We start from the raw sequence: 130,161 nt of genomic DNA, 5'->3' as shown, positions 1-130,161 counted from the left end.
ACATACATCACATGATAATACATACTTAGGTAACATTTAGTTCATTACTACACTCATTTTCATTTTAGTTATATAAAATAAACTTTTCAGTTACAACTCATGTGTGGTCTCCCCACTTTGTCCAGTCTTGAGCTGGGTTGTGAAATGATGCACCTGGACACATCAACAGTGATGTTACCTGGGGCCATTGGGTATTTCAGGTCTTAAGACAATCAGACATCCTTGTAGAGGTGATCCAGCTGAGACTGATCAGCTTGGCTTGTATGCAGGTTTAGTTTATTATTATTTGAGAGGGACAGTGCAAGTTAATGAACATCACCATACGAGCAATACAATCACGTAAACATGCCAGATTGTAGCCATTGGCTAATTTCCATCTATTGGCCCTAGCAGATGTTCCCTAGGTAAAACACAAATAAAAACATATAATCACATTCTTAAAACAAAACAACAATACATCCAGTTGACACATATAGTAAAGTGCCGACATGCCTCAAGTACAAACAATAACAAAGTGCAATCAGTCTTAATAAAGTGCATATGGCAGTACTAAGTGCAACGGTCTGGATAACAGTAAAGTGCAGCAGTCAATAGGTAAACATGTTTCAATATCAGTCAAATATACATTCAGTAATGTAATTCTAAATTACAGTTTTTATATGCATTGTACCTGTAATATTTAAATGTATTGCACAATAATAGCCATAACTACGTAATATTTACATGTATTGCACAATATCATACCTACACTGCACAGTGTTGTGCACGTAACGCACACACACCCTAAAATACCTATTGCCTGTACACATCCTAGTAAGCTATAATAATACAACAGCTATGGTGATAGTAATACAAGTTAGTAAGTTATATCTCCCTGATGATTGTTATATCTGATAAGAGCTATGTTTTAATTAATAATTACGACTAGTGATATTAATTACTTTGCCCTGATTATTATGACTAATAAGCTATACTAATAATAATGACTACATCCCCCAACTTATTATTATATCTAATTGGCTATGTTAATAATAATTTCAGCTAATAATTACTAATAGTGTGTACAGGTCTGTTTTGATAATAACCAGTTCTTTAGATGCTTTTTAAAGGAGCTATAAGTGGGGCACTCTCTTACTGTGAGTGACAGGCTGTTCCATAACCTACCACCTATGACAGATAGGGCAGCCTGGCCAAAAGTGGTCCACCTATAAAGGATTGCACAGTCTCCTCTAACTACTGCTCTAGTGACCTTGGTTGAGGGTTGAGTGTTTGGGTTGAGTGTTTGGGTTGTGTTGACTGAAACTCAACAAATCATATTAACAGAGAATGTTACAAATGTGGTGTGTTGACGGCTTTTTGTCAAATATTTTCAGGGCTCTGTTGTAAAGTGACTCAGCTGATTTAAGTGTAGTTGGACCGGTAAAGGACCAGTTTGTGAGACAGTACTCTAAGCGTGAGAGGATTACTGAAAATAAAAATATTTGAGCCGCTGTGTCCGTCAAGTTATTTCTAATTTGCTCAAAATTCTGCAGATGAAACTTGGTAGATTTAGAGAGGATGTTCACATGCTTCTTGAATGTTAAACAGGGATCAAGAATGACTCCAAGGTATTTGAATTCAGTTACTATACCAAGCTCCTTGCCGTTTAATAACACATTCGAATTTGTTATCTCTAGATGGCGTTTACTGAACATCATACAGACTGTTTTTTTGGTGTTCAGCAGAAGGCAAGATTTAGTTAGCCATTCTTGAATACAAGACAAGGCGCATGTGAGGGAAGTTGAGACTTCAGAAATTGTTTTTGCCTCCCTAAAGATCACTACATCATCTGCATACATTAGGGTGTGTACATTCTGATATTGATTAGGCAAGTTATTAATAAATAAGGAAAATAAAACTGGCCCGAGGACTGACCCCTGTGGAACCCCAACACAGCATTCAAGGCTGGCTGATTTAACACAGGAAGCACTACCCCATGCATGGTTCTTCCTTACTAATCCACAGGAGTCTTAAAGCAACTTCTGCTTTCTCTGAGGCCAACCTGATGGCCCTTTGCCTTCTGGCCCCTGTGAAGCCCAGCATGATGGACACCCTGCAGAGGGACTGGCCTGCAAACCCTCTGCATCCCATCTCAGTGGGCTCACACCTTGCTTGCCACTCATTGCTATGGCATTCTTCCACTAGCTCAACGTACTTTGCCCTCTTCCTCTCATTGGGCTCCTCAGTGTGGTGCTCCCATGAAACAGTGACTTTCAGGAGAACGACCAACAGTCACCAACACAAAATGGCAACCGTTTCCGGGAACTTCTACAGGTCACCTGTAGTCGCTCCCAGCAGGCCAGAAGAGGTGGTACTGGCAGCCAATGTTAGCTTCTCTCTAGCCCTGATGAATGCGATGGTTTTCTTCACTGGGCGGAGGCACTTGCAGGTGCTAATCCCACTGCAGGTGGTGTCCTCTATGGCCTTCAGGGCTTGGTCATGGTGCTTGTGACAGCATCCCTCTCCCAGGGCTGTTGATCAGCAGCTGAGGATGTGCTCCGGGGTCCCTCTCTTCTGACATAGAGGGCAGTGGCGACTCCACCTTCTCCCAGCAAAGCATGTTAGATGTCATACACAATCTGAATTAAGAATCTTATAATATTTTAACATTCTTTGACTGATGCTCACACCTCATCTTAGATCAGCGACCTCTTGTCCTTCCCCTACACTTTGTCATAGCGAGGTGTTGTGCTGCTTCTCAGGCAGGTGCAGTGGTGTAGTGGAGGGTATACGCAGGTATATGGGGTATACCCACCTCCTTTTCTGGCTGTACTGTATACCCACCTATTGGCCAAAAAGCCATTGAAATACAGTACAGGCCAAAAGTTTGGACACACCTTCTCATTCAATGCGTTTTCTTTATTTTCATGACTATTTACATTGTAGATTCTCACTGAAGGCATCAAAACTATGAATGAACACATGTGGAGTTATGTACTTAACAAAAAAAGGTGAAATAACTGAAAACATGTTTTATATTCTAGTTTCTTCAAAATAGCCACCCTTTGCTCTGATTACTGCTTTGCACACTCTTGGCATTCTCTCCATGAGCTTCAAGAGGTAGTCACCTGAAATGGTTTCCACTTCACAGGTGTGCCTTATCAGGGTTAATTAGTGGAATTTCTTGCTTTATCAATGGGGTTGGGACCATCAGTTGTGTTGTGCAGAAGTCAGGTTAATACACAGCCGACAGCCCTATTGGACAACTGTTAAAATTCATATTATGGCAAGAACCAATCAGCTAACTAAAGAAAAACGAGTGGCCATCATTACTTTAAGAAATGAAGGTCAGTCAGTCCGGAAAATTGCAAAAACTTTAAATGTGTCCCCAAGTGGAGTCGCAAAAACCATCAAGCGCTACAACGAAACTGGCACACATGAGGACCGACCCAGGAAAGGAAGACCAAGAGTCACCTCTGCTTCTGAGGATAAGTTCATCCGAGTCACCAGCCTCAGAAATGGCAAGTTAACAGCAGCTCAGATCAGAGACCAGATGAATGCCACACAGAGTTCTAGCAGCAGACCCATCTCTAGAACAACTGTTAAGAGGAGACTGCGCGAATCAGGCCTTCATGGTCAAATAGCTGCTAGGAAACCACTGCTAAGGAGAGGCAACAAGCAGAAGAGATTTGTTTGGGCCAAGAAACACAAGGAATGGACATTAGACCAGTGGAAATCTGTGCTTTGGTCTGATGAGTCCAAATTTGAGATCTTTGGTTCCAACCGCCGTGTCTTTGTGAGACGCAGAAAAGGTGAACGGATGGATTCCACATGCCTGGTTCCCACTGTGAAGCATGGAGGAGGAGGTGTGATGGTGTGGGGGTGTTTTGCTGGTGACACTGTTGGGGATTTATTCAAAATTGAAGGCACACTGAACCAGCATGGCTACCACAGCATCCTGCAGCGACATGCCATCCCATCCGGTTTGCGTTTAGTTGGACGATCATTTATTTTTCAACAGGAAAATGACCCCAAACACACCTCCAGGCTGTGTAAGGGCTATCTGACCAAGAAGGAGAGTGATGGAGTGCTGCGGCAGATGACCTGGCCTCCACAGTCACCGGACCTGAACCCAATCGAGATGGTTTGGGGTGAGCTGGACCGCAGAGTGAAGGCAAAGGGGCCAACAAGTGCTAAACACCTCTGGGAACTCCTTCAAGACTGTTGGAAAACCATTTCAGGTGACTACCTCTTGAAGCTCATGGAGAGAATGCCAAGAGTGTGCAAAGCAGTAATCAGAGCAAAGGGTGGCTATTTTGAAGAAACTAGAATATAAAACATGTTTTCAGTTATTTTACCTTTTTTTGTTAAGGACATAACTCCACATGTGTTCATTCATAGTTTTGATGCCTTCAGTGAGAATCTACAATGTAAATAGTCATGAAAATAAAGAAAACGCATTGAATGAGAAGGTGTGTCCAAACTTTTGGCCTGTACTGTATATGTGAGAGTATACCCATTTCTTCCTCCGTAACTTACCCATTTGCGTAGCAGTGCACCCACCCCATCAACTACCACTACACCACTGAGCAAGTCCTTCCACCAGATACAACACCTAAGGCCCTGTGCTGCAGCTGTTAACTCAGCGAAATGCAAAAAGGAAGTCTTTTTCAATGCCTCTTTTCAAAAAAACCTGCAGTCAGTGTTTTGCTTAAGTAAAATTATTATTAGTAAAATAAAAAGTAGTTAAAGTAAAATTATTAATTGTATAGTAAAAATGTTCCTGATCAGTGTTTTATTGTTATATGATGTTTTTGGATTAATATTACTGCTCCATCAATGTGTATGTTGTATTTTACTGCTGAAGATGTATTCAGATGTGCCAGTTTTAACAGATTTTTTTTAAGAGTTTATAAAGCTTAAGAAGTAGAAGAATTTTCTCAGCATATAAAAGAACACTTCATCCAACGTTCAATATCAGCACATCTTAAAGGGATAGTGCACCCAAAAATCAAAATTCAGTCATTATCTACTCACCCATATGCCGACGGAGGCCCTGGTGAAGTTTTAGAGTCCTCACATCCCTTGCGGAGATCAGCGGGTGGAGCGGCTAGCACACCTAATGGTAGACGGCGCCCCAGACTAATGTTCAAGAACACCAAATTGAATCCACAGAGTACCTCCATACTGCTCATCCATAGTGATCCAAGTGTGCTGCAGTCCCGACATAAAAAGTTGTTTCGAAAAACGTCATATGAACTCTGTTTTTAGCCTCACTGTAGCCTGTAGCTCTGACTGCTTCTCTGTGCTCTGCGTTCACGTGTGCGCGCCTGCGCGAGGCCAGCAAAAGCATGAGCTTTGCTTACCCGTGTTTACATCACGTGACACGTGCACCGCAGGGAGAGACAACATAACCACAGAGCTAAAAGATAATTAACTACGGTCTTTTAGCAAAGGACAGCCCAACATGTCTGAAGACTTTGAAACTGAGGAGGAACAGCATTTCTTTGTTGAGCCGTATTTGTTTGAGCCTGAGTATACGGACGGAACTCAGGCTACTGGACGAAGCAGCCGCCGCAGCTCATGAGCCTCAGCCAGCCGCAGAATACCGGAGTCGAGCACTGGAAACCTGGTGGTGTAGTTGTTTCAAATGCAAAGCAAAGCCAACGGATGAGGAAAGTCTTTGCTGCTCAGACTGGGAATTGGCGATGCCTGCACTTGAGAATCTGGACATCAGTACTGACGAGACTGCTGCTCTTCAGAGATCACCGATCACCCTAAGCGCGCACACGTGAACGCGGAGCACAGAGAAGCAGTCAGAGCTACAGGCTACAGTGAGGCTAAAAACAGAGTTCATATGACGTTTTTCAAAACAACTTTTTATGTCGCGACTGCAGCACACTTGGATCACTATGGATGAGCATGTTGGAGATACTTTGTGGATTCAATTTTGTGTTCTTGGACGTTAGTCTGGGGCGCTGTCCACCATTAGGTATGCTAGCCGCTCCCCCCGCTGATCTCCGCAAGGGATGTGAGGACTCTAAAATTTCACCAGGGCCTCCGTCGGCATATGGGTGAGTAGATAATGGCTGAATTTTCATTTTTTGGGTGCACTATCCCTTTAAGACACATGGTTTTCACTGGACAGGAAGGGGATGAAAAACTGTGATCTGAGAGGTAACTTAAGCTGTCAGACAAATGTAGTGGAGTTAAAAGTACAAATTATTATCTCTGAGATGTAGTGAAGTAAGTATAAAGTAGTATAAAATGGAAGTTAATAAGTACCTCATATTTGTACTCTAGAACAGTACTTGTACTCTTTATTTATTTGATTTGATTTTATCTTATTTTATTACTTTTATCCTATTGTGTACTTCATCGTTTTATTGTGCTTTTATTATTGTGTTTTTATCTTGCTGTGCAGCACTTTGGAAACCTTGTGTTTGTTAAAATCGTGCTATATAAATAAAGTGGATTGGATTGGATTGATGAAATGCCCTTGATCACATTCCACCACTGAACTTGTTATTTGTCGCTGTACATGGGTGACCAAACTGGTTTGTAACTGGTATATAATGTTATCAGATCTAACTCTTTGCCCCATCACAAAGCCTAAAGTTGCACAGTTTGAGCAGAGTCATGGTGCCTGTATAAACCCAGTCTGTGGTATAAATACGTGTTTTGATTGAATTGTTCCTCCACTAGAGGGAGCTCTAATGATGTTATACCTGTAAGGTCCAGGAGGTCATTTTTGTTCTCTGCTGCAGTTTATGTGAAGAGCACTGTTTGTTTCTGTCATCTATTCTTTCTGTCTTCTGTTGTCACATTATGGTGCTAACAGCCACTGATGGTTTTTATATGTATACAATGTGAACAATCACCAGTTGCTCTGTTCATAATATTGATGCTGGACCTACAGTACAGTACAGTACAAACTGATGTATTGAATGATATTGCTTTATTACCAATTGACCTATGGCTAAGTCCCGCCCTCAAACGCGATGAGCCAATCACAGTGAGTATAGCAATTCCCATACACTCGGACCAGTGCCGTAGAATATAACAGAGTCGCGACAACGGAAGTCCAAAATGCTCGTGCGTCACGTGACTCATGTAGACCTCGGATAGTTCCCGGAAGTTACTGGTGGGCCGTTTAAATACATAATACTGAAAGACAGAACTCCGATTTTTGGTAAGTAGCTGTCAATAACTACATTTATTTATAATATACGTGTAGCACGCCTTAAACAGTTACATCTTTATGTTGTTTTTTAAAGTAAAATGTGCTAATATTTGAGGATTAGTGTTAGTTTACTACGGTTAGGTAAGACTCTATTAATCCCAACCTTGGAAATTCACGTTACAGCAGCTCAGAGCTCAGAGCAGAGGCAATAGAAAAAGGATAAAATATTTTTTAAATACAAATGAGACATAATGAAAATAATAGAAAATCCATATACACCTTTCACTGAAACAGATACTGTATGCTCATGATTCATAGCTGCACAGTATGAGTGTAATACACATGATGCGTAGTATTTTTACCGTAAAAATATAGGAATGTATAGATATCCCACAGGAAGTGGCAAAATATTGCACACAGGAATATTACACAGTATGTACACAGTGCACAGCTTAAATATAAGGGATGTGGATAAGGATATGTATTTATACATGTATACAGGCCAGTATAAGTATATTAATGAAATAGCATAATTATATGATAGAAATGTATTATTACACAGTATAGCTATGTGTAATGTGTATATAACATATATTATTGTCTGCCTTGTTTAAATATGTTAGTTTTTCCTTACCTTGGTGAAACAGCATGTTGCTTTTATTGCTTTAAATGATGTTTTCAATTCTGTCCTTAGTCTTGTATGGTTGTCCAGAGTAATCACATCCTAACATTTATTGATAATGTAATGGTTGTAATGATTTATAACTAATGTTATCTTAATTACTTTCAGTGGGACAGAAGGAGACCGACGGGTGACTACCAATGACTGTCAAGTGACAGCACAATGGATCACTGGGCTAACAGCAGCAGCAGCAGCAGCAATTTATAGACATATATATTTTATGTATCTTTGTCTTTTTACTATGTACTTATTTACTCTAACAAATTCATTTTTAATAAACTCAGAAACATGACTTGGATGTCAAGCAGTTTGTCTGTGCCCTTCCTTCTGTGTTGTCCTCTCGTACAGTCTCCACCATGGTGCTGTGTGGGGATGTTCCACTCGTTTAGAGAGAGAGGTACATCCACAATTTCTTCATTGACACAAAGATGAGAAATTTTTTTTTTTTGGCCTAAGTCAGCAGGAGTAACCTGAGACTCACTACAGACTACAACGACAAAAATATGTAAGGTTATCATTCTCAAATACTGCATTAGCACATTTCCACAAACAAATACCACACTATTGGGAAGCTCAGTGTTTGGTTTATTAAAAATAAGGAACAGAGAAAGGCTTGCAAAACCCAGGGAGTTGAGACTCAGGGTAAGGGGGTTGTTTCATTGCGGGGTGAGTTCAGGCTCCGCTGCATCCCTCTGTTGTTCTTGTGTTGAAAGAGGAAAAAAAAGAAAGAGGAGAAATGGTTCAGCACACGTATATATGCCTGGGTCTGACGCTGCCTTGTGAGATAAGGAACAAGTATGACAAGTGGCATCAGTTTTAATTGCATTTGTTTGAAGTTGTCTCATGTATAAAGTGTTCCCGAATACTGTATGCATTCAACCACTATGGGATACGTCTGTGGGTAGACAAAAGTGAGTTGTGTGTGGGAAGTCACTGCAGGCACAATTTGGTGCAGACCAGTTTGCCAAGACCAAAAAGGGCAAGACAAGGCTTAGAGCAGATTTAATTCCCACCATCTTTGTGCATCATGCTGGGAGGGCCCCTGCACCACAATGCACCCCTGGACCTGTAACATCGTTATTGCCACTCCTGAACTGTAACATGAATGGTCCTCATCCTGCAGCACTCCTGACACGAGGCACGCAGCATCACTGCAGTATAATTCCTTAAAATGTTTACTTATATTTCAGTGTTGGGTGCTGTTGTAACTGATCAGCACACTGGATACCAGCAGGTGGGTCTACCAGCTCTGGTGTATTAATTTGCACTTGTCATAGTGACTGACTGGCAAGCCAATTTGCTTTTGTTGTGCTAACCTCAGCATTTGCCTAATGTGTTTCATATGACTGGCTCTCAAATATTCATCCCTATCTCATAAGTTATCAGACTTTGATCCTGTGTCTGGTCGTCCCTGTGTCCACATTATTATTTATGTTATTTATATAAGCAGGGGATTTTAATACAAAGTTGTAACTCCTGCACGTGAATGCCTGAATCGGTCAGATCCAATAGTATGTCTCTGCAGACCTGGAGACTGCAGATTCAGACCCGCAGTTCTGGACCCTTGTTTTTCGCGACAGTGTCCCCTACTGGACGGCTGTATAACTGCAACTAAATCAGCATCTCACCCAAACACCACTGTTTGAAACAAGTTACACTTTTAATGCTTTATTACAATTTACAATTTTAAAATTTTATTACACCCGAATAAAAATACCAAGATATAATTGCTGATTTATGCTTGGGTGCTGTTTTGCATTATTATTGTTTGCTGGTTGTTTTGTATGGTTTGATCCAACTATTTTAGTTCTTTATTTCTTAATATTTATCAGACTGCTCTGACTGGCACGCCAAAAACTTGCACTGCATTGATCAAACACGCTACAACATATAATAGGAAATGTCTGGTCTTGGGTGTTTGTTGTGGGAATTTGAAACAAAGGCTGTGAAATACTGAAATGGTTTGAAATGTTTTATTGTGTGCAGTGGTTACATCACACATCAGGGAGATCTGCAGAGAAAAAAAAGAAATCAAACATATCACAATACTGAAAACAGAAACACTTAAAAAAAATTAAATACCTATCACAGTCTACACTGAAATACTGAAGATTCTGGAGCATAGCAAATACATTATTATATCGACATATTAACAACATTACCTACGATTTGAATAGTGCCCCTTCCTTGTTGTGCATTTCTCCAGTTGGGGCAAGGTTTTCCCTTTATGGATTGTTATGTGCACCTTAAATAGATAGTGCCTAATTAGTCAAAGTTAATATTTTTCAACCGTTTTACGCACATAAACAAGGCCAAAACCCAATAATAGACAAAAATACAATTCTGATCTTCTGCGCCGGATGAGCTTAATTTCTGTCCACAAAATCTCTAAATATATGCTATAGAGTAATATCAATGTAGTGATATAAACACACGTGATATATAATATTATGAATAATAAAGGAAAAACGTGTGTGTAGGTGTATTACATGACATACATGAATACAAAATTAACTTTTAGCATAAAGTACACTAATTGCCAATATGTAAACAGTTTCAAGCTTGTATGAAAACGTAAGCCTATACATGTTTTTCTCATATCATCCATTTCATTGCTTTAATTATTTATTCATGTTTAATTTAAAGCACATGCTAAACTTATTCGTCATTGCGCTTCGGTTTCATGAAACAAAATGTGCAGGTGAAACAGTTCATTGCTAACAAGCTAAATTATTACCTACTACTTTAACCCATATTTGATGTGCCTTTCAGACTATCGTGGTAAAGACAGTCATATCATTTTAAACGTATCACAGTAAAACAACAATTTCGCTGTCTAATTCAAGTCAACAAAATAGTTTGATGACATTAAACAAATAATGTTCACATTCAATACACTCGGATCGTTGTCGTCCATATTCAATAGTTGTAATAGTATGTTGGCTTCCAATGAAATGGAGGGCGCTGTCGCGAAATACAAACTGCGGGTCCAGATCTGCAGGTCTGAATCTGCAGTCTCCGGGTCTGCAGACACACCCTCCTCGTCAGATCTGCACTCCAGAGAAGAGCCTTCATTAGACTATACAATATCGCCCACTACTGGATTTGTAAGTTAATGAACTGTAATTAAAATTCTGCTTTAATTAGCCGCTATAAAACAACATGACCCTCTTCTATTTAATAATGCCTACTAATATTATAATATTATAATGACGGTAACTGGGAATATGCAATGTATTACATTTTCAAAGTAACTTGCCCAACACTGTATATCATATATTATATTCAATATAATTACTTATATAATTAATATAAAATGCAGTATAATACATATTAAGTATGATTCCTTATCTCTGGAACTACTTGAAACACACCTTGTTAAGTTTTAAGTCTCACCAAGATCGACTCAGCACTTACCTGCAGCGTCTTCTCTCACACAGTGGTCCTGCAGCATCACTGCTCCGCCACCACCCAGTGCTCCTACAGCAGGTTACAAATATACAAGATTACATATCTAATACTGTGATAGAATATATGTTTAGCATGATCATATGTATAACACAGTAATATATACATACATTTGGCATTTAGAATAATTCCCCATTTAGCTTGGTATGTTTCATTTATCAAAATTACTTAATCTTGTGTTTTAAATTTCATTCAGGTCAAACTTCCCTCTCACTTCGCTATCAATGTAATATCAGCTGAGCTGTAACATTATAGACAGGTACACTCAACAGAATCACAAAGCCTAAAAAACAGACCATAAGTTACGTTTTTGTTTAATTTCACCTCCTCCACTCAACAATCACGCAGCAATGTCATATTTAACTGAGCTAATAGTCAATAATCGCAAAAAATCAGGACTGGAAGCACTCTAACTTGCCAATGTTAGATAAAATGGTTTAGGAGAAGACAATTTAAAACTAACAGGCTGTTTATGGTTAGCATTACCTGTATGGTGTGTACAGTATGTACAGTGTCCTAGCCTAATCTGTTATCTTATCTTGTAACATTACATAAATCTACTAATTTAATGGGAGATAATCCACTAACAAGCTTTAATGCATATGTTAATTTAGATAAATTGTGCTGATAATGTAAAATTTGAGTCTTTGGACATCTTACCAGTTAAAAGTACAACACAGCCAGTCTTTTCTGCTGTAACTCCATTGTGCTGCTAGCGTGTGCCGCTTACTTCCGGGAACTATTGAGAGGCTCCGCGAACCGCCATTGCTGTGAAAAAAGTGGCCCATTAGAGTGAATGGAGATGACGCGACCCTCTATTCAAGGGCTCTGACTCAAACATTCTCTGCCTGGACGTTCATTGAAATGCATTACAGAAAGTCAGTGTTCTGTTTTATGAGCTTTTTCTGAGATTTGAAGTTTAAAAATGGTCAAATGGTATGCATGGGGTACATGCAACTCCGACACAAGGTATCCTGAGAGGCTGGGCGATGGGGCATATTTTTTATCCTTTAAACCACATCTCAACCAAGAAAAGTGTCTCCTTTGGATAAAGTTGTGCGGTAACGATATACCACAAAATCAACTCAACGTGAATAAGATTAACAATGATATCTACATCTGTTCTAAGGTAAGACAACATTGTGTTTGAGGCAACATATTGTCCCTTTGCTGGAAAGAAATGTAAAGTTATCTTTAACATCTCTAGCTAACGTTAGCTAGAGATGTTAGTTGGCCTAACGTTAGCTCCTAGCTGCGTTGTTCATCATGTCACCTTGTTTGCTGGGCGTTCGTTAGCCTATTTTGTTCTAGATTTGTACTTTGGTGATCGTACATCATTGTTAGCTGTTGTCCAAAGGGCTCTAGTTAAGTTAACGTTAACTTCTGGAGCTTAGCTTCATTAACTTATCTGTAATTACAGAGATAACAAAGGTTGGCAAACGTTATGTTGAATGATTCAGTGTAAATACTGTAGCACCAAACTAACGGAGAGACACCGTTGGTAAAGATGGTAAAAAGGCTGTTATCCTTTTCTCACATTCTGAGACAAAAACCTTAACTTCAGTGGCACTTTAACTTGTTGTCTTTGATGGCAGCGGCAACGAGATGCATTTCACAAATGTACACTGTGACCTGTAAATTTTGGCTTGTAATTTAAGCTTTTTATCGACCTTCTCAGTGATAAAATGATGAATATATCCCTCCAATGCGTAGTTTAGGCCCTTTTGGTTACTTCTGAATGAAATCTGATCATTATGTCCCCAAAAATCATCAATTGCCTCCTGCGAAATGCCATGTACCGTGACACCTGCCATAGAGCTCAGTCACTGAATGTTGATAGTTTGTCTGAGTAAGTGGGGCGTGGCTTAGCCATAGGTCAATTATGTGAGTAGCTATGATAGATGTTACCCTCTGATGATGTAACGTAATCTGACACAGCTCGGTCACCTTTATCTCCTTCAACTGTTGCTATACAACAGGGCTAATCAACTACATTGTTCACAGGGGCACATTTTCAGAAAGGGGCCTGACATTTTCCCTGAGCTATTATTCTCACAATGTTTGTGCACTTGACACAAAGCACCACCACATTTTCACAACTTTAACTTTGCTAAATTGGGTCTTTGATCAGAAAATCCTGCACACTGCTCTTCAGTCCTCGTGGACGTTCATCAAGAGGATCGAAACGTTAGTGTTGCTAATAAATTGTGAAGCTGAACAAGAGCAGTGTGCAGGATTTTCTGTTCAAAGCCTCAAGTGATATTGTCCAACACACCTGCATCTAAGACAGATGGATGTGCGAATACTTTTCTCCAAACTTTGCTAAATTGCTAAAGAAGTCTAATCGTAAACCAACCAAGAATACGTCTTCTTAACGTAGACAAAGTTTGAAAGATTAATTGTGACCAAAGTTGTTTTGTTGTTTTTGCATGGGTTTTAAATTTTATTTATGTGTAAACAGAACCCCATTCCACAACTTAACATCAGTAGCACTAAAAACATTAATGAATGATCCTTGATTGAGATATCATAATTAAACTGACATGATCAAATCTCCCTAATATATTCACAACCCCATAACCCTTTAAAGAAGGTTTTACACTACCACCAAGTGCCCTGTAATGCCTACAGAACATGTTTATATCACATAGCTTAAAGATTTCAACATTGTTTTACAGTGGTATGATTCACCAAGTTGTACACACACTCACGAGCCAGATTATTAGGTTCCCCTGACTAAATCAGTTTAGCTGGACCAAATATAAGAAGCACCTATATGTGTAACGCATTACAGTTCAACAACACTATAGCCTCCAACATAACCATAAAGTTGAATTAAACCTCTCTCAGATGCTTTAAGTGAAAACTGAATGTTCCTTTACAAAAAACTACTGTGGTACAGTGATAGTAATGGATGGTATTATCAATTTTACCGTGGTATTGTCCTTTGTAACGGTTGTGTTTCATGGTTCCAGCTCTGATACAAAATGTTATACATGTATGTAATATTCCTTATTTCAAGCTTTTTGTTTGCATATTTTTTCAGTTTTTGGGTGTTAGTGAACAAAACATGTACTTTATTATTATAGGATCAAACTGCATAAGTTTTAGTTATGTGTACCTAAAAAACTGGCAACTGAGTGTATAGAGTATGTAGTTTATTTTCCAAAGCCAAAAGCACATTTTTAAATGTATCTCACCCCCACACTAACATGTAAGCACTCAGTTGACCCCAAGTTAAAATGTTAAACTGAGCCCCAGGACCGTGATGCTAAGGCAAACAAGAAAAGACTGAGCAGCTCTGTTAGACAAAGACTCAACAGCTGCTACTGTTGGAGGCTGTGGACTGTTGGTGGCTGTAGCAACGGTCACAGCTTGTGAGCTGGTGGCGGCAGTTTTCCGGACGCTGTAGAAACATGTGGCTACATTACCCACCCGATCCACAACCACCAGCTCCACATCAGGAGAACAGCAAGATGCATTGTAGGAAACCAGGGTTATGTTCTCATTGTCAGTGGCCAAGCTGGTGTTCAAGGTCCCGTTGCCTTGTCTGAGGGTAATACGGTCGACACCCGTCCCATTAGCACCATCAGTCACCTGAACTGAGAGCTCCCACATTGATAACACACAGTTATCAGAGCAGTTGGACTGTAGGCTGAGCAGCTCACACACCGGCTTAGTGATATCAGTCACCTATGAGGAGCAAAAGAAGGTAAAAGTCAGCTGGTTTTAGAAGAAGAAGATACACTTCATTCATCCCCAAGGGGAAATTCAGTTTTTTCACTCTGTTGTCACATACACACAGGCCTGAAATACACACACATGCACACACAGGACCTATCCACCTTATTCCTAGCCCCATGATCCCTTGGGCGAAATATGTGTGCGACTTCCGGCATTGAGCCGAAAACTGGCGATTTCCAATGGTAACAGTTTGTTTACAGTATTTAGTCTAGTAGGAAGGGGGGGTCCCCATGGTCACGGTGGATTTCTAAATGAAACCTATATTTTTGGAATCGTGAAGGTCTGTAGATAATGAATTTTGATGTTCCCATCGCGAAAAAGAGTGGTCCTCGGAATTCCAGCGGAATGTCGAATTCTGTCAATCGGAATATATGGAAAACATTAAAAATCAAATGTATCCACAACTTTTGAACCATATATTGTACACAGACAAATAGACCATCTTTTTTGCATAGATTAAGCGTGAGAAAATAATTAAAATGGTTATTTTAATGATTTAAAATGTACGTCTATGCGTAATTGGCTTTTCTTTGCAAAATTTAGCAGAACAAATATGAAAAAAGCTATGACCTATAGGAAATCTTCCCAATTTGTTGGTATTTGGTGAGAAACATCAGCTTTTTAATAGCTATAGAAAACTGCCCAGCACTCTAAGCTTTCATTTGACTGGTTACATGTTGCTGTAACTAAAAAAATAAAGTCTGGGAGACTGTTAGAGCTATGTCTACTCCCAAATTTGTGATAGACAGGTCAAAATGAGGGATAATCATCACTCTTGAATCATACATCATACATATATAAATGAACCAATTTTTTAATGTAATTTTTTATTTTACAAATTGATTATGGTGTTCTCTTGATGACTTAAGTAGTTTTTATGTATTTAGTCCAAATAGTATTTCTAAGGGCTGAAATATGTGCCACCAGAAATTGAATTTGAATCATTTATATTTGAATTTGAATTGTTAATTTGAATCATTGCATTGAAAAACTGAATCTGAATAGTATAATTTGAAATTGAATTTATTTCTATATATCTTCACATTCAGTTCTCACAATTCAAATTCAGTTCTCAAAATTCAATTTCAATTTACTGTGACACTGTGTTGAATTTTAGAGATTAAGATTGTATTTGTCTGATCTGAAGGTTTATTCTGTGAACAGAAAACATGTTGTGTGACTGATAATGAAGTTTAATTGTCAGAGACTGAATACATTCATCATAAACTATACAGAGTCAAATGTACTATATTAATATTGGACGGTTTAATGATTAAAGTATTTAGCAACACAGGGACTTGTCGTCAGTGGGATGTGAGGATTCTTAAAATAACATCAGATGTGAAACCCTGACTGTATCTGACTGAGCCTTAAAGGGAAATTTAGATTTATTTCAACCTGTTTCCTATTGTCCTAAATTTTTTTCCAGTGACTAGTGACATAAAAATAATAGTTAGCATGTTAGCCATTAGCCTAGATACAGCCGGGTCCATGTCATTGGTTCGACAACCCATTGGTTCGACATCCCATTAGTCCGACTGTCCGCGGCGGCGGGCGTATGGTGCACCGCGACCGGCTTGAGGCGGAGCAGTCTCACGGCTTATGTGTTTGTCACTTTCTTTTTCATTTTAACCCACACCATGATCTTTTCCTGACCCTAGCCAAGTGGTTTTTGTGCCTAAACCTAACCAGACCTTAACCACAGGGCGTCATGATGATTTCGGAACGGACTTCGGAACAATGATGGTCGGAACAATGGGATGTCGAACCAATGGGCTGTCGAACCAATGGGCAGTTCCCATACAGCCGGGGGCCGGGCGCATAGTAGCGTCAGACCTGTTCAAACGTAAGTGAACGGGCAACCTTCAAGTGCAAAGTTAGTCCACTAAAGAAGCTTTTTTTCCACAAAGACCACCTTATATCGTTAGGATAAATGTCAGAGAACATATAGAAAACGACATGTAAACGTGTTGTCTTACCTTACTGGTGTGGTGCCATGTTTGTTTACCATTTAGCTCTGCTTTCCAAAGCACGGCCGAAATATATCTCGCGAGCTCTAGATAAAACCCAGCTGGATACTACTCCAGGTGGAGGTGTCTCGTCCTCGGTCACATCCAGACCTTGAAAATAAGGCTGCAACCGGTCCCATTCCTTGCAATAGAGGCATTCCTCTTCTGTGGGCACTGGGGCACAGCATTCACAGGTACACCACCAATCTCCAGAGCTACGCAGCCTTGCAGCAGCCATTCCTCCTCTCTCGTCCTCTACCTGTTGCGCTTCTCTCTCTCTCCTCCTCCGTTCTTCAATTTCACGAAGCTCTTCGTCAGTGTATTCTGGCTCAAATAAATAAGGGCGGCCATCAAACTCTGCAAAATCAAATTCCTCCTCCACAAAGTCTAAGTCTGGCAAAAAGTCAGCCATTATTCTATAAATCTTTCATAAAATAAATGAATGAACTTTTCAGGCTACTGTCCGGTTCTGCCTTCCAGCTGTTGCTGCTTGTTCAGGCACGCTATGAGATCGCTGTTTGTTCGCGATATTTCGGCCACCCTTTGGAAAGCAGAGCTAAATGGTAAACAAACATTGCACCACACCGGTAAGGTAAGACAACACGTTTACATGGCGTTTTCAATATGTTCTCTGACATTTATCCTAACGATATGAGGCGGTCTTTGTGGAAAAAAAGCTTCTTTAGTGGACTAACTTTGCACTTGAAGGTTGCCCGTTCACTTACGTTTTAACAGGTCTGATGCTACTATGCGCCCCGGCTGTATCTAGGCTAATGGCTAACATGCTAACTATTATTTTTATGTCACTAGTCACTTGAAACAAATTTAGGACGATAGGAGACAGGTTGAAATGAACTGAAATTTCCCTTTAATGAAAGGTGTTGTCTTGTATTTTTTTTCCTCTGAAAATATTAACCTTATAGTCAAACACAGTTTATTCAGCCTGTGTAGTTGAGGGGACAGGTCAAACTGATATGATGCTGATTTACAGGAGAATTCATATCAAATGGAGAATAAACCATGAACATAAACTACAGATCACCTGTAAAGTATTTTAATAAATGAATCTATCATAATTAAAACAACTGGAGACTGAAAACAAACTAAACACATAAACTGATAGCCTATATGGGTCTGATCACTTTTTTAATGAATTGACATCATTCCAGACAGGATGTAAGTGTGTCTGTGACTTCCTATACGGACTGAAGGCTGCTGGAAACCGTTGGGAAACTGTCCGACTTCACTGCAGCTTTTTGTCACCGCCCCCCGCTGCGGCTGCCTGCTCTCGTCTACTTTTCAGGCGAGGCGCAGTTCATCTCGAACAAGCCTATTGTCTATGATCTATGGATCAAGGGGAGCGCTTCTTCCTACGTGCTCAAAAACATAGGTGCTGATTGGCCGAAGAGGAATCCTGTGTGTCTGCGCTCGATTGCTCTTCCTTCATCCTTAACACAGTGTCACAGTAAATTGAAATTGAATTTTGAGAACTGAATTTGAATTGTGAGAGCTGAATGTGAAGATATATAGAAATAAATTCAATTTCAAATTATACTATTCAGATTCAGTTTTTCAATGCAGTGATTCAAATTAACAATACAATTTCAAATTATGTGGTTCAAATTCAGTTTTTCAATGCAATTATTCAAGTTTAGAAATTCAAATTCAAATATAAATGATTCAATTTCAAATTATGTGGTTCAAACTCAGTTTTTCAATGCAATTATTCAAGTTTAGAAATTCAAATTCAAATATAAATGATTCAAATTCAGTTTCTGATGGCACATATTTCAGCCCTTAGAAATACTATTTGGACTAAATACATAAAAACTACTTAAGTCATCAAGAGAACACCATAATCAATTTGTAAAATAAAAAATTACATTAAAAAATTGGTTCATTTATATATGTATGATGTATGATTCAAGAGTGATGGTTATCCCTCATTTTGACCTGTCTATCACAAATTTGGGAGTAGACATAGCTCTAACAGTCTCCCAGACTTTATTTTTTTAGTTATAGCAACATGTAACCAATCAAATGAAAGCTTAGAGTGCTGGGCAGTTTTCTATAGCTATTAAAAAGCTGATGTTTCTCACCAAATACCAACAAATTGGAAAGATTTCCTATAGGTCATAGCTTTTTTCATATTTTTTCTGCTAAATTTTGCAAAGAAAAGCCAATTACGCATAGACGTACATTTTAAATCATTAAAATAACCATTTTAATAGATTTCTCATGCTTAATTTATGCAAAAAAGATGGCTTATTTGTCTCTGTACAATATATGGTTCAAAAGTTGTGGATACATTTGATTTTTAATTTTTTCCATATATTCCGCTTGACGGAATTCGAAATTCTGCCAGAATTCCGAGGACTACCCTTTTTTGCGATGGGAACATCAAAATTCATTATCTACAGACCTTCACGATTCCAAAAATATAGGTTTCATTTAGAAATCCACCGTGACCATGGGGACCCCCCCCCCTTCCTACTAGACTAATTCTATTCTTCTTTCCAAGAGCAATTGGGAAATAAAACGTGGAACACACCACCTGTTATAGCTCAAATGGGATTATGTGATCATACCTCTGCCATCTCTGACAGCCATGTCAAAGCATTGTTTTTTTTCCCCTTTTCCACCGAGCATGCTAGCAATTAGCTTGCCTTGCACGTTAAAATATTGTTAACTTTAACATGGCCCGAGCTAGCTTAAGGTAAACTTCTGCTCCTTCTAAAGATGAATTATGATTTATAATGACTTATTAAGAGATACTAACACATAAATCAATATTAACTGTAGCTCTATGTAAAGGGGATTTATGTGATGTTTCCAAGCTAATCTTCCGGTCGTCTGCGCTAACCACGCAGTCTACACATTGTTTTAACTTCTGATTTATTAAAAACTGTTCTGAGCAAACAGGATGCTGAATTTAGCAGCAGACTTCAGTAACAGTAATATAAAGTAGTAGTAAAAGAAATAACTTTTGGCAGTCATTTTGTAATATAATAAAAAAGGAAGTACAGTAAATCAGTGACACATTCTCAGCCCTAATGACTAAATACATATTTCAAGGTATGTTGCTGAGTTCATTTTATAATGAGGAATTTTTCACTGTAGGTTGAGAATGAAGTCAGACGGGGAAAGACAAGGATATCATGTACTGACGTTGAGTGACTGACCTGTCAGTCGAGGTGTCATTCTCTTCTGCAAATTCTGATTTGATACTTTTTCGCTACGTCTCGTGAAACTCTTGTGGTTTTGTTTTTCATATCAATGGTACCTTTGGCAACAGGAACAATCCCTTTTTGTTCTGGTTAGATGTTCAACACACAGTTGCTGAAGACAAAAATTTAGCTTCGACTGGTTGTAAGTCGGTACAGACACAGACAGTGTAATAGGTACCAGAGCTTCGCAAAGACATTTTAGAAAATGCTACGTTAACATTAGTCAGATATTTGTTAAAAAATAAATTAGTATTTGCTAAACTGAAGGCAAATTACTTTCGAAAAGAACTGGTGTTGGCGGTTAGCCACCAAGAGTAGCCACTGGGACGAACCACAGACTGTCTATGGGACTAACTAGCTTACTGCTACTTCCGCTATCTCACTGGAAGTTGCGCACATAATCATTGCTACAGTAGTGCCCTCCAGTTCCCAATCCAGGTCCCTATGGACTGAGCTACTGCTGCCTCCAGTCATTAATTCAACCAATAAACACAGTGATGAAGGGATTAAATAAGACAGAATGATCATTTACTGCCTCAACATCTATTGAAATGTGATTTGTGAAGAGTTACCGTTTCAAGGACAGTGAAACGCCGCACGACGTAGTTGGTGTCTGCGCCTCCTGAAGCCTCGGCCGAAATGGTTAGGGTGACGACAGTACCAGACGCAGTGTTGAGAGGTGCTGTAAGGTTCACTGTACCGTTGGCACTGCCGTCAGTTTCCAGCATTAAACTGGACGGGAAAGTTGAGGGAAAACTTTGGTCATTGGTAGCTTGGATGCTGAAGGTTCCTCCTGCACCGCTCGTCATCACAGTGAAGGGAACTGAAAGTGGTGTTCCTGGAACTAAGACGCTGTCTGAATCAGGCTAAAAACAGAAGGAAATCAGTCACTATCAGTCGTATATAGTAAAAACTGTGGCAGTACAGTTTATCTCAAAAGTCATTTCATAAGTTTTTAGGAAGATGCATTTTACATACAGAAGTAACAGTCACAGCAGACGCTCTGATGTTGGTGGGGGACTGCCTTTGAAAGTTTGTTGAGGACATTCTGGAGGAACCATTGTTGCTCTGCCCCTTCACAAGCACCACAAACTCCTCTGCTGGTATCCTGTCAAAGTGAGCCAAGAAGTCTCCTCCACCCTGAGCCTCCACGTTGCCATTAACCTCTCCCGACCCAGACGATTCAACCAGAATGACTTCTGTCACTGTGGCGGATTCACTCCCGGTCAGCGTCACCATCAGGCTGCCATTAACACCTTCAGAAAAAGAGAATATCTACTGAAATATGCTGAGGTCAATTACTTTGGCATATCACAAACTTCTGGCTCCTTTACCAGCTCTGGGACGATTGTCTACGACATCAAAACCTCCGAACGGGCCCTGCGATTCCTCCAAAAAGTTAAACAGGAAATCCACTGGACTTTCGCCTGCAAATAAAAAAGTTACAATAAACCAGAGAGGCCAGATGTATAATCACCAGTAAATATTCATTACTTTTACCATTCCTTTGAGGCGTATTTATCACTATAATTATTTTTGAAGACTAAAATTACAGCACAGTCCTCCATAAAACAGCCGCGTCAACACCGTTTCTTCTGCAGAAAGTAGTTTCAATGAAACCTGCTGAATGCTGTGCTGAGGTCTGTGGAGTAACCAGGTACTCGTGACACTGTCTCGAATGACATATTTAAATCTTGGAGAACTAGAAACTAAATGTCATTCACCTCCACTATACAGGTTGCTATTTTGCTGCTAGTGCAACAGCGTTGGTCCCTGTTCACCTCCTGAAGTCTTCTCGAGGGAACAATGATGGAAGGAAAGGTCATGACATCAGTGACAGCTAGGGGTGGGGGAAATTTCCGATTCTTATATGCACCGCGATTCGGACGTGGACGAATCTGAATCGATTCACAAACGTCCAAATTTCGATTATTTAAATCTGTTAATTAGAGTAATACAGAAGGTTCTAAATAATGCGGAACTAAGAAGCGCGGTAAGCGTCATCTTCGGGACACTTTGGGATGCGCACCTGGAGCGGACACGCTGACACGCGCACAGAGGAAAACAAACATGACTGACCGCCACCCACCTCACCGTGAGATCAGAACAGCTCCTTCTAATTTAAAAGCAGACGTGTGGAAATACTTCGGCTTCTACAACATTGACGGTGGAAGCGAACTGGACAAGAGCCACGTTATATGTAAACTGTGTCGTGCTAAAATAAAATACTTTGGCACCACAACAAACATGAGAAGCCATGTAACTCGATTCCACCTGATGGAGGAGTCAGGGAGACGGCAGGCTGTTATTGCTGCGGCTACTAGTGGCGCTACCAACCAGAGAACAATCGAGGAAGCAATTAGAAAGCTGCCACCCTAATCGGAAAAGGCGAAGCGAATTACGAAGGCCATCGCGGCATTTATTGCCAAGGATTTGCGTCCTTCTTCCGTCGTGGAAAATCAGGGATTTTGAGCACTGCTGCATACATTGGAGCCCAGATACACCATCCCATCCCGACGCTATTTCACCGACACGGCCATCCCGACACTCTACCATCAAACCAAAACAGAAGTCATGGCCTCACTGTTGAAGGCAGGTAGGAATGCAGTTACATGTGATGCGTAGACGTCTGTTGCCACCTAATCATTTGTTACTCTAACTGCGCATTTTATCTTGTGATTTAAGATACCTGTTTTTACCTTTGGTTCCGTACAACGAAGTTGTAACTTTCCAGTTTGCACACATTTCCATTTATATGTTTAATAAATATAATGGAAATGAATTCAACTGTTTCTTATTACAAATGCACTGTTTTTAAAAATTCCAAGTGTTGAATACTTATTCAGTGAGACAAAAAGAAATGTGTGTTGTGAAAAAGTGCATCAATATACATAAATTAAAGATGCATCAATAATCGTTTTATAATCGAATCGTAGCCCCTGAATCGTAATCGTTATCGAATCGTGAGGTGCCCAAAGATTCCCACCCCTAGTGACAGCATGCGAATTTTGCATTGGAGCCGGACTTTGGTGCCATTTCTACTGAGGTTAATGGGGTGGACACTGCAAATCACACAATAACCCATCATTGTAATGCTTTTTCTAAATGTGTGTGTTAATTTTCCTTTTAAAATGTCAGTCAGCATCATGTAATGTGTGTTTTTTTAATTTGGTGGTAGGATTTTTTCAATCAGAATTGCAACAAAAAGATACGATGGGTTTTAATGTAATTTGTCGTGCCCGCCTCATTGACTCCAAGAGAAGTGGCACCAAACTCCGGCTCCTATGCAAGATTCCAACGCTGTCACTGAAGTCATGTCCTTTAGATTCCATTAGATTGTTAATGTTTATGTAAGCCCAATATCACAAATCACAATTTGCCTCTGAGGGCTTTACAGCATATAACATCCCTCAGTCCTTTGGACCCTCACAGCGGATAATGAAAAACTCCCCCAAAAGACTCTTCAACGGGGGGAAAAAATGGTAGAAACCTCAGGAAGAGCAACTGTGGAGGGATCCCTCTTCCAGGACGGACAGACGTGCAATAGATGTCGTACGGAACAGATCAACATAATACATTTGGTAAGGGATAGTTATACCTAAAGTATCTTAAATACTGATTATGTGATTCAACCTCATAATCGTGGAGTTCTCACCTACAACCTTCAGAATGTAGGGATTTGTTGACACCATTTGAATTTCCCACAGTCCAACTTGTTGCTTTAGCTGCAGAGTCTTGAAGTTTCCCACTGACTGGGATGCAGTGATCAGTGAGCCTGTCGTGTTGGTGCTTTCCTGAGACACTCCTAAAAGGAGATCAATGGCATGCAATGAAGCACACTGGGTAAAAAGCCAAAAGTGAAGCATTTAACGTTTCAATTTTTTATAGCAGCTGCGTGCAGTCGACCACAGTGCAACACTTACTACCACCACCAGATGGGACCAAAGTTAGAAATTTCCACACAAAGTGGCTTTAAAGAACCTCCTCTACTCCTACAGTGATAACAACTTTAAAATATACCATCTGCACAGAGTGATCACCTGAGGGGCTGATAAGAGTAAAGGTCACAGAGTTCCCAGTGATGTAAACTGTGAGGTTTTTCACCGACTCGTCAATGGTGAAGGTGAAATTTTCAGCCTTTCCTGGATTCCTGGCTGCCTGCAGAAGGGTCACCTAGGAGGTTAAATGACACTGGTGTCACAACTGAATCGTAATTGAATTACGGATTTTGAAAACTCATAATGAACAGTGAGAGTGTTAATACCAGAGAGGAGCTGGATGTCTGTGTTATGATGCTGGTGGCTTCAAGGAGCTCACTCTTTGAGACTTCAATAGCCAGACCTCCTGAAGCCTGAGCCAGGTCTCTGTACAGCTGAGCATCTGATCTTGCCATTCGACTGATTGGTTGTTGTTGTTGTTGTTGGAGGCTATCATCACTCTGCCTTCGACGACGAAATCCCAGAACGGCAGTTATCATGAAGTTAACCTAAAAAGAAATTATAAAAGTTTGAATGAGAATTAAGCCCACTCATAGAGTCTTAAAGTCTAGGGTCTAGGGTCTTTTAGGTTAAACCAAATCAGAAAAGTCTTTAATAGCTAACATAAACAATGTTTTTTATATAGTTCTTCCAAAACTTCTGTTTATGATGAAATACAATTCCCTTCAGTCTCAGCAATGTGTAATGCTAAATAGCAAATGTTAGCATGCTAAACTATAATAGCAAACATGGTGAACATTACTTTCTACTTATTCAGACATTAGTATTAGTGCCTAAGTACAGCCTCACTCATAGCCTCCTCAAGTTTTTACATTGTGAGTTTTTATTTATTTTTTCATTACATTACACACTAATTACGCTATCATTTTTCACACCATTTGTTTGTTGTTACATGAATATGGGGTGCCGTTTGTAAAGTGACTCACACTAAAATTAACAGCAGCATTTTGCCACATCAACATCAAACAACGTTTAAAAAAGTGGTGTGAATTTTTAAAGTCACTTTTTACCACATTTACAGAAATATTTGAAATATGATAAATATAATGTCACAGTTAAATCTAAATATTAAATGTTAAACCTACATGTTAAAGGCGCTATATGTAAGAATGTGGCCAAAACAGTTACTGCACTCAAATTCAAAATACTGCCGCGAGTCGTGTCCTGGCTTCTCTGCTGCTAACGCTGCTGCCGGGATACAGCTGAGGAGAAGCCGGCTGCTAATGCTATGTACCAGGACACTGCTAATGCTGCTTGCTGTGCTGCTGTAGCTCAGTCGTAACTGTAACTGATGCTGCGACTCTACTGACTGCGTGACTGGTAGACGGCGGTGGGTGGCGCAACAGGCCAAAACACAAATTCAAAACATAAACATGATTTGCAGACTGCAAAAAAATTTTTTAGATGCAAATATTCTGGCTGTACTGTTGTTGTCGGTGAGATCAGTATGTTATATGAACATTATTCCTTAGTGTCTGTGACATATTAGGAGGATTTTACGACTATTTGCTTTAGATTTCTTACATATAGCTCCTTTAAATCTAAATCTAAATGTTAAATCTAAATCTAATTGTTACCTCACCGATCTCCTCCATCGCCATTCCCCCACTTGCCGCCTCCGCTCCACCAATGCCAAGCTTCTCACCCCCATCACCAAGACCAAGTACCGCACCCTGGGGGACAGAGCATTTGCCATCGCTGCTCCTACCCTCTGGAACTCCCTGCCCCCTGGCCATCCGGAACTCTGATACACTCCCCTCATTCAAGAGTCAGCTTAAATCCCATCTCTTCAGGATCACCTACTGCACCTAAAAATCCTCCCTCGTCATCCTCCACCCGCTCTTTCTCTTTTAAGTGTTTTGTTTGAGTGTCCTTTGTTTGAGTGTTTTGTTTTGAGTGCCTTTTTCTGTGCTTATTCTTTGTAAAGCCTCTTTGAGTATTTAGAAAAGTGCTATATAAAACCGATCTATTATTATTATTATTAAATCCAAACGTTAAATTGAAACCGAAATGTTAAATCTAAATGTTAAATCTAAATGTTAAATATAAATCTAAATGTCAAATCTAAATCTAAATGTTAAATATTAAATATTAAATGTTAAATCTAAATCTAAATATTAAATCTTAATCTAAATGTTAAATGTTAAATCTAAATGTGCTTGGTGAAACTAAATATTTAGCTAATATGCAATGCATACTGCCGGTCCCCGGAAGTACCAAAATAAAAGCCCAGGTGGTCAGACTGTGTTTATAGCATCAAATAACGAATTAAAATCAAACTAATCTGAGAAAATTAACACTTGAACATACATCAGCATGATAAGAACTACCTAAAATGACAGAAACCATGTTTGGGAAAATTTTATTTGACATGTACTTTGAGTTTTTAGTGTCCCATCCTTGCTTGCCAACATGCCAACATGTCCGGTGATTTAGCTGAAAACACTGGAAGGGCTGTTTTGGCCCAATTGAGAATTTCAGGAGTGCATCGTTGATGACAGCAACAGCGACGGTATCCACCATAGAGCCACCACAGCACTCCGTAAGTTTGTTTTTTAACTCGTGTAGCATATGTTCCTTATGTTTGCATGTAAGCTATATGAAACTAGCTAACGTTAGCTAGCTAGTTTTTGAAAAATAAAATAAATACGCTATGCTTGAAGTACATTGATGCTAGTAGCAAATCTCTACTAGCTAGCTAACATCAAGGAGGGATGGGACACTAAAAAATCAAAGTACACGTCAAATAAAATTTCCCTAAACATGGTTTCTGTCATTTTAGGTAGTTCTTATCATGCTGATGCTATAAACACAGTCTGACCACCTGGGCTTTTATTTTGGTACTTCCAGTGACTGGCAGTGTGCATTTGCATATTAGCTAAATATTTAGTTTCACCAAGCACATAGATTTAACATTTAACATTTAGCTTTAGATTTAACATTTAGATTTGGATTTAGATTTAACAATTACATTTAACATTTTGATTTAGATTTAACATTTAATATTTAGGTTTAACTGTGACATTATATTTGACATATTTCAAATATTGCTGTAAATGCTGTAAAAAGTGACTAAAAAATTCACAGCACTTTTTTAAGCTAAATGTGGCAAAATGTTACTGTTAATTTCAGTGTGAGCCACTTTACAAATGGCGTGCCATACACGAAGCGTATTACTCACCACCGTCTTGGTTTGCTCAATGAGTGCGAGCACTGTGCTTCTCAGGTGTACATCTTTAGCAGCTGCATCAGTGAAGAGGAAGATCTCAGAACTGGGAGGAGCACCAGTTAATGCCAGCTGTATGAGGAAGAGAGGACAGCAATCATACGGTAGTTTTACCTTTACTTTTTTTCCTATATTCACGTTTTGCAGACAGATTATGTCTCAAAGGCATCACAGTACCTGAAGCCCTGAAAGACTCATTTCTGGAAAATCTCCTCCACCAGTTGCTGTTAGTGAATTAATAGCATTCCTGAAGACTTCTGGGTCTGTTGTCCTTGTCAGTGGCCCAAAATCTGAGGTTCAGGTGGAGATGCATGCATTTGTGGAGTGCTTCATGATTTACAAATACTGTTATTTTTCTTATTGTATTGCTGGCATTTTATTTGAGCAGTGATAATATTCAACCAACTATACAGCACATGACAGCACAAAAAGTCCACTGCTTTATATCACTGAGTTACAGTTTAGCAGGCAAGAGGATGAAGAAAGAAATATAAATTTTACTTCACTTCAGAGGGATAAAACATTAAGCTCATACCTGGATCATTGAAAGGTACGAGAATGTAAACTGAGGGCTCATCTTGTGTTCCCACTCTCCTGTCGATTATATCAGAAGTGACAGTCCTCACTGCTGCAATGTCATCACTCATGCTTCCTGTTGTGTCGATCACAAAACAAAGAGCTTTACTGGATCCTCTCGAGATTCCCATCATCCTGAGGGATGGAGAGAAAAGGACAGAGACAAAGAGATAAGAGATTAAAACCCTTTGCAATCCTCCTCCTTACCATGCATATCTGAAACATAGAGAAAGAGTTTCATACTGTAGGAATGGTTTGTCACCAGCAGCCCCTCGAATGTCCTCCAGGAGCTCACTGGTTGCAGCAATTGCCACATTTGCAGCTTCCATGTGGAGGTGTCCATGGCTGGAGTCCAAAGTGTCTTTATTGATCCCACCTTTAGGTTCAATGTTACTTGTTCTATCAAGAAAACCTCCGTGGCTGCATTTTCCTGTAAAGCATTAGAAACAGAATGAGAACAAAATGTTTTATACATCTTTACATATCACTCCAGAGAATACCAGACTGACTTTTTGGGGAAGAATACATTTTCTCTGGCACTGTATTTTTTTAGCCACACTAGCAACACGGCTCTGGTCTGATGGTTGGTCCACCACTTTGGTGCAGATTGAAGTATTTTAACCACGCATAGATGGATTATAATAAAATTTTGTATGGATGGTCATAGTGCAAATTACCAATAGCTGCAAAACATTTTCAGAGTCTTCAAATGTCCCAAATTAATACTACATGCTTATTCTAGCAGGTTTGATTACTGTGTTCATGCTGGAAAATGACAAAGTGTACTCAAAACAGGCTGTATGTTGGGGTGCCCAGTAGATCACCTGGTGGAGCAGTTGCCCCATGTACTAGGGCTATGCCGGTGCCACAACAACTGCAGATACGATTCCAACTTGCGGCCCTATGCTGGCTCCTAAGCTGCTACACACTCCAGTATGTTCACTAAATAGTTGTTAACTATGTCTGCTGTTTGGTGATGTGCAGTTGGTGCACAGAGGGCTTTCACAGCTTCTTGACGGCAATGAGAATGGACCAAAACAGTAAAGATGTGGGCCAGACAGCTTGAGAATGAGCTGAAACTCACCATAAAGTTCTGTGAAACTGAGGGGAACTGCCTATTTCACACAGGATGACTATTTCTGAATATTTAAGCAACAAATCTGACAAACATGGCGATTATAATTTATATAATTATTTAGGTAAGCAGGTAGGAAGGTTACCTTTTGGTTTGGAGGAAGAAAAAGGCACAAAATCAAAGTATCCTGAAGTAATTATCATTTCCCGTAGGATATCCTCCAAAATGTTGTTCCTGCAGTCGTCTCCATTACAGTTGCGACAGGTTGCTCTGCTTTCAGCTGTGAGAAAGAAAATTTTGCCAGTCTTTTGTCTTGTAAAATGATCTCTGTAATCGCATCACATTTTCTCATCTTTGTTTCTTTTGTTTCAGTGACACGGCCACTCACACACTGACACAACATTTCTTTACCTGCTATGTTGCCAACGTTGGTGTCTGATCTGATCAGATTGGAGTTTGGGAGTTGGTTTCCCATCTCCACCCAGTTGCTATGACTGTAGAAATCCTATTATATAAAAACAACAACAAGCAGAGCATCTGTTATCTAGCATATAGTATATTAATACCAAGATCTCTTTTCAGTAAGTCATATTAATGCTCCCTTTAACAGGTTGTTGTTGTGGAATTAAATAAATGTCAGTGCACACAATTTGGGCCTACGGAAAGAAACTGTTGTGCTGCTTGCTGAACTTGAGGGTTAGTTTTGAAGTGTGACATTGATTAAACAAAACTGTGATGTAAACAGAAGGAATGATAGAAAGAAGGCTACCTGAAGAGGGTGTAAGATTTCAGAAAGTCATATTAATGCTCCCTTTAATAGGTTGTTGTTGTGAAATTAAATATATGTATGTGTGTATATATCTATATATATATCTATATCTATATATGTATATGTATATATATATATATATATATATATATATATAAATATATAAGAAACTGTCGCTTGCTGAACTTGAGGGTTAGTTTTGAAGTGTGACACTGAAGAAACAAAACTGTGATGTAAACAGAAGGAATGATAGAAAGAAGGCTACCTGTAGAGGGTGTAAGATTTGTCCCAGTTTTTCTCTGGCAGCCTCAAAGTTCTGTTCCCTGTTGCTGGCCTTCACAGCTGCCAATCCATCTGTGATGATTTTCCTTCCCTCCAAAATTTGTTCATTGTCCATGTGATACCGTGCTTGGCTGAAAAGAGTTAAGTCTACTTGTTTATTCTTTGATTGGATCAATTGGATGGTTTGGAGGAAGCTCTTGGATGATTTTGATGCTTCACAGGCAGCAGCAACAGCATCAACAGTCAGAGACTGTAGACACAAACACACACAAAATGAATAATACTAATTATAAAGCCACTGGTCATTTAACATAATAAAGTCAATATAAAGTGGTTGACATTAATCCTTACAGGAAAAGTGAAGTCTTTGCCCTCAGCCAGGGCCAGAGCACGACATGTCTGCACAGTGGTATTTAAGATTGCTCTCTTAGTGATCTCCTGATGACTCAGAGATTCTCCGCTGGATAACCCAAACCCAGAAGCTCCAGTCTGCAGAAGCAGGAAACACAACGCAGCCAACCCAAACATCACTGCGCAACCTGTCAGACAGACTAACACAACACAATAGCTTATTAGCTCAGGGTGTCCAAACATTTTTGAATGGGAGCCATCTTAGATAATGGGAACATACCTGGGGGCCAGCCACTTCTCACATCAGATGGATTAATTAAAAAAGAAATCACAAACAAATGAGACAAGCTCAACTGGTCCATATTTCAGTTAAAATGTATTCAGCTTTAAATCGCTGCTGAAAGCAGCAGCCCCCACTGTCCTCACTTTAAGTTTCTTTGCTACCTAGAAGCAAATGTCTGCTGGTAGGTAACCATTTTGTTTGCTTGTTTACAGTCTGTTTATGAAAACACGTCAGTTCCACCTACTTGTTGCATGTCTACAAACTGTGTGCCATTGTGAAGTGATAGAAAGAAATGCAAAATGATGTTGCTTGATTAACTAATATTATGTAGTGAGCCATGTGTATACATACATACACTGATATTTTTTAAAAAATGTGTCAAGTCAAGGGCCGTATAAAATTGGCCCCCGGGCCAGACTATAGACATGCCTGATATTAGCCATTAGTCTGTAGTCCATAAAGTCGACTACTGCTGTAAAATATAGTAGGGATCACCTTTCATCCCAAAAGGATGATTCCTGAAGATTTTGCTGTCCTTTGATCTAGAACCACCGTCAGATTAAAATTCCCCCTTAATTGATAATCTGATCCAAAATACATTTTGTAAAATTTAAGATAAACTTTACTGACTGCACACAAATTTGCTACTAAAACAAGTTTAGATTTTTGGTTATAAAATCAACCTCCTAGAGTTGACAAACCTCTGTGTAGAGCAGCATGTCACGTAATAAATACAGAATTTCTGTCCAGCACTCGAAAAGTCACAGCAGATCACACATCTTAACAACAATTCATTACTTCACATTGACACAAAAGATGAATGACCATTTTGGGCGATTTGGCTTTTTGGTTAATTTAATTTAAAGTTATTATTTTATAAACATTGCAAATATTTATTAATATAATACAAATTCTTACATCCTCAAAATTCAAGACATGGAAACAAAACACTAAAAGAGTAACTTAACTGTTCTGGTACTGATTAATAAAAACATTTTTTTTTCTAAATGATTTTCCTGTGTAAAACAGTGTCAAGCTGGTTCATATGAAAATGTAAAAACATAAACATATGACATGTTAGATATGATCATACTGTACCTTAGGTCTTGATGTTGACTTGTAAATTTCACTTTTCTGTAGCTATGACTTGATTTATAAAGCTTCACATTCAGGGAGGAGTCCTTACTGTTCTGGACTGGTTTGACTTGTTGCCTTGGCCTGTTAACACCATGCGTATGATTTGGTTGTTGGTAAAGAGGAATTACTAAGTCATTTTTGTACTTCATGTTTCTCTTATGTTATTATACAGCAGATATCAGCTTTGATTTCTGATGATGCCATTAAATTAATTCATAAGCAGCAGAGGATGTTTTTCCTATGCTGCTTGGACAATATACCTTTTGAGGAGATACTGGTGCTGATAGGGGCTGAGGGTGAAACACACAAGCACAGACAATACTCATATTGAACACTTCAGTGAAATAGCATGAAGATGCAAACAGGATACTGCTACTGCTACTTATGGTTGAAATAAAAGAAGTAAACAACAGAGCTTTCTGCTGTGACTGTTTGAATTCTTTCATTTTCACTTCTGATGACAGGTGATGTGAGAAACCTGTTGTTTCACTCACAGTACCTGACAGCAGATGACTGTATGTGCTACAGTACAATATAAGGACCAGTAAGGATCATTACTCCCATTTTACTGAAAACACATGAATCCTTACAACTGAAAACACTTAAAACATGGTCTTATTTAAATGTAAAGAAAAATGGCTTCTGTTCCGCGTGCTCATCAGTGCATGAATCATAAGTACATTGTTGTAAAAACTTGTGGAACAGGAAGTTTTGTAAATCATGACACATGTAGCATTAACCATGAAATACAATTCCTGCTTGTCACATACATCACATGATGATTGTGACGACCCACTCTGATTTGCATCATCTTTCAGGAGCCTGGTGGGTGGAGTCGGTTCATCAGGGAAATTCAGCTCACCTGAGCAAGCTGGAGGACTATGTACCAAGTTTGGCTTTGGTAACATTTAGTTCATTACTCGCTTCCATTTTAGTTATATAAAATAAACTTCTGAGTTACAACTCATGAGCTGGGTAGTAAAATGATGCACCTGGACACATCAACAGTGATGTTACCTGGGGCCATTGGGTATTTCAGGTCTTAAGACAATCAGACATCCTTGTAGAGAAGACCCAGCTGAGACTGATCAAGGCTCGGCTTGTATCCAGGTAGCACTACCCCATGCATGGTTCTACTGTACAAATCCACAGCCACCTTAAAGCAACTTCTGCTTTCTCTGTGGCCAACCTGATGGCCCTTCGCCTTCTGGCCCCAGTGATGCTCAGCATGATGGAGGCCCTGCAAAGGGACTGGCCTGCAAACCCTCTGCATCCCACCTCAGTGGGCTCACACCTTGCTTGCCACTCATTGCTTTGGCATTCTTCCATGAGATCAACGTACTTTGCCCTCTTCATCTCGTTGGCCTCCTCAGTGTGGTGCTCCCATGAAACATGAGTTTCAAGAGAATGACCAACAGTCACCAACACAGAATGGCAACGGTTTCTGAACTTCCCCAGGTCACCTTTCCACTCCCAGTCGCTCCCAGCAGGCCAGAAGAGGTGGTACTGGCAGCCAATGTTAGCTTCTCTCTAGCCCTGATGAATGCGATGGTTTTCTTCACTGGGCGGAGGTGCTTGCTGGTGCTAATCCCACTGCAGATGGTGTCCTCTATGGCCTTCAGGGCTTGGTCATGGTGCTTGTGACAGCATCCCTCTCCCAGGGCTTTTGATCAGCAGCTGAGGATGTGCTCCGGGGTCCCTCTCTTCTGACATAGAGGGCAGACTGGTGACTCCAGCTTCTCCGAGCAAAGCATGTTAGATGTCATACACAGTCTGAATTAAGAATCTTATAACACTTTATCATTCCTTGACTGACACTCACACCTCATCTTAGATCAGCGACCTCTTGTCCTTCCCCTACACTTTGTCATAGCAAGGTGTTGTGCTGCTATTCAGGCAGGTGCAGTGGTGTAGTGGAGGGTATATGCAGGTATATGGGGTATACCCACCTCTTTTTCTGGCTGTACTGCATACACACCTATCGGCCAAAAAGCCATTGAAATATATGTGAGAGTATACCCATTTCCTCTTCCGTAACTTACCCATTTGCGTAGTAGTGCACCCACCCCATCAACTACCACTACACCACTGGGCAAGTCCTTCCACCAGATACAACACCAAGGCCCTGTGTTGTAGCTGTCAACTCAGCGAAATGCAAAGAGGAAAGGAAAGTGTCCTTTTCAATGCCTCTTTTAAAAAAAAACCTGCAGTCAAATTTTGCTTACGTAAAATTATTATCAGTAAAATAAAAAGTAGTAAAAGTAAAAGTATTAATTGTATAGTAAAAATGTTCCTGATCAGTGTTTTATTATTATATGATGTTTTTGGATTAATATTACTGCTCCATCAATGTGTATGTTGTATTTTACTGCTGAAGACGTATACAGATGTGCCAATTTTACCTAACAGATTTTTTTAAAAGAGTTTATAAAGCTTAAGGAGTTGAAGAATTTTTCTCAGCATATAAAAGAACACTTCCTCCAACATTCAATATTAGCACATCTTAAGACACATGGTTTTCACTGGACAGGAAGGGGATGAAAAACTGTGATCTCAGAGGTAACTTAAGCTGTCAGACAAATGTAGTGGAGTTAAAAGTACAAATTATTATCTCTGAGATGTAGTGGAGTAAGTATAAAGTAGCATAACATGGAAGTTAGGTAAAAATACCTCAAATTTGTACTCTAGTACAGTACTTGATGAAATGCACTTGGTTACATTCCACCACTAAACTTGTTATTTGTCGCTGTACATGGGTGACCAAACTGTTTTGTAACTGGTATAATGTTATCAGATCTAACTCAAATTGTTTGCCCCATCACAAAGCCTGAAGTTGCACAGTTTGAGCAGAGCCATGGTTTCTGTATAAACACGTGATTTGATTGAATTGTTCCTCCACTCTAATGATTTTATACCTATAAGGTTCAGGAAGGTCATTTTTGTTCTCTGCCAATGGCGATTTTAAGGGGTGGTCTGGGGTGGCCACCCCTGAAAACTCATTGGCCACCCCTGTGGCCACCCCAGATCTGATAGGTAGCTGGTCAAGTCCGTCAACAAAAGAAACAAGAGAAATGCTGCCAATCAATGATGACAGGTAATCAGCTGATTTAGGGCCAGTTTTACATTTTTAACTAACACGGTAATGGTCGTACTGAGGCTGTGAGAGCTGATTTCTGCTCAGCGGACATTTGGCCAATGGCCATGCAGGTCTGATAGGTGAGCCATCAGCCATGAGATGAGCACGCCGCATCTGCTGCTGCTGCTGCTGCTAATGAAACAGGAGGACGGTCACAGTGACAACGTCAACTGCAGAACTGCTGGATAAAGACGGCACGCTGAATCAAAGCCAACGTTTCAATTTATGCCTTCATCAGGGCCCTGCACATGAATACTGTCTGGGTTGCCTCAATTAGTAGAGCAAACACAGGTAACAATACAGGTGACACAGATGATAAGCTGATGACTGATTAATGTTATTCTATAGGATGAGTTAAGAGCAGTTGAATATTGCTACCCTAATCGAACTTGTGAAGAGATGAGGACTTTAATCCACTATAAGGAAATGGCTCTTAGAAAATTTGTACCCTATCCTGAACATAATTACTGATTAAAAATCGACATGTTAAAATAACCAGAGATTCCTGAGGACTGTGATAGGTGGAAACGGAATAAAAAAAAGAGTCTTTTTTTTTTTTTCAAATATTTTTTTACCTGCATAGACACCTTTATTTGACAGTTACGAGACAGGAAATCACGGGAGAAAGAGGGGATGTGACGTGCAGCAAAGGTCCTCCAGCCAGGATTCGAACCGGGGTTGGCTGCGTACGTGGCATTATACTTCGCTATGCCATGGCCACCCCACACTAGCTTTGTGTCCCATCTTGGGCACCCCAGTAAAAATGTCCTGGATATGCCACTGTTCTCTGCTGCAGTTTATGTGAAGAGCACTGTTTGTTTCCGTCATCTATTCTTTCTGTCTTCTGTTGTCACATTATGGTGCTAACAGCCACTGATGGTTTTTATATGTATACAATGTGAATAATCACCAGTTGCTGCGTTCATAATATTGATGCTGGACCTACAGTACAGTACAGTACAAACTGATGTATTGAATGATATTGCTTTGTTACCAATTGACCTATGACTAAGTCCCGCCCTCAAACGCGATGAGCCAATCACAGTGCGTATAGCCATTCCCATACACTCGGACATTCTCTGCCTGGACGTTCATTGAAATGCATTACAGAAAGTCAGTTTTGTTCGGTTTTATGAGCTTTTTCGGAGATTTGAAGTTTAAAAATGGTGTGCATGGGGTACATGCAACTCCGACACAAGGTATCCTGAGAGGCTGGGCGATGGGGCATATTTTTTATCCTTTCCTAAACCACATCTCAATCGAGAAAAGTGTCTCCTTTGGATAAAGTTGTGTGGTAACGATATACCACAACATCAACTCAACGTGAATAAGATTAATTAGGATGTCTACATCTGTTCTAAGGTAAGTCAAAATTGTGTTTGCGGCAACATATTGTCACTTTGCTGGAAAGAAATATAAAGTTATCTTTAACATCTCTAGCTAACGTTAGCTAAAGTTAGCCTAACGTTAGCCACTAGCTGCATTAGCCTATTTTGTTCTAGTTTTGTACTATGGTGATCGTACATCATTGTTAGCTGTTGTCCAAAGGGCTCTAGTTAAGCTAACGTTAACTTCTGGAGCTTAGCTTCATTAATTTATCTGTAATCGCAGAGATAACAAAGGTTGGCAAAAATTCAGTGGCACTTTAACTTGTTGTCTTAACGTACACTATGACCTGTAAATTTTGGCTTGTAATTTAAGCTTTTTATCGACCTTCTCAACAATAAAATGATGAATACATCCCTCCAATGCGTAGTTTAGGCCCTTTCGGTTACTTCTGAATGAAATCCGATCGTTATGTCCCCAAAAATCATCAATTGCCTCCTGCGAAATGCCGTGTACTGGGACACCTGCCATAGCCCCGGTCACTGAATGTTGATAGTTTGTTGATAGTGACTGGAGCGTGGCTTAGCCATAGGTCAATTATGAGTAGCTATGATAGATGTTACCCTCTGATGATGTAACGTAATCTGACGCAGCTAGGTCACCTTTATCTCCTTCAACTGTTGCTATACAACAGGGCTATTCAATTATATTGTTCATAGGGGCACATTTTCAGAAAGCTAAGGGCCCAGGGGCCTGACATTTCCCTGAGCTATTATTCTCACTATGTATGTACACTTGACACAAAGCACCACCACATTTTCACAACTTTAACTTTGCTAAATTGGGTCTTTGAATAGAAAATCCCGCATGCTGCTCTTCGGTCCTCGTGGATGTTCATCAGGAGGATCGAAACGTTAGTGTTGCTAATAAATTGTGAAGCTGAACAAGAGCAGTGTGCAGGATTTTCTGTTCAAAGACTCAAGTGATATTGTCCAACACACCTGCATCTGAGACAGATGGATGTGCGAATACCTTTCTTCAGTCTTTGCTAAATTCCTAAAGAAGTCTAATCGTAAACCAACCAAAAATACGTCTTCTTAAGTAGACAAATGTTGAAAGATTTATTGTGACCAAAGTTGGGGTTTTTTTTGCATGGGTTTTAAATTTTATTTATTAGTACACATAACCCCATTCCACAATTTAACATCAGTAGTACTGAAAACTTGACTCAATGATCCTTGATTGAGATATCATAATTAAATTGACATGCTCAAATCTCCCTAATATATTCACAACCCCATTAACCATTTAAAGGTTTTACACTACCACCAAGCGCCCTGTAATGCCCACAGAACATGTTGTTAATATTGCATAGCTTAAAGATTTCAATATTGTTTTACAGTGGTATGATTCACCAAGTTGTACACACACTCACGAACCAGATTATTAGGCTCCCCTGACTAAATCAACTTAGCTGGACCAAATATTATAAACACCTATGTGTGTAACGCATTACAGTTCCACAACACAATAAAACAACAGCCTCCAACATAACCAAAATGTTGAATTTAATCCCTCTCAGATGGTTTCAGTGAAAACTGAATGTTCCTTTACAAAGACCTACTATGGTAGAGTGATAGTAATGGATGGTATTATCAATTTTACCGTGGTACTGTCCATTGTAAAGGTTGTGTTTCAAGGTTCCAGCTCTGATACAAAATGTTATACATGTAATACGTAATATTTCTCATTTCAAGCTTTTTGTTTGCATATTTTTTCAGTTTTCGAGTGTTGGTTGAGCAAAACATGTACTTTATTTATTATTATAGGATCAATAGAGCATGTAGTTTATTTTCCAAAGCCAAAAGCACATTTTTAAATGTATCTCACCCCCACACTAACATGTAAGCACTCATTTGACCCCAAGTTAAAATGTTAAACTGAGCCCCAGGACCATGATGCTAAGGCAAACAAGAAAAGACTGAGCAGCTCTGTTAGACAAAGACTCAACAGCTGCTACTGTTGGACGCTGTGGGCTATTGGAGGCTGGAGCGACGGTCACAGCTTGTGAGCCGGTGGCGGCAGTTTTCCGGACGCTGTAGAAACATGTGGCTACATTACCCACCCGATCCACAACCACCAGCTCCACATCAGGTGAACAGCAAGACGCATTGTAGGAAACCAGGGTTATGTTCTCATTGTCAGTGGCCAAGCTGGTGTTCAAGGTCCCGTTGCCTTGTCTAAGGGTAATACGGTCGACACCCGTCCCATTAGCACCATCCGTCACCTGAACAGAGAGCTCCCACATTGATAACACGCAGTTATCAGAGCAGTTGGACTGTAGGCTGAGCAGCTCACACACTGGCTTAGTGATATCAGTCACCTATGAGGAGCAAAAGAAGGTAAAAGTCAGCGGGTTTTAGAAAAAGAAGATTACACATCATTCATCCCCAAGGGGAAATTCAGTTTTCTCACTCTGTTGTCATATACACAGGCCCGAAATACACACACATGCACAAACAGGACCTATCCACTTTATTCCTAGCCCCATGATCTCTTGCACGAAATATGTGCCCGACTTCCGGCATTGGGAATTGGGAAATTGGGAAATAAAACGTGGAACACACCACCTGTTATAGCTCAAACGGGATTTTGTGATCATACCTCTGCCATCACTGACAGCCGTCTCAAAGCATTGTTTTTTGCCCCCTTTTCAACCGAGCATGCTAGCAATTAGCTCGCCTTGCACCGTTAAAATATTGTTAACTTTGACATGGCCCAAGCTTCTGCTCCCTCTAAAGATGAATTATGATTTATAATGACTTATTAAGAGATACTAACACATAAATCAGTATTAACTGTAGTTCTATGTAAAGGGGATTTATGTGATGTTTCCAAGCTAATCCTCTTGTCTGCGCTAACCACGCAGTTTTAGGGATGCACCGAATATTCGGTAACCGAATATATTCGGCCGAATATTGCAAAAAACACACATTCGGTATTCGGTGGAATAAGTTAAAAGCAAGGCTGAATAATAGCGGCATGTTTTGATAACGCAATCAAACAGCGTTCCTTGACGGGCGGAGTAAAATGTCGGCAGTATGGCGATCCGCCCGTCACGGCACTCACATTTGTCGCAAATGAATGAATGAATGATTTAAGCCTATTTTGCTCGCTCAAAACTATTTTTAGTCGCTAAAAATAGTTTTGAGCGAGCAAAATAGGCTTAAATCATTCAGCACGCTGTGCGAGCAGCCTACAGATTTCAACCAGCAGCAGAAACGAAAGGCGAATCCCACCTATTGTGGGTTGAACGGGGGTCACAGACGTGGACAGTAATGCATTCCTGTCAATTACGGCGGCCATAAGCTTACCGGGCGACGGAGAAGTCGGCTCCAATAATATCCTCTTCTTGGTGTCATGACTGCCCAGAAGTACCTGAACAGCCGAGCCAGCCGAACACAGACCGTACGTGATATGTCAGAGGAGAAACGAGCCATTCACAGCCCACAAACCTCACCGCACTTTAGGGACTGTTCGTTACTTATGAAGGGACTTGTCAGGGGAGGAGGGTGGCTGGTTGATTTTTATTTTATTTATTTATTTTATTTTGATCCCCCCTATGTTAATCACTCATTGATGCTGTTTTTGAAGTATGAATAAGTCAATAAGTAATTTATTCCATTGAAATATCATTGATGTACTATAGAAAAGTGATTTATCTTTTTATAAATGACAAAAGGCACATCTGCCTCATTTTCGCTGTGGTATCGTGATACTACTCAGAACCATGGTATTTTCATTGGTTTCGCACAGTGGGTCCTAATTTTGGTACCGTGACAACACTAATCTGGAGGGGATTCATCTGCAGAAACTAAAAACTAAACAATGATATTCGGTATTCGGTACTCGGTATTTGGCCAAGCGTTTAATAATAATAGGCTTCGGCTTCGGCCACAAATTTTCATTTTGGTGCATCCCTACGCAGTTTACACGTTGTTTTAACTACTGATTTATTAAAAACTATTCTGAGCAAACATGATGCTGAATTTAGCAACAGACTTCAGTAACAGTAATATAAAGTAGTAGTAAAATAAATAACTTTTGGCATTCATTTTGTAATATGATAAAAAAGGAAGTACGGTAAATCAGTGACACATTCTCAGCCCTAATGACTAAATACATATTTCAAGGTATGTTGCTGAGTTTATTTTATAACGAGCAATTTTCTAATGTAGGTTGAGAATGAAGTCAGACGGAGAAAGACAAGGATACCATGTACTGACGTTGAGTGACGGACCTGTCAGTCGAGGTGTCATTCTCTTCTGCAAATTCTGATTTAATACTTTTTCACTATGTCTGGTGAAACACTTGTGGTTTTATTTCTCATATCAATGGTACCTTTGGCAACAGGAACAATCACTTTTTGTTCTGGTTACATGTTCAACACACAGTTGCTGAAGACAAAAATTTAGCTTAGACTGGTTGTTAGTCGTTACAGACACAGACAGTGCAATAGGTACCAGAGCTCCACAACAACGTTTTAGAAAATGCTACATGGGGCGTCACTGGCTTAGTGGTAGAGCAGGCGCCCCATGTACAAGGCTGTTGCCACAGCGGCCCGGGTTCGAGTCCAGCCTGTGGCCCTTTGCTGCATGTCATCCCCCCTCTCTCTCCCCCTTTCACACTTAACTGTCCTGTCCATTAAAGGCAAAAAATATCTTAAAAAGAAAATGCTACATTAACAATAGTCAGATATTTGTTAAAAAATAAATTAGTATTTGCTAAACTGAAGGCAAATTACTTTCGAAAAGAACCAGTGTTGGCGGTTAGCCACCAAGAGTAGCCACTGGGACGAACCACAGACAGTCTATGGGACTAACTAGCTTACTGCTACTTCCGCTATCTCACTGGAAGTTGCGCACATAATCATTACTACAGTAGTGCCCTCCAGTTCCCAATCCAGGTCCCTATGGACTGAGCTACTGCTGCCTCCAGTCATTAATTCAACCAATAAACACAGTGATGAAGGGATTAAATAAGACAGAATGATCATTCACTGCCTTAAAGGGATAGTTCAACATTTTGGCAAATTCGCCTATTGCTGTAATCCCTATAGTCATATGAGTAGGTACATTACCTTTAATTGCCAGTGCATGCTGTTCTGAGATCGGTGCGGCAGAGCTGCCCGCTGAAATGGAGGTGAACGGTACAGCTCCCTCTCTCCCTCAAAACTAATCAAATACACCATCAAATGACTCCAAAACACTCTAGTGGACAATGGCTTGCGCATTCCCCATGCTATGAAATAATAATATATTATTAAGTAACATTACAACACATGAAGCAAATACTCGGAACTACTTTCTTGAGTAAAACACTGGGCGGAGTGACACTGTGCGCAGCTGAGACAGTGCCGTTGTTATTGCTTGTAGCCATTTGCGGTATCGTTAGCTGGACACACCAGAAGGTATGAGGAAAGTTTACAAGTGTTTTTGTAAATAACGGTTTACACATGTATTGTAAAAGGTTGCAGTAGCAAGCCGAAGACATGGAGCAAAGTGAAGTTTCACGTAGTTTCAACCAGTAATACGGACAGGATGAAACAATGGCTATTTGTGCTGGACATCGACCCCAACACGCCTGTGGAAATGGTCCGGAAAATGTTTGTGTGCTCCTGTCATTTTTTACCGGAGGACTACACTGAAAGGATGGAGCGCAGAAGCTCAGGAATGGTTCAAACGCTTTTCTTGAAAGATACTGTCATACCATCTGTCGGCATCACAAAACGAGCAGACGTGGTAAGTGATCGTTGTGTAAATTGCTCAGCAATCTCTCTGCTGTAACGTTACCTCGATGTTGAGTAACATTAGCCTACAACCCAAGCATGGTAAATAAGGCTAAAATGCAAATGTTGTTGTGGTTATGTTATGGATAAGTGCTTGCCCAAAGCATATAATGAAGTGACTAGCATTACTTCTCATTGTTGGGAATAAACAGACTGCTAGGGAACATTTTATGTTGTTGTTCCTTCAGGAGTTGTGGTGATTTATGAGTGGGGAGTTAGCATGTTCTCCCCGTGTTCCGGTGATTATTTTGAGGCGTACTCTGTATTTATATTGCACAGGTGTACCTAATAAAGTGGCCAGTAAGCCCCACATTTACACCACCGGCTCTGGGTCTCCCCTCAGCCCCTGGTTGCTCGGCAGTCTCAGCCTCTCTTGCTCTCTCTTCTTCCAAAACCTGTAACTCTGCCTCTGTATATTCTGGCTTCTTCTCAACAAACGTGTTGTTTTGATGACGGGAGTAACTGCACTAAACATACACTGTTTGAAATCACTCCGCCCAGCAAGTACTGTATGTTTGGAATGTAGTTCCGGCTCTGCATTTGGCTTCAAAACAACTCTGTCTCGTAATATTACATTATTATTTCATAGGGTGGGGAATGCACAAGCCAGGTGTTGTCCACTAGAGTGTTTTGGAGTCATTTGATGGTGTATTTGATTAGTTTTGAGGGAGAGAGGGACCTGTACCATTCACCTCCATTTCAGCGGGCAGCTCTGCCCCACCGATCTCAGAACAGCACGCACTGACAATTAAAGGTAATGTACCTACTCATATGACTATAGGGATTACGGAAATAGGCGAATTTGCCAAAATGTCGAACTATCCCTTTAACATTGATTGAATTGTGATCTGTGAAAGTTACCGTTTCAAGGACAGTAAGACGCCGCACGACGTAGTTGGTGTCTGTGCCTCCTGAAGCCTCGGCCGAAATGGTCAGGGTGACGACAGTACCAGACACGGTGTTAAGAGGTGCTGTAAGGGTCACTGTACCATTGGCACTGCCGTCAGTTTCCAGCATTAAACTGGACGGGAAAGTTGAGGGAAAACTTTGGTCATTGGTAGCTTGGATGCTGAAGGTTCCTCCTGCACCGCTCGTCATCACAGTGAAGGGAACTGAAAGTGGTGTTCCTGGAACTAAGACGCTGTCTGAATCAGGCTAAAAACGGAAGGAAATCAGTCACTATCAATCTCAAAGACTGTGGCAGTACAGTTTATCTCAAAAGTCCTATCATAAGTTTTTAGGTAGATGCATTTTACGTACAGAAGTAACAGCCACAGCAGATGCGCTGATGTTGGTGGAGGACTGCCTTTGAAAGTTTGTTGAGGACATTCTGGAGGAACCATTGTTGCTCTGCCCTTTCACAAGCACCACAAACTCCTCTGCTGGTATTCTGTCAAAGTGAGCCAAGAAGTCTCCTCCACCCTGAGCCTCCACGTTGCCATTAACCTCTCCCGACCCAGACGATTCAACCAGAATGACTTCTGTCACTGTGGCGGATTCACTCCCGGTCACTGTCACCATCAGGCTACCATTAACACCTTCAGAAAAAGAGAATATCCACTGAAATATGCTAAAGTCAATTACTTTGGCATATCACAAACTTCTGGCTCCTTTACCACCTCTGGGACGATTGTCTACGACATCAAAACCTCCGAACGGGCCCTGCGATTCCTCCAAAAAGTTAAACAGGAAATCAACAGGACTTTCGCCTGCAAATAAAAAAGTTACAATAAACCAGAGAGACCAGATGTATGATCACCAGTAAATATTCATTACTTTTACCATTCCTTTGAAGCGTATTTATCACTATCATTATTTTTGAAGACTAAAATTACAAAATTAAGCACAATCCTCCACAAAACAGCTGATTCAACACCGTTTCTTCTGCAGAAGTAGTTTCAATGAAACCTGATGAATGCTGTCCTGAGGTCTGTGGAGTAACCAGGTACTCGTGACACTGTCTCGAATGACATATTTAATGTTTGGAGAACCAAAAACTAAATTTCATTCACCTCCACTATGTAGGTTGCTATTTTGCTGCTAGTGCAACAGCTTTGGTCCCTGTTTACCTCCTGAAGGCTTCTTGAAGGAACAATGATGGAAGGAAAGGTCATGACATCAGTGACAGCATGCGATTTTGTATTGGAGCCGGACTTTAGTGCCGCTTCTACTGAGGTTAATGGGGCGGACACTGCAAATCACACAATAACCCATGATTGTGTAATGCTTTTTCTAAATGTGTGGGTTCATTTTCCTTTTAAAATGTCAGTCAGCATTATGTAATGTGTGCTTTTTAATTTGGTGGTAGGATTTTTTCAATCAGAGTTGCAACAACAAAGATATGATGGGTTATAATGTAATTTGTCGTGCCCGCCTCATTGACTCCACAAGAGAAGTGGCACCAAACTCCGGCTCCTATGCAAGATTCCAGCGCTGTCACTTTAGTCATGTCCTTTAGATTCCATTAGATTGTTAATGTTTATGTAACCCCAATATCACAAATCACAATTTGCCTCTGAGGGCTTTACAGCATATAACATCCCTCAGTCCTTTGGACCCTCACAGGGGATAATGAAAAACTCCCCCAAAAGACCCTTTAACGGGGGAAAAAAATGGTAGAAACCTCAGGAAGAGCAACTCAGGAAGGATCCCTCTTCCAGGATGGACGTGCAATAGATGTCATACAGAACAGATCAACATAATACATTTGGTAAGGGATAGTTATACCTAAAGTATCTTAAGTATTGATTATGTCATTCAACCTCATAATTGTGGAGTTCTCACCTACAACCTTCAGAATGTAGGGATTTGTTGACACCATTTGAATTTCCCACAGTCCAACTTGTTGCTTTAGCTGCAGAGTCTTGAAATTTCCCACTGACTGGGATGCAGTGATCAGTGAGCCTGTCGTGTTGGTGCTTTCCTGAGACACACCTAAAAGGAGAGCAATGGCATGTAATGAAGCACACAGGGTAAAAAGCCAAAAGTTAAGCATTTAACCTTTCAATTTCTTAGAGCAGCTGCGTGAATTGTCGACCTCAGTGTAACGCTTAATATGACCATCAGTATGCTCCCATTTGAAACATGCGAGGACTCCGGTTCTTTATACAGATGGGTTTATCTTTTATTGATGCCTTCAAATAGCTAGCCTAGCTAGCTTCACGTTGCACCATCAATCACCACCGTAGAACTACAAACAGACACAAAATATAACAATGGATTTTGATATACACAGTCCATGAAATGACACAAAAGTTGAAATAAAAGTTACACAATAAAATTGTACTGACCACTTTGCCCGCTTGCAGCTCCGAAATGGGAGGGGGGTTTAGTTTTTATCTTAAATCTTTATCTTTTGCCGAACAATAACGTGACAAACATGCCTGCTATCCATCATCTTCTGATCTGACAAAACCACAGTGTGGGAAAGTGAGGGTGGGACAGGAAGTGGCAATGACCAAATCTAATGGAATATCAAAATAAAGGTGCGATCTCTGTTGGTCAAACCAGGAATAGCAGCTGTACACAAAATCTGTATCAACAGCATTTACAACCAGATGGGGCCAAAGTCAGAAATTTCCACACAAAGTGGCTTTAAAGAACCTCCTCTACTCTTACAGTGATAACAACTTTAAAATATTTCATCTGCACAGAGTGATCACTTGAGTAGTCTCGCCACCAGACAATCAGAGATCTCCGCCTTCTGATAGTCTGGAGACACTCCTTTCTAAAGTGTGTTTAACACACCGGCGAAAACGGCCGGCAACAAAGCAACGCCTCTTGCATTTTTGAAAAGGACACGCCTTCTCGGAAATGTGTGTTCCCCCTTTTCTCGTCCGCAAGGAAACAAACACACAGAGAGCTTGAAAATGGATGCCGAGGGATTTAACTCCATTTTATCAAACGTGTGCTCATCCGTGAAAAAAATATTTTTTCCAGCGGATGTCTTAGTTACAACATGATTGAGCTAACTGGAGTAGTTTCATGTCGTATCCGACAACGGGAGGCTTTTAACAGATGACATCCTGATGTTAGCTTTGCTGCTGCTGTTAGCTGTCCCTGTCAGCTGCAGCCACTGGTGCTTTCTAGACATCGTGATTTCCGAAAACTGAATAACTACCACACATAGCAACACAAAACTGCTTTGCTAGCTCAATCATGTTGTAACTATGATATCCGCTGGAAAAAATATTTTTTTCACGGATGAGCACACGTGTTTATTGAGTTACTGGTTATTACAGACACCACTAACGGCTAACAGGGCTAACAGGGCTAACAGCTAACGGTTAGCCCAGCTAATCTACAATAACCGTGTTATTAATTACAAAACGTGCACACAGAAATAGTAATGTTTGTTCAATCATTGTGTTTATAGACTTTACAAACATCAGAGTAGTCTAAACAGTGATACAGAGATGTGAAAAATGTGAGATATATAGATATATATAGATATATATATAGCTAAACTCTGCTGGTTTTCTACCTGGAAGTATTTCTAAACAACAAGGCGATTCCCTCTATAGTCTGGCCGGACAGATGAGTCATGGCCTTGTAAAAGATTATGTTTGATTCTTTTAGTTGGCGAGAATGTGTCCCCGCAAACGCGACAAACATTCACTAACTTTGACGGCGTTTTCTGCGAGCGCAGCTGAGCCATTTTGTACCGCTACACGTGTTTCTAGTCGGACTATGTTTACAAGTACAAGAGTTCAGCGAACCACCAAAGGACCGCCCTGCGGATTTACTATTGGTTCTGCAACGTAGGGAGTTTTTTAAACTCTGAAATCGTATCCGCCCATCTAAACACAAAATCAGGGAGAAAGTCATCAGTCTTTAGTTAAGCAAAGCGTCTAAAGGCTGACTTGTGAGTCTATCACCTGAGGGACTGATAAGAGTAAAGGTCACAGAGTTCCCAGTGATGTAAACTGTGAGGTTTTTCACCGACTCGTCAACGGTGAAGGTGAAATTTTCAGCCTTTCCTGGATTCCTGGCTGCCTGCAGAAGGGTCACCTAGGAGGTTAAATGACACTGGTGTCACAACTGAATCGTAAATGAATTATGAATTTTGAAAACTCATAATGCACAGTGAGAGTGTTAATACCAGAGAGGAGCTGGATGTCTGTGTTATGATGCTGGTGGCTTCAAGGAGCTCACTCTTTGAGACTTCAATAGCCAGACCTCCTGAAGCCTGAGCCAGGTCTCTGTACAGCTGAGCATCTGATCTTGCCATTCGACTGATTGGTTGTTGTTGTTGGAGGCTATCATCACTCTGTCTACGACGACGAAATCCCAGAACGGCAGTTATCATGAAGTTTACCTAAAAAGAAATGAAAAAGTTTGAATGAGAATTAAGCCCATGCATAAGGTCTTAAAGTCTAGGGTCTTTTAGGTTAAACCAAATCAGAAAAGTCTTTAATAGCTAAACAATGTTTTTATATAGTTCTTCCAAAACTTTTGTTTATGATGAAATACTGTAGTGTAAAAGTTTGTGCCGACAAATCAAACAGTAAGGTTAAGATGTATAAATTGATCAAGAAACTTATATAATCATGTTTTTATGTATAAGGCATTATAAAGTTCTTTGATCTACATTTAAATATGATAAAGCATTGATGTATGTGTCAAAGTACTCATAGCACCATAGCACCAGACTAAGTAATCATGTTGTATGCACCTACTGAAAGAACACACTGTGTCTTGTTAAACGATGAAACACATACTCAAATGCTGTAATACATACACACATTTTTAAAAATAAAGTGAAAGTGAGACCAGATCTAAGGGAAGAAAACTTGGGAAATTCCAGGCTGCATTACGCCATTAAAAATGGGCCCAATCAGAATTGGACACAAAGAAAGGTTTTCCACCAATAGAATTGGTCTTAAGAGGGAAAGATTAGCAAAAAGAGGTGGAGACTCATTTGAATCTCCACCAGCATATAAGCCAGGGTTCTGAGAGCAGGTTTTCAGTCACACTCCGGAGTCTGACTCGCTAAGTTGTATGTGTTAAAGCCTGTTGACACATTAAACTTGATTGCATCGGACTTTGCCTGTTTCCAGTGTTTCTTTAAGTATTTGCCAGCTGAGCCTAAGGTACCAAATCGACATCTGAGGACACCTGACAAGAGACAAGAGGTTCAAGGTCGGGAGCCTACAGGCCCACTTCCAGGCACCGATTTTTGACACTTCAATACCATTCCCTTCAGTCTCAGTAATGTGTAATGCTAAATAGCAAATGTTAGCATGCTAAACGATAATAGTGAACATGGTGAACATTACCTACTACTTACTTAGACATTAGTATTAGTGCCTAAGTACAGCCTCACTCATAGCCTCCTCAAGTTTTTACATCATGAGTTTTTATTTATTTTTTCATTACATTACACACTCTTCTTACACTATCATTTTTTACACCATTTGTTTGTTGTTACACGAATATGGGGTGCCGTTTGTAAAGTGGCTCACACTAAAATTAACAGCAGCATTTTGCCACATCAACATCAAACAATGTTTAAAAAAGTGGTGTGAATTTTTTAAAGTCACTTTTTACCACATTTACAGCAATATTTGAAATATGTTAAATATAATGTCACAGTTAAATCTAAATATTAAATGTTAAACCTACATGAAAAATTTAAATCTAAATGTTAAATCTAAATCTAAATGTTAAATATTAAATGTTAAATCTAAATCTAAATATTAAATCTTAATCTAAATGTTAAATCTAAATGTGCTTGGTGAAACTAAATATTTGGCTAATATGCAAATGCACACTGCCGGTCGCTGGAAGTACCAAAATAAAAGCCCAGGTGGTCAGACTGTGTTTATAGCATCAAATAACGAATTAAAACCAAACTAATCGGAGAAAATTAACACTTGAACATACATCAGCATGATAAGAACTACCTAAAATGACATAACCCATGTTTGGGGAAATTTTATTTGACGTGAACTTTGAGTTTTTAGTGTCCCATCCTTGCTTGCCAACATGCCAACATGTCCTGCGATTTAGCTGAAAACATTGGAAGGGCTGTTTTGGCCCAATTGAGAATTTCAGGAGTGTATCGTTGGTGACAGCAACAGCGACGGTATCCACCATAGAGCCACCACAGCACTCCGTAAGTTTGTTTTTTAACTCGCGTAGCATATGTTCCTTATGTCAGCATGTAAGCTATATGAAACTAGCTAACATTAGCTAGCTAGTTTTTGAAAAATAAAACAAATGTGCTATCCTTGAAGTACACTGCTGCTAGTAGCAAATCTCTACTGGCTAGCTAACGTCAAGGAGGGATGGGACACTAAAAACTCAAAGTACACGTCAAATAAAATTTCCCCAAACATGGTTTCTGTCATTTTAGGTAGTTCTTATCACGCTGATGCTATAAACAGAGTCTGACCACCTGGCCTTTTATTTTGGTACTTCCAGTGGCCGGCAGTGTGCATTTGCATATTAGCTAAATATTTAGTTTCACCAAGCACATTTAGATTTAACATTTCACATTTAGCTTTAGATTTAACATTTATATTAAAATTTAGATTTAACATTTAGATTTAGATTTAGATTTAACAATTACATTTAACATTTTGATTTAGATGTAACATTTAATATTTAGGTTTAACTGTGACATTATATTTGACATATTTCAAATATTGCTGTAAATGCTGTAAAAAGTGACTAAAAAATTCACAGCACTTTTTTTTAAGCTAAATGTGGCAAAACGTTGCTATTAATTTCAGTGTGAGCCACTTTACAAACGGCATCCCATACACGAAGCGTAGTACTCACCACCGTCTTGGTTTGCTCAATGAGTGCGATCACTGTGCTTCTCAGATGTGCATCTTTAGCAGCTGCATCAGTGAAGAGGAAGATCTCAGAACTGGGAGGAGCACCAGTTAATGCCAGCTGTATGAGGAAGAGAGGACAGCAATCATACGGTAGGTTTACCTTTACTTTTTTCCCTATTTTCAAGTTTTGCAGACAGATTATGTCTCAAAGGCATCACAGTACCTGAAGCCCTGAAAGACTCATTTCTGGAGGATCTCCTCCACCAGTTGCTGTTAGTGAATTAATAGCATTCCTGAAGACTTCTGGGTCTGTTGTCCTTGTCAGTGGCCCAAAATCTGAGGTTCAGGTGGAGATGCATGCATTTGTGGAGTGCTTCATGATTTACAAATACTGTTATTTTTCTTATTGTATTGCTGGCATTTTATTTGAGCAGTGATAATATTCAACCAACTATACAGCACATGACAGCACAAAAAGTCCACTGCTTTATATCACTGAGTTACAGTTTAGCAGGCAAGAGAATGAAGAAAGAAATATAAATTTTACTTCACTTCAGAGGGATAAAACATTAAGCTCATACCTGGATCATTGAAAGGTACGAGAATGTAAACTGAGGGCTCGTCTTGTGTTCCCACTCTCCTGTCGATTATATCAGAAGTGACAGTCCTCACTGCTGCAATGTCATCACTCATGCTTCCTGTCGTGTCGATCATAAAACAAAGAGGTTTACCAGATTCTTTCGAGATTCCCATCATCCTGAGGGATGGAGAGAAAAGGAAGGAGACGAAGAGATAAGAGATAAAAACTCTTTGCAATCCACCTCCTTACCATGCATATCTGAAACATACAGAAAGGGTTTCATACTGTAGGAATGGTTTGTCACCAGCAGCCCCTCGAATGTCCTCCAGGAGCTCACTGGTTGCAGCAATTGCCACATTTACAGCTTCCATGTGGAGGTGTCCATGGCTGGAGTCCAAAGTGTCTTTATTGATCCCACCTTTAGGTTCAATGTTACTTGTTCTATCAAGAAAACCTCCGTGGCTGCATTTTCCTGTTCAGCATTAGAAACAGAATGAGAACAAAATGTTTTATACATCTTTACATATCATTTCAGAGAATACCACACTGCTTTTTCAGGGACGAAACAATTTTTTCTGGCACTGTTTTTTTTTTTAGCCACACTAGAAACACGGCTCAAGTGATCGCAACACTGGTCTGATGGTTGGTCCACCACTTTGGTGCAGATTGAAATATTTTAACCACTAATAGATGGACTGTAATACAATTTTGTACAGATGGTCAGAGTGCCAATCACCAATGGCAGCAAAACATTTTCAGAGTTGTAAAGTGTCCCAAATTAATACTACATACTCATTCTCGCAGGTTTGATTGACAAAATGACAAATAAAGTGTACTCAAAACAGGCTGTGTGTTGGGGTGCCCAGTAGGTCACCTGGTGGAGCAGTTGCTCCATGTACTAGGGCTATGCCGGTGCCACAACAACTACAGATATGATTCCAACCTGCAGCCCTATGCTGCATGCATATTTGCATATTTGAATAATATTAACTCTCTTTTAGCTCTGTTTTAGGTCTTCATCGACTCCAGCTTTTTGACGGAAGTGAGAGTGAACCGAAACAGTCAAGATGTGGGTGCCAGACAGCTTGAGAATGAGCTTAAACTCACAATAAAGTTCTGTGAAACCAAGGGGAACTGCAGATTTGGGACATGATTCACACAGGGTGGTACTATTTTTGAATATTTAAGCAACAGACCTGACAAATATGAATTTAAAGTTTATATAGTTATTTAGGTAAGCAGGTAGGAAGGCTACCTTTTGGTTTGGAGGAAAAAAAAGGCACAAAATTAAAGTATCCTGAAGTAATTATCCTTTCCTGTAGGATATCCTCCAAAATGTTGTTCGTGCAGTCGTCTCCATTACAGTTGCGACAGGTTGCTCTGCTTTCAGCTGTGGGAAAGAAAATTTTGTCAGTCTTTTGTCTTGTGAAATAATCTCTGTAATCGCATTGCAACATAACATTTCCTCATCTCTGTTTCTTTTGTTTCAGTGACACGGCCACTCACACACTGACACAACATCATTTCTTTACCTGCTATGTTGCCAACGCTGGTGTCTGATCTGATCAGATTGGAGTTTGGGAGTTTGTTTCCCATCTCCACCCAGTTGCTATGACTGTAGAAATCCTATTATATAAAAACAACAACAAGCAGAGCATCTATTATCTAGCATATAGTATATTAATACCAAGATCTCTTTTCAGTAAGTCATATTAATGCTCCCTTTAACAGGTTGTTGTTGTGGAATTAAATAAATGTCAGTGCACACAATTTGGGCCTACGGAAAGAAACTGTTGTGCCGCTTGCTGAACTTGAGGGTTAGTTTTGAAGTGTGACATTGATTAAACAAAACTGTGATGTAAACAGAAGGAATGATAGAAAGAAGGCTACCTGAAGAGGGTGTAAGATTTGTCCCAGTTTTTCTCTGGCAGCCTCAAAGTTCTGTTCCCTGTTGCTGGCCTTCACAGCTGCCAATCCTTCTGTGATGATTTTCCTTCCCTCCAAAATTTGTTCATTGTCCATGTGATATTGTGCTAGGAAGAATAAAAAATAGTCTACTCGTTTATTCTTTGTTTGGATCAGTTGGATGGTTTGGAGGAAGCTCTTGGATGGCGCTTCACAGGCAGCAGCAACAGCATCAACAGTCAGAGACTGTGGACACAAACACACACAAAATGAATAATACTAATTATAAAGCCACTGGTCATTTAACATAAAAAGTCAATATAAAGTGGTTGACATTAATCCTTACAGGAAAAGTGAAGTCTTTGCCCTCAGCCAGGGCCAGAGCACGACATGTCTGCACAGTGGTATTTAAGATTGCTCTCTTAGTGATCTCCTGATGACTCAGAGATTCTCCGCTGGATAACCCAAACCCAGAAGCTCCAGTCTGCAGAAGCAGGAAACACAATGCAGCCAACCCAAACATCACTGCACAACCTGTCAGAGAGACTAACACAAACACAATAGCTTATTAGCTCAGGGTGTCCAAACATTTTTGAATGGGAGCCAGCTTAGATAATGGGAACATACTTGGGGGCCAGCCACTTCTCACATCAGATGGATTAATTAAAAAAGAAATCACAAACAAATGAGACAAGCTCAACTGGTTCATATTTCAGTTAAAATGTATTCAGCTTTAAACCGCTGCTGAAAGCAGCAGCCCCCACTGTCCTCACTTTAAGTTTCTTTGCTACCTAGAAGCAAATGTCTGCCGGTAGGTAACCATTTTGTTTGCTTGTTTACAGTCTGTTTATGAAAACACATCACTTCTGTCTGCATAGTTCCTACTTGTTGCATGTCTACAAACTGTACGATAGTCCTGCCATTGTGAAGTGAAGGAGAGAAATACAAAATGATCTTGCTTAATTAACCAATATTGTGTAGTGAGCCAAGATACACTGATATTTTTTTTAAAAATATGTCAAGTCAAGGGCTGTTTAAAATTGGCCCCCGGGCCGGACTATAGACATGCCTGATATTAGTCATTAGTCTGTGGTCCATAAAGTCGACTACTGCAGTAGAATATAGTAGGGATCACCTTTCATCCCAAAAGGATGATTCCTGAAGATTTTGCTGTCCTTTGATCTAGAACCACCGTCAAATTAAAATTTAAGATAAACTTTATTGACTGCACACAAAGTTGCTACGAAAACATGTTTAGATTTTTGGTTATAAAATCAACCACCTAGAGTTGACAAACCTCTGAATAGAGCAGGATGTAACGCAATAAACACAGAATTTTACTGCAAAAGGATTTCTTTCCAGCACTTGAAAAGTCACGGAGGGTAACACATTATACAACAGTTCATTCCTTTACATCAACACAAAAGAAGAATAACAATTGTGGGCGGTTTGGTGTTTGGCTTTTTGGTTAATGGAATTTAAAGTTATTATTTTATAAACATTACAAACATTTATTAATATAGTATAAATTCTTTCATCCTCAAAATTCAAGACATGGAAACAAAACACTAAAACATTAACTTAACTGTTCTGGTACTGATTAATAAAAACATTTTTTTCCTAAATGATTTTCCTGTGTAATGTAGCCACAACACAGTGTCAAGCTGGTTCATATAAAAATGTAAAAACATAAACATATGACATGTTAGATATGATCATACTGTACCTTAGGTCTTGATGTTGACTTGTAAATTTCACTTTTCTGTAGCTACGACTTGATTTATAAAGCTTCATGTCCAGGGAGGAGTCCTTACTGTTCTGGACTGGTTTGACTTGTTGCCTTGGTCTGTTAACATCATGGGTATGATTTGGTTGTTGAAATAGCATGATGATGCAAACAGGATACTGCTACTTATAGTTGGCATAAAAGAAGGAAACAACAGAGCTTTCTGCTGTGACTGTTGTGATTTTTTTCATTTTCATTTCTTATGACAGGTGATGTGAGAAACCTGTTGTTTCACTCAAAGTACCTGACAGCAGATGACTGTATGTGCTACAGTACAATATAAGGACCAGTAAGGATCATTACTCCCATTTTACTGAAAACACATGAATCCTTACAACTGAAAACACTTAAAACATGGTCTTATTTAAATGTAAAGAAAAATGGCTTCTGTTTCATGTTCTGTTCATAAAGGAAACATCATCAGTGCATGAATCATGAGTACATTGTTGTAAAACCTTGTGGTACAGGACAGGGCCTTGCTGCCCATAGGGCAGGTAAGACAAATGCTATCCACCTTATTTTCAAACACAGAAGTAAATAGTGATCAACTTACGTTTTTTTGTGTGTGACTTCCGGTCAGCCGCTTTCCCTCATGCTTTCCCTTACCAGAGCTAATGGTGCAAGCTAATTTTTTTCAATTTTCAGTTGTTTATGTTAGTCAGTCAGTTAGTTAGTTAGTTAGTCTGTGTATTTTATATAGATAACTGTGCCCACGTTTCCGTTATAACGGAAATTTATTCCCTCTAAGCGCGAATAAATCGTACGTCAATCATAAACTATGAACCAAAAAAGCATATTCTATCCCGAGTGAGACAAACTGCTCGATCCCCGTCTCCAGTGTTCCAGCAGAGAACCTGCAGAATTGAATCAGCGACAAAACACACCGGGCTACACAGCCTCTCTACCTGAGCAGCTGAAGCTGCGGCTCGCACCCTCGACACACAGACACACAGACGGTGCTTCTGCATGCCAGCCAAACGTGTGCGCAACTGTGAGAAATAAATATGTGAGGTGTACGCTGCTTTTCTAACTTTTTTTTCCCTTTTCTTTCTTTCTGTCAGCGACATATACTCCTAACACAGGACGGGTTGTTTTAATTGACTGAGTTGATTATTAAGCCATAGTGATGCGCGGATCGGCTCTGATAGCACCTGAAACAGCATGTACGCATCAACCATCCAGCCGTTACGTGATTGAGCTAGCAAAGCAGTTTTGTGTTGCTATGTGTGGTAGTTATTCAGTTTTCGAAAATCACGATGTCTAGAAAGCATCAGTGGCTGCAGCTGACAGGGACAGCTAACAGCAGCAGCAAAGCTAACATCAGGACGTCATCTGTTAAAAGCCTCCCGTTGTCGGATACGACATGAAACTACTCCAGTTAGCTCAATCATGTTGTAACTAAGACATCCGCTGGAAAAAATATTTTTTTCACGGACCACTTTGTGAGTTTAGTGAGTTATTACAGACACCGCTAACGGCTAACAGCTAACGGTTAGCCCAGCTAATCTACGATAACCATGTTATTAATTACACACACAGAAATAGTAATGTTTGTTCAGTCATTGTGTTTATAGACTTTACAAACATCAGATTAGTCTAAACGGTGATACAGTGACGTGAAAAATGTGATATATACATATATATAGCTAAACTCAGCAAGGTAAACAACAAGACGATTCCCATTTACACAGTGGTAAGAGTGCTGGACCGGAAGTGTTGCACAAAAAAACGGAAGCTGGCTGCGTTCTGTTTTGCCTCCGTGTTTCCGTGAAAAATAAGGTGGATAGAGCCAGCATGCCAGAGGGCACCAGGGAGTGAGGTATTTTTTTTGTGGGGTTTTTTCTTTCCCATTCTATTCAAAAAATTAGACAAGAATACACTACAAAACAACAACAGTACATATAGCCATACGTCTTTAAATAATAATGAAATAATATTTCTAATTTAAATTTCTGCCTGCTTGGCATCCTTCTGTCTCTCTGGCAGGCAGCATCAATTTTGCCATGTTGCTCCCATCTTAGAGAAAGTTGGAAAGAAAGACTCAAAGTGTTTGGGGGAATGAATAAGCAACATAATTTATTATATTGGCCTATCTTTTCTTTTAATGTTTAGTGTGCTGCTGCACAAACCACTCACTGTAACCAGGCATATATTCATATACTGTATATTTATGTTTTCCAATTTTCAGATTTGTGCAATTTGTGATGTCACAGTTGCATTTTTTATATTTGGCAGTTTGCTGTGTTTAAAATGTCATTAGATCAAGGCAGGCTGTAATGTTAGGTGCTATTATGGTTATGCCATGATGGTTTCACAATCAACAGCTATTTGATTAATATATTGTAAAAGCCCAGTTTGTCAAATATACGTATCTCCTCTTTTTAGATGCACTTCTGAAGTATTTGTCCCCCACCTCTGCAAATCCTGGACCTACTAATGTAACTGCAGCCACCTCATCCACCTCAGCACCAAGTGATGCAGCCTCAAGTGCATCTCCCTCCCACACAAACTGCCAGTGGAGAAATAAGATCACATTTTCCGATCCCCTATGTAGACTGTTAAGAGATTAACAAGCTTTCTCTGCTTTCTCTGCTTTCTCCAACCTGATGGCCCTTCGCCTTCTGGCCCCAGTGATGCCCAGCATGATGGAGGCCCTGCAAAGGGACTGGCCTGCAAACCCTCTGCATCCCACCTCAGTGGGCTCACACCTTGCTTGCCACTCATTGCTTTGGCATTCTTCCACAAGCTCAACGTACTTTGCTCTCTTCTTCTCATTGGGCTCCTCAGTGTGGTGCTCCCATAACCACTTTCGCAAATACCGCCATCTTGGACATCGCGCAATGCATTGTGGGTATGCACTGATGCACCATCGGCCGCGATGGACACAAAAGATCACTTTAGTAATATGACTGTTCGTCAATTAAAACATTATTTATCAGAACGCGATATTGTAGTGTCAAATGTATTAAAAAAAGATTTAGTTGCCCGTTGCCATGCAGCATGTTTGTTAAATCTTCAACCGAAGGCTACACCGGAAGAATATAAAAAAGAAATTGCAAACCAGAGGCTGTCCAAATTAATTTTAGATGGGGACATAATCTGCCTACCTGATCCCGATATCCTCCGAGATGGTTGGAAAGACAGCCCATCAAGTTATCCACATCTGTTACAGAGTGGTATAGAAACATACTTTGACAAAAGTAAGTAATCAATGAGAATGTGTTTCCTAATCTTTTTTTAATACTTGTTAGCTGTCTTGTTCATCTGCTCTGGCAATTTGCATGACATGTAGGCTACTATTAGGCTATACATTTTACTCCTTTGCCATGTATACATTTAGTAATGATGCCAACTAAATAGGCCTATGTGTTTTCTCTTATAGAAAACCGAGCAATTGACATTTTAACTGGTGGTGCCGAGGCTCCGAGGGATGGAAAGTCCCTTCACATGTCAGACCATGTCCATAATGTGCAATATCATGGCACTGGTGAAAACATGCCATATTGTTTCCTGAGAGCCACAGTGATCAGAGAAACCAGCACCTCTCTGGCACCCTATAAATGCTGGTTGATTGTAAGGCAAAAGCATTGTTGGTGGATGCCTTCTGCTCCTGTCCTGCAGGGTAAGCCTATATTGATTTGACAAACAATATCATGTTCATTGCAAGAAAATATCATTCTTATTAAAATCACATTTTCAATTTTTTATTTGCATTTTGAAAGAAAACAAGAAAAGCCTGCACACTGATCAGAAAAATGGAATGTCCACTCCAAAGGTAAATGGATGTAAAAGTTCCATAATGGTCCATCAAAAATATAAAAATACCAAAATGCTACTAATAGTGAAAAAAAAAACAAAAGAAACAGAAGAAAATTGAACAGAAACATTTTGGCTACACAGCCATCTGTTTCTTTTGTTTTTTCACTATTGGTAGCACCTGTTATATTTTTTTATTACACGGCTCTATTAAATGCTGTATTCTGATTGGTCAGTAGCGGCATTCTGCGGTCTGATATTACTGTGTAATGACCGCTGCTAGTAGCAACGGTCATTACACACAGTTGCTATGTAGCCCAGCGTTGCTAGGGATGCTGCCCTGCAACACTGCAGCTGTCAAACAACTTCCGAGGGAAAAACAAACAGAAGTGGCTGATTTTAACGGATGCCGCTGAAGAAAAAGAATACCTACGGACTTTCTCTGCCAAAAACAAAAGAAGACGGATTTGAATACACACTCGGCAGTCATGCTTAATGACATTTTACGCGAGTTTTATGCCTCGGTTCAGTCCACTAAGCCTGGGTGAGTACAAAACTTTCACCAAAAGTTGTCGAATCCGGTCGGTTTTAATGCACTTCGCAGAGGCAGACAACATTATTTATTTAACTGATAATTAGCCGTGTAATAAGCGGGATAATGTATAATGAGCCGGTGAATACTGGGAAAATAACTCCCTTCAGGGGAATGAAGGGAATGTCGGGAGTTATTTTCCCAGTATTCACCGGCTCATTATACATTATCCCTTACATATTTTTGATGGACCATTAAATATGGAACTTTTACATCTGTTTACCTTTGGAGTGGAGTGGACATTCCATTTTTTTGATCAGTGTGCAGGCTTTTCCTGTTTTCTTCTTGACATTTTGTTTGGCCTACGCACCTGATGCGAGTTTTTTCCTTGGACTTGTAGTAAGACAAACACCCTTTCTTCTATTTTATTTGCAGTTTGAAAATGTTTTGACCAACACACTCACCCATTGTTTTTCTCATGTCCTTTCATAATACAAAGGTTACGTGGTACATGCAAGCATGTGGCATCCCTTTGCCATACGGTGATCGAGAGAGTGGTGAGGGGGGAAAACACAATAGTGACTCAACAGAGGCAAAAGTGGCATGCGCCATCCAAAAAGCCACACAGTGCAGAGTTCCTTGAAGACATCCATATTCAGAAAGTTAAAGGTGATGTTTTGTGTACATTTAATAATTGAATTTATCAATTATTTGGTGTAGCTGGCTGTCCTTTTCTGTGATTTATTATATTCTGTTATTCCCTTCTATGGATGTGACATGCTGCTACAAATGTATGCTAATAACTGACTGTATTACAAACCCAAACATTATGTAGTAAGTCCATTTTATATTACTGTCCACTGAGCTACAAGTCTCCTGTCTTGTTTTTACTCTCTTGCGTCTGTGAAGCCACAAAGCCCTGTTCACCTCAGCCTGCCAAATCATGTCACCTAAGACCAGTTTTTAATTTGTACTCATTTGTACTTATACTTTCAGGAAACTGTGTCATTGAGGAGAAAGTGTATCATACCCAGAGGTTCCAGTTTGACCCTCGAGCTCTACGTCACAGAACCAAAAAATCCATCTATGACATGGACCTTCAGGGGCTCCGAGAAGCTACAAATGGAAGTGCTGGGATTCTCATGTTCCTGCCAGCTGCCCCTGATCCAGCACATGCATTACCTGACATGAGGGACTGTGGTGTAGTACAATGGGAGGAGGCCCTTGAAGATCCACTACAGCAAGTGAATGTTGCACTGCCCCCCACACTCCCATCCCTAGCAGCTACACACTGCTCTTCCAAAGATCAGTTCTTTGAGGCAGCTGTACAGCAGTTGGACCAAGATGATGTTTCAGCCGTGTGTCAGCACACAATAGACCAGAGTAATTCAGATGGATGGCGTGACTACAGAGTAGGGCGTGTTACAGCGTGCAAAACACATAAAGTGTTTAAAAAAGTGAACCATGTAGTAGTAAACAGTATTAATACTGCTTTGCTGAAAGAAATTATGAACTATGTGCCACCAGCTCACTCACCAGCTATCCATTGGGGCAATTATAATGAAAAATATGCTGTGCACAACTTTGAGAAGCTGAACCGACGTAAGCACAAGGGCATGAAAAGAACCCCCTGTGGACTTATTCTGTACGGCCAGCTGCCCATAATGGCTGCATCACCAGATGCACTTGTAACTTGCAAGTGTTGTGGCACTCGTCCCCTTGAGGTGAAGAACCCCTTCAAGCATCGAGCTCTCAGTATCCCTAAGTTTGCTGAACAACCAGATTCTTGCCTTCATATCACACCAACAGGTTTGGTCCAGTGGTTTCTTCTATAGCTACAATGAAATGATTGAATATAGAATTTCCTAAAAAATAAAATGTTTAACTCATTTTGTGGGAAGTAGCATCACTTAAGAGTTGATTAGAATTAACTTGCTTATATTGCCATATTGTCTATCAAATGGGTGTCATATAAAAAAAGAGACTATAAATTGAAATATTGCTGTTCCCTACAAACAGGTGAAGTAAAGCTGAAGGCAACACATCCCTACTACTTCCAAGTTCAACTACAGATGCTGGTCACCGATGCAGATGTGGGGTACTTCTTTCTTCAAACTGCTTCCCCATACAACAGATAGTACACAGAGGAAATCAGCTTTGACCCCTTGCTAGTGGAGGAGATAATTGCAAAATCAACAATTTTCTTCCAGTCTGTGATTCAACCAGAGTTACTGGAAGGGATGTTGAAGAGCTCAATGGAGAAAGGTGAGGAAAGGGGGACAGCCGGTTCATCTGGTCCAGAGGCTCTCCAAAGCGCCACAAGCGATGAGCCGCCACCATCCAGTGCAGGAAACGTGGTTACACCATCCAGTGCAGGAAACGTGGTTACACCATCCAGTGCAGGAAACGTGGTTACACCCACCTCATCAGCTGTGGAGTGTCCTTGTGTTGTGTGCACAAGGGAATGTGTGGGTGACCCACACACAATAGAAGAAATGAGTATTTATTGTTACTCTTGCAAGGAGTGGTCATATTGGACATGTGTAGGGTTAAGTGGTCAGGAGGCCTTCCTCCAAAAGAAGGTGACCAATTGGTTTTGTGCAAAAATGTGAACTGTTTGAACATTAATTCAAGTATGATATGTGGCACCCCTGGACTGGTGTCATGGCACCCACTTTGAGAAACCCTGGTTAAGTGCACTAAAATATAGAAGTGAACATTCCTCCAGCCTATGCGTACTGTGTACCGTTTAATGCACTAATATACAGCACTTGAAGAAAAAGTACACAAAATTCCTGTTTTGTTTTGTTACAGTATTGACAGTGGTGGAGTAAGTACTCAGTCCAGTAATTGCGTCAAAGTATAGATACTCTTAGGGAAATATGACCCAACTACAAGTTCAAGGTAAAAGGTTGCTTAGTCAAATTTGTACTCGAGTCCAATATCTCAGTGACACTTCAGTGGAATTATAGGTGGCTGTGAGTTGATAAGTGCTGGCTTTTTTTCTGCAACAATCTGGTACCTCTTTACTTTTTGAGACTGCGCACCTTTGAAATAATGTATTGAGGGCAGTTTTAACCGCACCTCATTAAACATCCACTGGAAGATGGCATAGTTTTCTACGCCTGTGTGCAGATGCATCAATTCATCTGAATGCTTGATGGCAGAAATATCATAAAGTACTGGGAATGACTGTTTCTCATGTGATAACATTCTCTCAAAGTCATCTCTCTCATGCAACAGTTCTTCCTGAATGTCTCTGTCAGATAAGATTCCATCTCTCTCCTGCACAACATGCTTTGATTTCATCTGGCACTTTTCACAAACACAGGAACATGTGCAAGCACTTGCTGGCTTAAAACAGTAATTGTGCTGCTGCATGCAAGACTGCACTGAAATAGCAAACAAATGGATGGATGGAGCTGGAGGTTTTTATTTGCAAATTCAGATTAACAGTACAGTTGCAGTTTTCAAAGAAACACTGCAAAAAGGATAACACAAAAGCCCTTGGTTTATTTCCATTGTGCTCCCGTGAACCCAATTCATACGCACAGACAGACAGAGCATACATCTCCGAGGGCTTTTGATCAGCAGCTGAGGATGTGCTCCAGGGTCCCTCTCTTCTGACATAGAGGGCAGAGTGGCACCTCCATCTTCGCCCAGCAAAGCATGTTAGATGTCATACACAGTCTGAATTAAGAATCTTATAATATTTTACCATTCCTTGACTGACGCTCACACCTCATCTTAGGTCCTTCCCCTACACTTTGTCATAGCTAGGTGTTGTGCTGCTACCCAGGCAAGTTCTTCCACCAGATACAATGCCTAAGGTCCTGTGCTGTAGCTGTCAACTCAAAGTACACGTCAAATAAAATTTCCCCAAACATGGTTTCTGTCATTTTAGGTAGTTCTTATCATGCTGATGTATGTTCAAGTGTTCATTTTCTCCGATTAGTTTGGTTTTAATTCGTTATTTGATGCTATAAACACAGTCTGACCACCCGGGCTTTTCTTTTGGTACTTCTGCTGACCGGCAGTGTGCATTTGCATATTAGCCAAATATATATTCAGTTTCACCAAGCACATTTAGATTTAACATTTAGATTTACTTTTATCATTTAGATTTAGATTTAACATTTAGGTTTAACATTTAATATTTAGATTTAACTGTGACATTATTTTTAACATATTTCAAATATTGCTGTAAATGTGGTAGAAAGTGACTTTAAAAAATTCACCACTTTTTTAAACGTTGTTTGAAGCTATATGTGGCAAAAATGTTGCTGTAAATTTCAGTGTGAGCCACTTTACAAACGGCACCCAATAACTGAGTGTATAGAGTATGTAGTTTATTTTCCAAAGCCAAAAGGACATTTTTAAACTTATCTCACCCCCACACTAACATGTAAGCACTCAGTTGACCCCAAGTTAAAATGTTAATTTGAGCCCCAGGACCGTGATGCTAAGGCAAAGAAGAAAAGACTGAACAGCTCTGGTAGACAAAGACTCAACAGCTGCTACTGTTGGACGCTGTGGGCTATTGGTGGTTGTAGTTGTCTTGGTTGTTGTTGTGGGAGTGGTTGTGGTTGTGGGAGTAGTGGTTGTGGGAGTGTTTCTGGTTGTGGGAGTAGTTGTAGTTGTGGGAGTGTTTGTGGTTGTGGGAGTGGTTGTGGTTAAGGGAGTGGTTGTAGTTGTGGGAGTAGTTGTGGTTAAGGGAGTGGTTGTAGTTGTGGGAGTGTCTGTGGTTGTGGGAGTGTTTGTGGTTGTAGCGACGGTCCGGACGCTGTAGAAACAGGTGGCTACGTTACCCACCCGATCCACAACCACCAGCTCCACATCAGGTGAACAGCAAGATGCATTGTAGGAAACCAGGGTTATGTTCTCATTGTCAGTGGCCAAGCTGGTGTTCAAGGTCCCGTTGCCTTGTCTGAGGGTAATACGGTCGACACCCGTCCCATTAGCACCATCAGTCACCTGAACAGAGAGCTCCCACATCGATAACACGCAGTTATCAGAGCAGTTGGACTGCAGGCTGAGCAGTTCACACACTGGCTTAGTGATATCAGTCACCTATGAGGAGCAAAAGTAGGTAAAAGTCAGCTGGCTTTAGAAGAAGATACATTTCATTTATCCCCGAGGGGAAATTCAGTTTTTCCACTCTGTTATCATATACACACAGGCCCAAAATACACACATGCACAAACAGGACCTATACGTGTATCAGATGGAGAGATGTCAGAGTGAGGGGGCTGCCCATGAATAGGCGCCCCGAACAGTTGGGTGTTTGGTGCATTGCTCAAGAGCACCTTGGCAGTGTCCATGAGACGATCTGACACCTCTCCAGCTACCAGTCCACACTCCATATTTGGTCCAGACAAGGACTTAAGCAAGTCACCCTCTGTTTCCCAACCCAGGTCCCTATGGACTGAGCTACTGCTGCCTCCAGTCATTAATTCAACCAATAAACACAGTGATGAAGGGATTAAATATGACAGAATGATCATTCACTGCCTCAACATCTATTGAAATGTGATTTGTGAAGAGTTACCGTTTCAAGGACAGTGAAACGCCGCACGACGTAGTTGGTGTCTGCGCCTCCTGAAGCCTCGGCCGAAATGGTCAGGGTGACGACAGTACCAGACGCAGTGTTAAGAGGTGCTGTGAGGGTCCCTGTACCGTTGGCACTGCCATCGGTTTCCAGCATTAAACTGGACGGGAAAGTCGAGGGAAAACTTTGGTCATTGGTAGCTTGGATGCTGAAGGTTCCTCCTGCACCGCTCGTCATCACAGTGAAGGGAATTGAAAGTGGTGTTCCTGGAACTAAGACGCTGTCTGAATCAGGCTAAAAACAGAAGGAAATCAGTCACTATCAGTCGTATATAGTAAAAACTGTGGCAGTACAGTTTATCTCAAAAGTCATATCATAAGTTTTTAGGCAGATGCATTTCACTTACAGAAGTAACAGCCACAGCAGACGCTCTGATGTTGGTGGGGGACTGCCTTTGAAAGTTTGTTGAGGACATTCTGGAGGAACCATTGTTGCTCTGCCCTTTCACAAGCACCACAAACTCCTCTGCTGGTATCCTGTCAAAGTGAGCCAAGAAGTCTCCTCCACCCTGAGCCTCCACGTTGCCATTAACCTCTCCGGACCCAGACGATTCAACCAGAATGACTTCTGTCACTGTGGCGGATTCACTCCCGGTCACCGTCACCATCAGGCTGCCATTAACACCTTCAGAAAAAGAGAATATCCACTGAAATATATAATAAATAGTCAATTACTTTGGCATATCACAAACTTCTGGCTCCTTTACCAGCTCTGGGACGATTTTCTACAACATCAAAACCTCCGAACAGGCCCTGCGATTCCTCCAAAAAGTTAAACAGGAAGTCAATGGGACTTTCACCTGCAAATAAAAAAGTTACAATAAAAGAAAGTCAACCAGAGAGGCCAGATGTATGATCACCAATAAATATTCATTACTTTTACCATTTCTTTGAAGCATTTTTATAACTATCATAATTTTTAAAGACTGAAATTACAAAATTAAGCACAATCCTTCACAAAACAGCCGATTCAACACTGAACCTTCAACTAACTTCAACCAGAAACTAAATTTCATTCATCTCCACTATATAGGTTGCTATTTTTCTGCTAGTGCAACAGCTTGGGTCCCTGTTTACCTCTTGTAGGCTTCCCAAGGGAACTACAATAGAAGGCAATGTCATGACATCAGTGGCAGCATGGGAATTTGAGTGAAGTCAATGGGGCAGACACTGCAATCACACAATAAGCCATCATTTTGTGATTTTTTTTTCTAAATGTGTAGGTTAATTTTCCTTTTAAAAATGTCCGTCAGCATCATGTAATGTGTGTTTCTGAAATTGGTGGTAGGATTTTTTCAATCAGAGTTGAAACAACAAAGATATGATGAGTTATAATGTGATTTGTCGTGCCAGCCTCATTGACTCCAAGAGAAGTGGCACCAGTGTTGGGCTCCAATGCAAGATTCCAACGCTGTCTGAACTGAAGTCATGTCCTTTCCTTCTTTTACAGTTTCTTTGTTAACTACTGCACTGACAAACTTGCCAAAAGGAAATACATTTGGACCCATTAGATTGTTTATGTTGTCCAGTTTGAAACGTTCTGTTAGATTGGTGCTGTCAGGTGAAGCATTGGATATTTCACAATCCCAGAAAATAACAAACCTATGTTCATGGCTATGTAACTCTTTTTTGATTTTGAAATACCAGCCTTTCAAGGTAAGGGATAGTTATAAATAAAATAATAACGTTAAGTACTGACTATGTGATTCAACCTCATAATCGTGGAGTTCTCACCTACAACCTTCAGAATGTAGGGATTTGTTGACACCATTTGAATTTCCCACAGTCCAACTTGTTGCTTTAGCTGCAGAGTCTTGAAGTTTCCCACTGACTGGGATGCAGTGATCAGTGAGCCTGTCGTGTTGGTGCTTTCCTGAGACACACCTAAAAGGAGAGCAATGGCATGTAATGAAGCACACTGGGTAAAAAGCCAAAAGTTAAGCATTTAAGAAGCAAAAAAGAAAAAAGTGCTGCACTGGGTCAAAACCTGCAAAAAAACGCTCAGGTGCTCTTCAAACACAGGGAATGAAATAGATCCAATAAAAACAGAAGGACTGTCCTGAATGTAAACTGAAAGTTTCAAAAAGTGTTCAAAAATGCAGTCCGAGGCACTCCGGGGTAATATTAAAAATCCTTTATTAAGCACAGGGATATCAACATGTTTCGACTCAACGAGTCTTCATCAGGATATCAACATTTAACATTTAACATTTCAATTTCTTAGAGCAGCTGCGTGAATTGTCGACCACAGTGCAACACTTACTACCACCACCAGATGGGGCCAAAGTTAGACATTTCCACACAAAGAGGCTTTAAAGAACCTCCTCTACTCCTACAGTGATAACACCTTTAAAATATTTCAGTGATCACCTGAGGGACTGAGAAGAGTAAAGGTCACAGAGTTCCCAGTGATGTAAACTCTGAGGTTTTTCACCGACTTGTCAATGGTGAAGGTGAAATTTTCAGCTTTTCCTGGATTCCTGGCTGCCTGCAAAAGGGTCACCTAGGAGATGAAATGAAACTGGTGTCACAACTGAATCGTGAATGAAGTATGAATTTTGAAAACTCATAATGAACAGTGAGAGTGTTAATACCAGAGAGGAGCTGGATGTCTGTTATGATGCTGGTGGCTTCAAGGAGCTCACTCTGTGAGACTTCAATAGCCAGACCTCCTGAAGCCTGAGCCAGGTCTATGTACAGCTGATTCACTGATCTCGCCATTCGACTATCATCACTCTGTCTTCGATGACGAGGTTTCACAAAGACAGTTAACATGCAGGTTATCTAAAAAGAAATGAAAAAGTTTGAATAAGAATTCAAGGTCTTGGGGGGCGGCAGTAGCTCAGTCCATAGGGACTTGGGTTGAGAACCGGAGAGTCGCGTGTCCAAGTCCCCATTTGGACCAAATATGGAGCGTGGACTGGTGGAGAGGTGCCAGTTCACCTCCTGGGCACTGCCGAGGTGCCCTTGAGCAAGGCACCGAATCCCCCAACCGCTCTGACCTCTCTCCACTTTGTGCATGTATACGTCCTGTTTGTGCATGTGTGTGTCTTTCGAACCTGTGGACATCATAATGACAAATGCGCCTATGCTATGCGTGAAGTACATTGATGCTAGTAGCAAATCTGGCTAGCAGTGTTGGGGGTCGTTACCAAGCGGCAACCTCCGGGGATGACGAGTGAAGCCAATGCAGAAGTGCCAAAAACTGCAATTTATTGAATGTTTGTTTACCATCTAGCTCTGCTTTCCAAAGCACGGCCGAAATATCGTGAGAACAAGCAGCGATCTCATACCGTGCCTGAAATCTCGCGAGCTCTAGATAAAGCCCAGCTGGATACTACTCCAGGTGGAGGTGTCTCGTCCTCGGTCACATCCAGACCTTGAAAATAAGGCTGCAACCGGTCCCATTCCTTGCAACAGAGGCATTCCTCTTCTGTGGGCATTGGGGCACAGTATTCACAGGTACACCACCAATCTCCAGAGCTACGACGCCCTGCAGCAGCCATCCCTCGTCTCTCATCCTCTACCTGTTGCGCCTCTCTCTCTCTCCTCCTCCGTTCTTCAATTTCACAAAGCTCTTCGTCAGTGTATTCTGGCTCAAATAAATAAGGGTGGCCATCAAACTCTGCAAAATCAAATTCCTCCTCCACAAAGTCTAAGTCTGGCAAAAAGTCAGCCATTATTCTATAAATCTTTCATAAAATAAATGAATGAACTTTTCAGGCTACTGTCCGGTTCTGCCTTTCGGTCGCGCTTTGGAAAGCAGAGCTAAATGGTAGACAAACATGGCAGCACACCGTTAAGGTAGGACAACACATTTACATGTCATTTTATAGGCTATATGTTCTCTGACATTTATCCTAATGATATGAGGCGGTCTTTGTGGAAAAAAAGCTTGTTTAGTGGACTAACTTTGCACACAAATTTAGGACGAGACAGGTTAAAATAAACCAAAATTTTCCTATAAAATTCTCAACTTTACAGCAGAAATAAACATGTTTACAGCCTGGTACAAAAAAAAGGTTTTGGTCTCTATAGCCAATTTCCCCTTTCTTGACAACTGTGTTATTAAGGTTTAAAATTGTGCATAATTAAGGGTGTGGCCACTTGGAGTGACAGGTGGCACAGGGCTGTTTCAAGACACTCTGAGGGCCCCAGGCAAGAGACTTCTCCGTCGCCGGTAAGCCCATCTTGCGCCGTATTTGTCAGGAATACGGCGTCTGTGACCCCCATTCAACTCACAACCGGCAGGATTCGCCTTTGGTTTCTGCTGCTGGTTGAAATCTGTACTCGCACAGTGTGCTCCTGAATGATTTGTTTTTCTTGCGCAAAACTATTTTTAGTCGCAAATGTGAGTAAAATGCTCGCACTGTAGAGCTCTATGGAAAACAAATCACTGTAGCATATATAAAAAATCTAACCTACAAGTAGAAATAAATAAATAATAACTTTCACTGCTTAAAGATACTCAATAGCTCAGCTAATACCTGAAATGTCACTGGATACCAGTACCGCACAATGTGGGACGTATGGTCACCCTAGCCACTCGCAAGCAGCAGCTAGTAGGGGGCCCCATTAGGGGGGATTCCAACGTGTTGTCGTTGTTGCAGCATCTATAGGGGTTCCATCATATTGTCATTGATATGGACCAATGTCAGCCATCTCTGGGGGCCCCCTTCCAGCTCGGGGCCCTAGGCGATTGCCTAGTTTGCCTGTCTGGTTGCGACGGCCCTGAGGTGGCACCATCACAGGTGGCTAACTAGCATGCTAACTACCCACTGGCTCCGCTGTGCGGAGCTGAGCTCAGACTCGGCCATCTGCTTGGCATTGTCTCAGCTAATTCGTGTCCATGTTCAAGTCATTGAACCTGCCCTCTCAGCCGTGTCTGTGCCTTTTGGATATTTTTTTCAGGCAAATATTGGAGTAATATGGCTTGCTGTTCGATTAATTGTACCAACAGACCATCCAAGAAGGCTGTGCTCCAGTTTTTTCGGTAAGTGAAATTCGGAAATTCTAGTATTATTTATGTTTATATGTTAGCACTAATTAGCGGGTATTGGTGTCTGCGGTCACCACCTAGCTGTCAGCTTATTATCATTATTATTATTACTAAGCCTTTATTGAGGACAAGTAAAATCACGTTGAGACTGGAGGGCTCATTTTCAACTGCGACCTGTATCACAGCAGCAACATCCACATCAAGTTACAGAGCAACAGACAATACAATACAAAACAAGCTTAGCTCGTTAACTAGCTAACTAGCCAGCTGCAAGACGCCAATCCGGGATGCATCGAAGTCAGGACCTTACAGAGAAGTGTTAGGATTTAGGCATTTAGGGAGAGAGTATTTTGAACAAAATGCGTCTGTGTGAGGTTTGAAAATAAAGGTCCACCACGTTACTTAGCTAACGTTATGCAATGTTAAAAGGATAGTGCACCCAAAAATGAAAGCCCCCCTCGGCATATGGGTGAATAGATAATGGCTGAATTTTCATTTTTGGGTGCACTATCCCTTTAAGGTTAAATTTGTCATATGAGCAATGTAACGTTAACGTAACATTAAGGCTATACTTGTGTATGTAAATTAAAAAGTGGCGAACTGTGTGAAATTACAATAAGGTGTGTAACGTAATTGAAAAGAAATTAATGTGACATTTGACTGTCACATATAAAATATTAAGAAGATTAGCGTATGATATAGGCCTGTAGTTACACAACAATAGATAATGCACAGGCAGAATATGAGGAATGTGATGGCCACCACCTTTTTGTTTTGCTAAAATAAATTGATTATGATCTGTTGAACACTGAAGTAATTTAAGTTGTATTGTTTGCATGTAAAGGAGTCTGTGAAGTAGGTAACCTAACACATATATTACTTTTAATATCTATTTGTCTGTGTAAAGTTTTCCTCTAGGTGACCCAGACAGACTGGACCAGTGGACACTCAATGAGAAGACAGAACTGGACTCCAAACAAGACTTCCCGACTGTGCAGTGAACACTTTGAGAGTCATCACTTCAGCACTGACTCCAGGATAAAGACACCTTTTTTTCATACAGTACCTCACAAAGAGCCAAGAAACTTTTTAGTTTAAAATGATGAATTATTGGCCATAATACATTTAAATACATTACATAAATTACTAATTGTCATACATTACTAAGTACTCGATTAGGACACAGCTTGCTCCGTACTATTACTGATAAGGTGAAATTACTGTCACCAGTAACATTAACGTTACACATACATTTCAGTCATTTAAGTCTGGACAAAACCAAGTGTTGCAAATGAACGTACCAAAATTAATGTTATATATTTAAAAACGTTGAAGCATTTTTTGAAATTGTGTAATCTCAATAACAGCTGAATCATTGTTTCAAGATTTGTTGTATAACGTTAGTTTCAGGTAAACTCAACTTACCTCAAGTTTCGTGAGGGAGCTGGCACCAAGCGGGAGCAGGCAACACCACAGGGCTTGCCAAAGTAGCGTAGCTTGTTAGCCTTAGCTAACTTAGCAGCGTCGAGTGAGGTGGGCGTGTTTAAGCAACCAGGCTTAATTTGGCCCGCCTCTTTGCCTATTTTTGATTGGCCGGGAGTTGGGCGGAGTCAGGCACTGCCAAGATGGTGATGGCCAGAGCCAGCTACTTTGAGCTTCAAACCCACTCCTCAGAAACCAATGAGTGACGTCACAGTGACTACGTCCATATTTTTATACAGTCTATGGTCGTTACTCAAAAGTAATGTATTACACATTACTTAGGAAAAAAGTAATCCCTTACTTTACATGATTACTCCCTGGAGAAATCAATAAGGTACAATACTCGTTACATTACTAGTTAATCTGTAAAATTGCCTGAAATGCATTGTCACGTAATTTGCCAGTTAACGATATAGCATTAGACCTTACATATATGTAACAATCCTAAGGTAGGTATAGTTAACTAGATGGATATACCCAGAGTCGGCTTCACGAGGGGGCACCAGGGGGCAGTGACCCCCCACTTCATTCGCTGTGCCCCCTCACTTGCATAAAACCATATATTTTCTCCCATCAATGTAATTGTAGCGATGACTGAAATCCATTATGCTATTAGGCTGTTGCATGAGGTGTCAGGCCAGAGCTTCTTGTTCATTGCACAGCTGGTTCACAAGGTAGGCCCCTAAGCAGACTTCCCTCTTTCTCTCCAGGCGGGGGGTGGTTACCGTGTGTAAAGGTGTGATGATTGTATTAATTGCCCACTGCCCCACAGTCATTTAGTTCATTTTTGCATATCAGCACCACGTTCATCAAATAAAAAAACTCGAATTTGTAAAATACTAAGCGTTATCAATACTTAGTAGGACAATGGACGTTACAATTATAAACTGGAAGTGTGTGCTCCGTTACAGCACAGAGTAGCGGAGTGAAATGTCTGTCTCCTCTCTCCTGCTATCTGCTGTAAACACATGAAGCTGCTCCCATGTCTCCTCGGGTCTCGGTGCTTGTTTGCAGCAGAAACTCTCCCATCCTCTGGCTCGTCCCCGCATCTGTGTTGGCTGCTGATCAGCTGGACACAGAGGACGACCCGTTGGCAACAGCCTGAAGCCCATCATCGCTAACTCTTAAGTAAGGGGAAGATCTAATGATGAATTTATGTAACACAAGCAATGACTTAAGTGTTTGATTAGTAACTGTAATGTGATTACTGCATTTAGGGACAATAGTGCCCAATGGCGGTTTTAGGGGGGGCCAGCAGGGGCTAATGCCCCCGTAACTATGAATCCGGCAACGCAGAACACGGAACTAACAGGTTGCCGGTTGGACCACTTAAAGCGGTGTACCCACTGGATCACCTGGAAAACATCAGTAGAGAATTGTGTGGCTGTATTTAAGACAACTCTGAGCCTGCATGGCAACACACAGCACCATTGAAGTAAGCTCTGAAAACTTACATATCACATCATGTTGATGTAGCCATGTGAAAATTGACCAGATACTCTCGTCTTTTCTGCGTGTGACTTCCTGTTTGACACATTTGGTCTGTGCATATTGACGTGCTGTTGCGCGGCGTCCATCAGAAATAGACCCAACCTCGACCTTGTAGGAGGTCGTGGGTTGCCATAGATGGGCCTGTCCCAGAGGCATTCAACTACCAGAGGGCTTTTGTAATCTTCTTCTCGAAGCCGCAAATTAAATGCTCTGATTCAGGGTCCGTACTTGCAAATTGTGAGGGAGGGAGGGAGGGAGGAAAGCAGTAATTTGTGTCTGTTTGTGTGTAATTCATTTGAGTCTTACCTTTTGTTTTCTTTTCGTATTGCGTATTTTGTATTGTTTTGCGTATCTGTAACTGTGTTTGTGAGTGAGAGAGTTTTAAAATAATATTTTGTTTGCACAAGATTTAAAATAATAAAATAGCCCTCCAGAGGCAGATCAGTACGTCAGTCATTTTTCTTTTGATCACTGAAATGTTTAACCACTAATCCTTAGCCGTATTTTAGGTGTAACACTTCACCATAACATACCACTAGTGTTTTTATCAGTAAAAATAGACCATTTTTTTCACACACAAAAAGCACAAAGATGTTGAAATCTAGGCATATTCTGCCATCATAACTTGGCTCTCAGAATTCATCAGATTGATGCCTTTTCTCCCGGGGGAGCATGCCCCCAGACCCTCCTACAGGGTTTAAAACAACGTACTTGTATGTGCCTCTGTATCAAAAGGACTGGCCCTAGCTTGCCCCCCCCACCCCCCACCCCCCGCCACTGGTAGTGCCTTACGCTACTCGTTACTGAAAAAAGCCATTTTTGGCGGTAACGCATTACACCCAACACTGCTGGCTAGCTAACGTTAAGGTTACATTTAACATTTAACATTTAACATTTAGATTAAGATTTAACATCTAACATTTAATATTTAGATTTAACTGTGACATTATATTTAACATTTTTCAAATATTGGTGTAAATGTGGTAAAAAGTGACTTAAGCTAAGCTAAATGTGGCAAAATGTCGCTGTTAATTTCAGTGTGAGCCACTTTACAAACGGCACCCCATAAAGGAAAGCAGTACTCGCCACCGTGTTGGTTTGCTCAATGAGTGCGAGCACTGTGTTTCTCAGGTGTGCGTCTTTAGCAGGTGCATCAGTGAAGAGGAAGATTTCAGAACTGGGAGGAGCACCAGTTAATGCCAGCTGTATGAGGAAGAGAGGACAGCAATCATACGGTAGTTTTACCTTTACTTTCTTTCCTATATTCACGTTTTGCAGACAGATTATGTCTCAAAGGCATCACAGTACCTGAAGCCCTGAAAGACTCATTTCTGGAGGATCTCCTCCACCAGTTGCTGTTAGTGAATTAATAGCATTCCTGAAGACTTCTGGGTCTGTTGTCCTTGTCAGTGGCCCAAAATCTGAGGTTCAGGTGGAGATGCATGCATTTGTGGAGTGCTTCATGATTTACAAATACTGTTATTTTTCTTATTGTATTGCTGGCATTTTATTTGAGCAGTGATAATATTCAACCAACTATACAGCACATGACAGCACAAAAAGTCCACTGCTTTATATCACTGAGTTACAGTTTAGCAGGCAAGAGGATGAAGAAAGAAATATAAATTTTACTTCACTTCAGAGGGATAAAACATTAAGCTCATACCTGGATCATTGAAAGGTACGAGAATGTAAACTGAGGGCTCGTCTTTTGTTCCCACTTTCCTGTCGATTATTTCAGAAGTGACAGTCCTCACTGCTGCAATGTCATCACTCATGCTTCCTGTCGTGTCGATCACAAAACAAAGAGCTTTACTGGATCCTCTCCAGATTCCCATCATCCTGAGGGATGGAGAGAAAAGGAAGGAGATGAAGAGATAAGAGATAAAAACTCTTTGCAATCCTCCTCCTTACCATGCATATCTGAAACATAGAGAAAGGGTTTCATACTGTAGGAATGGTTTGTCACCAGCAGCCCCTCGAATGTCCTCCAGGAGCTCACTGGTTGCAGCAATTGCCACATTTGCAGCTTCCATGTGGAGGTGTCCATGGCTGGATGTCAAAGTGTCTTTATTGATCCCTCCTTTAGGTTCAATGTTACTTGTTCTATCAAGAAAACCTCCGTGGCTGCATTTTCCTGTAAAGCATTAGAAACAGAATGAGAACAAAATACTTAATGTATCCTTACATAGCCAGAGAATACCAGACTGACTTTTTGGGGACGAAACAATTTTCTCTGGCACTGTGTTTTTTTAGCCACACTAGCAACACGGCTGCATGCATATTTGCATATCTGAATAATATTAACTCTCTTTAAGCTCTGTTTTAGGTCTTCATCGGCTCCTGAGGGCTATATCTGGTTCCGAAGCTGCTCAACACTCCAGTATGTTCACCAGCTAGCTGCTAACTATGTCTGTCTGCTGTTTGGTGATGTGCAGTTGGTGCACAGAGGGCTTTCGCAGGTTTTTGACGGCAGTGAGAATGGACCGAAACAGTAAAGATGTGGGCCAGACAGCTTGAGAATGAGCTGAAACTCACCATAAAGTTCTGTGAAACCAAAGGGAGCTGCCTATTTTGGTCACAGTTCACACAGGATGATTATTTTTTAGTATTTAAGTAACAGACCTGACAAACATGACACAATGAAATGAAAATTTATATAACTATTTAGGTAAGCAGGTAGGATGGTTACCTCTCGGTTTAGACACAAAATTAAAGTATCCTGTGGTTAGTATATTTTCCCTGAGAATATCCTCCAAAATGTTGTTCCTGCAGTCGTCTCCATTACAGTTGTGACAGGTTGCTCTGCTTTCAGCTGTGGGAAAGAACATTTTGTTAGTCTTTTCTTTTATAAATGCATCATAATATTTCCTCATCTGTTTCTTTTGTTTCGGTGACGCAGCCACTCACACACTGACACAACATCATTTCTTTACCTGCTATGTTGCCAACGTTGGTGTCTGATCTGATCAGATTGGAGTTTGGGAGTTTCCCATCTCCACCCAGTTGCTATGACTGTAGAAATCCTATTATATAAAAACAACAACAAGCAGAGCATCTGTTATCTAGCATCTAGTACATTAATACCAAGATCTCTTTTCAGTAAGTCATATTAATGCTCCCTTTAACAGGTTGTTGTGTGCTTTATAAATAAAGTTTGAGTTGAGTTGAGTTGAAATTAAATATATGTCAGTGCACACAATTTTGGCCTATAGAACGAAACTGTCGCTTGCTGAACTTGAGGGAGAGTTTTGAAGTGTGACACTGAAGAAACAAAACTGTGATGTAAACAGAAGGAATGATAGAAAGAAGGCTACCTGTAGAGGGTGTAAGATTTGTCCCAGTTTTTCTCTGGCAGCCTCAAAGTTCTGTTCCCTGTTGCTGGCCTTCACAGCTGCCAATCCATCTGTGATGATTTTCCTTCCCTCCAAAATTTGTTCATTGTCCATGTGATACTGTGCTTGGTTGAAAAGAGTTGAGTCTACTTGTTGATTCTTTGATTGATCAATTGGATGGTTTGGAGGAAGCTCTTGGATGGCGCTTCACATGCAGCAGCAACAGCATCAACAGTCAGAGACTGTGGACACAAACACACACAAAATGAATAATACTAATAATAAAGCCACTGGTCATTTAACATAAAAAGTCAATATAAAGTGGTTGACATTAATCTTTACAGGAAAAGTGAAGTCTTTGCCCTCAGCCAGGGACAGATCATGACATGTCTCGGCAGTGGTACTTAAGATTGCTCTCTTAGTGATCTCCTGATGACTCAGAGATTCTCTGCTGGATGAACCAAACCCAGAAGCTCCAGTCTGCAGAAGCAGGAAACACACCACAGCCAACCCAAACATCACTGCGCAACCTGTCAGAGAAACTAACACAACACAATAGCTTATTAGCTCAGGGTGTCCAAACATTTTTGAATGGGGGCCAGCTTAGATAATGTGAAAATATCTGGGGGCCAGCCACGTCTCACATCAGATGGATTATTCAAAAAAGAAATCACAAACAAATGAGACAAGCACAAGTGTTTCATAATTCAGTTAAAATGTATTCAGCTTTTAGCCACTCCTGAAATCAGCGGCACTTACTGTCCTCACCACCCTCACTTTAAGTTTCTTTGCCATGTTTGCTACCTAGAAGCAAATGTCTGCTGGTAGGTAACCTTTTTGTTTGCTTGTGAAAACACATCAGTTCTGTCTACATAGTTCCTACTTGTTGCATGTCTACAAACTGCATGTAATTGTGAAGTGAAGGAAAGAAATACAAAATGATGTTGCTTGATTAACTAATATTGTGTAGCCATGTATATACATACATACACTGATATTTTGAAAAAAATGTCAAGTCAAGGGCTGTTTAAAATTGGCCCCCGGGCCAGACTATAGACATGCCTGATATTAGTCATTAGTCTGTGGTCCATAAAGTCGACTACTGCAGTAGAATATAATAGGGATCACCTTTCATCCCAAAAGGATGATTCCTGAAGATTTTGCTGTCCATTGATCTAGAACCACCGTCAGATTAAAATTTAAGATAAACTTTACTGACTGCACACAAAGTTGCTACGAAAACAGTTTTGGTTATAAAATCAAACTCCTAGAGGTGACAAACCTCTGTATAGAGCAGGATGTAATGTGATAAACACTTTTACTACGACAAGATTTCTGTCCAGCACTCGAAAAGTCACAGCAGGTCACACATCATACAACAATTTATTACTTTACATTAACACAAAATAAGAATAACAATTTTGGGCCATTTGGTATTTGGTCAATTTGATTTAAAGTTATTATTTTATAAACATTACAAACATTTATTAATATTATACAAATTATTTCATCTTCAAAATTCAAGACATGGAAACAAAACACTAAAACAGTCATTTAACTGTTCTGGTACTGATTAATAAAAACATCTTTTAAAATGATAAATGATTTTCCTGTGTGATGTAGCCACAACACAGTGTCACAGTAGTAATTATAAGATGCTGAGTCATATGAAAATGTAAAAACATAAACATATGACATGTTAGATATGATCATACTGTACCTTAGGTCTTGATGTTGACTTGTAAATTTCACTTTTCTGTAGCTACGACTTGATTTATAAAGCTTCAAATCCAGGGAGGAGTCCTTACTGTTCTGGACTGGTTTGACTTGTTGCCTTGGCCTGTTAACAGCATGTGTATGATTGTTGTTGGTAAAGGGGAAACACTAAGTAATTTTTGTTTTGTTTTGTTATTATACAGCAAATATTAGCTTTGATTTCCGATGATGCCATTAAATTAATTCATAAGCAGCAGAGGATGTTTTTCCTATGCTGTTTGGACAATATTCCTTTTGAAGAGATACTGGTGCTGATAGGGGCTGAGGGTGAAACACACAAGTACAGGCAGGTAGATGCAAACAGGATACTGCTTCTGCTACTTAAAACAGACAAGTACAGACAATACTCACATCAAACACTTAAGTGAAATAGCATGAAGATGCAAACAGGATACTGCTACTGCTACTTATGGTTGAAATAAAAGAAGTAAACAACAGAGCTTTCTGCTGTGACTGTTTGAATTCTTTCATTTTTCCCTTCTGATGACAGATGATGTGAGAAACCTCAAAGTACTTGACAGCAGATGACTGCATGTGCTACAGTACAATATAAGGACCAGTAAGGATCATTACTCCCATTTTACTGAAAACTCATGAATCCTTACAACTGAAAACACTTAAAACATGGTCTTATTTAAATGTAAAGAAAAATGGCTTCTGTTTCATGTTCTGTTCATAAAGGAAACCTCATCAGTGCATGAATCTTAAGTACATTGTTGTAAAAACGGTAACACTTTACAATAAGACACAAAATTAGAGTAGTTACTGAGGAACTAATAAGGAACTAATGAGTAATTACTGAGGAACTAAGGTACACAACAGTAAAGTAGTTACTGAGGAACTAATGAGGAACTCATGATGAACTAATGAGGAACTAATGAGTAGTTACTGAGGAACTAATGTACACAAAATTAAAGTAGTTACTGAGGAACTGATGAGGAACTAATGATGAACTAATGAGGAACTAATGAGTAGTTACTGAGGAACTAATGTACACAAAATTAAAGTAGTTACTGAGGAACTAATTAGGAACTAATGATGAACTAATGAGGAACTAATGAGTAGTTACTGAGGAACTAAGGTACACAACAGTAAAGTAGTTACTGAGGAACTAATGAGGAACTCATGATGAAGTAATGGGGAACTAATGAGTAGTTACTGAGGAACTAAGGTACACAAAAGTAAAGTAGTTACTGAGGAACTAATGAGGAACTAATGAGTAATTACTGAGGAACCAAGGTACACAAAATTAAAGTAGTTACTGAGGAACTAATGATGAACTAATGAGTAATTACTAAGGAACCAAGGTACACAAAATTAAAGTAGTTACTGAGGAACTAATGATGAACTAATGAGTAATTACTGAGGAACTAAGGTACACAAAATTAAAGTAGTTACTGAGGAACTAATGAGTAGTTACTGAGGAACTAAGGTACACAAAATTAAAGTAGTTACTGAGGAACTAATGAGGAACTAACTATTAGTTAATGGTCAGTTCTTCAGTAACCCCTGATCATATTTCATAGAGGAGTTAATCACGACTTAATGATTAGTGAACTAGTTACTTCATCAGTACAGAATCATTACTCAATAATCTGTCCATTGGTTAACCTTTTTATGTCCTAAAGTAAAGTGACACATAATGAGTAGTCTTTCATTACTTCATCATCATCTTTACAATTTTCTTAAAATAATCAGACAGCAGGATTCTTGAGAAGAGTTTAATTCATTATTTTCAGACCACATACACATTAATATGACCATCCATGTTATTCTGTACGATGATGCCTTAGAAATAAATAGTGTGTCACATTTTAGGTAGGCTAAGCTTAAAGAATTTATCATGGGGGCTGCGTGTAAAGTACTGTATACTGATCACACCGTTGTTCACAGTACAGTTGTTTGAGGTGCACAAAATTTGGAGTAGTTACTATGAAACAAATTTGGGATGAATGATGAACTAACTAATTAGTTAATGGTCAGTTCTTCAGTAACTCCTAATCAAATTTCAGAGGAGTAGCAGGCGCAGAGCGTATGTGCTACTTCGCCGTCAGATGTAGTCTTTGTAGTGTGTTTAAATGCAACTGACACAGGGTGACGTGAGGCGACGTAGACGACTTAACAGTTGGCTTTCGTCGTTGCTAGTTCTTTGATGTCGGTTTGGTGTGTCAGCACCTTAAGGCATCATCATACAGAATAACATGGGTGGTCATATTAATGTGTATGTGGTCTGAAAATAATGAATAAAACTCTGTCCTGCTGTCTGTGATTTTTTTGTTAAGGAACTAATTGTAAAGATGATGATGAAGTAATGAAAGACTACTTATTATGTGTCACTTCACTTTAGGACATAAAAAGGTTAACTAATGGACAGGTTATTGAGTAATGATTCTGTACTGATGAAGTAACTAGTTCACTAATCATTAAGTCGTGATTAACTCTATGAAATTTGATCATGAGTTAATGAAGAACTGACCATTAACTAATAGTTAGTTCCTCATTAGTTCCTCAGTAACTACTCTAATTTTGTGTACCTTATTGTAAAGTGTTACCGTAAAAACGTGTGGTAGAGGAAGTTTTTTAAATCACGACACACACTGCATTAACAAAGAAATACAATTCCTGCTTGTCACATACATCACATGATGATTGTGACGACCCACTCTGATTTGCATCTCCCTTCAGGAGTCTGGCGGGTGGAGTCGATTCATCAGTGAAATTCAGCTCACCTGAGCAAGCTGGAGGACGATGTAAGCTGGTGGCAGTCAGCTACGTCATTCCCTCCCCTGGCCTCCACCCAGTTTAGTTCATTACTACACTCATTTCCATTTTAGTTATGTAAAATAAACGTTTTAGATACAACTCATGTGTGGTCTCCCCACTTTGTCCAGTCTTGAGCCGGGTTGTGAAATGATGCACCTGGACACATCAACAGTGATGTTACCTGGGGCCATTGGGTATTTCAGGTCTTAAGGCAATCAGACATCCTTGTAGAGGCGACCCTGCTGAGACTGATCAAGGTTCAGTTTGTATCCAGGTAGCACTACGCCATGCATGGTTCTACTGTACTAATCCACAGCCATCTTAAAGCAACTTCTGCTTTCTCTGTGGCCAACCTGATGGCCCTTTGCCTTCTGGCCCCTGTGATGCCCAGCATGATGGAGGCCCTGCAGAGGGACTGGCCTGCAAACCCTCTGCATCCCACCTCAGTGGGCTCACACCTTGCTTGCCACTCATTGCTTTGGCATTCTTCCACGAGATCAACGTACTTTGCCCTCTTCATCTCATTGGCCTCCTCAGTGTGGTGCTCCCATGAAACAGTGACTTTCAAGAGAACGACCAACAGTCACCAACACAGAATGGCAAGAGTTTCTGAACTTCCCCAGGTCATCTTTCCACTCCACTGGGTGGAGGTGCTTGCAGATGCTAATCCCACTGCAGGTGGTGTCCTCTATGGCCTTCAGGGCTTGGTCATAGTGCTTGTGACAGCATCCCTCTCCCAGGGCTTATGATCAGCAGCTGAGGATGTGCTCCAGGGTCCCTCTCTTCTGACATAGAGGGCAGAGTGGCACCTCCATCTTCGCCCAGCAAAGCATGTTAGATGTCATACACAGTCTGAATTAAGAATCTTATAATATTTTACCATTCCTTGACTGACGCTCACACCTCATCTTAGGTCCTTCCCCTACACTTTGTCATAGCTAGGTGTTGTGCTGCTACCCAGGCAAGTTCTTCCACCAGATACAATGCCTAAGGTCCTGTGCTGTAGCTGTCAACTCAAAGTACATGTCAAATAAAATTTCCCCAAACATGGTTTCTGTCATTTTAGGTAGTTCTTATCATGCTGATGTATGTTCAAGTGTTCATTTTCTCCGATTAGTTTGGTTTTAATTCGTTATTTGATGCTATAAACACAGTCTGACCACCCGGGCTTTTCTTTTGGTACTTCTGCTGACCGGCAGTGTGCATTTGCATATTAGCCAAATATATATTCAGTTTCACCAAGCACATTTAGATTTAACATTTAGATTTACTTTTATCATTTAGATTTAGATTTAACATTTAGGTTTAACATTTAATATTTAGATTTAACTGTGACATTATTTTTAACATATTTCAAATATTGCTGTAAATGTGGTAGAAAGTGACTTTAAAAAATTCACCACTTTTTTAAACGTTGTTTGAAGCTATATGTGGCAAAAATGTTGCTGTAAATTTCAGTGTGAGCCACTTTACAAACGGCACCCAATAACTGAGTGTATAGAGTATGTAGTTTATTTTCCAAAGCCAAAAGGACATTTTTAAACTTATCTCACCCCCACACTAACATGTAAGCACTCAGTTGACCCAAGTTAAAATGTTAATTTGAGCCCCAGGACCGTGATGCTAAGGCAAAGAAGAAAAGACTGAGCAGCTCTGGTAGACAAAGACTCAGTAGCTGCTACTGTTGGACGCTGTGGGCTATTGGTGGTTGTAGTTGTCTTGGTTGTGGTTGTGGGAGTGGTTGTGGTCATGATTGTAGGAGTGGTTGTTGTTGTGGGAGTGGTTGTGGGAGAGGTTGTTGTTGTGGGAGTGGTCGTTGTTGTTGTTGTTGTGGGAGTAGTGGTTGTGGGAATGTTTCTGGTTGTGGGAGTAGTTGTGGTTGTGGGAGTGGTTGTAGTTGTGGGAGTGTTTGTGGTTGTGGGAGTGGTTGTGGTTAAGGGAGTGGTTGTAGTTGTGGGAGTGTTTGTGGTTGTGGGAGTGGTTGTGGTTGTGGGAGTGGTTGTGGTTGTGGGAGTGGTTGTAGTTGTGGGAGTGTTTGTGGTTGTGGGAGTGGTTGTGGTTAAGGGAGTGGTTGTAGTTGTGGGAGTGTTTGTGGTTGTGGGAGTGGTTGTAGTTGTGGGAGTGTTTGTGGTTGTGGGAGTGGTTGTGGTTAAGGGAGTGGTTGTAGTTGTGGGAGTGTTTGTGGTTGTGGTTAAGGGAGTGGTTGTAGTTGTGGGAGTGTTTGTGGTTGTGGGAGTGTTTGTGGTTGTGGGAGTGGTTGTGGTTAAGGGAGTGGTTGTAGTTGTAGCGATGGTCCGGACGCTGTAGAAACAGGTGGCTACGTTACCCACCCGATCCACAACCTCCAGCTCCACATCAGGTGAACAGCAAGACGCATTGTAGGAAACCAGAGTTATGTCCTCATTGTCAGCAGCCAAGCTGGTGTTCAAGGTCCCGTTGCCTTGTCTGAGGGTAATACGGTCGACACCCGTCCCATTAGCACCATCAGTCACCTGAACAGAGAGCTCCCACATCGATAACACGCAGTTATCAGAGCAGTTGGACTGCAGGCTGAGCAGTTCACACACTGGCTTAGTGATATCAGTCACCTATGAGGAGCAAAAGTAGGTAAAAGTCAGCTGGCTTTAGAAGAAGATACATTTCATTTATCCCCGAGGGGAAATTCAGTTTTTCCACTCTGTTATCATATACACACAGGCCCAAAATACACACATGCACAAACAGGACCTATACGTGTATCAGATGGAGAGATGTCAGAGTGAGGGGGCTGCCCATGAATAGGCGCCCCGAACAGTTGGGTGTTTGGTGCATTGCTCAAGAGCACCTTGGCAGTGTCCATGAGACGATCTGACACCTCTCCAGCTACCAGTCCACACTCCATATTTGGTCCAGACAAGGACTTAAGCAAGTCACCCTCTGGTTCCCAACCCAGGTCCCTATGGACTGAGCTACTGCTGCCTCCAGTCATTAATTCAACCAATAAACACAGTGATGAAGGGATTAAATATGACAGAATGATCATTCACTGCCTCAACATCTATTGAAATGTGATTTGTGAAGAGTTACCGTTTCAAGGACAGTGAAACGCCGCACGACGTAGTTGGTGTCTGCGCCTCCTGAAGCCTCGGCCGAAATGGTCAGGGTGACGACAGTACCAGACGCAGTGTTAAGAGGTGCTGTGAGGGTCCCTGTACCGTTGGCACTGCCGTCGGTTTCCAGCATTAAACTGGACGGGAAAGTCGAGGGAAAACTTTGGTCATTGGTAGCTTGGATGCTGAAGGTTCCTCCTGCACCGCTCGTCATCACAGTGAAGGGAACTGAAAGTGGTGTTCCTGGAACTAAGACGCTGTCTGAATCTGGCTAAAAACAGAAGGAAATCAGTCACTATCAGTCGTATATAGTAAAAACTGTGGCAGTACAGTTTATCTCAAAAGTCATATCATAAGTTTTTAGGTAGATGCATTTCACTTACAGAAGTAACAGCCACAGCAGACGCTCTGATGTTGGTGGGGGACTGCCTTTGAAAGTTTGCAGAGGACATTCTGGGGGAACCATTGTTGCTCTGCCCTTTCACAAGCACCACAAACTCCTCTGCTGGTATCCTGTCAAAGTGAGCCAAGAAGTCTCCTCCACCCTGAGCCTCCACGTTGCCATTAACCTCTCCGGACCCAGACGATTCAACCAGAATGACTTCTGTCACTGTGGCGGATTCACTCCCGGTCACCGTCACCATCAGGCTGCCATTAACACCTTCAGAAAAAGAGAATATCCACTGAAATATATAATAAATAGTCAATTATTTTGGCATATCACAAACTTCTGGCTCCTTTACCAGCTCTGGGACGATTGTCTACGACATCAAAACCTCCAAACGGGCCCTGCGATTCCTCCAAAAAGTTAAACAGGAAGTCAATGGGACTTTCACCTGCAAATAAAAAAGTTACAATAAAAGAAAGTCAACCAGAGAGGCCAGATGTATGATCACCAGTAAATATTCATTAATTTTACCATTCCTTTGAAGCATATTTACCTCCGCCAAGGAGGTTATGTTTTTGCCGGCATTGGTCTGTTTGTCTGTTTGTGTGTTTGTTTGTTTGTTTCAAAAAGTTATGAACGGATTTTGATGAAATTTTCAGGAAAGGTGGATGATAGGACAAGGAACAGATAATAAAATTTTGGTGGTGATCGGTTGAAGCAAAGTGGATAAAATAATAAATAAAATCTATGGTCTGACAGCCTCAGCAGCAATTAAGACGGTGAAAATAGCGCCATCTGGTGGCCGGAAAGCACGTCTTGTTCTACTTGCTAAATATTGTTGTAATTCTAAAGTTGAAATTAATGTTCTGTGTTGGTGCAAAACTAAAAACGAAATAAATACACCACAGTGTCTCCATGGTGAAGGCAGGGGTCGCGTTAACCGGACATTCTCGGTCATTGACCGGTTTTTTACAACAATGACCGGAAAATCTGAAGGCCGTCGGTCATTTTGACCGGTTGCAATTACCACCCCTGCCCACTTGGCGGCAGAGTGCACAGTCAGTGGTTTAAGTGGCTGCCGTTTTCACACTGCAGAGAAAAAGTCATCTGCTTCATGTAGCGTTGTTGACATAACGCCCTGGACACACCGGACGCGGAACCGAAGCACGGCGCCCAGCAGCAGAGGCAGTTTTCAGTCAGCGCCCATGTTAACCTATCTGACTGTCCACACAGGCCGCTGAGCAGAGCGGAGCGCCCGTGAAGTAGAGGCAGCGCTTCAGTTTGGCGTCTGGTCTATTTTTCACGGGAGCCGCGAGCGCTTCTGTCAAGCTGGATCAAGCGCATTGTACCAAACAGGAAGTCGGACACAGAAAAGACGACAGAATCCGGCCAATTTTCAAAATAAAATAACAACAGCATGCATTGTGGAACGTGAGGAGAAAATACCATGTTTATAATTTAAAATAACACAACAGTGCATAACCGAACACATTTTTCAATACCATAATCATTTCATTACAATTTTAATTTTGTGTCACCGATCCTACAGGCATAACTACATAACGCCCTGGAGACACCAGACGCGTTAGTGCCGTCTGGTGTGTCCAGGGCGAAGCCTAATGGCACGGGTGTGTGGATGTCTGTTCATCTTTTCGTTCATGTCCTTATTAATGCACACTTTATAACTTGCTTGTTGGATTTATTAAAAGCGAACAAATGATAACTAAATGTCTTTGAATATCTTTATTGTCATTTAAAAACAAAAATTAAAATGACCGGTAAAAATAGATTATGACCGGATTTTTATGACCCTGTCGGTCAAAATGACCGGCGACGAAAAAGTCTAGCACAATGTCTGGGTAAAGGCACATATAACCTAATAATGATAGTGATGCAAATAACCTAATTGTGATGCAGGTTGCAAAATCTGATGCAGAGGGGGAGGGAATATCACTTACTTGGCGGAGGTCTGTGAGTGCTTTTCTAGTTATCACTGTCATCATTTTTAAAGACTCAAATTACAAAATTAAGCACAATCCAGCCGATTCAACCCTGAACCTTCAACTAACTTCAACCAGAAACTAAATGTTTTTCCCCTCCACTATACAGGTTGCTATTTTGCTGCTAGTGCAACAGCTTGGGTCACTGTTTACCTCCTGTAGGCTTCCCAAGGGAACTACAATAGATAGATAGATAGATAGATAGACTTTGAAATACCAGCCTTTCAAGGTAAGGGATAGTTATACCTAAAAAAATAATATTAAGTACTGATTATGTGATTCAACCTCATAATCGTGGAGTTCTCACCTACAACCTTCAGAATGTAGGGATTTGTTGACACTATTTGAATTTCCCACAGTCCAACTTGTTGCTTTAGCTGCAGAGTCTTGAAGTTTCCCACTGACTGGGATGCAGTGATCAGTGAGCCTGTCGTGTCGGTGCTTTCCTGAGACACACCTAAAAGGAGAGCAATGGCATGCAATGAAGCACACTGGGTAAAAAGCCAAAAGTTAAGCATTAAATGTTTCAATTTCTTAGAACAGCTGCGTGAATTGTCGACCACAGTGTAACGCTTAATATGACCACCAGATGGGGCCAAAGTCAGAAATTTCCACATAAAGTGGCTTTAAAGAACCTCCTCTACTCCTACAGTGATAACAACTTTAAAGGGCCAGTGTGTAAAATGGGTTGAAAACCGTTGGAAACAGTGACATCAGTGGTCAAATTCTAGATTGCAGGGCTCACTCGCTCACCCCTCCCGTCGGGTAAATGACGGTGGCCTCGTAGGGACAAAAAGTCTTGCGCACAAGTTTTTCAGGAGTAGGTCTATCTAGCGACGAGGTGAATGTTTATTTAGAAATCTAAACCATGTTACGATATTGTAATGAATCCCTCATGAGCAGGAGACCAGAGGAGCGTTCGGGAAAAAGGCCCATTTATTTGAGCACTCCAGAAACTCTGGTAACACTCTACTCCATCCCAAACTCTGACTCTTCTGGCGTAACAGACACACTTCATAACTTTACACACATACTCGTTTACCATAATGAGTGGGGACCCCCCTCCCCTCTCTGCTCCACCAACCTCCAGCCCGCACACTGACTGACAGCGTAGCCGGTAAACAGAGCTCAGCTGTTTATTTAGCCTAGCAATATCTCCGGACTATAGTAGCTGCAATGGACGACTTTGAACGCGATTTTGAAGAGTTTCTTGTAGCGGACACAGACCCAGAGCCATACCTGTTTGAGCCGGAGCATACAGATGAGGAACTCCATGTGTTTGATGCTGAGCAGGCGAGAAGAGAGGCTGAATGCACAGAATGGGATTCGATGCTACTGCTACCATCGTTGGGGAGATATATCACCAGGAGGAAAAGCGCCACAGAGAGTGCATCACAAGGAGTGAAGTTGCGTCTTCTTTTCCTCGCAGATGACGGTTCGGGTTCATTCTCTCCTGTTGCGTGGTAAGTGTGGTCCATTCGCAAACTTTATAACTAAAAAAACTTTTCACTACTCTCTATCGACGAACTACTAACACTCTCTGCTGTTTCCTCCTCCTTCTTCCTTCCTTCCGCTGTCTTCGTTGGTTCATTTATACACGCGAAATGCGTTCTCTGGCTGGCTGGATTGTCCACTTGGTCTGCCGTACATACATGGCGGTGCAAGATGGCGACCTCTCTAAAGCAAGGCCCTTGATATATATATATATATATATATATATATATATATATATATATATATATATACAGTACAGGCCAAAAGTTTGGACACACCTTCTCATTCAATGCGTTTTCTTTATTTTCATGACTATTTACATTGTAGATTCTCACTGAAGGCATCAAAACTATGAATGAACACATGTGGAGTTATGTACTTAACAAAAAAAGGTGAAATAACTGAAAACATGTTTTATATTCTAGTTTCTTCAAAATAGCCACCCTTTGCTCTGATTACTGCTTTGCACACTCTTGGCATTCTCTCCATGAGCTTCAAGAGGTAGTCACCTGAAATGGTTTTCCAACAGTCTTGAAGGAGTTCCCAGAGGTGTTTAGCACTTGTTGGCCCCTTTGCCTTCACTCTGCGGTCCAGCTCACCCCAAACCATCTCGACTGGGTTCAGGTCCGGTGACTGTGGAGGCCAGGTCATCTGCCGCAGCACTCCATCACTCTCCTTCTTGGTCAAATAGCCCTTACACAGCCTGGAGGTGTGTTTGGGGTCATTGTCCTGTTGAAAAATAAATGATTGTCCAACTAAATGCAAACCGGATGGGATGGCATGTCGCTGCAGGATGCTGTGGTGGCCATGCTGGTTCAGTGTGCCTTCAATTTTGAATAAATCCCCAACAGTGTCACCAGCAAAACACCCCCACACCATCACACCTCCTCCTCCATGCTTCACAGTGGGAACCAGGCATGTGGAATCCATCCGTTCACCTTTTCTGCGTCTCACAAAGACACGGCGGTTGGAACCAAAGATCTCAAATTTGGACTCATCAGACCAAAGCACAGATTTCCACTGGTCTAATGTCCATTCCTTGTGTTTCTTGGCCCAAACAAATCTCTTCTGCTTGTTGCCTCTCCTTAGCAGTGGTTTCCTAGCAGCTATTTGACCATGAAGGCCTGATTGGCGCAGTCTCCTCTTAACAGTTGTTCTAGAGATGGGTCTGCTGCTAGAACTCTGTGTGGCATTCATCTGGTCTCTGATCTGAGCTGCTGTTAACTTGCCATTTCTGAGGCTGGTGACTCGGATGAACTTATCCTCAGAAGCAGAGGTGACTCTTGGTCTTCCTTTCCTGGGTCGGTCCTCATGTGTGCCAGTTTCGTTGTAGCGCTTGATGGTTTTTGCGACTCCACTTGGGGACACATTTAAAGTTTTTGCAATTTTCCGGACTGACTGACCTTCATTTCTTAAAGTAATGATGGCCACTCGTTTTTCTTTAGTTAGCTGATTGGTTCTTGCCATAATATGAATTTTAACAGTTGTCCAATAGGGCTGTCGGCTGTGTATTAACCTGACTTCTGCACAACACAACAGATGGTCCCAACCCCATTGATAAAGCAAGAAATTCCACTAATTAACCCTGATAAGGCACACCTGTGAAGTGGAAACCATTTCAGGTGACTACCTCTTGAAGCTCATGGAGAGAATGCCAAGAGTGTGCAAAGCAGTAATCAGAGCAAAGGGTGGCTATTTTGAAGAAACTAGAATATAAAACATGTTTTCAGTTATTTCACCTTTTTTTGTTAAGTACATAACTCCACATGTGTTCATTCATAGTTTTGATGCCTTCAGTGAGAATCTACAATGTAAATAGTCATGAAAATAAAGAAAACGCATTGAATGAGAAGGTGTGTCCAAACTTTTGGCCTGTACTGTATATATATATAAAAGCATAATTATAAGGCTACGAAAACCAAACGAATTTTATTTTATAGTGATCATACACTTGTATAAACATATTAATGGGTAGAATATTCAGATTCAGATTCAGATTGACAATAAACCATGCCAAATATTACACACTGGCCCTTTAAAATATACCATCTGCACAGAGTGATCACCTGAGGGGCTGATAAGAGTAAAGGTCACAGAGTTCCCAGTGATGTAAACTGTGAGGTTTTTCACCGACTCGTCAACGGTGAAGGTGAAATTTTCAGCCTTTCCTGGATTCCTGGCTGCCTGCAGAAGGGTCACCTATAGGAGATTAAATGAACTTGGTGTCACAACTGAATCATGAATGAAGTATGAATTTTGAAAACTCATAATGAACAGTGAGAGTGTTAATACCAGAGAGGAGCTGGATGTCTGTGTTATGATGCTGGTGGCTTCAAGGAGCTCACTCTTTGAGACTTGGATAGCCAGACCTCCTGAAGCCTGAGCCAGGTCTCTGTACAGCTGAGCATCTGATCTCACCATTCGACTTTTTGGTTGTTGCTGTTGTTGTTGGAGGCTATCATCACTCTGTCTACGACGACGAAATCCCAGAACGGCAGTTATCATGAAGTTTACCTTAAAAGAAATGAAAAAATTTGAATAAGAATTTGAGGTGAACTACAAGGGTGAACATGGTGAACATTACCTACAACTTATGCAGACATTAGCATTAGTGCCTAAGTACAGCCTCACTCATGGTGACTGAAGAGATGCTTAGTTTAGTCATTAGAGTAGAGGCAAGTTTTCCATCATGAGTTTTTGACTTATTTTTCTATTACTTACTCTTCTTATACTATCATTTTACTCACCATTTGTTGTTACACGAAGAGTAGTACTCACCACCGTGTTGGTTCGCCCGATGAGTGCGAGCACTGTGTTTCTCAGGTGTGCGTCTTTAGCAGGTGCATCAGTGAAGAGGAAGATCTCAGATTTGGGAGGAGCACCAGTTAATGCCAGCTGTATGAGGAAGAGAGGACAGCAATCATACGGTAGTTTTACCTTTACTTTTTTTTCCTATATTCAAGTTTTGCAGACAGATTATGTCTCAAAGGCATCACAGTACCTGAAGCCCTGAAAGACTCATTTCTGGAGTATCTCCTCCACCTGTTGCTGTTAGTGAATTAATAGCATTCCTGAAGACTTCTGGGTCTGTTGTCCTTGTCAGTGGCCCAAAATCTGAGGTTCAGGTGGAGATGCATGCATTTGTGGAGTGCTTCATGATTTACAAATACTGTTATTTTTCTTATTGTATTGCTGGCATTTTATTTGAGCAGTGATAATATTCAACCAACTATACAGCACATGACAGCACAAAAAGTCCACTGCTTTATATCACTGAGTTACAGTTTAGCAGGCAAGAGGATGAAGAAAGAAATATAAATTTTACTTCACTTCAGAGGGATAAAACATTAAGCTCATACCTGGATCATTGAACGGTACGAGAATGTAAACTGAGGGCTCGTCTTTTGTTCCCACTTTCCTGTCGATTATATCAGAAGTGACAGTCCTCACTGCTGCAATGTCATCACTCATGCTTCCTGTCGTGTCGATCACAAAACAAAGAGGTTTACCAGATGCTTTGGAGATTCCCATCATCCTGAGGGATGGAGAGAAAAGGAAGGAGACGAAGAGATAAGAGATAAAAACCCTTTGCAATCCTCCTCCTTACCATGCATATCTGAAACATACAGAAAGGGTTTCATACTGTAGGAATGGTTTGTCACCAGCAGCCCCTCGAATGTCCTCCAGGAGCTCACTGGTTGCAGCAATTGCCACATTTGCAGCTTCCATGTGGAGGTGTCCATGGCTGGATGTCAAAGTGTCTTTATTGATCCCTCCTATAGGTTCAATGTTACTTGTTCTATCATGCTCATCCCCATGGTTGCATTTTCCTGTGTAGCATTAGAAACAGAATGAGAACAAAATGTTTTATACATAATTACATAACTAGAGAATACCACACGGTTCTAGTTATGGTAAAATTGGTCTGTTGGTTGGTCCACCACTTTGGTCCAAACACAATATTTTAACCACCTAATGACACCACCAATTGCTGGAAAGCTTTTTCAGAGCTGTTAAGTATTAATTAATACTACATACTAATAATAGCAGGTTTAATTAGTGTGTTCATGCTGAAAAATGACAAAATAAAGTGTACTCAAAACAGGCTGTATGTTGGGGTGTCCAATTGGTCACCTAGTAGAGCGGGTGTCCCAAAAGCTGTTCTATCAAATAAAGGCAAAGGCCAAAAAAATTATCTTTAAAATAAATAAATAAATAAATAAATAAATAATAATGATAAAACAGGCTGTATGCATACTGAAAACACCTGATTTTTTGAGTGTGTTTTGATGAATACAATTGTCCCACAATGCAGTACACAGAAGAAATGGTGGAGCTGCTCACAGCTGGAGTAAGTAGGACAAATTTCTGGCAAAACAGCTCCAGACACATCACAGAAAACAAACAATATATATGTAAAATGTTCATTTAAGTTTATATGGCAGAGGCATTCTTAAGTTGCAATTTGATTACCTTTGCATAGCACATATATTGCATAATTTGCTGTTACTACAAATCAGTTAATTATGTTGAGTTCTGCTATGCTAACTACAAATACCGTTATACTATAAACTGGTAGAAAGTAAGTACATTTTCACAAGTACTGCACTAAAGCAAAATTCTGGTGTACTCCCTTACATTGTAGATAAAAACAAATATTGTACTTTTACTCCATTACATTTATTTAATACTTTAGTTATTTAGGTAAATAATACAATATGTAATCAACAAACAAATGATGGTTTATTGTAGGTTGAGATAAGACTTACTTGATCCCTGAAGAGAAAATAACTACCAAGCAGTATATGCAGTGATTGAATGAGCCCCATCTTTACCAGCTGCAACATGAAAGTGATCTACACATCTACACATGTATTTATAATATCCTCCTGAGACCCTTTGTCCTTATATGAGGACAACACATTTTGGGTTTCCTTGACCTTGTACTTCATTCTACTTAACTTAGACCTGTTGTCCTTGTTTGTCGACACTTTTGTGCCATCTAGTGGCAGTAAGAGCACAGTACACTAATCCATGTAAAAACAAGATGGCAGCCACCTCTGCCAAGTCGGTCTGCATGCAGCCTATACCGACACAGAGGTGGACAAGGTCCAAAACCTGATCACATTTTATGGTTGAAACTTGTTTATTTTTATGATTAATGATGTTTGTAGTTTGATATGGTGACACATTTGACCAATTTTAGCAACAGAAACAAGTTAAGGTGCTGTTAATTAGGAAGTAGAGACATTGAGACAAGGCACTGTGACTTGTCTCATTTGAGGACATTGGGACTTAATTATACTTAATTACTGTCCATTTGAGGACATTTGGATTTAATTATTGTTGGCAATGTTTAGTTGATCCCAAATAGCTTGGAGAAATGCAAACAAACAAAAGTTCAGGTCTCAGGAGGATATTATACACATCTTTTAATATATAATATACACTTTTTTTTTTTAACTGTTGATGGTATTAGTAGTTATTTGCCACTTGGTGGCCGCACAAACAAGTTGTGAACACATTAAGATATTATCACCCTCTAAGTTGGTAGGCCAAAACTGTCAGCAGTTCCCATTTACAGAGTCAAGTTCTTTACCCCTTGAAGCCATGTTTGTGTCCACCTGATGACTGTGAATAATATTAACTCTCTTTTAGCTCTGTTTTAGGTTTTTATTGTCTCCTGAAGGAAATATTTGGCTCCTGAGCTGCTCAACACTCCAGTATGTTCACCAGCTAGCTGCTAACTATGTCTGTCTGCTGTTTGGTGATGTGCAGTCGGTGCACAGAGGGCTTTCGCAGGTTTCTGACGGTAGTGAGAATGGACCGAAACAGTAAAGATGTGGGCCAGACAGCTTGAGAATGAGCTGAAACTCACCATAAAGTTCTGTGAAAACAAAGGGAGCTGCCTATTTGGTTACAGTTCACACAAGATGATTAAACACGGCTGAAACCGCTGAAACACGGCTCAAACCTGACAAACACGGCTTTGAAAATTCATATAATTATTTAGGTAAGCAGGTAGGATGGTTACCTCTCGGTTTAGACACAAAATTAAAGTATCCTGTGGTTAGTATATTTTCCCTGAGAATATCCTCCAAAATGTTGTTTGTGCAGTCGTCTCCATTACAGTTGCGACAGGTTGCTCTGCTTTCAGCTGTGGGAAAGAACATTTTGTCAGTCTTTTCTTTTGTAAAATGATCTCTGTTAACGCGTCATAACATTTCCTCATCTCCATTTGTTTTGTTTCAGTGACACGGCCACTCACACACTGACACAGCATTATTTCTTTACCTGCTATGTTGCCAACGCTGGTGTCTGATCTGATCAGATTGGAGTTTGGGAGTTGGTTTCCCATCTCCACCCAGTTGCTATGACTGTAGAAATCCTATTATATAAAAACAACAACAAGCAGAGCATCTGTTATCTAGCATATACTATATTTATTAACACCAAGATATCTTTTTTGAAATGTGACATTGAAGAAACAAAACTGTGATGTAAACAGAAGGAATGATAGAAAGAAGGCTACCTGTAGAGGGTGTAAGATTTGTCCCAGTTTTTCTCTGGCAGCCTCAAAGTTCTGTTCCCTGTTGCTGGCCTTCACAGCTGCCAATCCATCTGTGATGATTTTCCTTCCCTCCAAAATTTGTTCATTGTCCATGTGATACTGTGCTTGGTTGAAAAGAGTTGAGTCTACTTGTTGATTCTTTGATTGGATCAATTGGATGGTTTGGAGGAAGCTCTTGGATGGCGCTTCACATGCAGCAGCAACAGCATCAACAGTCAGAGACTGTGGACACAAACACACACAAAATGAATAATACTGATAATAAAGCCACTGGTCATTTAACATAAAAAGTCAATATAAAGTGGTTGACATTAATCCTTACAGGAAAAGTGAAGTCTTTGCCCTCAGCCAGGGCCAGAGCACGACATGTCTGCACAGTGGTATTTAAGATTGCTCTCTTAGTGATCTCCTGATGACTCAGAGATTCTCCACTGGATAACCCAAACCCAGAAACTCCAGTCTGCAGAAGCAGGAAACACAATGCAGCCAACCCAAACATCACTGCGCAACCTGTCAGAGAGACTAACACATACAGAGCAGCTCATTCACTCAGGGTGTCCAAACATTTTTGAATGGGAGCCAGCTTAGATAATGGGAAAATACCTGGGGGCCAGCCACTTCTCACATCAGATGGATTTTAAAAACAAAAACAAAAACAAAAACAAAAACAAAAACAAACAAGCAAACTGTTCCATATTTCAGTTAAAATGTTTTAAACTTTTAGTCGTTTCTGAAAGCAGCAGCCCCCACTGTCCTCACATTTCTTTACTGTGGCCGTGTTTGCTACCTAGAAGCAAATGTCTGCTGGTAGGTAACCATTTCATTTGCTTGTTTACAGTCTGTTTATGAAAACACATCACTTCTGTCTGCATAGTTCCTACTTGTTGCATGTCTACAAACTGTACGATAGTCCTGCCATTGTGAAGTGATTGAGAGAAAGGCAAAATGATCTTAATTAACCAATATTGTGTAGTGAGCCATGTATATATATACATACATACATACATACACATATATTTTTTAAAAAAATATGTCAAGTCAGGGGCTGTTTAAAATTGGCCCCCGGGCCAGACTATAGACATGCCTGATATTAGTCATTAGTCTGTGGTCCATAAAGTCGACTACTGCAGTAGAATATAGTAGGGATCACCTTTCATCCCAAAAGGATGATTCCTGAAGATTTTGCTGTCCATTGATCTAGAACCACCGTCAGATTAAAATTTAAGATAAACTTTACTGACTGCACACAAAGTTGCTACGAAAACAAGTTTAGATCTTTGGTTATAAAATCAACCACCTAGAGTTGACAAACCTCTGAATAGAGCAGGATGTAACGCAATAAACAGAGAATTTTACTACGACAGGATTTCTGTCCAGCACTCGAAAAGTCACAGCAGGTCACACATCATACAACAATTTATTACTTCACATTAACACAAAATAAGAATTACAATTTTAGGCGATTTGGCTTTTTGGTTAATTTAATTTAAAGTTATTATTTTATAAACATTACAAACATTTATTAATATAGTACAAATTCTTTCATCCTCAAAATTCAAGACATGGAAACAAAACACTAAAACAGTCATTTAACTGTTCTGGTACTGATTAATAAAAACATCTTTTAAAATGATAAATGATTTTCCTGTGTGATGTAGCCACAACACAGTGTCACAGTAGTAATTATAAGATGCTGGTTCATATAAAAATGTAAAAACATAAACATATGACATGTTAGATATGATCATACTGTACCTTAGGTCTTGATGTGAACTTGTAAAATTCACTTTTCTGTAGCTATGACTTGATTTATAAAGCTTCACATCCAGGGAGGAGTCATTACTGCTCTGGACTGGTTTGACGTGTTGCCTTGGCCTGATGACATCATGGGTATAATTTGGTTGTTGGTAAATGTTCACAAAGATGGAGAAAACACTAAATAAACTTTTTCTTTTTCCTTCATGTGTCTGTTAGTTTATTACAAAAGCAAATAGCGGCTATGATTTGTGATGATGCCGTCAAATTGATTCATAAGTGTCAGTAACTGTTTTATGCTGTTTGGATATTTGAATATTCCTCTTGAAGAGATACTGGTGCTGATAGGGGCTGAGGATGAAACACAAACACAGACAATACTCATATCAAACACTTTAGTGAAATAGCATGAAGATGCAAACAGGATACTGCTACTGCTACTTATGGTTGAAATAAAAGAAGGAAACAACAGAGCTTTCTGCTGTGACTGTTTGAATTCTTTTACTTTCCCTTCTGATGACAGGTGATGTGAGAAACCTGTTGTTTCACTCAAAGTACCCGACAGCAGATGATTCTATGTGCCACAGTACAATACAAGGACCAGTAAGGATCATTACTCCCATTTTACTGAAAACTCATGAATCCTTACAACTGAGAACACTTAAAACATGGTCTTATTTCTGTTTCATGTTCTGTTCAGAAAGGAAATCTTATCGGTGCATGAATCATGAGCACATTGTTGTAAAAAGTTGTGGAACAGGAAGTTTTGTAAATCATGACACGCTGCATTAACGAAGAAATACAATTCCTGCTTGTCACATACATCACATGATGATTGTGACGACCCACTCTGATTTGCATCTCCCTTCAGGAGCCTGGTGGGTGGAGTCGGGTCATCAAGGAAATTCAGCTCACCTGAGCAAGCTGGAGGACGATGTAAGCTGGTGGCAGTCGGCTAAGTCTCTCCCTCTCCTGGCCTCCACCCAGTTTGGCTTAGGTAACATTTAGTTCATTACTTCACTCACTCCATTTTAGTTATGTAAAATAAACTTTTCAGTTACAACTCATGTGTGGTCTCCCCACTTTGTCCAGTCTTGAGCCGGATTGTGAATGATGAAAATGATGCACCTGGACACATCAACAGTAGCCCTTTTTAGATAGGAATTGTGCAAATTTGCAGGAAAGCCCAATCAGTCTTTTTTCAGCATTGGCAGTATGAAAACAAAATCGGGGAGTGCGGCAAAATGCCGCCTACCTAATTTTGTTTATACAGAATGTGCCTTTTTTCGGGGCAATGGGGGGCGTGAGCAAGTAACAAAACGTGTAGCTCAGCGTGTGACGTAAACAGTGACGTGGGAGGGAAGCCGCGGCTGGTCAGTCCTTCGGTGATTCTCTCGTAAGTTGGCCCGTTCTTCACCACTCCTGTCATGTGATGGTTAATGGCCTCTTCGTTTGCGAGGACAAGGAGGGCGCGCAATTCTTTGTCTCCCCAGTTGCTCATCTTTACAGTGTCTGTCAGGTTTGCGTTTCCCTCTTGCTACCAGCTGCTCACTAATTCCTGCTATCAGCTGTTTCTTGTTAATCCACCGCCAGTGGCTCGCACGTGTGGCGTCATCAAGTCATCAACAGCCCCTCTCATTGGAGAAGGCTGCCTCGGTCTTTTTAAACTAAAAGGGTTCCGCCAATATGACTACCCTACGAGGTGGAAAATTGGGCACCTCGGAGCAACTCACCAATCCGGCTCTGTGTGTCTAAATGCTCGCAGCTTGCCGGCAAAACGGCCCAACATTCTGGCAGTGTAAAAGGGGGTATTGATGTTACCTGGGGCCATTGGGTATTTCAGGTCTTAAGGCAATCAGACATCCTTGTAGAGGCGACCCAGCAGAGATTGATCAAGGCTCGGCTTGTATCCGGGTAGCACTACGCCATGCATGGTTCTTCTTTATTAATACACAGCAATCTTAAAGCAACAACAACAAGGACTGGGACAACTACTGGGAGAGGAACGAACCACTGAGAGATGCCGATGAGGTGGCGGTCCCTGTGCTCTGTATCTGCAGCCGTGACGACCCTCTCCTCCCGCCTGCCTCCACTTTGCCTCTTCCCCTATTCCAGAGCAATCCTTATTTCCTTTTAGTGCTGACAGACAGAGGAGGGCACTGTGGGTTCACTCTCGAGGACAGAGAGGAGACGGAGGGAGGGAGGACTGGAAATGAGGAGGCAGAGGGAGGTAACTGGAGTCACATCGCAGTTCTGGAGTACTTCAGAGTAGTGGCTGATTTCCTGAAAGGGGAGGACAGGAATGGGGTGAGCTTGGATGCTCCTTTAGAATATAGTCAGGCTGGGCAGAGGAGCAGGACCAGCAATGTGGCTCCCGTTCGCAAAAGGAGAACCAACATGATGAGGAGACAAAGACTGCAGACACCTGAAGAGAGCAGTGTGGATGCAGAGGAGGGAAGCTTCACCTGGAGGAGGTCCTACACACGCTGAGGAGGAAGAGACAGTGAAGGGTGAGATCTGCAGAGACTTTGGACAGTATTTGGATTTTTCCTCATTGTTCTTAAGTTACATCTAGGGAAAGTCTAAAAACAGCTGGAGAGGAAAATCAAAATAAGGGCAGTGGATGAACAAAAACTTTTTTTTAGCCAAATAGGTAAAATTGATCAAGAGGGCACATGATTTTTGGGAAATATAAACAAAAATAAAATGGTCTCAAAACATGGCTTCACTCGTTTGAAATTCCAACAATTCTTTGAAACTTTTGTTTTAAAAAATGATCATTTATCTAGACGTTTCTTACTGAAGAAAGGCAATGTAGCTCCTACAAAAGAGCAGAGTTACGCAAATCAAACAAGCTGTTTGAATTCTAATACACGTCAAAAAGTACAAAGAATTCAAACATTTAAACTCAAGTAAAAAGGATTTTTTTAAGCTTTAAACTTGAGCGCTGTCATGCTCCTCACACACAAAAACACCATGGGACAAAGAAATATTAAAATTACTTTATTACAGATGATTCTTTATCCAGTAGCCCTCTTCCAACAAAAAATAGTAATTACAAACAAAATATTACATTTATCCCCTAAACTTTGTTTCTCAATTTCTTTTATACATTTTAAATCACTTTGTCATCTGTAAGGAATAGCTTTTCTCTTCTGCTATGCGACATTCAGCTTTTTGCACAATCTATACAATTTAATACAGTTTAATACAGGTCTACGCCATGCATGGTTCTTCTTTATTAATACACAGCAATCTTAAAGCAACTTCTGCTTTCTCTGTGGCCAACCTGATGGCCCTTTGCCTTCTGGCCCCTGTGATTATAATATTTTACCATTCCTTGACTGACGCTCACACCTCATCTTAGATCAGTGACCTCTTGTCCTTCCCCTACACTCCACCAGATACATCACCCAAGGCCCTGTGCTGTAGCTGTCAACTCAGGAATAGAATGCAAGCTGAGGTGATCAGCCCTTCTGGATCCACCTGCTCCCTGGGACAGATGTTGTTGTCGCAGTCAGGTCATCCATAAAGGCCCTAAGGGGCAGCTGTTGGACACTGGACTTGGTGAGGGGCCCTCTGCACTGAACCTCAGCTGAGTTCACCAGCAAGGTTTATGGCAAGTTTAAAAAGGATCACTGAAATGGTGTGTACAGTAATGATATCCTTCTTGAGTTTGTGCCATGCTGACATTATACACCCAGCAAAGACTTTCAGACTGAAGCTGTTGGACTAGTCCAAAATGAAGTCTCTGAACTTGCCTGGGATATGTGTAGGTTAAGTTTCTTCTCAACCAGGTTGTGGGAGAATGAACCCATAGAAGTTTGTAAGGGTCCAACCTCAGCACAACCAGGCCCCCCTGGGTCTCCCAGGTTTCCCTGATCAGACGGGGGATCAGAATCCAGCTCAGTGGCCTAGTGGTAGAGTGTCCGCCCTGAGACTGGGAGGTTGTGGGTTCAATCCCCGGTCGGGTCATAACAGAGACTATAAAAATGGGACCCATTGCCTCCCTGCTTGGCACTCAGCATCAGGGGATGGAATTGGGGGGTTAGATCACCACATGATTCCTGAGCGTGGCACTGCTGCTGCTCACCGCTCCCTCAGGGGATGGGTCAAATGCAGAGAACATATTTCACACACTCAGGTGTGGGACTTTAACTTTTTGACTTTAGAATCCCCCATTTCTGACCAAGGTATCCAGCTAGGAGTTCCTCAGGCAGGACATTGTCAGGGCCTGGCAATGTCCTGCCTGAGGAACTCCTAGCTGAAGAATATCTTTCCTTTAACACTATAAGCAGTGAGACTGACCTGAACTGATTCTCTGGAATCCACACCCCTTCTGCACACCTCCACCAGTGAGCTACCCCGCCCCTCCTACAGATTACTTCAGGATACTTAAGTCCGTAGAGTAACCTTGGGCAGTTCTTTGCCCACCTCCTGGACCTCCTTCTAGCTGGGCTCCTTATAGTCAAAGTGCAGGGTTGGTTTCGGTGGATTGATCAAGGTTTTACAGTGGCCCAGATCTTGCTCCCTGGATTCATCACTGAAGGTGTATCAGAGATGGTGGTCAGTAGGTGAGCTGGCAACTGAGTGTCTGTCTCATTAGCTGCTTTGTAAACCCAAATGGGCTCACTATAAATACAGCTTGCTTCCTGGCCTTCTCATCCTCTGCCTCTTATCCCACTTGGCTCTCCTCAAGGTCGTGAGCTTCTTGCAGAGGACGCTGTGCAGCACTGTAAGAGGTCCCCTCTCCTCCCTCGCCTCAGAAAGGATAACTGAAATAGCAATGATTTACTTCTTGAGCTTATGCCACTTTGACGTTGTAGACCCAGCAGAGACTCTCAGACTTAAGCTGCGAGTACACTTCAGGATATCTAAAGCTTCTCATCAGAACTGTGCTTCATTTATTGTTCCTTTACTTAAATGTTTGAGCTTAACTGTGCAGAATGATACATGTGCATATAGTTTGACACTAGAGGACTATTTTCACATTCATCTGCTGAAAGTTTCTCTGTGCTCACTTTAAATCTGAGTTTAAGATGCACATGCAGGATTTGTGACATGTTTTCTACCTCTATCTGTTTAAAAAAAAAAAGCAAGTATCCTCACACTGTCACATTTAGTTTTACATTTGAACTCGACATAAGATCACCAGATTGCATCATGATGAAGGAATAATTATTTTGTCATCATCGGATATCAGAGTTTGTTGTTTGGAAACACATCATGGAGTGACACCTCTGACACCATGTTCTGTGTCCTGATGAGGAATTCTGGCAAACAGATGCACCATTTTTTTGTGACTTACTGTGTACCCTCTCTGTACTTCCTTGTCTGTGGCTGTTTGAATTCTTACATTTTTACCTCTCACGAAAGGTCATCTGAAAAACCTGTTGCTGCAGTGAAAGTACCTGCTGGTGGAATGTGAATTATGCGCTACAGTAAAATAAATCAATAATCGAGGACAACACTCAGTGACACTTATCACTGTATCATTTTTAAGCAAACTGATGTGACTCACAAACACTTCAACAAAGGAATGCATCAGTCCTAAAAACTGCTCCAGGTAAAGGAATTCTAAATCATGACAAAATGAACATTCCCTTTCAGCCAACTTGAGAAGGTAATGAGAATGTAATATTGATTTAGATATAGAATAAAACCTCAAAAGCGAAAATTTAAAAGGACTGCTGTATTACGATCCCAAAAATATTCACAGGTGAGCTGGGGGAACAATGCAAAAGAGGTAACGGCAGACATGGCAAGGTCAAAGACTATGATCACGTTCACATTAATGGGACAGATTTATGTGGCCTTTGTTTGCTTAGTGTCTATCTGAACTTGTGTTTGCAGTAAATGATTCATGGAGGGAGGAGAAAGTGTGGTTGGAAGTGGAGCAGCAGTGCGAGTTGAGAGACAACAGTTTTCATGACGCAGTGTTTGCGACAGTTCTCTGGACAACATTGGTCAACTTATGAGGCGAGACTTTCACACCTGTTCATGAAGCAACAAGGCGGGAGTTTGTAAAATACAGGGGTCAGTTGTTACTGAGGAAATCACAGCAACACATCCCAGAGGAAACACTGTTTGTTTACCAATGGCATTACCTGTATGGGATTGTTTGTTCTGTTTGCTCCCATTACTGTTACTTCTGCTTCTGTCTCTGGCTCTGCGCTGGCCCAGGGTACGCTGTTGGATGAGGCTGGCTGTGAAGGCTGCAGCCTGGAGGATCTGGGTCATAATCTGCCTGATCTTGGAGCTGCCGCTAGACAGGAATACCAGCACATGGAACAATGAGACCAGATCATCAGGGGTGGATATTTCGTCTGGGTCAGGTCAGGCCTCAGTTGGGCCCAGGCTCATCTGCAAACCCACTACGCTGGCCAAATATCTGCTCAGGCACTGTGGCTCTCTGGCCAAGCCAAGACTGGCCTCCTGGCCCGGAGGAGACCCCCACCTCCAGACTCTGTCCAGCCTGCTGTGCGAACATCACGGAGACACATTACAGTTCACTAGAGACAATCTGTTACTGAGAGACGGAGGTATTGTGGCTCTGGACTGGGCTGTGGGGACAAGACTGGGTGAGGTGGGAGGGAGGAAGAGGTGGGAGGGGAGGAAGGAGCATCAGCCAGGGGGAAAGGCGCTAGGCTGCTTCACCACAACACCTCCTGTCCTCCTCCTTATTCCTGAGTCCTGGGGTGGGGTGACCCCCCACCTGAAGGTGCTCTGCCATCGGGCCATGCGTCAGGGCTTTTATGTGGTGGTGTTTCACAGTCGAGGCACAGCTAGGTGCCCGCTGACCACAGCGCGACTGGCTGAGTTTGGAGACCCAGCTGATCTTGAGCAGGTGTACACTCCTTTTTTGTTCATGTAATGTTGTGACTTGTTTCATTTGAGAGAGCTTTGTGTATTTGTGTTGAAACAATTATTCCATTTATTGATGGACAGAAAATGAATAGCCAACAATTGTGATTAATCATTCAATAAGCATAACTGTAAATATTTAATGATCTAATCACATCTTTTCAGATGTGAGGATTTGCTCCTTTTTAGCTCCACCAAGGACGTCATTGCCGTTTCAGTGTCGTTTTGTGATTGTCCGTTTGTCAGCAGGATTACAAAAATACTACTGGCCCAATTTTCATAAAACTTGGTGCGAGGATGTAGCATGGACCTAGGGAGAACCCATTACATTTTGGAGCAAATCTGAATCACAAAGCAGATACACAAAGTGTTTTTAACTTTCATCAACACTGTAAGATAGAGCATTTGGTCTTGGTGGAGGTTTTTATTTTATTATTTAAAGCACTGTATATGAAATACCTTTGGGTATGGAATTGTTGGTTGGACACAATTTAAAGACAACTGTGATGCATGCAATAAATGACAAGTGTAATGTTTGCCAGGTTTAGGCTGACGTCTTTAGTTTTGTATTGATAAAAATCAAATTTTGACCTAATGGTGGTCAGCCAAGTTATTTTGAGTCATAATCTGGGGATCACAAATGTACGTTCAAAAAAATGATTGCAATCCACCAACATTTTTGTCTTGACAAAAGTATAGGGCTGCCATTCATAACAGCTTGTCACTACCCAATCCGTACCAGACACCCAATTTGTTTAGGTCGTATTCTCTGACCAATGGGCCATACTGAACTTTCTGGTACACATCTGGCAGCAAAGCATCTGTCAACGTGGCTAAAACTGACATTTTGTAATTCAGTGACTTTATTTTACCTGACAGTGACGACATATTTGATATCCTCTTTTTACAGGCGGTGGCTTATGTCCATAGCCGGCACCCATCCTCTGTAATGGTTGCTGCGAGTGAGGGTTCAGGCTCAGGGATTCTTCTTTCCTACTTGGGGGAGTGTGGATCAAGTTCACACCTGGCAGCAGCTGCAGCCATCTCCCCTGTACTCCAGGGACAGCTGTGGTTTGAAACAGTCATGCCTCCTTTGTATCGCCGGGGAGTGTTGTTTCAGCGGAAACTGCAGCTCAGTAGGTGAGAGAAATTAAAGCAAAATGTTTGGACAGAAGTTATAACATGAATGCAATATGAACAGGATCATAAAACTTTTTTCTTCACATGATGCTGTCGTAAGATACGCCAGTTCCTTCAGAGAAGTCCTGGATGTGGATCGGGCCCTACGCTGTTCCTCCCTCAGAGACTTAGAGGAAACTCTCTTCTGCTCTTCAGCCCAGCTTCAGCAGAGGGCCCCCAGATCCTTAATAAGCTCTCTAAATTCTGGACTGAGCTCAGGTTCTCATTCCCCACAGGGCCTGGCACCCTCAGTGGCCTGGGCACTGGGTGAGAGAGCTTACCCAGCCAAGGACTGGGACAACTACTGGGAGAGGAACGAACCACTGAGAGATGCCGATGAGGTGGCGGTCCCTGTGCTCTGTATCCGCAGCCGTGACGACCCTCTTCTCCCGCCTGCCTCCACTTTGCCTCTTCCCCTATTCCAGAGCAATCCTTATTTCCTTTTAGTGCTGACAGACAGAGGAGGGCACTGTGGGTTCACTCTCGAGGACAGAGAGGAGACGGAGGGAGGGAGGACTGGAAATGAGGAGGCAGAGGGAGGTAACTGGAGTCACATCGCAGTTCTGGAGTACTTCAGAGTAGTGGCTGATTTCCTGAAAGGGGAGGACAGGAATGGGGTGAGCTTGGATGCTCCTTTAGAATATAGTCAGGCTGGGCAGAGGAGCAGGACCAGCAATGTGGCTCCCGTTCGCAAAAGGAGAACCAACATGATGAGGAGACAAAGACTGCAGACACCTGAAGAGAGCAGTGTGGATGCAGAGGAGGGAAGCTTCACCTGGAGGAGGTCCTACACACGCTGAGGAGGAAGAGACAGTGAAGGGTGAGATCTGCAGAGACTTTGGACAGTATTTGGATTTTTCCTCATTGTTCTTAAGTTACATCTAGGGAAAGTCTAAAAACAGCTGGAGAGGAAAATCAAAATAAGGGCAGTGGATGAACAAAAACTTTTTTTTTTTAGCCAAATAGGTAAAATTGATCAAGAGGACACATGATTTTTGGGAAATATAAACAAAAATAAAATGGTCTCAAAACATGGCTTCACTCGTTTGAAAATTCCAACAATTCTTTGAAACTTTTGTTTTAAAAAATGATCATTTATCTAGATGTTTCTTACTGAAGAAAGGCAATGTAGCTCCTACAAAAGAGCAGAGTTACGCAAATCAAACAAGCTGTTTGAATTCTAATACACGTCAAAAAGTACAAAGAATTCAAACATTTAAACTCAAGTAAAAAGGATTTTTTTAAGCTTTAAACTTGAGCGCTGTCATGCTCCTCACACACAAAAACACCATGGGACAAAGAAATATTAAAATTACTTTATTACAGATGATTCTTTATCCAGTAGCCCTCTTCCAACAAAAAATAGTAATTACAAACAAAATATTACATTTATCCCCTAAACTTTGTTTCTCAATTTCTTTTATACATTTTAAATCACTTTGTCATCTGTAAGGAATAGCTTTTCTCTTCTGCTATGCGACATTCAGCTTTTTGCACAATCTATACAATTTAATACAGTTTAATACAGGTCTCTGGACTACGGAGAATAAAACAGCAAGATCCACCAAATGACAGGAGAGATAAAGGGAATACTGATAAACAGACTGTACAGAGACGTAACCCTGCCTCCCGCCTACTTTCAGCCAATGGCATCTGCCCCTCAGCAACACCGAAGGGGGGGGCATCACAGTAGACTCTTTAATCTGGTCAATCACTTGTGCAATCAGTGCAACTGATCCAGTACAGAGTGACCAAGGTCTAAAGCTAGACTCTGCCCCGACTGCATCGCAAAACACCTGGGAGTTCTAGTAAACACAAGAGACGAGGTCTAAAAATCTGCTGCTCGTTTGGCCCTGTGCAGACATCATCTGGGAAATAAAATGACCCTCTCTGGCATTAAAAGAAATAAAACACTACAGAACTGGAAAAAGGGGTTGGTAAAAGATGTCGGGTACAGTGGCATACTGGCTGAAGAGAAAACTGGAACCACCACATTCTGCTTTTTTTTCTGTTTTCAGAACTGAGCCAAGTAAAACAGGATTATAAATTCTGAGTGTAGGGTGGCAAGATTTTAAAAAAGGCAAATACTTAAGTGCAGTGTGAAAATGCTTTGTGTGTAACCACAACAGAAGAGGGCACATCCCAATTATATTTGTGGACCCCACAACACCTAAGAGTAACCCTTTGTAGATATCAGATATATTTTCACTGTCTTGTGCAAGAGTTGTGGTTGTGGAGTACACTAAGTATTGTTTATGCAGCCAAATATTTCTGAATTCTTTAAAGACAATTCTCTCTTTTCTCTATGTTATTATAACCTCAAATTTAGGCCCAAGTCTTCTAAAAACAATGAGCAAACTTAAATAGGTTGAGTCTTCTACACTGGGTATCGTAATGTCAGTAAAATATAGCCGTCGCTAAGGCAAAGGCTACACCTAACTAGATTCAAATTATGTGCAAAATCATCTCCATTCAGCATTAAACAAAAAATGTTGCCATTTGCTCGAGGCAATCTGACCTAGAGTTGTGTTGTTATCATTCACAACAGAATATCTGTAACAAGTTTCAGAACTCGCAGCTGCAAGTAAGACAGTGAAAACCCCAGCGGCTGTGAATCGAATGTTCGTTTGAATACCGCTGGTCTAAAACCACGTCACTGTGTCCGCATCACAACTAGTTAATTTGCCTTTGATTTGTCAATTAGATTTCCATATTTTCAAATTCAAAATATACAATATTAACAGGTTTCCTGTACATTCCACCTCTGGTAATCATATAATGCATAATCTCTGCATTTCTCAATAAGACTCCCGCCTTTATCTCTATAATCCTTTTTTTTTATAGATTTATATAATAATACATTTATATTTTTTTTTTTCTTCCTTTCTTTCACTTAAAGAGCTCTTCCCAGATAGATCAGGGATGGGGTGAAGTCACGCCAGGCTCAGAAGGGGAGGAGACAAAGTTGGGGGGGGGGATCAGGGAGGTCGTGGTCACAACATGACGTCGGGGGTCACTGGGGGTGAGACAGAGCGGGGTGTCAGATCAGGGAAGGTTGCAGGGGCATGGCAGCGGAGATCACAGCATCACCGCCCATCCATCCAACGAAACATTCAGCAGTCACCAACCAGCAGAGTGCTGAAGAAACTCCTCTCTCACACCCCATGTTCATTGAGTTTTGTTTTGTTTTTTTTTTTAACTAAAAACACATAGGCCACTGAGATGGATATTGTTGCCCTGACACAAATGCTGTTGTGTTCTTCTAATTTTTTATGTCCCAATCCCATTTTCACAACCCACTGTACATGCACTCATCAACCATGTGTGCACAAGGACCTACTGTTTGACTGGGGAATAAAAATCAATCATGTATGTGTGTGTGTGTGTAAATCTGATTAACATTTAGTGTGTTTGATGGCCTGTGCCAAAGTGCAAGTCGTTGTCATACCATGACACCCTGCGGTGAAGCTCCGCTCGAGTGCCCTTGAGGTAGGCCAACAGGCATGGTTCAATTTGTCAGAGAACGTTTTGTTTTTAATGGCGTAGTGCGTCACTTTCACGGACTGACACGGTGCCAGATTAGACCGGAACATGACTGCAAACAAGTGAGGAGTGACCACTAGTTTCAATACTGTTCAAGTAGAGGTTAGGTGCTGCTGAAAACCCGTCCCTGTTGTGAGGGCTGTGGACTAATAAGGCTCCAGTATCCCTCACACTGGCCGTCCACTGAGCAGGCAGGAGTGAAGAGTAGGGCAGCGGTCTGTGGAAACCCAACAGCAGAGCAAACGAGGCTGAGCGTACGTGAGAAATGACTCCCATCTCTCCTCCAATCCAGCGACACGTGCATCTAACTTGGCCGCGTAGTTTTAACCTGAACTTCCACTGGCACAATCTCGTTAAATACATTGACAGTATGTTGGCATGGATAATTATAACGACAAATCTGACTCTGCACCCTTTACCTTTGGCATCTCTGCAGCCCTGCTCACTATACACAATAACTCCTAGATAGTCATTCCAGTAAAACACTGCACAGATTTCCTCTCTGCTGGAGGATAAGCTTCTCAGTTAAGTCACTCAGGCTGGAATGAAAGATTGCATACTTTTAGCCATTAATGACCCTTGGGTGTCCCTGTGCTACTACCATAAAGCCAGAGACACCCACTGGTGCTCACTTACAACAACCTTCAGTCTCTTTTCATGTTCCTTCATGTTCTGAAACTATTCTTCAATCTTATGTCAGGCCTCTACATCACCTGCCGCCTTCTCATCTGTCTGTAACTGCACATCAACAATAATCTCATTAAACCTTCTGTCAGTAAGATTTCTGTGCTTAAATCTCAAACACATTTTTCCACATTTTATAAAACTGCACTAAATGCAAATCTTCCCATAATGCACCTCAATGTGCTACCGAAACATCTGAAAGCCTCAGATTTACCCCACGTCTGTTTAAAACAGCATACTGCAAACAATCTCTTGATAATAAACTCCATGGTAGATAATATGAATATACTACTTCGGCTCTATGGCAACAGAGACTAACATGGCAAAACACATAAAATAGCGCTGTAGGCTACAGTAAAAATGACACTATTGCACTGTGGCATACTGTATATGGCCCTCAGCCATCCTGGATTAGTCTGGAGACTTTTGGGTTTCCACAGACTGCTGCTAGCAGTACACTGATCTAAGAGTGCAGTGGTGATGGGAGAGGAACTGGGTCGAGGGAAACCCAGTACTGTGCAGTGCGTGTCAGACGTACTGTGGGAAATAACGTGTGTGTGACGCATGTGTGGTGCATGCATGATGTGTGTCTGTGTAGTGTCACCTTGGTGCACAATAATGTGACTTTAAGACCATTATCGTGTCGCTCGTGTGTGTGTGTGTGTGTGTGTGTGTGTTCTAGGTGTACGACAGGTGGGATCCGTTGGAGATCTGAGAGGTGATGCTGGCACTCCTGCTCATGCCCTGTTCATTCCTCCCCCCTGATGACGTCCTCCTCATAGCCTGCGGGCTGTTCCTCACCCCACCTGCGCCTCCTGAGCTCCCTCTCTGATTCCCTCCTCCAGGGTGGTGGAGGCTCCAGGGTGGCGGGCCCCCAGCCAGCATGGGGTGACCCCAGGGCTGCTGCGAGCTGGAGCCCCCCTGGTGGTGATGACTATGGTGGCCGCCTCCTCCACCTCCTCCGGGCCAGTGGCCTCCCCCCTGAGCCCCCTGGCCACCTCCACCCCCTCCCCCCCAGCCTCCCTGGGAGTCGGGGGCCAGGTTAGTGAGCACCATGTTGCTGAAGCCCAGCCGCATGGACTCCGAGTCAAAAGCCTCGATCTCTCGGGCCTGGCGCTCCAGCAGTGAGCGGATTCGCTCCAGGCGCTCGTTCTGCAGCGCGAGCATTTCCTCCTCAATCTGCGGAGATAAACACAGCAAACAAATGAGTTCAACATAAACGCCAAGTGAAAGTAAAGTCACAGGAGCTGCTGGCCTTCTCTGCTGTGTGACTTTCATTCATCTCACAGTAACACAAACAAACTAACTGATCGAGACCAGCAGCTCCTGTGTTCAGCAAGGTAAAACTACTGTTTTTGTCAATGGAGTCTGGCTTTGGACAAAGCACAGATAAGTTTCACTTTCTGTGCAGTTCCTTATCAGAGAGGGACGTCTGTTTGTGAGGCGCTGAACATACAGCTGGATAAATGAGAGTTGCATTATAGTGCATGAGTTGTGTGACAGTTTGGAAATGGATGTTTTGATATAGTTTTGCTGTTATTAAACATGGTCACCTATGACTTCATTTCATCAAGAACTGTCTCAGTTTTTGGACTCTGGGTTCACTAGAGGCATGCAAGAAGAAGTTTTTCTGCACGAATTTACTGTAAGACAGGGTGAGTGATTAATATACAAATCGTTATTCAGACACAGTATGTTGAAAACAATAAAACGGTAGTCCCATAAACAAAATTCACAACACAGCTTTAGCGTCTGCTGTCACTCCCAATTATACTGACACATATCCAGACAAAGTGCGGAGCCTTCTTTACCTTCTGCTCCAGCAGAGCCCTCCGCAGAGAGACCCTCTGCTCCAGCTCCCTCCTCTCCTTGTCGTGCTGAGCGTCTGTTTGCATCTTGATCTTGCTCTGGTACGCGTTGAGGAGCTCCAGCTCCTGCTGCAGCTGCATCCTCAGAACCTGACACTCCCCCTCTTGAGCCTCGTCTAACCTCAGCTGAGGGCAGGTATATAAAAGAGAGAGACATAAAGAGACAAAGAGAAAAAGATACAAAGTCTTTCTCTGTTGGTGATTGTTTTTGATCCAGTGTCAGTGAAAACATGCAATAAGTGATAATGTTGTTGAACACTGCAATGATGATATTACTTGTGGTAAATAAACAGATGTGTAAGTGTACTTAGTCCTACCTTTCAGTGCACTGCTTAAACACCTTAAACACAACAAAATGCTTAAGACATTTTTTTATTGAACTTAACACAAAAGGCACAAATCAAAACAGACTGATAGCTGAGTACAGTTTTCTTCTGCCCTGTCTTAAATGTGATATTCCCAGATTTAAATGATAATTTTGCTCATTTTTCGGCAGTCCTGTACGACTGTTTTGTGTTCAGACAAAATCAATATTGATACATTTGATAAACTTAGCTTCCTTTGTTATAAAAAGGGTTTTGTAGAAAAATATTTCTACACAGAAAAAAAAATACTGGGTCAATTTATAAACCCAGTTTCAGTATATGTGGGCTTTGGGTCATTCTCTTGGGTTATTTTCTGATGATGAATGAATAATGACCCAAATATTGGTTCATATAGCTGACCTGATGACTCAGTACACATGTGACTGGTTTGTTTTGACTGCCACTGGGTCATTTTTCCTGCCGTAACTCCACCCCTTTTTTTCTGTAATGCGCCCCTGCATCAGCTGGACTGTGAGGGAGTGACAAGAACTGTGTGCTGAAGGTATGTTTAATATTAAATGTGCATTATTTAGTGATTAAAATTAAAGTGCAGCTTGCGTTAATATCGTTAATGTTTGACTTTGTAGATTTTTTTACAGGTGAACTGAACTCTGTAATCTACTAATGTTGCTGTCAGTCAACTTAGCTAAGGAATCAGGTACTGTATTCGCACTGGTAGTGAGAAATTTCAGCCCTAATCAACAGTGAGTTTAAAACTACACTACATGAAGTCATTTTTGTATTTATGTTTCATAACCTCATCTGGCCTTCTCTTCAGGTACTCACAGCCTGCGTGGAGAGCATTTCATTGATGGAGTGGTCGTACTGCTCGGCCAGGATGGCCAGCTTCCTGGTCTGCTCCTCCTTCAGTCTCTTGAGCACGGCCTTGTGATCGGACTTGGGCGTGGTCTCCAGCAGATGGTTCCTGAGGGCCTTGTACTGCCTGGTCTGAGTTTTACAAGTCTCCTGGAACTGCTTCTTGATCTGAAGCTCTTTAGACTGATGAAGACAGAAGGAAAAGAAATGAAGATGTTGAGTGAGTGTGTGTGTTGGGGTCAGTTAAAGAACTGCATCCAAGGGAAAAACTAAAAACCCTCCATGGGACTTTGTACCTTGAGGCTCTTGGGCTGCTGTCGGACCTCCATGACATGCTTGCGCCTCAGCTCCCTCTCCCTCCTTTTATTGTACTCCAGCTGGTTGGTGAGTTCTGTCTGGTGCTGGGTCCGGATCAGCTCTGCCCGCGCCTTCTGGATTGTCCCCAGGTGCCTAAACTCCAGCTCCTGCATTGACTCGTGATGTCTGAGCAGCATGGCGTGCTCCAGGTCCTTCTGTGTCTGCCTTTTGTTCAACTCCTGAAAAAGAGGAGGAAATGTTGAGTGACAGCGATCAAATAAGTAAAATTAATCAGAAACATAAGAGTGGGTCGTTGTGTCTAGCTCTCTCTGTGCAACTAAGTACCTCTCTGGCCAGATCCTGCTCCACATTGTGTCTGGCGATGAGGATCCTGCGTTTAAACCTTCGACACTCTAGCTCCAGGTACTGCCTCTGTCTCCTCAGCAGGTTGGCCTCCTCCTCTGCCTAGGAATCAGGTTTTGTTACTGTCACAGATTCTACAGACTGTGTGAATTTACTGCCAGGCCTGTGTATGTATGTGTACATATTGTCTGAGAGATCCTGACCTGGAAGTGCTGGATGTTCTCCTTCTGCTTGGACAGCCACTCCTGCTTCTCCTTCTTGGGAGTTGACTGGTTCTCGCTCAGTTCCTGCCACACACGTGTTTTATTTCAGTATGTCAGGGCATTGGCATTATGGGGCTTAATGGATATTACAGTTTGTCAGCATGGTGTGAATGCTCGCACATGTTCTTCTTGCATTTTTTGTTATTAAATCAACAGCAGCAGTCAAATTAAACACACAGGTGCTCCGCTCACTTAATTATGTATGTTTAGTTTTGGGGTACACTATAGACAAATCCTCACAGGTTGTGTTGGAGATGTGTGCGGTGCCAGTGTGTTACCTCTTTGAGCTGCTCCTTGCGCAGTTTATACTCCCTCTTCTGTGACTCCAGGAAGCTGCTGAGCTCCTTCTTCTGCTGCACCTGGATGTGCTGCTGGAACTTCTTTTCATCGTTGGTAAACGTCTTCAGCTAATATTGAGTAGGAGACAAAAAAGCACGTGGTTAAGTTGTAGAAATATGCTTTGAAAATAGTAATATAGTTGAGTGTCACAGGATCAGTAGGGCACTGTATTGTTCTTGTGTCCACATACATCTTTGTCCAGGGCCGCCTGGTGTTTCTTCAGCAGCTTCTCCATCTCCTGAGTGAAGTTGTTCCTCTGACTCTCCAGCTCTTTGTCCAGCCTCAGCCTGTGCTCATCCATCTCCCCTTTCAGCTTGTTCTCCAGGCCCATCAGGTGCTTCTGATGTTGCCGCCTCATGCGCTTGTATCCCGACATCTGCTCCCGCAGCTCCGAGTCCTGCTCGTGTTCCTGCATCTCACGGGTCACCTGAAAGAGATGGACGCCACAGAGAAACAGCGCAGTTCATTTAGAATCACATTATTAGACGTATTACAGCAATGTTGAAGGAGTTTGTTTAATGGAGACACAAAGCACAAAATATCTGGCTGTTAAACAACCACTAACACATAAGTGAGATGCATGGAGGAGTAAGCAAGTGCGTTCTCACGAGTGACGCTGTGCGTATGGTGGCAAAGTGCTCTCTGTTGCGGTAGTGCTTCCTCGGGGCCTGAGGTGGTGTTGGCTGGGGCTCAGAGGGTTGACTGCTGGCTGCCTGATCCCCAGAGAAACTCTCCTCTTCCTCCTGGAGACATGAGGCAGCGGAATTGAAATATTATTTTGTTATGGGATTTAACAAACAAAAAAGGAAGCACTGGGGGCATGGGAACGTTTGGGATAAAGCAAGAAAGGGATCAATCAATCAATCAATCAAACTTTATTTATATAGCGCCTTTCATACATCAAAAATGCAACCCCAAAGCGCTTCTTCGATCCAGACAGAACAGAACAGAATCAGAAACCACCTTGTGCTCCAAAGTGCCACGTAAACAGCAATAAACAGGATTCCACACATTTTACAAATTAATTTTTGAAACTTTTCTTTAACTTTTCCATAATATTTAATCTCATTTCTATGACTTTATTAAAGTAGTTTAAAGGGACATCTCGCTGTGGAGGCAGGGACTTTATTCAGACCAGTATAATGGTGGGAAAGCAAATTATAATGAGAAACTGGAGGAAACCAGATCATTGAAAAGTGTGTGTTTTTTAAACTCAAACTTCCAATCCATCTACATGTTTCTGGTCATGCTTGGTGGCCATAAGAGACAGATAAATAGAGGCTTCATGTGTAAAATCAGTTGGGTGTCCCTTTAATCAATGATGAAAATAAAGTTTCGTACTTCCTCTGCACAGGTGTGAGGCTGTGTCACTTTACCCACCGGTTTGAGGTGTATGACGGAGCTGTTGGACATGACAGTGTGGTCTCCCTCCATCAGGTCCAGCTCACTGCGGCTGTCCTGGGCCGCCTCGTTCAGACTGTTGACAGAGCTGCTCTGGGAGCTGGCGCTGATGGACATGCTGGGGATGGACTGATTACTGCCGACACTGTTCACCGTTCCTGTCCGACCTCCGCCCGGCTCCAGCTCCTGGAGAGAGAGGGGACAGAGCACAGAGAAAGACAGCGAGGGAAAGAGCGAGAGAGAGAGAGACCAAGAGACACAGACAGACATGCATACAAACCAGTGCATGCTTGGTTATTTTCTCTGCACGGTCAAAAAACAGAAAAAACAAATCGTATTCTGCACCACTGTTCAACAAACAAACATTCACACACCTCGTCTCCATCCTGGGCTTCTGCTGTGGGTCCATTGTGGGCCTCCTGAAGGAGGATCTTCTTCATCTTGCGGTACTGCAGGTTGTCCAGCTCTCGCACTGCATCCTTGGTCCTCTGAATGAGATCCATCAGCACAGAGTCTGGACGTTCACGCTGCAGAAACGCATGCTGGAGGGAAGGGTGACAGGGATGAAAAGACAGTTTCAGATGTAAAATGGTCTGCCTTTCTCATCTGATGGTAACTGGAAATATGGGACTGTTTAACTGAAGCTGCAGAAGAAGAGAGGGTGCAGGAAAATGACCATGAGAAAACTGTTCCCAACACTTAACGCATTACTGGAATGACTGAGAGCTTATGAGGAGATTAACATGTGAAGTTGTTTTGTGCCATAAATTGGACAAACTTAATGAGTGGAAAAATGTTCAATATCCCAATAAGGAACCTTCTGGTTAGCTCAGTGTGCTGAATTAGCTATTAGCTTCAGCACTCTGCTTAGAGACCTGAATTTAATGAGGTGGATGGATGGTTCTGCAGAAAGAAACTGCAGAAAAAAAAGCCTGTGTTGAACTAGACAGCTCGCACTTTGGATTTATGGCAGCTTATTTAACATTTTAATATTTGTCAGGCTCTATGATAAATGCAGACTGTAAGTATAGTGGGTCACGCATTTGATGACCAATTGTCAAAACTGACAAAATCAAAAATCCGAGCTGACAAACACAGTCGAACTGAAGATGATTACATTGAGACGCGGTTAAAAAGAACATTGTCACACTTTTCATTTTGTTTAAAAACAAGTGATGTTTTGGAACTTGACATTTAAAAAAAGAAACACAGTGTGCAGTGCTTCCATACCCCTAAGGACAACTTCCATTAGCAGTAGTGAGTCCATTAGCGGGCTAAGTGACAGCTGCTCAGTTACTTAACGATGGATGTAGAAGTCTCATCTCTACAGTAATTACATCTGTGTTCTTTCTACAAAACCGAGCTGTCTGTGTGTCTGTACATGTTCTGGGTGTGTGTGTTTGTGTGTGCATCCGGAAGTAGAGGATTAGTGATCAAAATAGAAGCTTATGGGGGACAGAACAGAGCGCAAACATCAGAGAGAGATTTATCACCAGGGGGTTTTGTCAATCTCCCATCTTAACACACTGACCCTGCTCTCTGGTTCTGCACAGTAGCGTACAGTATCAGGGCTCAACACTAACTTTAAAAAAAAGGGCTGCCAGACTGGTTTCGGTTGCGACAGTAACGGTCATATTTAAATATCACTAATGCAACAACTATTAAAAAAAATACTTATTTTGCTGTTTGCAGTCTATTTTTAATATCTTAAAAAGTGGTTGCCACTGATGGCAAATAAAAGCCAAAAATTGGTTGCCAGATTCTCAAAATGGCTGCCAATGGAAAACTGGCAACCAATACTGTCGTGAGTATGTGCGTGCACTTACACCCAGCATGTCGTCAGAGTGTGGTCTGTCCTGGGGGATTTTCTGAAGGCAAGAATCGATAAAGTTTCTAAAGTACTCCGTCCTGAAACACAGATGACATGATAGAGGGTCACACACCGATAACGACAGCTTTTATCAAAAGTAAGCATCGTCATTTTAGGTGCAAAACATACAACATACTGCACATGTGCTCGTGTATATGTGAGTGTGGCGTCTCACCATTCACTGGATTGCAGTGTGGGGCTCTCATTCTGCGCTATGTGGTATAAGGCACTCATTGCATTCATGTTAAACAAGGGAGGCTTCCTCTCAGCTGGAACAGACATGACAACACTCAGTTATTATGTACTCCCTCTTTTTCAGTTACAGATTAATTCACATATATAAGTTTCACATGAAAAATGTTTTGCCTTTCACAACTGTCTGTACCTCAAATGACAGGGCTGTTTTACTGCCAAATTCATAACCATTAAGGATTTAACCGAACCTTAAAAGGTAAACTATGCCTCTCAATCACCAACTTATGTACCACTAGAGGAGTGTGGGGGTTTATCCATCTGCAGACACTCTGCCCTCTGTCTGTATTTTCTGAATTTATTTTTATTTTGCTATGTTTGGAACGTTGCTGGGCAGAGTGCACAGGTGAGGTTGGGACATTATAAAACGGTAGCCAAGCCAGGTTGTAAGCAGCATGTGTCCACAAGGAAGCTACGAAAATGGCAGACACAGCCCCGAAACAAATGAAAATGCTACAGGAAACAACAGGTGGCACAGCTGGGATTGGCTTTCACTTTCACTTTCACTTGTGATACAGTTTACAAACAGTTATTGATAACTCCTGCATAGTTAACCTTTAAATTAAAACCAAATCGGTCAAACAAATCAACAATCAACATTACGTAAGTAGATATAGTTACTGCCACATGTCCCTGTACTCAAAGACCTGTTAATCAAATCCTGTGTTTAAAACAGATTGTCGGCTATGACTTAGTTAGTAACATTTGGATCACAGATTTTGCACTTTGTACCAAGTTTACATCAGGGCTCCCATGCAATTTTACCAACACATTTTCATTTACTTTGTATCAGTAGATTAAAATAGGTAGGTCTATATAGTACAATAACAGGCTCTTACTCCAGTATGCTATGCCATAAGACAGTGGTTCCTTACATCGGAGCGACTGTAATGAATCACCCCTCATTCCTCTTGAGGATCAATGAAGTATTTCTGATTTTGATGCTAAATGTTTAGAACCCATCACTGAAGTCATGGCAAACCACTTTGTCATCATGCAGTAACACTAAGACAGTAAAGCAGTTGCACTGAACTGATCATTTTTGATGACAATTTCATTTATTGATGAAAAAATATTAAATGTATCCAATTATTTGGGGAATTATGCATATGCCAATGTGTATCACATAATACAGGTGATGATTCAATGATCACTAAGAATAGATTTTAAATTACAAATTACATAATGAAAATATTTTGTGTAATATCAGATATGTTTTGACATTTTTAAGAATGTATTTTAAACAAAAGCCAAAATAATATATTTTCATTAGATTATTTGACAATAAAAAAAACTTCCAATTTCAAAAACTTCCAATTTGTGTATTCAAAATACCCACATATGTCACCTACCTAATTCTATACAGGTGATCCCTAAAGACCAGATATCCACCTTCCCATCATACTGGCCCTCGTCCATAGCTAGAATCACCTCTGGGGCCATCCTGGAGGAAACGGAGGAGAAAGATTAAGTGAAGGTAGGAAAGAGAAAATCACAAAAAATGAGGTTAGCAGTCATTTAAAAAAGAGAGACGACTTTCAAAGACAATCACACTCTTTAATCTTAAAATGTGAGTCAAGCATGAATTTGCAATAGCTGTGACCCTATACGTGCATGCCTCCACAAGTTGCCCCTTTTTGCCAATTGGCATGACAAGTTAATCAGCTGTCCTCAGGCTCATGACCAGTGTTTCCACTAAATCTTGGGCACGTCTGAGAATCCATTTGGAAGTTATGTGCCTTTCTGCGATAGGTCCCTCCCATTGCCACCCCGCCTTTTAGCCAACTGTCATGAGCACAAACACACACCTTCCCAAACAGACACACACACACTTGACCTCCATGTCAAATTTCGGCCTCCTAGGGCAAAAACGGTGTCCGCCAAAGGGTCAGGAAATTTTGTACCGACCAACCAATAGACCAATAAAGCGAACTATAAAGCTGCTGGTTGCAGCTGAAGTAGCTGTTCACGTGTTTCATTGTTAATCTCCAAACTAAAAGGCACTGTCACTTTACTCTTTGGAATTAAATAATTCTGTTTTTCATTAATTATCTAAGTACTTTCTCAGCAGCATAAATACTTAAAAAGCACTGTTATTTTTATGCATCAGTCCTAAACACATATTATCTACAACAATCACAGCAGAAAGGCATTTCAGTAAGTCAGCACCTTTTTACTTGTGTGTGAAATACTTTTTACAGTACAATTAATTTCATAAACCAATGCTTCTTAAGGAGACACTCGATTGTAGAATGCTCATAAGGTAAGCATTTAACACATAAGCAAAAAACCCCCCTTCACTTTCCACCTACCAATATGGCGTTCCCACAAAGGAGTTGGCAGGTGAGGCAATGGAGGCGGAGCCAAAGTCTGCCAGTTTGACCTGCCCAGGCTCAGTCAGTAGGATGTTACCTGCCTTCACATCCCTGAGAGAGAAAAATACACGTATGTGTGAGCGTAGGGAAGGGGGTGCAATGTTTACAGAAGCTTCTTATAAAATAAAACACACAAAATACATGTGATGTTAATTTCCCCTCACCTGTGGATCATATTGTGGGAATGAAGGTAAGCCAGCCCCTGTAGAGCACCATGTGTAATGGCAGCTATCTCGACTTCTTGTAAAGGTTTTTTATGAACTGGAGGAGGAAAAAAACACAGAACATTAATCAGCTGATAAAGCTTCAGGTTTCTTCTCGGTGAGCTCACATAGCCAGTCCTATATCTCTTCTTTGGTGGAGGGGTCGGGTCTGCTTGACACAGACACACACAAAGAGAAGAAGAGACACCTACTCACCTTCTAGCAGATCGGAGGCTGAGCCGAGACAGTACTCCATCACCAGCTGTAAAGAAGAGATAGAGTCGAGAATAACAATGTACAGACGGACACCCTTAAACACTGCAGAATGAGATCATCTAATTCTGAGCATGTAAACGGGCGACTTACCCATGCTGTGTGCTCACGGAGGTAACAACCTTTGTATTCTATACTGTTTGGGTGCCGGATCCTCTGGAGGAACTTCACCTCCTTTATAATGTCCTGCCATTTCTGTTGGTGGGAAAAGAAGGGACTTAAAAGCAAGACAGGCGACGCAATGCTTGACTTATGTGTTAGAAGTGACCGTATGTGTGTGTGCAGAAGATTGTCTTTCAGCTCTCTTTACAGATAAAGTGTAATCTAAATATAGTTAATCTGTAATCATGAGCAGAGTGAACTCCATCTGGGACGCCGACAGTGAAACTGAGCACACAAGGGTGACCTTTCACTGTGTTGCATGAATATTCATTGATGATATCAGCATTCATGATGTGTTGCAAACATTAGTTAGATAGACATAGGCTATATTTAAAGATCTTGTACTGTCGGAACATAAAGAGCAGCTACAATGATGTGAGGTGTATAAGTGCACAGAAGTCCTGCTTTGATACATTAAAAATATTTTTAAAAGGCCACATTTAATTGAGGAATAAGAGTAAAGAGTTCATGGCTAATGATTAGAATTCTTCCTGTACTGTGTAAAAATGTTTATGGTTCAGGTCTGAACTATTATATAAACACAATCAATCTCGTCTCACCTCATTAGACTGTTTGCCACTGTAGGACATCTTTTTAATTGCCACCACCTCATTTGTGCGTATATCCCGTGCCTGGGAAACACAAGCAGATCGTCAGAAACACACATCATCAGTGAATTTTTCAGCCGCAACATACAGTACATCTGATTCTCTGTCCATCTTCTCTCATCGAGGATGTGGTTTTTCAAGACCTCTTGTACCTTTTTTAACCACGCTGTGTGCAGCGTTCGAGAATGAAAGTCAGATCAGAAAGCTACAGTGAGTCACTCTGTTGTACCTTGGTGGTATTCAACTATACTGTGTGCTGATAAAAATAACTTCTGTTGAAATCGTTTCTCTTCTTGATTGAGGATCAGGCAGCTTCACTCTTTAGCTTGACTTTTCACAATTGTGAAACACATGATTTAAGCTGTATTTAATTGAATTGCTATTTAATAGGTCAGTTAAATAGCCCTGACTTGCTATGTCATTCACAGAATTGAATACAGCAGCTCAGATATAGAGAAAAATTGGGATCACAATGTTGACCACTTCAACTCCACCACAGTACTGTATAGGGTCGTTCAGCTTTCCTGTATGTAACAGATCATATCCCTGATTAACGTCTATAATAAATTTATTAAACGCATTCCTCTTCTGTGTGAGTCAGTGTGAAGATGTGGTTGCCGTACAAAGTAGACCGCGCCAAAGCTGCCATGGCCGATCTCTCGGAGGTCAGAGAAAAGCTTCTCTGGGTCTTCTTTGAAGAAAAGCTCAGCCACCTCCGGGTCCTTCAGGCTCCCTGCCCTTACAGAGGAGGGCATCCTGGTTAATGTAGTCCCTTATCACCCACGCAAAGGGGATGGGACTATCTGGGTGCTGAGCGACGCAAAAGCAGCTGAAGATTCATCTGCAGTAATGGATGGGCCTAAGGAACCACATGGGCACCTGGATGGACAGAGAGGGTGAGGGGAAGCAGAGACAAAGACACAGAACTGTTAGCAAGGACGAGATAAAACACCCCGACACAGCACAGTATGAAAAGGAGTCCATTTGTTCAGCTGATGTGAGTCTGAAGATACCAGTGAGAAAAGTCAATGGCCAGACTCTGAAAAGAGACGAGGAAATCTCAGCACAACTTTGAACTTGTGACACGGCTCTAAATCTACACGATGAACTCAAAGGCACATTTTTATCAAAGTCTGCTCTTCATCTGTTCCGGCCACAACGCACAACAAAGACACACTACAAAAGGAAGCAAAAATAAAATGCTGTGATACATATCCTGGAAAAACAGGCGTTGCAGGAATGGACGGCGAGGCCGCAGGGCTCCAGATCAACTCTCTGCATTGGCCGGACTGGAGCCAGCCTGTAATTTTTTACTTCAGTGATTTCATATGTTCAAATTCTGGCCACATTCGAACATTAAAAAACCCATATTTGGCTTCATAATGTTCCCAGTGTTCATTAAACCATGTATGAGAGGATTTTTATTTTGAAATGGGGGAAAAACAACATATGTAAACTATGTAACCGATGCCTCACTTTATGGCATAGCATCACACTGGCTAAAGAGAGCATGTACAGTTTCCTCAGAAAGGTCAGAGGCTCCTGAAGTATCTTAAACACAATGATTTTAGCCGGTGGTCACACCTTCAAGTGCTGACCCTAATATAATCTACTAATTGCAGAGTCATCACAAGTGTATCGGCTCAGACTGCTTCAGCAATTATTGCAAGTCTGTGAGCTACTGGAATGACTGGGCAATGCAAATATCCCAGCTCAAGGATCGATTTCATGTCCGCTGCTATGAGGTGGCCAACAGTAATGAGGTTTGAGCTGCATTGGATGATCAATTAGAGGACCTGCAGTCAAATTTTACTGTGTCCTCCAAAATGGATGCATCAGTTAATTCATGTAACATGCATGTAAGATTACGGGTGTGCACATGACGCATTTTGCACAACATACTCATAATGCTGAGTGTGTGTGCATTGTGGCTTATGCTGCGAATTCTACTGTGTGTGTGAAGTGCAATCAAAATGCAACCAGCAACTTGCAGCTTTAGAGAATACCTCTTTTTTTCCAGCCACATCACCTTGTCTTGTCTTCAGCCAATCAGAAACTGGTGACAACCCCCTTCATACTCCAACACCACACGTATATCTTTACAAAAATGCTCAGTGGGAAAACTGATAGTTGTTTCTTTTTCGTTTTATCTTTGGGTCTGCAGCACTGTTAACCTAGCCTGCCTGAGCCAGCCTAGTTATCAGTACAGCCTGGGAGCCTGCTGTACCAAAACCACACTGCTGGCTGAATGTCACAAGGTTTGTCCTGCTGAAAAAGCTACCCAGCTGACTGAGAAAAAGAAAAGAAAATATACACGAATGAAACTTGTATACCAACACACACAGCTCTCCAGGACAACAAAGCTAGAAACTGCTGCCGGGAACAAACTTCAGAAACACGAGCGGGGAGACAGTGTTTCTGTGTTGACTTCTAGTGAACCGAGTCATTTGTAATTTGTCTAATTCTGCCACAATGTTTGCAGCATTATAGGATGAGCACTGTGATACTAAATGTGTCATGTGTTAGACTTTACAGTTGCTTTCAGGAAGCAGGACAGAGGAATGCAATGGTGCATAAAACAGTGAATATTCAGGCATGGGGTGTTTGTCTTATCTTTAGTTGCAAGCCCGGCCTTATGCTGTAACGACATGGCATCCAATCTGACTTAATGTTGGAAAATGATTCATTTTCTGGCAGGACAGTGGTCTTAAATATGCGCTGTGAAGACAGACCTATAGAAAGTTAAAGGAGAAGCAAGGAGTGCCAGCTTGGATGGCCTTCCCCTCCACAGTAACTAGGCTACAAATACACTGAGCTGCTTTGGGAATATTTAGAAAAAGAAAGTACAACTAGGCAAATGTGCAGTGTGTGAAAAGGTAAACTGTGCACATAAATAAATATATATTAACAGACACACCCCCTGAGTCTGTGTCTGTGTGTGTGACAGAGAGATTTGACTGTAAATGTACAGTGGGCTATGGTTTTGGTAATTTTTGTGTGAAAGGCAGAAGGGCTTAGAATTAGTGTTGACAAAGTAAAATTGCAGCTGTACTCTAAATGATTAATTTCCTAGCACAGACAATACTGACTGTCTCGCCTCCCAAAATCTGCATGACATAGTGGCAGAGCACGGGCATCAGCAGCAACAAAACAATGTTATTTATACTCTACTGGCAAAGCTTTCCATACTTTTTAAAGACTTTTCCCACCTCACGTGATGGCACTTTCCTATGCACACCTTGCCTGATCCAGCACACACTGATTTGTACTTTACAATGTGACACCATTACATCTTTTTTGTCTAAAATAATGTATGTTTTGTTTAACAATTCTTAAATGCCTGCTGCCTTCTAATAAATCTCACATTACAGCAGTATTTATCACACTTTAAACCCTCCAAAAAATGTGTGAATTTATTTCATTTTAGCAATAATACAGGTGACAATGATTGCAAACAGAGCCAAGTTGAATTTTTTTAAAGAATATTTTGCATTTCTGGTGTGCAGATGAAAATTTTGTACACTAAAGCTGACTTAGGTGCGAGATATGCTTCTTCATATTTTGGATTTTACTGACAGTTTTTCTTTTCTTATATGTAAAGTCTTCATCCCTGTACTTTACATGTTTTTTTCTAAGTAAATCTTACTTATCCAAATCTCAATAGCCTTGATAGACATTTTAACCTGTCATAGCAAGAAAAGGTGACACTACTAACATTAACTCGGCTCAATTAAAGCGACTATAGCGATGCAATGCAGCAACTGATGTTGTTTACACCTGTTTGAAACAGGTATTTAACTTTAGTTTTATGCTATATTTTTTTACCCTGCTCATGTGTATTCCTGAAATCACTTTGCACCACCAGTGAATTATGAAAGAATCATTGTTGATAACTTTATTTACTGTGATTCAGCCCTCAGACCTTCATCATGTCAAACTCAAAAGGACAAATGCCATAAATATACAGACACAGTTCCAACTACTGTGGCAATTATTTGACTTTTTGGATTATCTTTGTTGCCACCGTTTGATGTTTTAGACAATGTTGTCTTTACTGTTTTATAACCAGTTCTAATTATGATCACTTAGTTCAGAGTCACACTTGTGCAAACAATCTATTGATGGCTTGGGGGGACTGAACGTTTGTCCATCCCAGCACCTTTGTAGCAACAGTAAAGGTCATGTTGGATGGCTTACTGATGAACAAGGAAATTCTATTTAAAAGCATCTTGGTTCCTGATTTTTATTTCCTGATCAAACTGGAAAATGTAATGGAACAAACATGGGGAGAGACAGAAATAACTCAAAAGCATAACCAACTGATAACAATCAGCTAAGGAAAGAGAGGCAGTTTTTCTTGGTGACAGGACAGAAAGGGTCAAGTTTTTAAAAACAATGTAATGGTTTTATTAGCTGATAATATTAAGATAATAATGTTAAGTAAAAAAAACACATACTTTATTAGGTATGGGAAAAGGGAAGGTACCAGCGCTTCATTCTTTTACTCCAAGGAAAATTAAGCTGGATGAGACTTAAGTTGGATTCTGTGTGTGTACATTTCTATTCCACTAGATAACATGGTATGTAGGAAGAGAAACTAAAATACAATCAGGTATTTATCTCTCTCTCTCTCTCTCACACACACACGCACAGACACACAAACACACAATAAAATAGCACTGAACACCAAGTCACAAGACTGTATCTGGCTGAGATGGACTGTATGTGCAAGACACGCGTGCACACACACATTATCACAAAGAACAGTGTGTTCGAGAAATGCATCGAAAGTTGTTTTGCTTTACTGCTCGAGAAAATGGATCCTCTCTTTGTGTATTACGTGAATTGATTTCCTCACTGTAAAATCACCAAGATGCCTAATGAAGAGACGGCTGTGCACCAAGCTGAGTAGCAAGGGGTGTCACGGAGAGGAAAAGACAGACAGAGAGAGAGAGAGAGAGAGAGAGAGAGAGAGAGAGAGAGAGAGAGAAATGGAGAGGGATGATAAATAATCAAATACTTTATTGATCCCCATTGTGAAATTCTCTTAGCTGCATGGGGTCAACCACAGAGAAGCAACCCTGGAGCAATCCTGCTGTCTGCTGATTTATCAAAACGGAGAGAAAGGATATAGGAAAGATGTACAAAAGAAGAATACAAAGGAAAGTCTGATTAACACCCAGCCTATGACATCCATCAATCAGTTCCTTTAATTTTTTTGCTGTTTAAAATCAGTAACAACTACATAACACATCCTTAACCAGGCTCCAATGTTGCACCTATTTGATCAATAACCACTTGTCCCAGGTCTTTTTTGGACTAGCTATAATCACAGCTTTTTGTTTTGGTTATTAACGCATCTTCGGTGCACCCTGTACTTGACTGACATCTCCCTGGCTCTCCTTTTGCTGCACCTGCTAAGGCGGGACAACTTGCATCATTACAGTTCCTTTAGGTACATGGAGTTGACCTCAGCAAAGCATCAACCTTAAATGTCAACCTCAAGAATCTCATCAACCAGAATAATTGATATATCACCTGGGTGGGTGTGCACGGCCTTAAAAGCGTAGTCATTTTGATTTGCTTCATTTCACATAGACGTCTAAACATAAAATTTATGCTACATATATACTTTCATACACATACTTACAGTATGTCCTTAGGCAAGATGCTAAATGCTGTATTACTAAATAATTCAAACAAAGTAGGGATGCAGCAAGCTGATGCGTTTTATTAAAGGTATCAGCCAAATGTAACTGACCCACATGAAATACTTCTTTGTCTCTTCTTATAAGACTGTAACAATGCAACTTCATGACAACAATGTAACTTACATGTTTACAAGCCTGAAAATCAGCCAATATGCTGAGTTTAGGCATTGACTTCAATATCAGGGGAGAAAAGATGGGTCATGTGCATCCCTGCGTTTAAGATCATCGCCCAAATTCCCAGTAAAAACACAATGCAACATCACAGCTGTCTGTTCAGACACAATGTTAATTTCATGACCTACATGTGCGCCGTTGTTCAAATGGCTCACACACCACATCTCCATCCCCCAAGATGGAGGGTGGGGTGTCCGTGCTCCTGCTCCCGAGACTGATTACAGAATGTGGCTTTCACTGAGTGGAGGAAGTGAAAGCTCTCGAGCTACCCAATATCAACAACAACACATCCCGATTTGTGGTGCTATAAAGATGATGGTGACAGGGGAGAGGAATAGAGTGACCAAACACTAAGAGGATTTGACCCATCCCATTTCACTCACAGAGCTCCATTTACACTCTTCCTGTTGGGATAAATGTCCCAAACATCAACGGCATACCAAGTTTCCTCTGAACAACAGTGGCACCTTCAACAAGACGACATACAGGCATCCAAACATGCAAGTTTACAAAGTCATCTCAGTGGATGTGGTTTGTCAAATCATACAGAAGAAGAACTATGTAAGAGTGACTTGAGGCAGAATCGTTTCGACTGTTTAAAGCTCAAGTTAATCTCTAAAAATGATTGAGAAGCTATTATGCATCCTATAATTTCAGAAAATGGCAGACCCTTACTATTGTGCATATTCTTTTTATTGTTTGTGCAGTATGTGTCCTCCGTAAATCACCTGAAAAATATTTTAGATGTGTCTATCCTCCCTCCCTTTTTCTTCTTGCTCTCAGTCTGACTCATCAAATATGTGATTGGTTTCCAACTGTTCAGCAGACAGCCTCAATCGAAAACACTGAGCAAATGCATCGGAACTCCTTTTCAGGCAGAGGACCATAACTTTATTACCTCACTTCTGTGACGTGCCATGTCACTGTCAGCTGGGTTAACTGACACAGCCCAAACCTGAGGATCGCTGTCATTTGATTACCCATTGGTTTTTTTGCCAGCTAAAAGCATGTGCTTAAATACAATAAAGCACTGCAGCATTACAATTAGTAAGCTATATAAGCTCCATACTCTGTCATTCATAACCACATTACATATCTCAAATCACTCACAAATAAAGTTATGGTGGCACTGCAGTGGATCATATTGTGGAAACAGCACTTGTCCTGCAGTGGCTGACTGTCATTGACTGACTTGGATCTGTAGACTTGAGCAAGCAGGGCAGGCTTTGCTCCAGTGTCTAATCCATTTTTCCTGGGAGACACTTAAATCCATTATGCAGTGTGCCCATATTCAGCACCCCCTGTTATAACACTGACACACAAGAAAACACAACTTTGCATTGGCTTTCTCGTGCACATGAGATGTTCACAGTCAATAACAGCTGCGTACCTCTCATCACCAGCTAGCAGCAAGTCCTTGGAAGTAAAGAAAGGGGAGCTGTTCCAGCCTGCGAATGCACTGTTGTTTTGACAAGCATGCAGAGGCATACATGAACAACTGACAGGTGTGCAGATCAGCACAGGTTGCAGGTAACATAGGACAACAGAGACGGGCAGCTTAGCAGAAATCTCTGATAACAGAGGAAGAGGACAAGTCGTACCTGCCAGAGGCTGCATTAATAACATGGACAGTCTGTTCATCGCAGTGTAAAGACAGCAACAAAGATACTGAGGACTGCTCATACTGCAGTGCTTATTCAACAATCAGAGGCAGTATATATAGCACATATAACATACAGCATGTGTAGGTGTTTGGGTATATCATCCATCAACCCTTAGACATCAAATCTGACAGATCACCCCAACAGAGCACAACGTGTTTTGGTTCTATGAATGGTAAACCTGTCACATCATTAATGTTATACGCGATCTACCCACATTCCAAGTGTTGTGTTGGATCTCTCTGTAGCTGATCCACAGTGTCATGCATAAGTTAAGCGGCGAAGTCACAGATAAGCCAAGCAGAAGAGTAGCTTGCTGAGTGATAGCCAGTGTTACGCAATATCAACACAGAAAACTGAGGAATGCGACTCACGTCAGCGCACAAAAACAGCCATCAGCGGCAGATGGATGCGAGCTCTCCTGGTCGCTTACACAATGATAATCACAATGACTTGTCAGACTCTCCCGGCTAATGCTGCTTGTAAACACAATGCCAGGACATGGACGTGCGACAGACACAGAAACAGTCTTGACCAATGTCACCTACCGCCACACAGCTAGCTATTCAAACAGTATGTGACTCACGATGTCTCTCACAGATAAGCAAACTTCCAAAACAGACACATCCGAAGCCGAGTTTCACTTAACGTACAGCCACAGTGGACAAAACAAAAACGAGGGAGTGGCACTGCTTGCAACGATAGTTGCATAAAGCGGATTAGCAAGCTAACGTAGCCTGCTAACGCTTCTTAGGGAAAGCAATCCGTTACCATTCTCTACAACAAACCTCTCACTATTTAGCTTGCTAGCCCTGCTCCCCGTATATTAATATAATTTGCTGATGTGTTGCACTGGCATTCAAAATAAACACCCTTATGCTATCAAGGGAGCTCTGGAGTAACCCAGCAAGGCACACCAAAATCTGTCGATGCGACAGACCATACAAGTTGTGACAGCAACTTTTGGTTAGCTGTCGAATAGCAACCCATCTAGTTAGCTGGCTAGCTCGCGAGCTAACCTATGTTGAGATCCACTGCAGTGTGCCGGAGAACAAAACTACCCATCGTTAGTAAGCAGAAAGCTACAGTTAGCTCACCTGGTTGAAATGAAGCCACGCAGGTTGAGAAGCGGGGTGTGAACGGCTGATTAATCCAGTCACCCTGGCTGACGCTAAATCACAGACGATGCAGTCAATGCAGTCCGGGAGAAATCAAAGTGTGAACTCGCTAGCTAATAAGTTAGCAATGCTAATTCGCTAATCTAACCGCACATTTGCCCTACCCAAATAGACGGTCACACTGACTCCAGGTCCAGCTAAATTGTTAACTGTAGAAATAACCGCTGTCTTTGTCATGTATGCTGTTCAGCCGCAGGAATAATTTAAATCAACGTGAGGCAAGCTGACCTGGCTAACGACTGTCAAGCGTTAACTGTCACAGAGGACTGGCAGGCAGGCAAGCTACTGGCCAACTAGCTAGCCGCTAACATTCGGGCAGTAGCTAGCAAAGTTTCTCTCTTCGATAGGCAGTTCCTCTAAAAATGGCGGCGAGGAGAATCACCTCCCTTCCATCGTGAGGGAAACAAGGAGCGAACTAAATTGGAAAAGCAGGGAGTCGGAGCGGTGCAGTCGGCTTTAACTGAGGCGAGGATACACGTGTGACAGTTTTGGAGAGTTTTGTTGACGCTGCCCAGCTGTAGCCTACAGGGCATATGTTGCCCCCTCCCTAATCTCTGAGTTTGGTGCTGCTGTGCCATCCAGCGACTGCAAGCATAGGTGTGTGTGGTCCGGATGGAGAGGGCCATGCACATAATGACTGTCAACACAACATGGTGCAGTTTAGAGCAGGGAGGGGATAACCATGTATTGCTCTCTATGTGGGTGTGTGTGTGTGTTTGGCCTTATGCACTTTCAGTCACTGAGCTCCTAACCTGATTAACAGTTTCAGTCTTAATCTGGTGTCTACTATAAATAGCTTGCCCTTAACTCACTATGTTAGAACTGTTTTGCATATCCTAGAACAACAACAGAGCATGTCAGTATGTCAGGACTGGCTGTCCACACTGTGCAGTTCATCAGTCATTGACCGTTGTATGATGAGACCAGTGGGTTTTGCATCACACCATGTTTCCTCTATTTAACAGTCTAGCTGTGTGCTGAAATACAATTGCAATACTATGATTAGATCTTCTGATGGACCTGTCAGAAACCTATATAAGCATGTGGTTTGTACAATACCTTGTAGTCCATGACTTGGTATTACAAGGTTATATAATATGGACAGTAAAGTGGACAGATGCCAGATAATGCCCTACATAATTTCAGGGAGGTTCAACACCTCAGTCCCCAAACACTTTGACAAGTCCATTGATGTGCTATAGATGTTTCCATCTCTGACCCTGTCCATTTTTTTATCATGCTACATCAGGAAGCCTATATTTGTGTAGCTGAGCCTTTGTTTATTCTATATTCACAGAAACACATTTCATCAAGATGTTCCAGTTCTAGCACGAAAAACAACTCCTGACGTCAGTGGAAACGTGACACAACATCTCGGAGGATTACACATGTAGCTGTAATCTGCAATGAGAGAAAATATAGGATATATGCAATGTGCATGGCAGCAGAGAGGTTAAAGATGGGCATTCCACAACAGGCTGCAGGCTGAGAAACCAATCAGCTTGCAGGATGGGGCTCAGAGGGCTTTGATTGGTTGCTCGGTAGCCCTGTTGTCATGATGATGGGAATCGGGTCCTGCCTGTGTGGTCTGTATCCAGGCACAGAAGTACACTGAAGCAAATGATATGGATGGATAGGCTGCAGAACTTTCTGTCCCTCACACATACACACACAGTCACTTGTGTGTGTGTGTGTGTGTGTGTGTGTATGTAATGTAAATACAAAATTCCCAGAGTATGACCATTGATGTTTTTTTCAAACCCGCACTGGACATATTTGTGATGATTGTGCTTGTGTACAAATGTTACATGCTGAAGAAGCATCTGTCCCACATAGGCTCTCTTAAGATGCACATTTACAAATAGATGCCTGCAATAGAAGACTAAGTCATATCATTTAACTGAATAGCAAGAGGCCTCCGAGCACTGATCTTGTGCTGTTGGTACTGAGAGTGCACTGAGTTCAAAATGTTGCCTTATGAATGGACAGAACCAGAGCAGTTCAGCCTCTGAGGCATGTCTAGATAATGATCATGTTCATTAAATTTTAATTTCTAACAGATGTCCTTGCGACTGGTTTCCTTGTGTTGGTCTGTTTCATCAGTTCATCAAGACATTCCCTGTATTGTAGTGAAACATACAGAGCTCAGTACTGTCTACTCTATCACTACTGCCTGTGTTATCTTCCTCAGCTACCACATGAGGGCACACGTGTAAAGGCTTTGGTCTGTCAGTGATTTACATACAACTTCCTGTAGATAATGTGGTTATGTGTAGTATTCATTTTAGCTTTGAATAAATTTGAATATCAGGGTTTATTA

General features: G+C 41.2%; 5 protein-coding genes, 1 long non-coding RNA gene and 1 pseudogene across 10 annotated transcripts; 1 reads left to right on the top strand and 6 right to left on the bottom strand.

Moving 5' to 3' along the window:
• Nucleotides 1-13,732: 13,732 nt before the first annotated feature.
• On the bottom strand, nucleotides 13,733-32,110 carry LOC117265370 (von Willebrand factor A domain-containing protein 7-like). The gene is made up of 16 exons (XM_078172505.1): nucleotides 31,951-32,110; nucleotides 30,570-30,769; nucleotides 30,202-30,468; nucleotides 29,579-29,672; nucleotides 29,313-29,447; nucleotides 28,336-28,522; nucleotides 28,052-28,227; nucleotides 27,694-27,806; nucleotides 27,472-27,588; nucleotides 24,557-24,778; nucleotides 24,333-24,465; nucleotides 23,948-24,097; nucleotides 21,627-21,719; nucleotides 21,271-21,548; nucleotides 20,865-21,158; nucleotides 13,733-15,005 (listed from the first exon to the last, which is right to left on the bottom strand). Exons 2-16 carry the CDS (start codon nucleotides 30,744-30,746, stop codon nucleotides 14,550-14,552), a joined length of 2,892 nt encoding a protein of 963 aa, XP_078028631.1. The 5' UTR covers nucleotides 30,747-30,769; nucleotides 31,951-32,110; the 3' UTR covers nucleotides 13,733-14,549.
• Nucleotides 32,111-38,002: 5,892 nt separating this feature from the next.
• Nucleotides 38,003-54,425, bottom strand: LOC117261834 (von Willebrand factor A domain-containing protein 7-like). Of its 2 annotated transcripts, none has more exons than XM_033634370.2 (16): nucleotides 54,295-54,425; nucleotides 52,915-53,114; nucleotides 52,554-52,814; nucleotides 52,196-52,289; nucleotides 51,919-52,053; nucleotides 50,949-51,135; nucleotides 50,665-50,840; nucleotides 50,307-50,419; nucleotides 50,085-50,201; nucleotides 47,401-47,616; nucleotides 47,177-47,309; nucleotides 45,084-45,233; nucleotides 43,916-44,008; nucleotides 43,560-43,837; nucleotides 43,161-43,454; nucleotides 38,003-38,834 (listed from the first exon to the last, which is right to left on the bottom strand). In XM_033634370.2, the coding sequence occupies exons 2-16, from the start codon at nucleotides 53,089-53,091 to the stop codon at nucleotides 38,379-38,381; spliced, it is 2,880 nt and encodes a 959-aa protein (XP_033490261.2). In that variant the 5' UTR covers nucleotides 53,092-53,114; nucleotides 54,295-54,425; the 3' UTR covers nucleotides 38,003-38,378. The 2 variants fall into 2 exon arrangements, with proteins under 2 accessions (XP_033490261.2, XP_078028628.1); XM_078172502.1 differs by having other exon boundaries at nucleotides 43,919-44,008.
• LOC144464686 (uncharacterized) lies at nucleotides 45,399-47,170 on the bottom strand. Its single transcript, XR_013492349.1, has 2 exons — nucleotides 45,590-47,170; nucleotides 45,399-45,489 (listed from the first exon to the last, which is right to left on the bottom strand). It is a non-coding gene; the product is annotated as an uncharacterized LOC144464686 (long non-coding RNA).
• Nucleotides 54,426-61,057: 6,632 nt separating the features above from the next.
• On the bottom strand, nucleotides 61,058-78,742 carry LOC117269654 (von Willebrand factor A domain-containing protein 7-like; annotated as a pseudogene). The gene is made up of 16 exons (XR_013492348.1): nucleotides 77,277-78,742; nucleotides 75,899-76,098; nucleotides 75,539-75,798; nucleotides 75,158-75,247; nucleotides 74,914-75,036; nucleotides 74,172-74,358; nucleotides 73,888-74,063; nucleotides 73,530-73,642; nucleotides 73,308-73,424; nucleotides 66,844-67,033; nucleotides 66,620-66,752; nucleotides 65,984-66,133; nucleotides 64,957-65,049; nucleotides 64,597-64,874; nucleotides 64,191-64,484; nucleotides 61,058-63,712 (listed from the first exon to the last, which is right to left on the bottom strand). The product of XR_013492348.1 is annotated as a von Willebrand factor A domain-containing protein 7-like (transcript).
• Nucleotides 78,743-81,594: 2,852 nt separating this feature from the next.
• Nucleotides 81,595-95,437, bottom strand: LOC117269662 (von Willebrand factor A domain-containing protein 7-like). Its single transcript, XM_078172501.1, has 16 exons — nucleotides 95,393-95,437; nucleotides 93,960-94,159; nucleotides 93,599-93,859; nucleotides 93,361-93,454; nucleotides 93,101-93,223; nucleotides 90,710-90,896; nucleotides 90,426-90,601; nucleotides 90,068-90,180; nucleotides 89,845-89,961; nucleotides 89,359-89,580; nucleotides 89,133-89,265; nucleotides 85,880-86,029; nucleotides 83,928-84,020; nucleotides 83,568-83,845; nucleotides 83,162-83,455; nucleotides 81,595-82,683 (listed from the first exon to the last, which is right to left on the bottom strand). Exons 2-16 carry the CDS (start codon nucleotides 94,134-94,136, stop codon nucleotides 81,685-81,687), a joined length of 3,417 nt encoding a protein of 1,138 aa, XP_078028627.1. The 5' UTR covers nucleotides 94,137-94,159; nucleotides 95,393-95,437; the 3' UTR covers nucleotides 81,595-81,684.
• Nucleotides 95,438-101,213: 5,776 nt separating this feature from the next.
• LOC117261291 (protein ABHD15) lies at nucleotides 101,214-107,273 on the top strand. Its single transcript, XM_033633652.2, has 3 exons — nucleotides 101,214-102,239; nucleotides 103,167-103,396; nucleotides 103,497-107,273. The coding sequence occupies exons 1-3, from the start codon at nucleotides 101,490-101,492 to the stop codon at nucleotides 104,233-104,235; spliced, it is 1,719 nt and encodes a 572-aa protein (XP_033489543.2). The 5' UTR covers nucleotides 101,214-101,489; the 3' UTR covers nucleotides 104,236-107,273.
• taok1b (TAO kinase 1b) lies at nucleotides 104,737-128,470 on the bottom strand. 3 transcript variants are annotated; one of them, XM_033633635.2, is made up of 21 exons: nucleotides 127,761-128,470; nucleotides 119,741-119,996; nucleotides 119,070-119,141; nucleotides 118,441-118,542; nucleotides 118,291-118,336; nucleotides 118,036-118,132; nucleotides 117,809-117,922; nucleotides 116,849-116,940; nucleotides 115,420-115,513; nucleotides 115,201-115,282; nucleotides 113,749-113,916; nucleotides 113,354-113,560; nucleotides 112,582-112,716; nucleotides 112,164-112,400; nucleotides 111,913-112,041; nucleotides 111,575-111,658; nucleotides 111,354-111,473; nucleotides 111,008-111,247; nucleotides 110,682-110,894; nucleotides 109,474-109,656; nucleotides 104,737-108,841 (listed from the first exon to the last, which is right to left on the bottom strand). In XM_033633635.2, exons 2-21 carry the CDS (start codon nucleotides 119,870-119,872, stop codon nucleotides 108,341-108,343), a joined length of 3,048 nt encoding a protein of 1,015 aa, XP_033489526.1. In that variant the 5' UTR covers nucleotides 119,873-119,996; nucleotides 127,761-128,470; the 3' UTR covers nucleotides 104,737-108,340. The 3 variants fall into 3 exon arrangements, with proteins under 3 accessions (XP_033489526.1, XP_033489533.1, XP_078028629.1); XM_033633642.2 differs by lacking the exon at nucleotides 127,761-128,470 and adding an exon at nucleotides 127,212-127,231; XM_078172503.1 differs by lacking the exon at nucleotides 127,761-128,470 and adding an exon at nucleotides 127,038-127,149.
• Nucleotides 128,471-130,161: the final 1,691 nt, after the last annotated feature.

The sequence above is a fragment of the Epinephelus lanceolatus genome, chromosome 11 (genome assembly GCF_041903045.1).
Source record: "Epinephelus lanceolatus isolate andai-2023 chromosome 11, ASM4190304v1, whole genome shotgun sequence".
NCBI classification, from domain to species: Eukaryota; Metazoa; Chordata; class Actinopteri; order Perciformes; family Serranidae; genus Epinephelus; species Epinephelus lanceolatus.
Note: the sequence above shows the minus strand (reverse complement) of the source record. Positions and strands in the feature narration are given on the sequence as shown.

What these genes read in the sequence shown, in the direction of transcription:
- LOC117265370 (XM_078172505.1), bottom strand. Translation starts at nt 30,746, where the DNA reads ATGTTTGGGTTGGCTGCGTTGTGTTTCCTGCTTCTGCAGACTGGAGCT. An exon ending in AAATCTTACACCCTCTACAG is followed by an intron (nt 29,673 to 30,201) that starts GTAGCCTTCTTT and finishes TTTATATAATAG; the next exon opens with GATTTCTACAGTCATAGCAA. An exon ending in AGACAATCGTCCCAGAGCTG is followed by an intron (nt 21,549 to 21,626) that starts GTAAAGGAGCCA and finishes CTTTTTCTGAAG; the next exon opens with GTGTTAATGGCAGCCTGATG.
- taok1b (XM_033633635.2), bottom strand. Translation starts at nt 119,872, where the DNA reads ATGCCCTCCTCTGTAAGGGCAGGGAGCCTGAAGGACCCGGAGGTGGCT. An exon ending in TTTGTGGGAACGCCATATTG is followed by an intron (nt 116,941 to 117,808) that starts GTAGGTGGAAAG and finishes CGTTTCCTCCAG; the next exon opens with GATGGCCCCAGAGGTGATTC. An exon ending in CCGTCATACACCTCAAACCG is followed by an intron (nt 112,717 to 113,353) that starts GTGGGTAAAGTG and finishes TCATGTCTCCAG; the next exon opens with GAGGAAGAGGAGAGTTTCTC.
- LOC117261834 (XM_033634370.2), bottom strand. Translation starts at nt 53,091, where the DNA reads ATGTTTGGGTTGGCTGCATTGTGTTTCCTGCTTCTGCAGACTGGAGCT. An exon ending in TGAGTCTTTCAGGGCTTCAG is followed by an intron (nt 50,202 to 50,306) that starts GTACTGTGATGC and finishes TTCCTCATACAG; the next exon opens with CTGGCATTAACTGGTGCTCC. An exon ending in TACTCTTATCAGTCCCTCAG is followed by an intron (nt 45,234 to 47,176) that starts GTGATAGACTCA and finishes CTCTCCTTTTAG; the next exon opens with GTGTGTCTCAGGAAAGCACC.
- LOC117261291 (XM_033633652.2), top strand. Translation starts at nt 101,490, where the DNA reads ATGGCATTACCTGTATGGGATTGTTTGTTCTGTTTGCTCCCATTACTG. An exon ending in ACCCAGCTGATCTTGAGCAG is followed by an intron (nt 102,240 to 103,166) that starts GTGTACACTCCT and finishes CTCTTTTTACAG; the next exon opens with GCGGTGGCTTATGTCCATAG. An exon ending in CGGAAACTGCAGCTCAGTAG is followed by an intron (nt 103,397 to 103,496) that starts GTGAGAGAAATT and finishes TGCTGTCGTAAG; the next exon opens with ATACGCCAGTTCCTTCAGAG.
- LOC117269662 (XM_078172501.1), bottom strand. Translation starts at nt 94,136, where the DNA reads ATGTTTGGGTTGGCTGCATTGTGTTTCCTGCTTCTGCAGACTGGAGTT. An exon ending in AAATCTTACACCCTCTACAG is followed by an intron (nt 93,455 to 93,598) that starts GTAGCCTTCTTT and finishes TTTATATAATAG; the next exon opens with GATTTCTACAGTCATAGCAA. An exon ending in GGTGACAAACCATTCCTACA is followed by an intron (nt 90,602 to 90,709) that starts GTATGAAACCCT and finishes TCCATCCCTCAG; the next exon opens with GATGATGGGAATCTCCAAAG.